This window comes from Dreissena polymorpha, chromosome 1 (assembly GCF_020536995.1).
Source record: "Dreissena polymorpha isolate Duluth1 chromosome 1, UMN_Dpol_1.0, whole genome shotgun sequence".
Lineage (NCBI taxonomy): Eukaryota > Metazoa > Mollusca > Bivalvia > Myida > Dreissenidae > Dreissena > Dreissena polymorpha.
The window spans coordinates 147,740,956-147,885,134 of NC_068355.1; the positions used below are offsets into that span (position 1 = coordinate 147,740,956).

At 36.2% G+C, this 144,179-nt stretch overlaps 3 protein-coding genes across 6 annotated transcripts; all 3 read right to left on the reverse strand.

Moving 5' to 3' along the window:
• Nucleotides 1-2,276: 2,276 nt before the first annotated feature.
• Nucleotides 2,277-4,530, reverse strand: LOC127854989 (AAC-rich mRNA clone AAC4 protein-like). Its single transcript, XM_052390210.1, has 4 exons — nucleotides 4,441-4,530; nucleotides 3,373-4,044; nucleotides 2,901-3,066; nucleotides 2,277-2,541 (listed from the first exon to the last, which is right to left on the reverse strand). The coding sequence occupies exons 2-4, from the start codon at nucleotides 3,877-3,879 to the stop codon at nucleotides 2,348-2,350; spliced, it is 867 nt and encodes a 288-aa protein (XP_052246170.1). The 5' UTR covers nucleotides 3,880-4,044; nucleotides 4,441-4,530; the 3' UTR covers nucleotides 2,277-2,347.
• A 2,457-nt stretch (nucleotides 4,531-6,987) lies between these two features.
• LOC127854850 (serine/threonine-protein kinase 36-like) lies at nucleotides 6,988-91,704 on the reverse strand. Of its 3 annotated transcripts, XM_052389916.1 has the most exons (32): nucleotides 91,103-91,704; nucleotides 87,571-87,711; nucleotides 86,986-87,063; nucleotides 84,606-84,785; nucleotides 82,515-82,582; nucleotides 80,876-81,102; nucleotides 80,130-80,308; nucleotides 76,642-76,827; nucleotides 75,933-75,947; nucleotides 67,650-67,799; nucleotides 60,796-61,016; nucleotides 56,673-56,772; nucleotides 56,265-56,362; nucleotides 54,933-55,038; nucleotides 51,451-51,601; nucleotides 50,766-50,896; nucleotides 48,526-48,549; nucleotides 44,271-44,378; nucleotides 43,578-43,771; nucleotides 40,009-40,072; nucleotides 31,413-31,523; nucleotides 23,763-23,837; nucleotides 19,671-19,898; nucleotides 19,086-19,189; nucleotides 18,471-18,584; nucleotides 17,184-17,343; nucleotides 14,457-14,598; nucleotides 13,627-13,811; nucleotides 13,120-13,249; nucleotides 9,931-10,003; nucleotides 9,518-9,614; nucleotides 6,988-8,660 (listed from the first exon to the last, which is right to left on the reverse strand). In XM_052389916.1, exons 1-32 carry the CDS (start codon nucleotides 91,187-91,189, stop codon nucleotides 8,454-8,456), a joined length of 4,134 nt encoding a protein of 1,377 aa, XP_052245876.1. In that variant the 5' UTR covers nucleotides 91,190-91,704; the 3' UTR covers nucleotides 6,988-8,453. The 3 variants fall into 3 exon arrangements, with proteins under 3 accessions (XP_052245876.1, XP_052245877.1, XP_052245882.1); XM_052389917.1 differs by lacking the exon at nucleotides 75,933-75,947 and having other exon boundaries at nucleotides 91,103-91,701; XM_052389922.1 differs by lacking the exon at nucleotides 48,526-48,549 and having other exon boundaries at nucleotides 91,103-91,700.
• Nucleotides 91,705-101,685: 9,981 nt separating this feature from the next.
• On the reverse strand, nucleotides 101,686-110,436 carry LOC127854965 (histidine N-acetyltransferase-like). Of its 2 annotated transcripts, none has more exons than XM_052390177.1 (6): nucleotides 110,249-110,436; nucleotides 109,960-110,010; nucleotides 109,314-109,453; nucleotides 104,444-104,541; nucleotides 103,813-103,948; nucleotides 101,686-102,417 (listed from the first exon to the last, which is right to left on the reverse strand). In XM_052390177.1, the coding sequence occupies exons 2-6, from the start codon at nucleotides 110,006-110,008 to the stop codon at nucleotides 101,860-101,862; spliced, it is 981 nt and encodes a 326-aa protein (XP_052246137.1). In that variant the 5' UTR covers nucleotides 110,009-110,010; nucleotides 110,249-110,436; the 3' UTR covers nucleotides 101,686-101,859. The 2 variants fall into 2 exon arrangements, with proteins under 2 accessions (XP_052246137.1, XP_052246125.1); XM_052390165.1 differs by having other exon boundaries at nucleotides 109,314-109,477; nucleotides 110,249-110,434.
• Nucleotides 110,437-144,179: the final 33,743 nt, after the last annotated feature.

A 144,179-nucleotide genomic window follows, 5' to 3' on the forward strand; every position in this document is an offset into this window, starting at 1 on the left:
GCTCACCTGAGCACAACGTGATCGCCTTTTGTCCATCGTGCGTTGTGCAGCGTCAACATTTGCCTTGTGAACATTCCAGAGGCCACATTTATTGTCCGATCTTCATGAAACTTGGTCAGAACATTTGTCCCATTGATACCTCGACTGAGTTCGAAACTGGGTCATGCTGGGTCAAAAACAAGGTCACTAGGTCAAAAAAAGAAAAACCTTGTGAACACTGTAGAAGTCACATTTGATGCCCAATCTTCATGTAACTTTGTCAAAATGTTTATCTAAATGATATGTTGGTTGAGTTCAATATGGTTCCGGTCCATTTAAAAAAACATGGCCGCCAGGGGGCGGGGCAGTATTCCTTATATGGCTATATAGAAACCTTGTGAACACTCTAGAAGTCACAATTTTTGTCCAATCATCATGAAAATTGGTCAAAACATTGGTTTCATTGATATCTTGGACGAGTTTGAAAATGGTCCAGATCGGTGAAAAAACATGGCCGCCAGGGGGCGGGGCAGTTTTCTCTTTATGTTTATAGTGAAAACATGTGAACACTCTAGAAGTCACATTTTTTGTCTAATCTTCATGAAATTTGGTCAGAACATGTGTTTTCTGGATATGACGGTTGAGTTCGAAAATGGTCCAGATCGGTAGAAAAACATGGCCGCCAGGGTGTGGGGCAGTTTTCTCTATATGTATATAGTGAAAACATGTAAACAGTCTAGTTGTGATAAGCCATAATGTTAAAGAAAGATAACCTGTACATACTTTCTAATAGTTAACTCCCTTGTATAAACCTGGGACTTCTTTAATAAAATGTGGTGTACATAAAGACAGAAGTTTGCATGCAATTTAATAAACCTATGCCATAAAATAACTGTACATGTACTAATGCACTGTAGAGCCTTATCTTTGATCTTTACTGATAAGCCAAGTTAACATACTGATGTATTTAGCAGACTACTGTGCTATGAAACTGTTTCCATGGCAACCTTGTTATTTGGCTTTTTTTCTAAATTAGAAAGACTCTTTTGATTGAAATAACTTTTATAAATTCTTCTTATTTTTTACATTTGAGTCACTGGAGTTTTCCACTCTCCATAAATTGTGTTCTTTAGATTAAGTTAGACTTATTTTATAAACTAAATTTTTGAAGCAACTTCTAGACTAACAGTAACTAATATTTATATCAGTTTTTTGACAGATTGTGAACTTCTTTTTACATTCATTAGGGTATTTGCTGTATTTGTTCATTTTTAACGATGCATAGATTCTTTAGACTAAATTTAAAATAGTTATTTTCATTAAAGCTGCTTTGGTTTTCACTTATAGAATAATTTTTTGAGTGTATTCAGGCGTATCTGACTGGACGCCTTTAGTTAATTGAATTACAACCAGTAAGTGTGTTAGAAACAAGCGTTCTTTAATTAGACTCGATAAATATTTCCATATTACATAAGTGCTCACAAAGTTACATAACTCGTAACCGTCCCGTGACTGGTTCACTTGCGTAAGCGAACGAGACTGCACTACCACAGTTGTTTATAGTAAAACATTGTGAATACTTATTGTCACATTTTTAGTTCAATCTGAATGACACTTGCTGATCTTCACACATGGTGACAATCTTTATGAGCATAATATTTTTTTCTCATGGTGAACTTTTGTGATCACTTTTGTCAATTGTCTGTCTTCCGTTGTGCGTCATGAATATTTGCCTTGTTAACACTGTAGAGGCCACATTTATTATTGGATCTTCATGAAACTTTGTCAGAAGATTTGTCCCAATAATATCTTGGACGAGTTCAAAAATGGTTCCAGTCTGTTGAAAAACATTTCCGCCATGGGGCCATTTGTTGTTCATTCTTCATGAAACTTGCTTAGAACATTTAATCTATTGATATCTAGGGCTGCAAATAACAGGTCATTTATTTTTATCTCAGGTGAGCGACTTTGGGCCTTTCAGGCCCTCTTGTTTCGAAGAGTTATCAATAAACAGTAGTTGTAATATCTCTGATTAATTCGTATGATTCACGTTAGTACAAAAATTGTGGACAGATTTTAAATAATGTTCAGAGTACTAGCGTAAAGTATATACTGTTTAATCAGATATTTAAAAATAACTATTAAGAAAGTGAGATTACCGGTAATACAGATAACATACACCAGCCTTAATGATAATACATTTTGTAAACTTTTTTCATTTGCATGTATATATTGCACAGCCCCTTTTACGTAGCCAAGTTTTGAGATTGTCAAGGCACCTGCCTGACTTAAGTTTGCAGTCTGCAAACACTTCGCCAGACATCTGTACTTTGTTTTGCTGGAATCTTTTAGTTTTCTTTTCGCATGTTCACCCATTTAGATAAATGAAATCGCAAGAGGTCGTGGTGTTGGTAATCAGAACGACCGTGTTTGACTTCACTTCCGGTTCTAGCGTGTGAAATGCCTGCACGAGCACGTTTGTGACGTCACGGTTTGCGGACCACACATGGAGCACCTGCTTGTTCCAATTCTCCAGAGAGTTCCGACTGGACTGATTGATTCCTGACAAAACAACATGTTTCTGTTAAGGTCGCTTTGAATATCATTATGGCAAAAACGCACCGTAAGAAAACTTTTTAAAAGGGAACATGTGTTCTTGTGCGCGCGGTGATAATTGATATATCTTGGCCGTTGACATTTGTATCGTTACATACGATAACTCACAGCATTTTTAGACTTAGTGAAAATTTATAGAGATCCGACTTGGACTAACGATCAGTGTATTATTTAGTACAATCAGGGTATTATTTGAGTCATTCTGCCTTTCTGTTGTCAATCACACATCCAAATACATATTATAAACAACCTCCAAATATGATAATAAGGACGACTGCCTTGATTGCAAAACTTGTATACCTTACCTCTTAGTTTCTTGTTCAAGAGATGGGCCGCCTGCTCGGAAGTGAAATCCCTGCCCCAGTAGTTACGGGCTCGGGTCACGGACACGCCCAATTTTGTGCCGAACACCACGCACACGTAGTCGGTAATGGAGCCCCCCTCCGGGAAATACTCGACCTCCATTTCCGTCTGTAATGCAGGTGCGTGATTAATGTTACAGTCGTTAATGGAAGTAAAACAGGTTTTAATATTGAAAACATAAGTATCATTCAAAACTATTGAAGACCCAACTTCAACGGATACTCAGTACGAGTTAAAGGCGAGTGAAATGGCTTCACGTCGAATCTAGGAGCATGGCGACTTTAGGTTGATAATTTTTAACTTAACTTCAACAAAGAACAAATAACTCCAAACATGTATAACTTCTTTTTCCCGGAAACATACCGGGTAATTAGCATATACATCCCTACACATATATTTTATATTGATTCATACCTTCAGCAATTTCGCTTTGAAGCATTTCTGCAGAACTTCGAAGGACAGAACCTCCGAGCCGACGGAAGATCCGCCGGCGTTTGGGACGTCTCGTATTTTGACAGCGTCGTCAGAAAGCGTCATAGCTGACAAGCTCTTGTTGGGCGTGAAATCACACATTACGATACCACCATTTCTGATATCCTCAACGCACGTAAGGAATTTAAACCACTGGTTAAGTCGTACACAAAAGTTCTCACCGAAATATATGTTGCATGGTGAATGCTGATAATGATCATGATAATTGATGTTGGTGCTGTGAAAATCTACCTGCTTAGGCCCGCATTTCCGGTAGTTCCCAGTATTCAAGGAGCGCCGTCGGTTTGGCCTTTTCTTGTTTTGGAGGCTGACAGCAGGAGAAACCGCGAGAAGGCCAGCGGCTGAAAACCTGTCGGCATGGCCGGTTAATGGAAGTCTTTTCCGGTGTTTGCACTGAATTCGAACTTTGGTGCTGAATAATATCGTCATGGCTTTCTTGTTGATGATTCTGGTGCTGATGACGATGATGGTGTCGTCGCGTCCGGTGTTGTTGGTGCATGTTGCTGGTTTTGTGATTCCTGTGTAGCGGTTGTGTAATCATTAATGTTCTCAATAGTCGATCCGGGTATCTGATTAGCAGATCATCATGGGGTCCTGCATGAAACATTGAATAGAACATACATGAATTAAAAGAGTACTCTGTCCGAAGAACTTGGCAGAATACCCCGTTACCATATTCATGAAATTACATGCCGTAAAACAATGAGCGTGACTAAAATCATTTAACAAGTTTCTTTACAACAACAAGGCATATATACAACAACTTTATAAATGAAGCTAAGAATTATAATAAAAAGCTGCTAGATTCCTTTATTTTTATGCAATATAAGAAGATCGATAGTATATACTTATATGATATTTGAGAAATAATTTCGGAATTCGATATGTTTACATTTACAAACTATATTAAGGGTATTAAAATAAAATATTTAAATAACAATATAGGGCTTCTGTAAATATCAAACATGTCCAGAAGAACGAAATACATACATTTCAACGCGTCGTTTCCAACCTTTTAATATTGCACAACTTTTCACCAGTATTTATTTGTAGACGAACCTATTTATAGCTCTGCTGTCAGTGTAACCAATAAATTTTATAGATGAGGTATTTTCTAAAATAAACTCAATATAATATTGGGTTATTTTTAGAATGTTAAGTAGTGATATCCATATACTATAAATAGATGGAACGTCATAGCGTTCTCGCAGCGGTTACCTCCCCATTGATTCCGGTCAATTATTAACGAGGACTTGTCTAGTGCCATTATCAGAGGAATATTTTCCACCTCTTTCCAGCATTTACAAACATAAATTAAAATCATAAAAACTTATCTATGCATATTTTAAATCAGCCTTTAAACGTTCCATTTCCACAATTCGTTACTATAATATCATAATACCAGTGGTATTCACTGTAATATTCGAGCGTAAAACGCAGCTTTAAGCGGAGCCAATAAAGCGAAGTTTTAATGAATTTTATCCCCCCTATGATGAACCTTACGGTTCATGGGAGGGATGAAATTCATTAAAACTTTGATTTGGTTTTTCTTCATTCAATGTGGTACAATATGGTCAAACTATATATCATTTTAAAGGTAAAGACGGATAGCATAACATAAACACTTTTTTGACATTCAATATTTTTTTGCTTTATTCATATTTTTGTTTAAAACCAATACATTTTTACTCATTTACAAAATTTCAATCTAAAGTTAGGAAGGATATGCACGACCGTAAGATGAATAAATACAAAGCTATATACATATACAAGGTCAAGTTAGCAACATTTCACAGAAATTTATTGTCGGAAAACAACAAATGAGTTATTATTCAACTGCATTTTTTTGGATGCAGACAAAGTTCTTAAAATAACTAAACTGAACTACTTTTTAAAAATCCAGGTATGGTGGATAATAAGAGTCACCATTCTATTTCAAGGGCTTAACAATTTTGCTATAACCAAATGGAAAATTTTAAACCATCTCAAATTGAAAGATATTGCAGACGACATATAAAATTGTAAATAAATATAAAGAAATAAGTTTGGCTGGGTAGAAATCATTGTGATAAAAGGAGATATTGCTAATCAATAACAAGATTTTATGAGTTTTGTGCAGACGACTCTAGAAAGCATAGTTTTACATAGAAATACACAGCTAGGTATTATGTTTTTTCTTTCTTCCTCAACAACTACTGTCCTTGTACCGTTTTGAATAATGTGTTCCTTTTGGCAAACCGAATCTTTTTATACATTTGTATATCGATTCCTTCTACCCATTTTGAAAGCGTGGCACTCGCTGTGCTCCGTAGAAAAACGTGCATTACAAATCGGTCGGAATCACGCGAAGTAGTAAGAAAACGTGGTATGAGTATACACGTACCTGAGAAAACACATTATTATTTTGACAGTTGGGACGCGACTAGTAAAGCAACTGTTAACATTAATCAGGAAGAGATCGCGCTTAATAACAAAAATGATCACACAGAGATATAATCACTTACCCCATTTCAAATATTTTCTAGCTGAAAATTCCCCACCACACGTCTTTTTTTAGTGTACTTGTGTTGTTTTTCTGGAGCCGAAGTGCATCTCATATAATATCCATCCGACTTCCGTTGTTTTCACTTTCGTTATTAAAAACTCCGTTTAAAAGAATTATTTTTACATTTAGGTTGTTGACGCGAATTATTGTTATATATTATCAATAAAATAGTATACCGTGATGAATTGAACGGAGTTTGGTATCGATCTTTCTGTCAGTCTGTAAGCGTACTATTTTGTGCGCAATAATACAAGTGCATGTGATTCGACAACAATTGTGAACATTGGTGAAATGCCTCTTACAAAGTTATTTTTTGGAGTGTTTATGAGGTCTGATCATGCAGTTTGCACACATCAACGGAAAGTTTACAATTCAATGCATTTGTCATCGTCAATCGTTTGGAATGTCAATTAGGCGATGAGCGAGTTTTTAGCATGTTTCTTTCGATTTTATTAATTTAAAAATGGCTGCCCCCATCGTCATGAAATGACATGTGTTCGAGTTTTGATATTTCTAGATATGTAAACATTTTTTACTATTTAAGCGTAACTTGCCCTCATCAATGTCGATATTATTAAATAGTTATATAATTTTCCGCCGAAATACGTTGAATAAACATCATTCAGATTTTTGAAAATAATGTCTATTTTTGTGTTAAAATTGCTTTGTATTTTGATTGATTTTGTCGATGGTATGATACGTTGCTGCACAAAATTGGTAGCAGTTTGAAGGAAAACCATCCTTTTAAGCAAATATGTATACATTTTCAATGTGGCACTCTTCGTTAAGTTAAATTTGAGGTCAATGCTAGGGGTCCCACATTTTTCAAACTGAAGCCTCTACATGAACCTTAAGTAACACGGGGACAAACTGTCACGACGATAAATAAAAATAATGATCATTAGGGCTGCTTTTTCTCTAATTTAAACCATGGGGCTGGCAAAAGCATTTAATTTCTACACAAAACAAATAAAAACTTGTTTCAACAGGTATTTGTGAGCTTTTCTGTTTAATAGTTTCATTCTTATAATGTTCTGGGAAGGATATAATTTGATTAAGATACCAACACTTTCTGAAATAAAAATGTTTTTGTCAGAAACACTATGTCCCCTTCTGCGCTGCTTTGAATTTTCGTTTTTTTTGTTTGACCTTTGACCTTGAAGAATGACCTTGACCTTTCACCACTCAAAATGTGCGGCTCCATGAGATACACATGCATGCCAAATATCAAGTTGGTATCTTCAATATTACCAAAGTATTCATAAAATGAGTGATTTTGGCCACATATATTTGATCTCTGACCTTGAAGGATGACCTTGACCTTTCACCACTAAAAATGTACGGCTCCATGAGATACACATGCATGCCAAATATCAAGTTGCTATCTTCAATATTGCAAAAGTATTCATAAAATGAGCGATTTTGGCCACATATATTTGACCTCTGACCTTGAAGGATGACCTTGACCTCTCACCACTCAAAATGTGCAGCTCCATGAGATACAAATGCATGCCAAATATCAAGTTGCTATCTTGAATATTGAAAAAGTTATTGCAAATGTTAAAGTTGGAGCAAACAGACCAACGTACAAACCAACAGACAGGGCAAAAACAATATGTCCCCCACTATAGTGGGTGGGGGACATAAAAAAGACGTGAGTCTGTACATCAAAATGTATAACCTCGGCGCTTCGATGTACGCTAATCGATAGCTACCGGTCACGTGACAAAGTATCGACAAGCTATTTGCCGATACGGTCCCGTTTCATATCCGTCTCATAATAGAGTCTGTGTCTGAGTTGAACAAATACATGTTCTTTGTATGCATACATGAGACTTTGGTAAACAGTAATGCATGTACTTTGTAAAGCTTAGGAAGAAGTTCTGTAAGCATTTAAATTGTAGCATGCACTTTGATTGAGTTCATGTTCTACTGGCCAAATATTGTCTGCATGAAACATGAACACTAAACAAACTCCTTGTGACATAGTTTGGAGGATAACCACTACAATATGGTGTTTTAGGACGACGATGAATGCTTGAAATCCTTATTGACAGGCCATGATCTTTATTACCACTATTCCAATGTGACACGAGAAAGCAGCTACACAATCCATTTAGATTGTTTGTTAAATTTTTCTTAGCATTATGATCATGATATTGAGATTTTCATGCGCTACTGTGTCATTATTTTTCCATTCGAATTTTCAGTCAGTTTATAACACAGCATATATCATAACAATTCAAGTTTTTTCTTACTGTCTTACAAAGTCATTATTCAGAGATTCAAGTCTGGTATCTATGTACTCAAGAGCCAATATGTCACGTTTCAAAGTCTAATTCTGATGCTTTACACAGATAGTTCAGTACATCACAATTCAATTATGATTTACCTGTGGTACATGGCCATTATTTCACGCCTGTATTTCACACATACTACACAAGCATTATATCACATATCAAGTCTCATTTCCCTGAAGCATACTGATGAGTTTATTGCAATGACTGAGGACAGCACTAGAGCTTGTATGACCCCTACTACTCTGAAGGCTCGATGACAACACACTGTTTGACCTTGGTGTTGACCTTGGAGTCGCTGACGAAGCTCTAGGGGTCATGGAGGTCAACTCTGAGAGCTTGTCTACTGTCTTTGATAATGACATTTCCTGAATATAAATAATGTATGTTAACTGATAAGGCCATTTTATTACCAAATTATGAATGGCAAATGGTATTGGTAGTGAAGGTACTGAGAACCTAGCACTGGTCAGTAATATTTGACATTTTGTAACTATTAGATGTCAACAATTTAATATCAAAGTATCATTTTATGTTTATAACACATTTGCATAAATGAGTATGTAAAAGAAGATTGAACAAAAAATTATATATAACAGAATGTATCTTTTCTAAACATGCAGTTTTCAGTATTAAATTTTTAATGGTTTGGTTTAAGCCATCAAATATTAGTTGCTATTGACAAGTGTACCATGAATACTCCAAGTTTTTCGTACACTCAAAAAATAAAGATTTTTTTATATATTTTTTTTAGATTCTCAGAAAAATTCCCAAAATACATTGTCCAAAACATTTTGAGACACACTGACAATATACCTAATGTATTTTATATTTTGTTCTAATATACATCAAACAATTATTCCTAAACCGATTTACACAGAAAAGCGTTAATGCATTAATCAGAACTTATTGTTTCCTTTCTATGATGACTTCTTTAATTCTTGGGCGAAGCTATTGTCTATTGTCATACAAATCCATCAACGTAAACAATGCAAAATTAATGGTCCAATGACTTCTCTTCTTGTCGGCCAGGTTTATGACCATGATCATATTGTAATAAACATGTGTGATGTTTCACCGAATGAACGCAAATAGGTTGATTTCTGATAAAATGCAAGTGTCCAAAAATTAAGAGTCAGGAGTCAGAAACAATAATTATTTTGGCTTAGGAAGTGAGTGTCTGAAAACTACATGCCCGCAAATTTAGAGTAATAAGCATACTAACTTTACGGAGATCGTCTTGCTTAGAGAGTGTGCGTAGTGCAAGGAGACAGCTGATCTGAACACTCGGCTGATTGTCATGGCAAGCAGTGTACACTAGGCTGAAACATAACCCAACTGCAACTGATCTCATGCCCTCAAGGTATGCATTTATCTAAATATTTGTATGAGCTAAGGAACCACCATGCCTGTGAATCTTCAGTTTTAATTAACCAATAACATCATATTAAAGGACACGTACGCTTGAAAAGTTTTCTTGTTCACAAAGAATCTGTATGTGTTTATAACAAAGGTAATTACTGATATTACCTGTAAATGATCTACTGTATAAATATATTTATGCTGTTCAGTCGGTAAGAAAAATGGATCATGTCGGTCTACATGTACCATATTCGAAGTGACAACATAGGACATTACCTTTGAACAACTTTGCTCTTTTTGATTTGCGGACACAACAGATTGGAATGAAGACCAAGGTTTCCAAGAGCACCTAAAAGAGAGAGTATGTTTGTTGTGTATTACACCATCAATCTGAAAATGTTATTGACATAGTGATCTTGTATTTCAAATTCCAATACAATAGTGGCTGATGTAATCATAACAAGTCACAGTAGTGCCAAATCCCCACCGAAATGTGTTTGCTTGTATGACATTTGTTTTAGAGAGTAGAATAATACTTGTAAAACATGACACCTGAAAAGCTAAAATATTTACTATGAAATTAAATTAATTATAATTTAAAATTATAAATAAATAAAATATAAATAAATAAAAAAATAAAAAATAAAATAAAGGGAGATTATTAAAAAACTAAGGCCGAAAGAGTTATGGTTCGTAGTCACTGCACTTCTCCTACTTGCCATCTGTTTATATTTCAAGTTTCAAGTAAATCCCTTAAGTAGATTTAGAGTTATGCTCCGGACAATAATTTACTTTGAAATTATATAAAGGCAGATAATTCAAAAACTAAGGTACATAGAGTTATGGTTCTTGGTCACTGCACTTCTCCTAGTTGCCATCTGTTTATATTCTTAGTTTAAAGTAAATCAATTGAATAGATTTGGAGTTATGCTCTGGACAAAGTTTCAGTCGGAAAGACAGACAGGCAGACGGACAGAGACTATTACTATATCCCCTCCAAAAACAAATTTGGCGGGGATAAAAACACATGCTAGAAACTTTTATTACTTTTTTTGTATGTGCACTTGGATTGTTTGCCTTTTTTCAACAGTATTTCAGTCAAATACAGCAGTTAGTTAACTAAGTTCATGAAACATTCCTTCGCAAGTTATGTTGCACCCCTAATAATATGCAAAGCCTGGTTGTGTTGTCCAGAGTCGGCAGTGTTGTCCAAAGACAATTTGCATGAAAATTGTGAACTTACTAATGCTTTTCCAATCTTATCAGTAACCCAGCACTAAGAGCAGAGTAACTTACAAAATTCCTCAGAGGTAGGGATTATTACATCAGAACAAGTAAGAAATACATGATCTAAAGTCTCCCCACTGGCTTATCAGGGATGACATTTTCCACTTTCATGGAATTTTTGTTTCAAGAAAGTCTATTCTAAACGAAAATCCAGTCTACGTGGAAAGTGTGATCCCTGGTTATCATGTACCAACTCAACATCCTTATCGGTGACTCTTCTTTATGTACATGCATGAAGGCCAAATTACCTCAGAATGAGGCTCATATGTTCATCAAGCACTACTTACATGAGGCTCATATGTTCACCAAGCACTACTTACATGAGGCTCATATGTTCACCAAGCACTACTTACATGAGGCTAATATGTTCACCAAGAACTACTTACATGAGGCTAATAGGTTCACCAAGAACTACTTACATGAGGCTCATATGTTCACCAAGCACTACTTACATGAGGCTCATATGTTCACCAAGAACTACTTACATGAGGCTAATATGTTCACCAAGCACTACTTACATGAGGCTCATATGTTCACCAAGCACTACTTACATGAGGCTAAAATGTTCACCAAGAACTACTTACATGAGGCTAATATGTTCACCAAGAACTACTTACATGAGGCTCATATGTTCACCAAGCACTACTTACATGAGACTCATATGTTCACCAAGCACTACTTACATGAGGCTAATATGTTCACCAAGAACTACTTACATGAGGCTCATATGTTCACCAAGCACTACTTACATGAGGCTCATATGTTCACCAAGCACTACTTACATGAGGCTCATATGTTCACCAAGCACTACTTACATGAGGCTAATAAGTTCACCAAGAACTACTTACATGAGGCTCATATGTTCACCAAGCACTACTTACATGAGGCTCATATGTTCACCAAGCACTACTTACATGAGACTCATATGTTCACCAAGCACTACTTACATGAGGCTAATATGTTCACCAAGAACTACTTACATGAGGCTCATATGTTCACCAAGCACTACTTACATGAGGCTAATATGTTCACCAAGAACTACTTACATGAGGCTCATATGTTCACCAAGAACTACTTACATGAGACTCATATGTTCACCAAGCACTACTTACATGAGGCTCATATGTTCACCAAGCACTACTTACATGAGGCTAATAAGTTCACCAAGAACTACTTACATGAGACTCATATGTTCACCAAGCACTACTTACATGAGGCTCATATGTTCACCAAGCACTACTTACATGAGACTCATATGTTCACCAAGAACTACTTACATGAGACTCATATGTTCACCAAGCACTACTTACATGAGGCTCATATGTTCACCAAGCACTACTTACATGAGACTCATATGTTCACCAAGCACTACTTACATGAGGCTCATATGTTCACCAAGAACTACTTACATGAGGCTAATATGTTCACCAAGCACTACTTACATGAGGCTAATATGTTCACCAAGAACTACTTACATGATGCTCATATGTTCACCAAGAACTACTTACATGAGGCTAATATGTTCACCAAGCACTACTTACATGAAGCTAATATGTTCACCAAGCACTACTTACATGAGGCTAATATGTTCACCAAGCACTACTTACATGAGGCTAATATGTTCACCAAGAACTACTTACATGAGGCTCATATGTTCACCAAGCACTATTTACATGAGGCTAATATGTTCACCAAGCACTACTTACATGAGGCTAATATGTTCACCAAGAACTACTTACATGAGACTCATATGTTCACCAAGCACTACTTACATGAGGCTCATATGTTCACCAAGCACTACTTACATGAGGCTCATATGTTCACCAAGCACTACTTACATGAGGCTCATATGTTCACCAAGCACTACTTACATGAGGCTCATATGTTCACCAAGCACTACTTACATGAGACTCCTATGTTCACCAAGCACTACTAACATGCAGCATTGATTCTGGTCTCGGAGACAGGGTCCTTGAGGAGTTCTACCAGCTCACCAAGCACTACTAACATGCAGCATTGATTCTGGTCTCGGAGACAGGGATGTTCACCAAGCACTACTTACAAGCAGCATTGATTCTGGTCTTGGAGACAGGGATGTTCACCAAGCACTACTTACATGCAGCATTGATTCTGGTCTTGGAGACAGGGTCCTTGAGATGTTCACCAAGCACTACTTACATGCAGCATTGATTCTGGTCTTGGAGACAGGGTCCTTGAGGAGTTCTACCAGCTGTGCAATGGCAGGGCGCAGATTCTGGTAGAGCAGGTCATTGTGGAATGCAGCATTACCCACCGCATAGCTGGCACCCTGTGGAACAAGCAGAAGACATGATTCCACACATGAAGGTCTCGCACAAGTTTTACTTGTCCATCAAACTGTATTTCCAGACACTTGGTAACTAATTAAGAATTTAAAAATAAGTTGATAAATATTACTGGTATTTACTGATTTCCTTAATTTTTTAACAATACTTTTTGAGATCAAATTCTTTTTCGTAAGTTTGATGAAAACTTATGAACAAATAACAAAACATGATCATTATTGTTCAGTATTATTTACAATAACATCAAATAGTAATAGTATGAAAACGATGCACAACACAAGAACATTACTTTTAATTTTTATACAACAAAAGACCTATCACATTATCATCATCTGTCCAAGACATTGTGACCTCCACTGACCTTGCGGACATTCTGATCCTCATCCTTGAGGCAGACAATGAGCCCATCAAAGAGCTTGTCTTTCTGCTTGAGGAATGTGTACATCTGAGCATTGTGCTTCATCAGGTTGCCTAGGAGACTGCATGTGCGGGACTTCACGGAGGCTGAGTGGTGACCAATCAGAGCACACAGCTTGTCTGGCTCACCTGCAGCACATGGGTAATAATAGGTCTTAATGGACATGCGGTAAGTGTCATCCCAAATTAGCCTGTGTAGTCAGGCAAATCAAGGACGACATTTTACGCTTTTAAGGGATTTTTTGTTTAAAGAAAATCCAGATAAGGTGCAAAATATCTTCCCCGATAAGCCTGTGCAAACTGCGTAGGCTAATCTTTCACACTTTCTGCATATCCATTTAGCCCTGTTTTTCCAGAGCAAGGCTTATTTCATTTCTATCAACATCATGTTGTGCAATCCCCAATTTTGTGTACGGGGAAATTTTTACATTCATTGATAATTACAAGCTTAGCACATGTTTTAACATGTGTACAGTTCTATAATGACAGTTTTAAAATATGCTTTTCCTTTTCAAAAATTAAAAAAATCAGGAAATTATAATTGAAAACTGGCATACAAAGATTAAGGACTAAAGACACCAAGACTGTAAGCACAACACATTAAATCCTTAAAAATCAAATAAATGTCAGGTGATACAACTATGATTGCATTATTTCAACCAATCCCTGTATAGGTAAAGTTTTCAAATATGTTATAAAATATTTTTTTTTTCTGTGCACAATTCACATAGAACAGCAATGGCAAATAGGATGCTTGATTTAGTGTAACATTACCTTTGTTTGATTGTATAACGGCCTTGACCAATGTGATATGCTGAGCAGAGATGCGTACAAGATGGTTGCACAGTGAGACAGTGTCACACACCATGGAAACAGGGCTGGATGGAGCAACACAGCTGCACAGGAATGGAATGTACTGAAACAGCAGGCAACACTACATCATGTAGGTTATGTACATGTACATGACTGGTTCATGAAACAGCAGGCAACACTATATCATGTAGGGTATGTACATGTACATTACTGGTTCATGAAATAGCAGGCAACATTACACCATGTAGGGTATGTACATGTACATGACTGGTTCATGAAATAGCAGGCAACATTACACCATTTAGGGTATGTACATGACTGGTTCATGAAATAACAGGCAACATTACACCATGTGGGGTATGTACATGTACATGACTGATTCATAAAACAGCAGGCAACACTACACCATGTAGGATGTATACATGTACATGACTGGTTCATGAAACAGCAGGCAACACTACACCATGTAGGGTATGTACATGACTGGTTCATGAAACAGCAGGCAACATTACAGCATGTACGATGTAAACATGTACATTGGTTCATGCTGCACAACAGCTGTTATACTTCTGGCACTAACTTTGTTTTGCAGGACTCAAATATCATATAAATATTCAATTTATCTACACAAGTAGGTGGCATGTTGGTTTAATTTTATGAACATTACAGATATGCCATACATGCCATACGTCCCGATCTCGGCGGGACAGTCCCGCTTTTGGGACCTTTGTCCCGCCGTCCCGATATGAGACGATTTGTCCCGACATTTGTAAAAAACGATGTAAGGTCTATAGGTTCCCAATAAAATTCGCTATTCAAGCTCTGTTTCGCTAACACTTACCCCCGCCAATCCCTTTATTGCCCCCAATTAACAATCCGATTCTACTTATCGTGTGTACCAGTGTTGTTTATGACACCTTATCAGCGATTTATTGGCTAATTATTGATTTCATCAGGCATTCACACCATGGTGGTCTTCAAGATAGTGTTCGCTTATTGCTATCGATAGTTGTATTATAATGAAATAAATGTTGAAAATGTGTTTATTTTTGTATTTGTTTGAAACGGTTTACAAAACAATTGTTTTGGAAAATTAACTCTACGTCATTAATGAGTCTTTTACATTCAATGTTTAGTTCATAAATAGCGGGATAATCTGAATGTGCAATATACCAAAATCGCAACAAACAGTCCAATAAGTGATACCCATCCTGTCTAGTTTAATTGGGTGTAATTGTAATAAAAACAACGAGGTGCTATGCATGACAGTTTGACCCTACTCCAATTAAGATAAAAAACACGAGGTGCTATGCATGACAGTTTGACCCTACTCCAATTAAGCCGCGACAATTGACAAGTAACAAACTGCGCATTGATACATGCTTAAAAAACCATTGCAACAAACAGTAAAAGTGGTACCCATCTTGTCTTGTGTTATTGTAATAAAAACAACGTGTTGTTATTCATGACAGTTTGTCACTACCCCAATACAGCGCCTGACAATTCACAATTCAGTTTAATCTGTGTATATAAGAAGAAAACAAAATATGATTATTAACATTAGAGAAAAATAATTCGAGTAAAGCATCCATAGACTTCTTTTGTCCTTTTGTTTTTGTTGGTGTAAAAACGGTTGAGGCGTTGTTGAGAGTTAAAATGAACACAAAGACGGTTTGCTTCCACCAAAAACCTACCTCGGAAATGTGTACTGCCGCTCATTCCGTGTGTAACTGATGTAACTGTTCGGTAGATAGTTTACTGTAACCCGTACTTTCAGTGTACTGGATAACCTCCCCTGCGTTAATGTTTGCCATTGAAAGTAATATAATGAGTATTGTTGTCGTAATGTTCTATATTTTGCACTCTAAAAAGATGAATATTATCCTCGTTGTTTGCTATTGTATTATTTTATAAAACTGTTAATGTTATGTTTTAGATTCCATGCTTCATATCAGATGACCCAAACACAATCCCAACCCTGATTTTATAAAGATAAACATTCTGACCAAATTTCATAAAGATTGGATGAAAACTGTGACCTCTACTGTCTACACAAGGTTTTTCTATTATTTTACCAAGTTTTTGACCTGGTGACCTAGTTTTTGACCCCAGATGACCCAAATACAAACCCAACCCAGATTTCATCAAGATAAACATTCTGACCAAATTTCATAAAGATTGGATGAAAACTGTGGCCTCTACTGTCTATACAAGGTTTTTCTATTATTTGACCTAGTTTTTGACCTAGTGACCAAGTTTTTGACCCCAGATTTTATCAAAATAAACATTCTGACCAATTTTCATAAAGATTGGATGAAAACTTAGACCTCTATTGTCTACACAGGTTTTTCTATTATTTAACCTATTATGTGACCTAGTTTTTGACCTAGTGACCTAGTTTTTGACCCCAGATGACCCAAATACAATCCCAACCCAGATTTCATCAAGATGAACATTCTGACCAAATTTCATAAAGATTGGATGAAAACTGTGACCTCTACTGTCTACACAAACAAATTGTTGACGGAGGCACGCACACACGCACGCACACACGCCGGACATCACACGGTCACATAAGCTCACCATGTCACTTTGTGACAGGTGAGCTAAAAAAAAATCTATTCAAATTTACTCCAACCAATGTTCAGACGATTCTCTTAAAAGATGGTTCATGTGTAAGGGACTGACTTTGAGATCTTTAACAGCAGTGCAGAACTGATCCACAAATATGTTGTTACTGAGCACAAGGCGCGTAATGAGGCCGACTGGCGTCTCCAGCTGTTCTTCCTTCAGATACTTCTGACACGCAAACATCAGCTTAGGCATCAGCTCATGGGAGTGAAAACACCTGCAGAACAGGGGCATAGGATTTGAATACTGGGGAAAATAGTATTCAGACACTTAACTGGAACTAATATAGTTAGCCCCCTAATACGTTATATATATTTTAATATATAACATTAATCCCCCCACCCCACAACCACAAACACCATCTCCACCAGATGTATGCGCTGTTGATGTATATAATTATAATACTAAACCTACCCTATTTTCTTGACATTTAAGTTATCCTTACAAAACATATCTTCAACTACATGACACAAACATTGGAGTACAGTGCTTCATCAGGTTACTTACATCTGTATTTCTCCTAGCTTTACTTACACATGTATTTCTCCTGGCTTTCCTTACACCTGTATTTCCCCAAGCTTTACTTACACCTGTATTTCTCCTAGCTTTACTAACATCTGTATTTCTCCTAGCTTGACTTACATCTGTATTTCTCCTAGCTTGACTTACTCCTGTATTTCTCCTAGCTTGACTTACTCCTGTATTTCTCCTAGCTTTAATTACACCTGTATTTCTCATAGCTTTACTTAAACCCATAATTCTCCTAGCTTTACTTACTCCTGTATTTCTCCTAGCTTTACTTATACCTGTATCTCTCCTAGCTTCACTTACATCTGTATTTATCCTAGTTTTACTTACTCCTGTATTTCTCCTAGCTTTACTTACTCCTGTATTTCTCGTAACTTTACTTACTCCTTTATTTCTCCTAACTTTACTTACACCTGTATTTCTCCTAGCTTTACTTACTCCTGTACTTGTTCTAACTTTATTTACACCTGTATTTCTCCTAGCTTAACTTACTCCTGTATTTGTTCTAACTTTACTTACACCTGTATTTCTCCTAGCTTTACTTACTCCTGTATTTGTTCTAACTTTACTTACACCTGTATTTCTCCTAGCTTTACTTACTCCTGTATTTGTTCTTACTTTACTTACACCTGTATTTCTCCTAGCTTCACTTACTCCTGTATTTGTTCTACATTTACTAACACCTGTATTTCTCATAGCTTTACTTACTCCTGTATTTGTTCTAACTTTACTTACACCTGTATTTATCCTAGCCTTACTTACTCCTGTATTTATTCTAACTTTACTTACACCTGTATTTCTCCTAACTTTACGTACACCTGTATTTCTCCTAGCAAGTCTTCACTGGCGTCAACAGCGAATGGGAAGCAGCATATCTGGGTGACCTCCAGTATAAGGTCCACGGTCAGCTGAGGACCCTCTACACTGAAACTGCAGCATACAGCAGAGAATGGGTCTGGATGAGTGAGAACAAGCGCAACAATTTTGTAAGAATGCTATGATGAAGGTGTGTCTTTTACAAATTCGCCTATCATATGCAGAGATTTGGACTGGGAGGAATTACTGCAAAATTGTTGACAAGAAGATTCCATTTATTTTATTTTTTAACAATTCATACTTATTGTTACATAGCAATAAACAAGATTGATAAAGCGAGATACTTGTTTTTACCACAACCATTTAACATTGAAAATACAACCAATGGATCAGGCTACAAACAAAGCCAGTAAATCACACAGAACCATTGCCCCTAACATTCTGTATATACACAAGGCCGGCACATTTCAAGCTTAAAATTCTGAATAAGAAAGACTTGGTCAATATGAAAGCATCAACTGTATGAAAGAGTATGTCAAATAAGTAAATATTAAAACTAGAAGAGTTCACAAGTTTATACCGTTATCAACAGGCTGTTAAAAATTTAATACTAACCCTTTACTAAGTGATTGCAGGAATTCTTTTCGGAGCAGATGAATGAGGGTAAGCATAATGATGCTGTCTGGAACGGCAAGGTTGGGTATGCACTGCTGAGTCTCCTGTGGAATACAGACACAAGATATCAGTGTTCACCATATATGTATCAGAAGTCACAAAGAATAGCAAATAGTAAAAACTAATAAACTGATCTGTAAAACATGATAATTATGAATGGGCAAAATAAGGTTGTGCTTGTCTAAATATAACATCCAGCATCTCACCTATCAACTCAAACTGTTGTATTTTTAGTTTTTAGTGAAGATGCAAAGCAATTAAATAACAAAAGCTTAAATTTTCCTAAAAAAGGATATACGTATAATAAAGTACCTGTTCGATTTTGCTTATTTTGCTCCTTTAACCAGTTCAGTTTCCACAAGTATTTAAATCATATCACTTCTGACAGTAAACCTACTCATACTTTTTCTGGGTTAGCTGTATTAAGTGGACACGTTTCTGTCATTAATAGGAAAATAGGAAAATAGGAAATTGCCTGATTTGAATCAGAATACATTTGGAGACTTTGCCTGAAACCTTGCCTACCTTAGTGAAGACAGTGACTGACATTTGCAGTACAGCCATGAGTCCCTGCGGTGATACAAGGGACCAGTCCGGGTCTCTGAACCCCTTTTGCGCCTCTGCGTCACTCTCAATGTCATGGATGGGCATGTCTGTGTCAGGGTTCATGACCTGTAAAGCCTGTGCCACACGGTGCCACAGTGTACCCCAGATACCTGTCTCAATGTACAGCTGGGCCACGGGCGCATCAGCCTGTGTGTGGCAAATAGAGGGTAATAGTGTTGTTGGAAATAATGTTTGTAATGTCATTATTGCTTTTACCCTTTCCCACTCAGAGGCCAAGCGCAAATGGTTATGTGCAAACAGCATAAAACCAGAACAGCCAGCGAGTAACTCTCAGTCTGTTCAGGTTTTATGCTGTTTGCTGCTCATCAGTATCCAAGCATTGGAACTGAAACCTTTAATACTATGATCTAGTAAAAAAGGCCTTTAATTAAATTTAACATTCTAGGGACTACAAATGTGTAACAAGAGGGCCTGAAAGGCCCAAAGTCGCTCCCCTGAGATAACAAGATATTATTCGGACAAATCTTCTGACCAAGTTTCATGAAGATCGGAAAATAAATGTGGCCTCTAGAGTGTTAACAAGGGGCGGGCCCTTGGAGGCCATGTTTTTCAAGCAAACATAATTATTTTGAAACTGATCCAAGATATCATTAAGACCAATCTTCTGACCAATTTTCATGAAGACTGGACAATAAAAATATTGGCCTCTAGAGTGTTAACCAGGTTTTACTATGGCCATATATAGCCATATAAGGAAAAATGCCCCGCCCCCTGGTGGCCATGTTTTTTAAGCAACCAAAACCATTTTTGAACTCATCCAAGATATCATTGGGACAAATCTTCTGACCAAGTTTCATGATGATCGGAAAATAGATGGGACCTCTAGAGTGTTAACAAGGTTTTACAAAAGCCATATAAGGAAAAATGACCCGCCCCCTGGTGGCCATGTTTTTCAACCAACCAGCTTCATTTTCGAACCCATCCAAGATATTATTAGGATGAATCTTCTGACCAAGTTTCATGAAGATCAGACAATATATGTGGCCTCTAGAGTGTTAACAAGATTTTACTATAGCCATATAAGGAAAAATGCCCCATCCCTTGGCAGCCATGTTTTTCAAGCAAACGTAACCATTTTCGAACTCATCCAAGATATCATTAAGACCAATCTTCTGACCAAATTTCATGAAGATTGGACAATAAATATGCCCTCTAGAGAGTTAACAAGGCAAATGTTGACGCCGCACAATTCACAACGCATAACGGACAATAGGCGATCACAAAAGCTCACCATGAGCATGTTGTGCTCAGATGAGCAAAAAATACGCATGTCAAGGGTTAAATGGGCAAACTGACAATTATTTGACGTTCAAAGGAAATGGCATTGAATCATATTGGCATCAAGGACTTAAAATAGTCATATGAAAATTTTGTTTCGTAGCTGAAAAACAATAAAACAGGAAGACATCGGTTTTATATTTGATTTAACCATTCTCCAGACCAGAATGTCATACAGGCATAAAAGACATTAAAAGGCAAACTATATCTAATTTTTAAGTATTTAAACTTTTGTTCCTGATAAATTGTTATCCAGAGGGCCTGAAAGGACCAAAGTTGCTCATCTGAGTTACAAAGGAACTGACCTGTTCTGTGCAGCCCAAGATATCATTTGAACAAAATTTCTGACCAAGTTTTATGAAGAGTAAACTATAAATGTAACTTATAGAGTGCTAACAAGATTTTAATATGGCCATAAAATGATAAATTTCATCTCATCCATATCATTAAAACAAATGTTCTGACCAAGTTTCATGAAGATTGGAAAATGAACGTGAACGTTTTAAGTTGTTCACAAGAGATGTGTTTGTGAGAAACACAATGCCCCCTAATGCGCCGCTTTGAAATAAAATTTCAATATATCATTTGGCAGGTTTAGAAATTATCTCCCTTTTAAAGCTTATTATTCCCTTTGATTGTATTTTTTTACTTTTGACCTTGAAGGATGACCTTGACCTTTAACCACTCAAAATGTGCAGCTCCATGAGATACACATGCATGCAAAATATCAAGTTGATATCTTCAATATTGCAAAAGTTATGGCCAATGTAAAAGTTTTCGGACGGACACACAGACAGACAGTTCAACTGCTATATGCCACCCTACCGGGGACAATGCCAACCTTACGGGGACATAACAAGTTTTTACATAGCAATATAAGGAAAAATGCCCTTACCCTTGGCGGCAATGTTTTTCCACCAAAAGGAACCATTTTCCAACTCGTCCAAGATATCAGTGGGACAAATCTTCTGACCAAGTTTCATGAAGATCAAACATTGTGGCCTCTAAAGTGTTAACAAGGTTTTTCTATAGCCATTTATCGCCATATAAGGAAAAATGCCCCGCCCCCTGGCAGCCATGTTTTTTTTAAGAAACTAGAATCACTTTGGAACTTATTTAAGATATTTGGACAAATCTTATGACTAAGTTTCATGATGATGGGACAATAAATGTGGCCATTGGAGTATTAACAAGGTTTTATTATAACCTTATAGGGAAAAATGCCCCGCCCCCTGGCAGCCATGTTTTTCAACAGACCAGAACCATTGTCAAACTGATGCAAGATATCATTAGAACAAATGTTCTGACCAAGTTGCATAAAGATCGGAAAATAAATGTGACTTAAAGAGTGTTAACAAGTTTTTTAACAAAAAATGCCCTGCTCCTAGGAGGCTATGTATTTTCAATTAACTGGAACCACTTTCTAACTCGTCCAATATATCATTTTAATAAATCTTCTGACCAAAACTCATGAACATCGGACAATAAATGTGGCCTCAAAAGTGTTAACAAAGTTTTACTATAGCCATATAAGGAAAAATGCCCTTCCCCCAGCGGCCTTGTTTTTCAAGCAACCTTAACTATTTTTGAAATCGTCCAAGGTATCATTGATTTAAATCTTCTCACCAATTTTCATGAAGATCGGACAATAAATGTTGCCTCTAGAGGGTCATCAAGGTTTTACTTTAGCCATATAAGGAAAAATGCCCTGCCCCCTGGCAGTAATATTTTTCAAGCAACTCAAACCATTTTCAAACTCTTCCAAGATATAATTTCAACAAATATTCTGATCAAGTTTCATGATGATCAGACAATAAATGTGGCCTCTAGAGTGTTAACAAGGTTTTACTATAGCCATATTAGAAAAAATGCCTGCCCCTTGGCGGCAATGTTTTTCAACCAACCAGAACCATTTCCCAACTCGTCCAAGACATCATTTTGATCAAATCATCTTACCAAATTTCATGAAGACCCAATAACAAAAATGTGGCCTCTAGAGTGTTAACAAGGTTGACACCACACAACGCACGACGGACAAAAGGCGATCACTAAAGCTAACCATGAGCACATTTATCTAAGTTGAGCAAAAAAGGGGCATACATTTTGTATTTTATTAATGTAAGACATAACAAGAGCACCGTATAATGGGTGCCAACGCTGGGCTGCGGGTGCATTTGTGAATAAATGAAAGCTTGGATTTTTATTTTTTTTAAGTTCACAGTGACCTTGACCTTTTGACCTAGTGACCCAAAAATGGGTGTGGCATGTAGAACTCATCAAGGTGCATCTACATTATGAAGTTTCAAAGTTGTAGGTGGTTGCACTTTGATTTTAGAGCAAAATGTCAAAGTTTTAGCACGACGCGGGTGGACGGCGAGCTGGCTATGATAATACCTCAGGTCTTCTCCAAAAACAGCCGAGCTAAAAATCACACATGCAGAACTACATGCACACAAGGAAAATCCAAGCAAGTAGGAATGTTGTTTGCTGAAAAGTAAAGTTGAACTTCTCAGCACAAATATCAGTCGAAGAGCAGACAGGCTGATGAACAGACTGACAGGCAGACAGACATTCATATTGATTACAGTAAACCCCCTTTCATTTTGTATCTCAGGATATAAAAACATATGGCCAAGGGTTGTTACATTCGACTGTAAAAAAAAATCAGAGTATGTTTACTTTGCATTGCTGTCATTCTGAAAAGTTTCTTACCTGTACAAGCATTTCACAGAGCAGCAACATGAGTCCATCCATGATCCCATAGTCAAACGGACACCTCACACAAATCTGAAACCAAATACAGGCAACTTACAGCAACTGCATCAATAGAAAACAGGAAAATTGGACCATTTAAAGAAGACAAATAATTTATGATGTTTGAAAGTGAGTTTTGAAATACATTATAAAGAATAAAATGCGTGTGATAAAACTACAAAAGCAATCTTATAGTAGACATAGCACAGAGCTAGACATAAACCATCGAGGACTTTATAAGCATTCATTTAACAAACCAATTTAAAATACATTTTGTCCACAATATTGTAGGTCAGTTATTGAACATATGTTTATGAAACACTTAGAAAATCTCAAAACAAAACAGATCCTATATTGAGTTTTATATTGCTAATATTTTGCAATCTGAGAAAACTAAAACATTAACAGTATGTTTAAATTACAAATTTTTCTAAAATAAAATTCATTTTAATTATTAAATACTTACCTGCTATCCCTAGCTATACCTTTTCAAGGTGGGTTAGCTACTCCAGAAATCTTCAAGTGCCGGAATTCGGCCACCTCTCCTACTGAAAACAGATCAAGTTAAACATAGTATAATGTAACCTAACCGGAAATCAAGAACCGTAACTCATCTTCCTTTTCAAATTAATTATGAAAATATAAAACAATGAGCCGGGTTGGGAGGTGGGACTTACCAATAGCAGGTAAGTATTTAATAATTAAAATTAATTTTATTTTAGAAAAATTCGTTTTAATATCGTAAATACATACCTGCTATCCCTAACTGATTTTGTAGCTGTGGCGGGAGGTTCTTGTTATATTTTCCAAGAACCTAGACTTTACTCTTTTAAGATAGAATTTTAACGCCCTGACAGGGCAAATAAGTCTATCATCATCTTCATGTCCACAAGTATAAGAAAGACTTGGATGTTTAAAGAGTTTAGAAGCCATAGAGGGGAGTTGATTCTTGGCAAAGGAATCCTGGCTGACATAACAACATCACATATTTATCTGAGGAATCAAAACGAAGAGGACTATCGTCGATAGAAAGAGCATGAATTTCACTTCTCCTTCTCACTTCCTGATGAAGTGTCCACTCTGATAGAAGTAACTGGTGTTTGCGAGAAAAACCAGAAGAGAAATATTGAGCGTCTTGCAGAGAACAAGTAATTCCTTGGTTTCCAGATACAGGGAGTGAGAATGTGTTCCCCCCTGTGCCTGGATGTAAGTCACAACTGACGTGTTGTCTGTTGACACCATCACACACGATTCTCGAAGACGTGACTGGAAATGAGATACTGCTAGAAAAACTGCTTGCATTTCTAGATTGTTGATATGTAGCTGTGACTCCTGATGAGACCACGACCCTGAAATTATCAGACTGAGTGGTTCCAGATGAGCACCCCACCCTTCCTTGCTCGCATCCGTAATTAGGAATAAAGAAGGTTGCGGATGAAGAAGGGGTATTCCTGCCAAGAGATTGTCCTCGTCTAGCCACCACTGAAGATGGGGTACTTATTCTGGACAAATTGGAATCTTTGTAAACAGATTTTCCGGAGACCATTTCCAACACGCTGAGAGGACGAAGGAACAGACGTCCCAACTGCACAAAGTCTGCTACTGAGCTCAGGATACCGTTGAGAGAGGAATTCTTGAGCTGTCATATGAGATTGGGACAAAACCCATTTGACTTTCAGCAAAAGGTCTGATATACGTTGACGTGAAACTCTGACCCGATTGGCATGAGTCAAAAAATTCATTCCAACGAAAGTGAAATCTTGAGAAGGAATGAGATCTGACTTGTCTGCATTTAGAAGGAGTCCCAAGGATAGGAGTTCCTTCCAAGAGAATTCTAGGTGACGCAGAAGCAATTGACGATCGAGCTGGTGTAACAGCTAGTCGTGGTAATATTGGAGTAGAAGGATACCCTGCACCCGGAGGTGTGCTCCGACCACAGCCATTAGCTTGGTAAAGACTAGTGGAGCCGTTGCCAACCCAAACGGCATCCCTCGGAACTGGTTAACCTGGCCTTGAAAGGCTTATCGCAGGTACTTCCGATAGTTGGGATGTATAGGAACATGGAAGTATGCATCTTCCAAGTCCAAGGACACCCCCCAGTGCAGAGGTTTGATGGAGTCCCATATGAAGGACGGAGTCTCCATTTTGAAAGTTGGTTTGAGTAGAAACATGTTGAAGGCTTTTAAGTCTATTACTGGTCTCCAGGAACCATTTTTCTTTTGAACATGAAAAAGACGACTGTAAAATCCTGGAGAATATGGATCTTGTACCCTTTCTACCGCCTGTTTTTCCAGAAGAACACGAATGGACTCTGGAATATGAGGATGCGAGATACCAGTTCTATGGGGACGTGTGAAAGAGGAGGTATGTTCTCGAATTGAAAAGTCAGGCCTTTTATAACAAGAGAATGAACCCAAGCGTCCGAAGTTATTTGAAGCCATCAATTTGAAAAATTTAGAAGTCTGGCCCCTTCTGGTATTTCCCGCATTGGTGGAGATGGTGGTAGAAAGGGTTGTTTCCTAGGGCTGATAAGAAGGAGGCCTGCCCCTGCCGCCAGGAGGTTTGGAATTCCTCTTATCTAGCTGAGGTTTGTTCTTTTTAGCAGGGTTCCTAACAGAGGACCTCTGAGAAAAAGATGGTCTTTTACTTGGAGTAGATCTATAAGAACCTGACCCAGGATTCCAGGAAGGTTTTTTAGAGAAAAGATTAGTCCTCTTATCCTTCTTAACTACTGGACCTGCCGGTGGTCAAGAAGCCAGTCGCTTAAAGGCCCCTTGGCGTTGTCCAGAGTTATTTCTTGCAAGAGAAGCATGAAGTTGATCATCTTTATCAGTTGTGAGTGCTTCTTGTATCTTTCCACCGAAAAGAAATCCTGATGAGAGAGGTGCTGCCCTGACCGAATTCATACCTGGCTCTAATAGAAAATCTTAAGGTAAAGACGAAAGGATTAGATCTCTACGAATCCTTAACATCTCCGACATTGAAGAAGCAGCATTATATAAAAGGTTTAATGTCGTTCGGGATAAATGTAGCAATAAATCCTGAAGTTCATCCAGAACCAAATCTGACCAATCACAAACAAGGCGCAAGATAGTTGCCAGCATTAAGTCTATTTGGTTAGATAGACCTAATGCTCTTCACTCTCTTCCTTCCCATTGTTCTAAGATGGAATAAGGAACCGAAACCGATGTTGAAGAACTAGGTATGGTAAGCAACAGTTTATTCATGTCAGGATCTGAATAGGTAATTTAGAGAAATCTAAACCAGAATTCTGATCAGGTACTGGAGGCTTATAGCTTCGAGTACGTTCCTGAGTTTTTGATTTGGAGAAATCTTTAGGTACTCTCCATATCTCTCCTTGTTTAGGAATCGTTTTATTGATTGATTCCAACGACTGAAACACAGATAAAACTGAAGCACCAAGCGAAGACATGTATCAAGGCGGGAACTCGCCTTAGTAACCCTGTTAGGATCAAATGTACGAACCAACTGCTCAGTGACCGATATGGTCGAATTAGCCGACACCTCCACAGGTTGTGAACAATACTCTTCACCAAGAGTCTGGAACATAAGCTTGTACATCTGATGAATGGGTGCTAAATACTGATTAGTATCATTATCTGCATCCAATTCATGCTCACTATCAACAACGCCAGAGGTGTGCAAAGAATCCATTGAAACCGTGGTAGGAATGATAGGAGGATTATCTTGCAACAAATGATGATTCTCCGGTAACGAAGAATGACTATCCTTAAAGTCAACACACTGATAATTAAAACCGGAAATAGACGGTGAATTATCAGAAGTGATAGGTACATAATTTCCAAAGGAATCTTGAACCCATGTGTCACGCATAGACAGAGTAGCAGCCGGGGGTTTCCGACAAGAAATAGTAGTAGATACCCTTGGTGCAGACAAAACAGCCGTTGTGGTGAGATGAACACCAGAATTGAAGGGCTGTGAAATCGGATCAGTCACTGCAACATGTGTTGACATCACACTGGAAACTGGTGCATAGGGTATGGAGACATCAGAAAAAGGATAGTAATGTGACCGGTCATGAAAGTCGGAACGACAATGCTTCCGTGAAACTTGTCTACTACCTTTATTCCTGTGATGCCGAGATCTAGAACTACGTCGTGGAGAGCTAGAACGGCTACAACGGGAATAACGTCTCCTCGAGTATCGTTTCCGTGATGATCGAGATGATCTATCATGATCATAACGATGACGGGAATGAGGACTGCTCGATGAATAAGAGCGTGTCCTACGTCTACCTCTATAATCGGAACTAGTTGACGACGAATGTGCATTTGACGACGAAGAAGTGGAATAATCCGATGAAGAAGAACGTCTGTTTCTGATTGTTGACCGGTGACTGGCAACTGTTGACCGGTTAATGATCGGTGCATATTGACCGGTGTCTGGTGACCAGTTGGTAGTATTGACCGGTGAACGGTAGTACTGACCGGTGACCGGACCAGTCATCAGTAACAGATGACCGGTGGGTCGGACCGGTCATCAGTAACAGATGACCTGTGGGTCGGACCGGTCATCAATAACAGATGACCAGTGGGTCGGACAGGTGACCGGACCGATCTACGTTGACCACTGGGTCGGACCGGTGAACGGACCAGTCTCCATTGACCGGTGCCTTGGACTGGTCCCCCGATGACCGGTCGTTGCCCGGACCGGTCCCCGGTGACGTACCGGTCATGACATGACCAGCGTTGTCACCGGATAATGACCGTATGGCGGGTGCCAATTGGTCTGGCATTGGTCGAAGTCCTTTACCAATGCCATCATGCAAAGACCGGCTGACGGTTGTCGCCATAAGGTCTGATGTTCATCGACTTTCCGATGGTATAGTACGATCGCCATCTTGCCTGATACCTGGTGACTGATGCTGCAATAGAACATCTGACGTCTGTAAAGTCAGGGGGCAACAACCATCTGTTGAGGGTACATCTGGTCGTTTCCTGCTCAAAAACGTTCTGCGATGTATTGCTTTCCGCCAAATGTCGTCGTCCCATGAACTACAAATAGAACATTTATGGTCAACTGTACACAAAGTGCATGATAAACAAGTGTCGTGGTTATCCCACGACGCTTTTAAATGACCACAAACGCCACGTAATTGAAAACTCATTCTAATTTCTTAATTAGAAAATAGAAAAGAATTTACGCAAGAAACAATATTTAGTGACAATTATGATGAATAAAACCGTAAAACGGTATATAAACTGTACAAAATATAGTAAATACTTTTTGACTAACCCACGAAAAGCTCGTGCACAAGTGCACGAGCCCGTAGAAAAACCCTGCAAAATCTGAAAATAACAATATTTACAACAAAATTTAAAGAGAAAAGATTTCTGAATATAGCAGAAATGACAAATTATGTATTTCATCAAATTGGAAACCCAAAACACCTCGCAGAAATGAAAGAAAACACCAAATTCCACAGGAGCAGAAAAATTGCGGTCTGGCTCGGTGTTCTCCAGAAAAGGAAGATGAGTTACGTTTCTTGATTTCCGGTTAGGTTACATTATACTATGTTTAACCTGATCTGTTTTCAGTAGGAGAGGTGGCCGAATTCCGGCACTTGAAGATTTCTGGAGTAGCTAACCCACCTTGAAAAGGTTTAGCTAGGGAAAGCAGGTATGTATTTATGATATTAAAACTTAATCTGGTTCTGTGCTATTTTATTAAAAAAATTACAACAACAATTATATTTGTTTATGAAATTCTAAGTATGATATAGTTTTTTTACTGATACAATAATTTTGTAAGTAAACTTTTACTACCGGTATTGCGAAAATAAAGTAATGAAGTGAAATTTCCTAACAAGAGCCCCTTTTTGCCCTTAACCCCAGGAAATACTCCTTGAGAGTTCAAAATAAAGTTAATAAGGTAGTAAGCTTCTTAGAACCTAGGTGTTTTTTTAATAAAGATTTTTAACTACAGGTTTCTACATATAACTGTGCTGCAATATAAGAAAAATGTTTCATAAAGATTTGGAGAAAGTATATGTGCCTCTTAAAGAGTAAACTTTTTTTTCAATTTGAGCTAATGACCTTGGTTTTTAACCCACATGACCCATTATTGAACTAGAATGAGATATCATTGTGACCTATGTTCTGACAAAATTTGATGAGATGTGTTCACAAGCATAATTATGTTAATGCATTATCCACAATGGACAATAAACAGTGATCACAAAAGCTCAATATGATTATGTTTTACTCAAGTGACCTAATATGAGGTGAGAAGAACCCATCCACTGAACGTATGTTACAAGAATCGAGAAATTATTACATATGTATGATATAAATATAGTTTATATTGAACTAGGCTTAATATTTACAAAAAATACCATAATTCCTTAAATATGCTTATTAGCTATGCTACCAGTACTTTCCTTAAATTGACTTATGTGTTAAGACACTAGCTAAAATAGATTTCAAAACAACAAGAGATGTGTTTGTCAGAAACACAATGCCACCTATTGCGCCGCTTTGAAGCCATACATTTGACCTTTAACCTTGAAGGATGACCTTGACCTTTCACCACTCAAAATGTGCAACTTCATAAGATACACATGCATGCCAAATATAAAGTTGCTATCTTCAATATTGCAAAAGTTGTGACCAAGGTTAAAGTTTTGACGCCGCTTTGAAGCCATATATTTGACATCTGACCTTGAAGGATGACCTTTCACCACTCAAAATGTGCAGCTCCATGAGATACACATGCATGCGAAATATCAAGTTGCTATCTTCAATATTGCAAAAGTTATTCAATATCGCAAAACTTTAACCGAGATTAAAGTTTTTCACAGAATGACAGACAGACAGGCCAAAAACAATATACCCCCGATCATTCGATCCAGGGGCATAAAAACACTATTCCATTATGATGAAAGAGGAAATGCTTATTATATAGATTAATGAAACCGTTTTTGTTCTTCCCACTAACCCGCTAGCCTGATGCAGATAAGTACAAAATCGGGCAGGCATATATTTTAAATTTATATAGCTCAACAATTAGCACCCCTTCTTACTTGACATGAGATAACAATTCCAGAACGAGCTATTAAAAGTTAGCGTGAAGATTGACAATAGGCTAAGAGCAAAAACTGTTATTCCCAAAAGGCAACAATGAAATAAGAGGATGATACTGAGACCCCAAATTGAAAATGACTCACAAGCTTTCCTGTATGATAATTGACCTGTGTTCCAAGAAATACATGCATGACAGTGGATAATCAGTGTAAAATGTAAAGTATCAATTTTGTACATCATCTTAAATAAAAAAACTCCTATTGTTTTTCTGGTAACTGAACCGTTATATACTGTCACTTGAACCAAAATAATTATAATTTTTATGTTACAATCATAATTATCTTTTTAAATACAAGCCTTTTATAAATAATATTTATTCAGGCATCACAGTTGATATAAAAAAAAAAATATTCAACAATTCACACAAGCCTGATACTTGATATAAATGACTGACATTAAATCTTAAAACACATCTCTGCCCTTGAAAATTCAGAATCCAATTAATGCCCAGAATGGTATTGTTTCACAGGTGACAGACACCTACCTGTTGAAGATCAGTGAAGACAGCAAGACAGGCCTGTAACATTTCCTCAGGCTGGACCTCCACAGAGACACCACAGTACACCATCTGACTGAACAGCAGGGCTGCAGCAGCCTGGAGGGGTCATACATGAGAGATAACAAGAGATTACCAAGCAATATGGTCCCTATCGGTGAAACTCCACCATTTTCAGATTTTTTCATATATATATTTGTTGCCATAGCAACCAGAATTCTTGACTTAGGAACAAAATGAAATAATGTGCATAATCTCCATATTGCCATCCATGTTAAAAGTTTCATGAAAAAATATGAAGAACTTTTAAATTTATCGCAGGATCCAGAAAAGTGTGACAGACTGACTGACTAGCAGACAGAGTTCAAACCATAAGTCCTCTCCGGTTTCACCAGTAGGGGAAAATAAAAACACCATCTGACTGAATAGAAGGGCCCCAGCAGCCTGTGGGGGACATACATGAGAGATAACAAGAGTTTGCCAAGAAATATGGTCCCCTTCCGGTGAAACTCCACCATTGTCAGTAAAAAAAAACAAAAAAACATTTTATATATTTGTTGCCATAACAACCAGAATTTTTGATGTAGGAACAAAATAAAATGACGTGCATAATCTCCATATTGCCATCTATCCATGTTTTAATTTTCATGAAAAACTAGAGCTTTGTCACAGACGTGACGAATACCCCCACATGCCGCATTGACACAATATTTTGCATGTCGTCTTCACAAAAAACAGCGGACACCATGCTCAATTTTTAAAACGCACTAAGTGACCCTTTGACCTAGTTTTTGACCCAGAAAGGCCCATGTTCTAACTTGGCCTTAAGATCATCTCCATAACACTTCTGGTGAAGATCGGATGTAAACTACTTGAATTAGAGAGCGGACACCATGCTGAATGTTAAAAAACGCACGAAGTGACCCCGTGACCTAGTTTTAGGCCCGGAATGGCCCATGTTCAAACTTGTCCTAGAGATCATTGAGATAAAACTTGTGACCAAGTTTGGTGAGGATTGGATGAAAACTACTTGAATTAGAAAGCGGACAACATGGTGAGGTTTAAAACGCACTAAGGTACCCCGTGACCTAGTTTTTGACCCAGCATGACCCATATTCAAACTTGACCTAGACATCATCTAGATACAACTTCTGACCAAGTTTGGTGAAGATTGGATAAGAACTACTTGAATTAGAGAGCGGACAACATTGTGATGTTTAAAACGCACTAAGTGACCCTGTGACCTTGTTTTTGACCCGGCATGACCCATATTAAAACTTGCCCTAGACATTATCAAGATACAACTTCTGACCAATTTTGGTGAAGATTGGATAAAAACTACTTGAATTAGAGAGCAGACAACATGGTAAGGTTTAAAACACACTAAGTGACCCCGTGACCCATTTTTTACCCGGCATGGCCCATGTTCGAACTTGACCTACACATCATCTAGTTACAACTTCTGACCAAGTGTGGTGAAGATCGGATTTAAACGACTTGAATTAGAGAGCGGACACCATGCTCAATGTGTAAAACGTACTAAGTGACCCTGTGACCTAGTTTTTGATCTGGCATAGCCCATGTTCGAACTTGGCCATCAGATCATCAAGATAAAACTTCTGACCAAGTTTGGTGAAGATCGGATGAAAACTACTTGAATAAGAGAGAGGACACCATGCTGAATGTTAAAAAACGCACTAAGTGACCCCGTGACCTAGTTTTTGACACGGCAAGGCCCATGTTCGAACTTGGCCTTAAGATCATCTAGCTACAACTTCTGACCAAGTTTGGTGAAGATCGGATAAAAACTACTTGAATTAGAGAGCGGACAACATGCTGAATGTTTAAAACGCACTAAGTGACCCCGTAACCTAGTTTTTGACCTGGCAAGGCCCATGTTCGAACTTGGCCTTGACATCATGAAGAAACAACTTCTGACCAAGTTTGGTGAAGATCGGATGAAAACTACTTGAATTAGAGAGCGGACAATTAATACGGACCGACAGACAGACCGACCTACCGACAAGTTCACTCCTATATACCCCCCTAAACTTCGTTTGTGGGGTTATAAATATTAAAAACTTTGAAAGTTATCGCAGGATCCAGAAAAGTGTGACGGACCGACTGACAGACAGACAGACTGACAGACGGTTTCACAGGTAGAGGACAATAAATACACCATCAGACTGAACAGTAGGGCTGCAGCAATATGGAGAGGTCATACATGAGAGATAATTAATACACCATCTGACTGAATAGTAGGGCTGCAGTAATATGGAGGGGTCATACATGAGAGATAATAAATACACTATCTGACTGAACAGTAGGGCTGCAGTAATATGGAGGGGTCATACATGAGAGATAATAAATACACCATCTGAATGCACAGTAGGGCTGCAGCAATATGGAGGGGTCTTACATGAGAGATAATAAATACATTATCTGACTGTATAGTAGAGCTGCAGTAATATGGAGGGGTCATACATGAGAGATAATGAATACACCATCTGACTAAACAGTAGGGCTGCAGCAATATGGAGGGTTCATACATGAGAGATAATAAATACACCATCTGACTGAACAGTAGGGCTGCAGCAATATGGAGGGGTCTTACATGAGAAATAATAAATACACCATCTGACTGAACAGTAGGGCTGCAGTAATATTGAGGGGTCATACATGAGAGATTATAAATACACCATCTGAATGAACAGTACGGCTGCAGCAATATGGAGGGTTCATACATGAGAGATAATAAATACACCATCTGACTGAACAGTAGGGCTGCAGCAATATGGAGGGGTCTTACATGAGAGATAATAAATACACCATCTGAATGAACAGTACGGCTGCAGCAATATGGAGGGTTCATACATGAGAGATTATAAATACACCATCTGACTGAACAGTAGGGCTGCAGTAATATGGAAGGGTCATACATGAGAGATAATAAATACACCATCTGAATGAACAGAACGGCTGCAGCCATATGGAGGGTTCATACATGAGAGATAATAAATACACCATCTGACTGAACAGTAGGGCTGCAGCAATATGGAGGGGTCATACATGAGAGATAATAAATACACCATCTGACTGAACAGTAGGGCCGCAGCAATATGGAGAGGTCATACATGAGAGATAATAAATACACCATCTGACTGAACAGTAGGGCTGCAGTAATATGGAGGGTCATACATGAGATAATAAATACACCATCTGACTGAACAGTAGGGCTGCAGTAATATGGAGGGGTCATACATGAGACATAATAAATACACCATCTGACTGTACAGTAGGGCTGCAGTAATATGGAGGGGTCATACATACATGAGAGATAATAAATACACCATCTGAATGAACAGTAGGGCTGCAGTTATATGGAGAGGTCATACATGAGAGATAATAAATACACCATCTGACTGAACAGTAGGGCTGCAGCAATATGGAGGGGTCTTACATGAGACATAATAAATACACCATCTGACTGAACAGTAGGGCTGCAGCAATATGGAGGGGTCATACATGAGAGATAACAAGAGATTGCCAAGCAATATTGTCCCCTACCGGTGAAACTCCACCATGGTCAGTATTTTTTTTATTATAAATTAGTTGCCATAGCAACCAGAATTCTTGACGTAGGAACGAAATGAAATGAGGTGCATATTCTCCATATTGCCATCTATCTATGTTTCAAGTTTCATGAAAAAAAAATATGAAGAACTTTTAAAGTTATCGCAGGATCCAGAAAAGTGTGACGAACTGACAGACTGACTGACACACGGAGCGCAAACCATAAGTCCTCTCCAGTTTCACCGGTAGGGGACAATAAATACACCATCTGACTGATCAGTAGGGCTGCAGTCATATGGAGGGGTCATACATGAGAGATAATAAATACACCATCTGACTGAACAGTAGGGCTGCAGCAATATGGAGGGGTCATTCATGAGACATAATAAATACACCATCTGACTGAACAGTAGGGCTGCAGTAATATGGAGGGGTCATACATGAGAGATAATAAATACACCATCTGACTGAATAGTAGGGCTGCAGCAATATGGAGGGGTCTTACATGAGACATAATTAATACACTATCTGACTGAACAGTAGGGCTGCAGTAATATGGAGGGGTCATACATGAGACATAATTAATACACTATCTGACTGAACAGTAGGGCTGCAGCAATATGGAGAGGTCATAGATGAGAGATAATGAATACACCATCTGACTGAACCGTAGGGCTGCAGTAATATGGAGGTATCATACATGAGAGATAATAAATACACCATCTGACTGAACAGTAGGGCTGCAGCAATATGGAGAGGTCATACATGAGAGATAATAAATACATCATCTGACTGAACAGTAGGGCTGCAGCAATATTGAGGGGTCATTCATGAGACATAATAAATACACCATCTGACTGAACAGTAGGGCTGCAGTAATATGGAGGGGTCATACGTGAGAGATTATAAATACACCATCTGACTGAACAGTAGGGCTGCAGTAATATGGAGGGGTCATACGTACATGAGAGATTATAAATACACCATCTGAATGAACAGTAGGGCTGCAGCAATATGGAGGTGTCATACATGAGACATAATTAATACACCATCTGACTGAACAGTAGGGCTGAAGTAATATGGAGGGGTCATACGTACATGAGAGATAATAAATACACCATGTGAATGAACAGTAGGGCTGCCGTAATTTGGACGGGTCATACATGAGAGATAATAAATACACCATCTGACTGAACAGTAGGGCTGCAGTAATATGGAGGGGTCATACATGAGAGATAATCAATGCACCATCTGACTGAACAGTAGGGCTGCAGTAATACAGAGGGGTCATACATGAGAGATAATAAATACACCATCTGACTGAACAGTAGGGCTGCTGTAATATGGAGGGGCCATACATGAGAGATAATAAATACACCATCTGACCGAACAGTAGGGCTGCAGTAATATGGAGGGGTCATGCGTACATGAGAGATTATAAATACCCATCTGACTGAACAGTAGGGCTGCAGTAATATGGACAGGTCATACATGAGAGATAATAAATACACCATCTGACCGAACAGTAGGGCTGCAGTAATATGAAGGGGTCATACATGAGAGATAATAAATACACTATCTGACTGAACAGTAGGGCTGCAGTAATATAGAGGGGTCATACATGAGAGATAATAAATACACCATCTGACTGAACAGTAGGGCTGCAGTAATATGGAGGGGTCATACATGAGACATAATAAATACACCATCTGACTGAACAGTAGGGCTGCAGTAATATGGAGGGGTCATACATGAGAGAAAATAAATACACCATCTGACTGAACAGAAGGGCTGCAGTAATATGGAGGGGTCATACGTACATGAGAGATAATAAATACACCATCTGAATGAACAGTAGGGCTGCAGTAATATGGAGGGGTCATACAGGAGAGATAATAAATACACCATCTGACTGTACAGTAGGGGGGCTGCAGCAGCCTGTGGGGGGACATACACGTGAGATAGCAAGCGAATTCGTTGATTTATATCCCCCGCCAATATGCTTCAAAAAGACACTCAAAAAAGCATTTTTTCAAGATACAAAGGGCAATAACTCCGTTATTAACAGATGGTGTACAATGCCATTTGGCGTGCATCATCATCTTATCCATATATATACTCATACCAAGTTTCAATGAAATCTGCCAAAGCCAAGATATGGCTCCGGACAGACGGAAAGACGGACCACGCAAAAACAATATCCCTTCGCCTATGGCGGGGGGGGGGGGGGGGGGGGGGGAGGGTGGACATACATGAGAGATTATAAACAACAGATTGCCAAGCAATATTGTCCCCTACCTGTGAAACTCCACTACTGTCAGTAATTTTTTTTTACTTTTTATTTGTTGCCATAGCAACCAAAATTCTTGAAGTAGGTACAAAATGAAATGACGTGCATAATCTCAATATTGCCATCCATCCATGTTTCAATTTCATGACAAGAGGGCCTGAAAGGCCCAAAGTCACTCACCTGAGATAACAAGATATTATTGGGACAAATCTTCTGATTAAGTTTCATGAAGATCGGAAAATAAATGTGGCCTCTAGGGTGTTAACATGGTTTTACTATAGCCATATAAGGAAAAATGCCCCGCCCCCTGGCAGCCATGTTTTTCAACCAACCGGCATCATTTTTGATCTTGTCCAAGATATTATCAGGATGAATCTTCTAACCAAGTTTCATGAAGATCGGACAGTAAATGTGGCCTCTAGAGTGTTAACAAGATTTTACTATAGCCATATTAGGAAAATTGCCCCGCCCCTTGGAAGCCATGTTTTTCAAGCAAACATAATTATTTTCAAACTAATCCAAGATATCATTGAGACCAATCTTATGACCAAATTTCATGAAGACTGGATAATAAATGTGGCCTCTAGAGTGTTAACAAGGTTTTACTATAGCCATATAAGGAAAAATGCCCCGCCCCCTGGTGGCCATATTTTAAATGCAACCAAAACCATTTTCAAACTCATCCAAGATATCATTGGGACAAATCTTCTGACCAAGTTTCATGATGATCAGAAAATAAATGTGACCTCTAGAGTGTTAACAAGGTTTTACTATAGCCAAATAAGGAAAAATGCCCTGCCCCCGTGGTGGCCGTGTTTTTCAACCAACCAGCATCATTTTTGAACTTGTCCAAGATATTATTGGGATGAATCCTCTGACCGAGTTTCATGAAGATTGGACTATAAATGTGGCCTCTAGAGTGTTATGAGATTTTACTTTAGCCATATATAGCCATATAAGGAAAAATGCTTCGCCCCTTGGCAGCCATGCTTTTAAATCTAACGTAACCATTTTCGAACTCATCCAAAATATCAATAAGACAAATCTTCTGACCAAATTTCATAAAGATTGGACAATAAATGTGGCCTCTAGAGTGTAAACAAGGTTTTACTATAGCCATATAAGGAAAAATGCCCCGCACCCTGGCCGCAATGTTTTTCAACCAACCGGCATCATTTTCGAACTTGTCCAAGATATTATTGGGATGAATCTTCTGACCAAGTTTCATGAAGATTGGACAATAAATGTGGCCTTTAGAGTCTTAACAAAATTTGACTATAGCCATATATAGCCATATAAGGCAAAAATGCCCCGCCCCTTGGCAGCCATGTTTTTCAAGCAAAGGTTACCATTTTTGAACACATCCAAGATATCATTGTGACAAATCTTCTGAGAAAGTTTCATGAAGATCGGAAAATAAATATGGCCTCTAGAGTGTTAACAAGGTTTTACTATAGCCATTTAAGGAAAAATGCCCCGCCCCCTGGCAGCCATGTTTTTTCAACCAACCAGCATCATTTTCTAACTCATCCAAGATATTATTGGGATGAATCTTCTGACCAAGTTTCATGAAGATCAGACAATAAATGTGGCCTCTAGAGTGTTAACAAGATTTTACTATAGCCATATAAGGAAAAATGCCCCGCCCCTTGGCAGCCATGTTTTTCAAGCAAACGTTTCCATTTTTGAACTTATCCAAGATATGATTGAGACCAATCTTCTGACTAAATTTCATGAAGATTGGACAATAAATGTGCCCTCAAGAGAGTTAACAAGGCAAATGTTGATGCCGCACAACGCACAACGGACGACGGACAAAAGGCGATCACAAAAGCTCACCATGAGCACGTTGTGCTCAGGTGAGCTAAAAAAATATTAAGAACTTTTAAAGTTATCGCAGGATCCAGAAAAGTGTGACAGACAGACAGACAGACTGACAGACGGAGCGCAAACCATAAGTCCCCTCCGGTTTCACCGGTAGGGGACAATAATCAGTATGACCGAGGCAGACCAGGGGGTCATATATGTGAGATAATGAAAACACCATCTGACTTATGATTTAACAGTGGGGCGCAGCGACCTGGAGGGGTCATAGCGAGAGATTATAAAGAAATAAAGGAAGATGGGCATTTAGGGTCTATTTAGGGAATTCACAGATCACTCTTTATTCTCAATTGTAGGCTTGTTTTTATCAAACATGTTCTTGTTAGTAAGGTTTAACCCTTTCCCACTTAGAAGCCAAGTGAAAATGGATATGTGCAAACAGCATAAAACCAGAACAGCCTGCGAGTTCAGGTTTTATTCTGTTTGCTTTTCATCAGTATCTAAGGTTTGGAGATGAAGTCTTAAAAACTTGGAATCTAGTAAGATAGTTCATAAATTATATTTAACTTTCTAAGGGACTACAAATGCGTGAAACTACGTATCCAAGTGGTAAAAGGTTACGGTAATAAAACTCATGTCAGCAAAAAGTAAAACCTATACGTTAGATATGTCTTAGGACAATCAGAATAAAGTGATGATATGTTTTACACTTCCAAAACTGTAATTTATATGCCAAGCCAAAAGCATAAAACAAACTGCATACATCTTCATTAGTAAAAAAATCATTACATGTATTATACAAGTTTACATGTTAATAACAACATCTAGGTGATGTCTGTAAACATTATCAAGTAGTTGACATGATCTATTATTCAGGCTATCAGATATAGAACATACTGTGTGACTGGCTATAGTGGACTCCAAGAATATTGACACCATCAAGCTGGCAGCATCAGTCAATCTGAAAAAAAGAACAAAAAGCTGTTCAATATTGAGCAACCTCAAACTGACACACGTAATGTAAGCTATTATCAAACTGTACAAAAAGCACTCAGGGAAAACAGGATTTAATTCATGTGTGTAAAGTTTCGTCCCTGCTTAGCCTGTTCCGTCCACACACTCCCTGCTTAGCCTGTGCCGTCCACACACTCCCTGCTTAGCCTGTGCCGTCCACACACTCCCTGCTTAGCCTGTGCCGTCCACACACGCTGATCTGGGACAACACTTGACAACCAGACTGGACTTTTGTTAAGAATAGACTTCCTTTAAAAAAATATTTCATAAAAGCAGAAAAAGTTGTCCCTGGTTCACCTGTGCAAACTGTTTTAAGGGTTTATCTAAGGTGACACTTACTGCATGTACTAAGGGTTTATCTAAGGTGACACTTACTGCATGTACTAAGGGTTTATCTAAGGTGACACTTACTGCATGTTCTAAGGGTTTATCTAAGGTGACACTTACTGCATGTACTAAGGGTTTATCTAAGGTGGCACTTACTGCATGTACTAAGGGTTTATCAAAGGTGACACGTACTGCACATATATTACATGGTGTGTTCCAAAGTTGTCCCTGGTTGGCCTGTGCAAACTGTACTAAGGGTTTATCTAAGGTGACACTTACTGCACATATATTACATGGTGTGTTCCAAAGTTGTCCCTGGTTGGCCTGTGCAAACTGTACTAAGGGTTTATCTAAGGTGACACTTACTGCACATATATTACATGGTGTGTTCCAAAGTTGTCCCTGGTTGGCCTGTGCAAACTGTACTAAGGGTTTATCTAAGGTGACACATACTGCACATATATTACATGGTGTGTTCCAAAGTTGTCCCTGGTTGGCCTGTGCAAACTGTACTAAGGGTTTATTTAAGGTGACACGTACTTCACATATATTACATGGTGTGTCCCTGGTTGGCCTGTGCAAACTGTACTAAGAGTTTATCTAAGGTGACACGTACTGCACATATATTACATGGTATGTTCCAAAGTTGTCCCTGGTTGGCCTGTGCAAACTGTACTAAGGGTTTATCTAAGGTGACACTTACTGCACATATATTACATGGTGTGTTCCAAAGTTGTCCCTGGTTGGCCTGTGCAAACTGTACTAAGGGTTTATCTAAGGTGACACTTACTGCACATATATTACATGGTGTGTTCCAAAGTTGTCCCTGGTTGGCCTGTGCAAACTGTACTAAGGGTTTATCTAAGGTGACACTTACTGCACATATATTACATGGTGTGTTCCAAAGTTGTCCCTGGTTGGCCTGTGCAAACTGTACTAAGGGTTTATCTAAGGTGACACTTACTGCACATATATTACATGGTGTGTTCCAAAGTTGTCCCTGGTTGACCTGTGCAAACTGTACTAAGGGTTTACCTAAGGTGACACTTACTGCACATATATTACATGGTGTGTTCCAAAGTTGTCCCTGGTTGGCCTGTGCAAACTGTACTAAGGGTTTATCTAAGGTGACACTTACTGCACATATATTACATGGTGTGTTCCAAAGTTGTCCCTGGTTGGCCTGTGCAAACTGTACTAAGGGTTTATCTAAGGTGACACTTACTGCACATATATTACATGGTGTGTTCCAAAGTTGTCCCTGGTTGGCCTGTGCAAACTGTACTAAGGGTTTATCTAAGGTGACACTTACTGCACATATATTACATGGTGTGTTCCAAAGTTGTCCCTGGTTGGCCTGTGCAAACTGTACTAAGGGTTTATCTAAGGTGACACTTACTGCACATATATTACATGGTGTGTTCCAAAGTTGTCCCTGGTTGGCCTGTGCAAACTGTACTAAGGGTTTATCTAAGGTGACACTTACTGCACATATATTACATCATGTGTTCCAAGAGGTAGGCTCATATTCTCAGTACACTTTGTGTTGATAAAACTGCCAGACACTCTCAGTACACTTTGTGTTGATAAAACTGCCAGACACTCTCAGTACACTTTGTGTTGATAAAACTGCCAGACACTCTCAGTACACTTTGTGTTGATAAAACTGACAGACACACATGGCTCATATTCTCAGTACACTTTGTGTTGATAAAACTGCCAGACACACATTACAAGGATCTTGAGAAACTAAAGAAATGACTTCAATAACACTAATTCTATGAATGTCGAAAAAAAATCGAGATAACGAGAGTTCGAGATATCCGATAAGCCATTTTCAAAGAAAAAAATGAGACGAAAATTTACCTTGTTTTTAACATCCATATACCTGCTAAGTGGTCTAACTAAAGCCGTCACCGGGTGGCATAATACTCTCTACTACCCTATCTATTACCTGATACACACGCGTTTTTACGAGGCACAGTTAAATTTGATATTTAAATGCTCAAAACGATGTTATAAGCGTTACAGAATTGCATGAACAGATGCGGTTATAATTTTTCTAAACTGTCGAGTGAACATCTGGTAATGTTGCTATTTAAAATTATGATGCAATTAACGTCCAATCAAGACGAGGGTTTTCCATCTGAACATGCGTAAATCACGTTCTGGAATACTCAACTGTACATGTACATTTTGTAGTTCTGCATTTTTGGGACGGTTTATATACGCATAAATATAACTCAATGCATTTTGGAATGTTGTTTGTAAAAACAATTAATCTTTCGGCCTTTCGGCAGGCTTTGAATTAATTGCAGTAAATTGCAGCTAAAGTGACAGTTCAAGTGACATGCCTTACTCAAGTGTTAATGGCTAACGACATTACACAAGTGTTATCATTGATGCAATTAACGAATCAATTATCTACAGCACAGTATCGGGAGCAGCCGGGCGAAGCGGGACGGCGAAGTATCAAAGAAAAAATTTCTCACCTTTGCAGACACTGGGACAGTTATTCGCACTTCGAGATAAACCACAGTAAATACATGTAAAATCAGGACTCGAGACACATTTTTATATCGAGATATGGAATTATTTGACATAACGAAAATCGAGATATGAATTGTTTATTAATATAGATAAAGAAGGAAAAAAGTTGGGACATTGAGCTTCCTTCGACTTATCGAGAAAATCAAGATATCGGATGTCGAGATAACAAGAGTAAACTGTAAACTAAAGATTAAATGTCCATCTTGGCATAAGGAAAGGTAAATGTTTGATGATCAGTCATAATTGTAATGATATCTTTTAGAAGTCACAAAGAACTGCTCATAACTCACACAATGGAGACAAAACTTTCCCATCAAATATCAGTCTTTCAACCAAATAAAGCTTCAACAAACTGAGTTGTGTCATGCAAAAGTAGGTTTATGTCCTATGTGGCCAGCATAGCTCTAGACCAGATCCTGTCAACTATAAACCCTGCAAGTTTTTCTTTGTCTCATTATTGGTCAGTGTAGTTCCTTACTGGACTGCTTGAATTCACAGGCTAATCTAGAACTACAGTGGCTGCATATGGCATATAACCAATTTCCATATGATGGGCTCAATTGAGTCCCACTCACGTAGGTGGCAGTGTCTGTAGCTGTATGACGATGGTGGACAGTATGTGTATGAGCATCTCAATGACCGTGTTCACCTCCATGTCGGCCAGCTCAACCTTGCCCATGAGTACGCCCAGCAGGGACTCCATGTGCTGCTGCTGGTTGGAGATGTATGAACAGAATGTCGTAGACACCTGGCAGCATGCATACACCACCTGCATCGCAAACAGACACCATATTTGGGTTTTGAACCACCAATATGACATTTGTGTCCATCAGCAATTTCATTTAAAATGGTTTCACTCTTTCATTCACAAAAATAAGCCACAGCTGCAAGTTAGAAAATTTGGCTTAAGAAAAATATATTTGGCTACACAAATCCCTCTTGAACACCCATTAAACAGCCAAAAAATTTATAGAAATTCCATGTTCTATGGTATATTTAATTGGCTCAAGAACATTTTAAGCCAGGTGAAGCCCTGCAAACGCACATACATAGGCCAGTAACTAACAATTGCCCTACTTGAATCAGTGGTAGGAAGTTAATGGCAATAGAGATGATTCTACATTCAATCCCTCACAAATTATGTAGTTGGGCCGGTAATCCAGGCTGCAATCCTTGGATTCAAAGCCCAGCAGTCTATCGAATTGAGCAACTGTAACTTACACACTTTTCCTTAAAGAGCTATCTCAATATGAGACCCTGTTGGTTACCTTGAGCATGTTGCTGCACTGGGGAGGGTGCCGTAGAATTATGAGGAAGTCATCTGTCAGCTTCTCATGTCCCTTTGACGCCATCTTGTCACCCAGGTAGTGGGCAATCTGGAATATACAGGTTCAGCATTTTAACTCAATAATACTCCATGGAGTCGCCAAAAAAACAAACACCAAATCAGTAGCTCCAACATTAATTGATGTTATTCCTTTAGTTTATCATAAGTGGATATTGAAAATGAGGTAAACATAATTTTTTATCAACATATAATAATAAAAACAAGAGCTGTCAGAGGACAGCGCGCTCGATTATTCTAGTGCTTGACAGCATAACGTAAGCCATCATGGAGAGGGGGGGGGATAATGTGGGTGTGTGATCATTTAATAAATGATCTTTGAATAATAAGAAAACAAAAATTTTTTTTTTTTTTTTTTGGGGGGGGGGGGGAGGGGTGTCAGGTCAGGGGGTGGGGGGAGAGGGGGGTATAATGTGGGTGTGTGATCGTTTAATAATAAGGGGTGGGGTGGGGGGGCGTGGGGGGGGGCGTGGGGGGGCGTGGGGGATGGTTTGGGTGGAGTGCATTGTGGTATGTCAGGTAAGTGTTGTTTTGTCAAACTTTAACATAGATTTATCAATAATATGCATATTCTAAGTATAAAAGTGGCCATAATTCTGTCAAAATGCTTGATACAGTTGTCTGCTCTTGTTTATAGGTTGGGGTCAAGATGGTAAACAAGTATGCAAAATATGAAAGCAATATGTCAAGGGACAATGAAAAAAATTGGGGTAGTACGCAAACTTTTACATTTGCACGCTCACGGAAATGCCAACGGCAACGCCGACGCCGGGGTGAGTAGGATAGCTCCACTATATATATTTCATATATAATAGTCTAGCTAAAAAATGTTACAAAATTTTAAACTTTAGTGTTACAGTTACTTCCATACATGTGCTAAAATGGTAAAAATAGTGTTTTTAAGGATTGAATCCATAAGCACACATCTACAAACTTAGTTAATCACAATCCTTAAACATTTCAAGTATGTATTGATCATTTGTTTGATGACAAAATGTTAGCAAACAATTCAAAACAGATCCAGATCATTAAAAATTCAACAACCCATAAATAAAGGCCCAAAGTCGCTCACCTGAGATACAAACCAACTGACCTCATCAGTGAAGCCCCAAGATATAATTACAACAAATGTTCTGACCCAGTTTCATGAAGAGTGAACTATAAATGTATCTTTTAGTGCTAACAAGGTTTTGCTATAGCCATATTAGCAGGGGTGTTGAGGCAAAGTCAGAGGGGAGGAAAATTCTGTCGACTGATTTTGACTATGCGAATGGTGCGCATAACGCAATGACAAACCTTAAAACAGACATTAAAATTAACAACTTCTTGGACTTCATAACAATATTTCTTTATAAAAACCTGTTAAAGTTAAACTTCACATTTAACATACAGAGGATGCAAATTAAACAGTATTTATTGTGATCAATAGCAGCAGTTCTTCAATGTATTGAATTACAGTAAATGGACTAAATATATCAAAGAAACATACTTGAGTGTTCTTCTTGTGTTAATGATGTATTAAACTGAGTTAAATTAATATATTTAATTTGTTTACCTTTCAGTATCTTGCATTTCACATCTTCAGTTCAATGCTATTTCAGTTAACTGAACAGCGTGACAAACATAATTAAGCAGAATATGCATATGAATCTGATTATACACAGATCCACTAACATATAAAGCAAATCATGTTTGTCTATTTGCATGTTCGAACGATACTCTTCTAAATTGTTTAACTTCGCGAGTAGACTGAACTCCAATTTGCAAATGCTGGTTTCCGTGACACAAATTCACTGTGCACATTTTTAAACAAAATATGTGTTGCTTGTATCTAAAACGTAGTCTTTTTCGTTGACAAACACATTTCATTATTCCTATCAAACTATATGATGTCAGTCGTTCATTCAATTGCTATTTGTCATTTCAATAATCTTAATGTTCGCTTCACAACGGCGCCATTTGCGAACGAATCGGCTTAGAAATACCAAACACATTATTAGAAACCAATTTTAATTGGAAGATTGGGAAACGACAGCCAATTATATCGCTCGTTTTAAAAATGCTTAGGCAGAACCTACCAGTGTAAAATGGGGAGAGATTTCGTGGCCCGCGGCTATTTCGGGCCGCTTATGAAATTCATCCGCGGAATCGGTAGTACCCACTCTCTGCCACATTTTTTTAAAGGAATTTATGCGATTCTCATAAGTGACCCACTAGACAACCCGATCTGCGGAATTATTGTCCCGATACGCGGAAATAAGGGGATCTGCGGAAAAATCACACCCCTGATTAGGATGAATTCCCCAATTCCTGGTGGCCATGTTGGTGGCCATGTTTGTTAACAGACCGGAACTATTTTCAAACTGAACCAAGATATCATTAAAACAAATGTTCTGACAAAGTGTTATGAAGATTGGACAATAAATGTGACTTTTGAGATTGTTAACAAGTTTTTACTATAGCAATTTAAGGAAAAATGCCCTGCCATGCTTTTCAACCAACCCAAACCATTTTCAATCTTGTCCAAGATATCATTTGACAAAGCTGCAGACCAAGTTTCATTAAGATAAGACAATAAATGTGGTCTCAAGAGTGTAAACAAGGTCTTACTATAGTAATATATAGCCAAATAAGGGGAAAAAGCCCCGCCCCATTGGGTCCATGTTTTACAAGAAACCGGAACCATTTTCAATCTCGTTCCAAGATATAATTAGAACAAATGTTCTGACCAAGTTTCATGAAGATTGAACAAAAAAATGTGACTTTTAGAATGTTATTCAGTTTTAACTATAGCCATATAAGGAAAAAGCCTCGCCCCACTGGCAGCCATGTTCTTCAACTAACAAAAAACATTTTCGAACTTGTCCAAGACATCATTGGGACAAATCTTCTGACCAAGTTTCATGAAGATTGGACAATTAATGTGGCCTCTAAAGTGTAAACAAGGTTTTGAATTGATTCAAGATATCATTAAAACAAATGCTCTGACCAAGTTTATAACAATTGGACAAAAAAAATGTTACTTTTAGAGAGTTAACAAGTTTTTACTATAGCCATAATAGGAAAAATGACCTGCCCCCTGGTGGCCATGTTTTTCAACCAACCTGAATCATTTTCAAACTTGTCCAAGATATAAAATGTTGGGACGAATCTTCTCACTTAGTTTCATAAAGATCTTACAATAAATGTGTTAACAAGGTTTTACTCTAGCAATATAAAGCCATATAAGGACAAATTCCCTGCCCCCTGGAGGACATGTTTTTCAAACAACCCTAATCATTTTGTGAACTCGTCCAAGATATCATTGAGACGAATCTTCTGATCATATTTCATGAAGATCGGACAATAAATGTGGCCTCTAGAGTGTTAACAAGGCAAATGTTGACGCCCCACGATGCACAATGCACGATGGACAAAAGGCTATCACAAAAGCTCACCATGAGCACATTGTGCTCTTTGTGAGCTTAAAATTGTATGAAATATTCTGATATTCTTGCAAAGTGCTTGATAAGCAAACTAAATTCATTATATCCCATAAATATACAGAAACAAGAATATTTCTATCTATAATTTTTAACATTTGTTACAATTAAAGAAAACAACAGCATACTACTGAAGCCTACATTTAAAACAATTATAATTGCTTTCAGACCAGAATGTGGAACATAGATAAAAATCAAGAAACTCAATTTATATATAAACAAGGTTAGCAATTTATGTGAATTGTATAGCAGGTGCATGAATGGTCATTATTGCATCCATAGCATATATCTGTTGGCTGCACTCATTATGGGTACATGAAGTATCATATATGAGCCTTGCTCCAGGGAAACTGAGCATAATGCATGTGAATAGTGTCTGTGGAATCTGCACAGGGTAATCAGGGTAATGTTTTCCACTTTCATGGTATTTTTCATTTTAAGGATGTCAAAGTCAATGTTGGCAGAAAGTGTCATCTTTTATTAGCCTTAGCAAAGGTCCCAGATCAGCCTGAGTGGACTGCACAGGCTAATTTGGGAAGATACTTTACAAACATGCATTAAGCTGTTTTCCCAGCGCGAGGCTCATATGCATGTAATGCCAGTCCATACTTTCAATTATGACACTTATTTTAACTGCAGTGTTTGAATTGCAGTGCAAAAGTGCCTGATACATGCACAGAAAGTGACTCTAAATACCCGCAGGCCGTATTCATGTCTCCGCTGAAATGAAGCAGTTGTCAGTAATATTGGAAACATTAATTTATACCTAAACCATAAGTACATACAGTACAGCCAACGCAGCACAAACATAATCCGCGGCTACGCCACGGCCAGAAATTTATTACGCGGCGGCCGTGTCGAGTGTTCACGCAGCGTATCGCCGAGGCACTCTGCATCGATCCGCGCAACGACGACGAGTCTGTTTTAACCTCGCGTACATCCACAGAGTAAATCCGCCGCATACGTAAGCGGCGGATTGAGTGAAAAGATATACACCTACATGTACATTTGTGTAGCATAGAAACCTAGATTTACGCTACTTTCATATTTATTATTTTCACGTTTTAATAAGCGATATGGCACGTAATGAACTTTAACAAATCATCGTTGAATAAATTACGCACAATGTTAATGTTTCGATTGATTCTGAAATGAGCTTTATTAAATTTGTAATCCGAAAAATGCTTCGGAATTTTGATGCTAATGAGACATTAACAAATTCTAGCTTCAAATAAACAGTGCTAAAATATCCTTTGTCTCCATAAAAAGCGCGTGAAAATTATGCAGACATTGACAACGTAGCATGGAAAATTTGGGTGTATTTTGTGTCGTATAAAAACATGTACATCACGTCAGTCGATTTATGCGTGTTCAGTGGGAAAAAAAACGCCCAAATTGGACGTTATTTCATCACATCTTTAAATAGTAACAAATGCCAAAATGTATTTGATACTTAAGAATAATTGCGAATGTGTGCGTATCTTGAGCACTTTTATCGTAAATATTTACCGGAATTTGCTTTAAAACTGGAATATACGGGATTATCGGGTAATGATAAGCGATATCAACTGTATAATATAAACAAAATGAAACTACTTTATATAGGCATTGTCAAACAATAGTTATAATAAGCTGATAATTAACAAAACAACAATTAAGTGTTGGTTATTGATGTGGCTTCAAACTGCTAATTGTCTCAGCTAAAATATAATAGCAAAAACAACAAGCAATTATAAATCCACCACCTGCTGGAGTCTTGACCACTCGTATGTGCCAAAACATAATTACGTGACATTGTTAATATGCTAATACATGTTGTCGTAAAAATTAGACCCAAAACAAATATGTTTGTTGATCGTTTAATATAAAGACAATTATCATACGGCGCAATAAACGCACACAAAGTAACTTAAAGAACTTTAGCCGATTCTAAAAATGACAATGGCATATGATTATTGGAATTTTATTAATACAAGCCCTTGATAATTGTATTTTGTTTTTATAAAGTCGATTTTTTTTATTTGCATTCTTTTAAAATAATAACTATTTCTATCTGGATGACAGCAATTTCTTTAGAAACGGGAATGCAATCACTAAAAACAAAACAACAGCATGCTTTTTTTATTAACTAGTTTATCTATTTTGAATCTGGGCACATTAAATTAATTATGATTTTAAATATTATTATTATTGTTCTTTTAAATTTCTTTGACTAACTAATCATTTTAAAAAGATTTTGATTTGAAGATGCGCATCGACTCGACGTCATGTCGCAGATCGGGGCTTTCCTCGGTATGTCTCGGCGGACAGATGCGAAGCTTCGCGTCGAAATGCGACTTGCCGCCGCATATTGACGCGGCTTCAATGGCCGACTCGGCATCAACTCGTTGCGCCTTGCCGCCGCGGATCGCGAAATATGTTTGGTCCGCGTTGGCTGTACTGTAGCTCTAGAGAACACTACTTCCTACTTTCTTACATAAAAAACAAATCAGATTAGCACATAAACGTTATACCAACTTTTTCTTGTAAATTGGATCTCAAGTGAAGGACTTGGGAAATGGAGGAATTAGAGAAACATGAGTTTGGTCTAGTCGTGAATATGTTCAATGCCCATCCCACTGTTTTGTCAACAAGGACTAAGGGCAAATAACTCAGTAAGTGTTAATATCTACAAGAATGCGCAGGCTGGTCTGCAGTTGCTCTGACCACATATGGCATAAAATATGTTTTCGCAAGCTGAAGCACATTTAACAAACAAATATCAAAGTTAACAGATACAATTTCCCAACAGCATGGCAAAATAGATTGCTTAATGAAATCAACCTTAAGCTCCAGAGCTGTCAGGATAGTGCTTATTATGGGTTTCAAGTGATCTTAGCTCAGATTACTGGCTGATCACCCAATACACTGAACACAGGCTATCAATGACTGCGTACCTTTCTGCGTCCGTTGGCCCCGTTGTCCATCTCTAGAGGGATATTGAGCATGGTGGCCAGGCAGGAGAGGGACAGGTGGGTCATGTTCTCATGGCGATCTACAGCCAGCTCCTCATTACCTTCAGCTAACTCTGTCAACACAGTCCAATTTACATTTTGGTACATAGCACAAAGCAAGTTAAATCACCACTATAAACAATAGCCATATTTTGAAGACAATTTCTTAAGCTACATAAGCATAAAACGTCAAGTTTAACTAATTTTAGAATTTCATGTTCCTTATTAAAGGCCTTGCTTACTTATTCTTTATTTGTACCCCCCTCATGCTAATTGAGGTTATTATATTCATATTTGCTGTTTATCAGTACTCTGCAGATGGGGATAAGAAGTTTCTTGCTAGACTAATACACTGAAGGGGACAGATTCTCCGATAATTGGGCAGGGGGGGGGGGGGGGGGATGAACCAGACATTCCTCCTTAAAATAGGCCCTAGGCATTTAAATATTATTCACATAAAGTGATTGTGACAAAAATACAACTCATGAAAATGTAATTTATGCTTCATTCACAAAAAAGATTTTTGAATGAATATTTCTTTGAGATTAATATTTAAAACCTTTAAGAAATTTCAATCTAAATATAGGCTACAAAGTGAAGACACGTAAGGAGTATGTAATCCACATACCGGTCAGTTTGTACAGTATGGCAGTGTCCGGCAGGGTGGCAGCCATGAGAGCGTCCAGTGCTGCTGTGTGCTTGCAGGACAGCATGGTGAAGTACTGGTCAGCCAGCTTCAACTTGTCTCTCTCCATGGCTTCACATGTGTACATTGCACACTGTAATAGGTGTCATGATAGGGAGTGACGTCTATTAAATATAATCTCATGGCCTAGCTACATTTTCATGATAGTAACAGATTACTTTCAAATTCAATCTCATTGTGTTCATGTTGGGTATTTAAGCTCTGTGTATCGATGGGCAACACTGATGTGGCCACAGTAAGGTGATCATAAACAGCTGCATGCAATCTAATTTTGCAAACATAAATAGTAACAACTTATGGAGAGATATAAACAAGAGGCCCATGAGGGCCTGAATCGCTCTACTGGCTGGAATCAATAAGGCTCAAGCTTTTGATAGTATGAACAATCTGAGTAAGTTTTAAATATACAGACCCAAAATGGGAAATTTATCGCATAAACAAGAAGAAACGTAGAATTTAAACTTCAAATGGCTCCTTTTCAACAATAAGTTTGACAAATTTTCTTCACTCTCAATGGGGTTCTGGCCCTTGATGATATAAAACATCCGTTGAAGTTTCAAAAGGATTGAACTTTATATGGAAACAAACAAGAAATGTGTTTGTCGGAAACACTATGTCCCCTTCAGCGCCGCTTTGATTTTTTGTTTGACCTTTGACCTTGAAGAATGACCTTGACCTTTCACTACTCAAAATGTGCAGCTCCATGAGATACACATACATGCCAAATATGAAGTTGCTATCTTCAATATTGCAAAAGTTATGGCAAAATGTTAAAGATTTTCTTCTTTTTTTCAAATTCAAGAGGTGATAATTCTGGACTTATAACTCCGATATTGCTCATTTTCAATAGGGTTTGACTCATCATTCAGATAAGACACTGTGCAGGTTGGGAAATGATTGGATGAAAACTGTGGACTTTATTGCGTAAACAAGCCTTATTTCACAATTTTCTCAAATTCAAGGGGATAAACAGGGACTACCCTACGGGCGACTATGAGCGATAATTTCGCTCTTACGCCCGTGATTTCGCCCTATGAGCCCAGAAAAGCTAAGATAAAGTCGCCCGCTATGTTTATTGTTTGTTGTTTATCTAACGGTGACACAATTTACCCCCCCCCTCATGGATCGTTAATTGACCGTGATAAAGCAGTCCCCTTAATATTGGTTGCTATAACAACACACTCGTGCCTCTTCGCGCGTGCCGCAAGTTGTCTACTGATTACGTGATAATTGATTGACCATCCGATAATTGCAGGTTTTTTGGTTAAAGAAAGTCGGCAAAAATAATTCAAGAAAAACAAACTTGATCAAAGGTTTATAAATACGTAGATCCACTATAAAGTCCAGCGAGTTTTGTCAGTTTGTTAATCCACCGAAAATTATGAGTAACACCCATCTAATAAAACTGGAATCACAGTTCATTTTTTATACTATAAGTCATAACACTACACATAAATATTGAGAAAACACATTTCCTCGATTAGATATAAATTATCCGAGTAGAATTAAATTGCTATGTCATGACCATCAACATTGCAAATGGCGGACGAATTGTAACATTACACCCGCGTTCAATTCAAAGCTGGCGATTCACATTACAAGTAATGGTGATTCAATAATGGAGAAAGCATTATCTGGGTTTAACAAACATTTGATAAGGTTTGTTAAACCAGATAGCAACAAGGAAAATTTTGATTATTAAATTAAACAGGTAAGGCATTCTTAAGTGAACATATTTCGGACATGTAAAGTATTCGGATAAACAGTAATAGATATACATGTAATAGATGTTCCATGCATTGTGTTTTGTTACAAAAGCAGTCATAGGGATGATGATAATATAATGATGATAAATATGTGATGAAAAGGTGCTACCGGAACAAATTATTAAATACTTAAATGTGTAAAATGACTTAAATGTGTTATGATGAAGAAGATTTTAGTGAAAATTTATTGTTTTTACAAATAAACATAGTATAATGATAGAAATAATAAAAGTTGTAAAATAAACACGCTTTGTTTTTGATATTGTTTGCACAAACGTCTCCCTGATTTTCCAAACTTCTCCCTGTTTCAGAACAAAGGAGAAGTCACTTCTCCCTATTTTTAAGGCCTAGGGTAGTCCCTGATATAATTCTGGACTTCTTCACTCTCAATGAGGTTCTGGTCCTTGATGATATAAAACATCTGTTGAAGTTTCAAAAGGATAGAACTTTATATGTAAACAAACAAGAAATGTGTTTGTCGGAAACACTATGTCCCCTTCTGCGCCGCTTTGATTTTTTTTTTACCTTTGACCTTGAAGGATGACCTTGACCTTTCACCACTCAAAATGTGCAGCTCCATGAGATACACATGCATGCCAAATATGAAGTTGCTATCTTCAATATTGCAAAAGTTATGGCAAAATGTTAAAGATTTTCATTATTTTCTCAAATTCAAGGGGAGATAATTCTGGACTTATAACTCCGATATTGCTCACTTTCAATAGGGTTCGAGTCCTCATTAATATAAAGACACTGAACACGTTTGAAAAGAATCGGATGAAAACTGTGGACTTTATCGCGTAAACAAGAAAAAGTCTAACGCACGCACGGACGGACGACGGAAACCACACCATGACATAAGCTCTTCAGGCCTTCTGCCAGTAGAGCTTAAAACAAGAGGGCCATGATAGCCCTGAGTCGCTCACCTTTTCATTAAGATCAGATGAAAACTATGACCTCTATTGTCTACACAAGATTTTTCTACAATTTTACCTAGTGACCTAGTTTCTGACCCCAGATGACCCAAATACAATCCCAATCCAGATTTCATCAAGATTAAGATTCTGGCCAAATTTTATTAAGATTGGATGAAAACTGTGACCTCTACTGTCTACACAAGTTTTTTTTTTATAACTTTGACCTAGTGACCTAGTTTTTGACCCTAGATGACCCAAATTTGATCCCAACCCAGATTTTAACAAGACAAACATTATGACCATATTTCATTAAGATCTGATGAAAACTGTGACCTCTATTGTCTACCCAAGGTTTTTCTATGATTTGACCTAGTGACCTAGTTTCTGACCCCAGATGACCCAAATACACTCCCAATCCAGATTTTATCAAGATAAACATTCTGACCAAATTTCATAAAGATTGGATGAAAACAGTGACCTCTACTGCCTACACAAACAAATTGTTGAGGGACACATTCACAACGGACGACGGACATCACACCATCACAAAAGCTCACCGTGTCACTTCGTGACAGGTGAGATTACAAAATGTTCAGGTGAGAATTCTGGGAAATGCATATGCCATTAAAGAAATGTTTCAATAAAAGAAAATACGAAGTTGGTTTGCCCTTGTTTTTAACTTATACATAAGTGATTGCTACAAATGAAACCAAAGCGTTACCAGGATGGACTGCTCCCTCAGCCGTAGATCTTCATCTACCTGTTGGTTCATCAGCTTAGGGAGAAGGGACATGAAGTTACCCATTGCATCCAGGAATTCCACAGCTCTGGGGAATAAAACATGGTACAATCACTTTGTCCATCATTACCAACTTAATTCTTAATTATAAAGTCGCGAATGTCAAAAATTGCAAAAATGGCATATTTGGTATCATCTTGTCGGGCTTGACAAACTCTACACAATGCAACAAACGGCATATGTGTACCTTTCTCTACTAAGGCACTATTGACCCCTCAACATTGGCAAAACGTGACAATTTTTCTATTCATTTTAATTCTAAAATCTTGAATGTCTTTGCGTAGGATTATATAAATAATGAAACGAAGTGATTTCCATAATCACGAAACTCAAAACTTTTCTTTCAAATTTTCGTTCAAAAGTCGCGAATGTAATTATTTATTAATATAACTTTTTTTTATTTTAAAAGCAATTGTCTTTAAATTTTGCAAATTGATTGATTGCATACATCTCAGCCACCTGTCAAAATTTCATAAAGATATCTTGTTTAATAATACATGATTTGTTATTTCAAAACTTTAGAAGCGATTTTCTCAAAATCACTTTTGGACTTTTGTGCATTTAGAATTAGTGCGACGATATAAGGTTTTGAGCAATGATTGCTGTAGGATTGTCATTTGCTGGTAACCTTTGTCTGTATTTAAGGACTTATTGTTAGATTGAAGAATAAAAAACATACTTTGATGCAAGCAAAAATACTTCAGAGTTTAAATATGAACAGGCTCAACATGATGCTTATGAGATAAATAACTTGTTCTTAATGAAGAATTTTGTAGTTAGAGCTGTTACATTCCAAGTCATATTAAACTGCATTATATTATTAGAACATTACAGTTTATAGGATATTCGTTATTTTTTGTTTACTTAAGTTGGAGACCTTTGGCATATCATAACATGAAAGTTACTGTAAGTACCCAATGCTTATAAAATTAAAATGTAATTTGCTTCTAGCAAGTGAAAGTACTTATATGTGTCTTGTTCTGAGAAAACTGGGCTTAATGCATGTGCATAAAGTGTCATCCCAGATTAGCCTGTGCAGTCCGCACAGGCTAATCAGGGATGACACTTTCCACTTTTATGGTATTTTTCTTTGAAAGGAAGTCCCTTCTTACCGAAAATCTTGTTTAGGCCGAAAGTGTTGTCCCTGATTAGCCTGTGCAGACTGCACAGGCTAATCTGGGACGACACTTTATGCACATGCATTAAGCCCAGTTTTCTCAGAACGCAGCTCATATCGTAAGTGTTTGTGCTTACATCTGTTTGTCGACATGATCTGTCCAGCTGATCTCACTGGCAAAGTAGGCGTTGAGGGCTATCACGAGATCTACCAGGATCTGCTGACACCACGGTTGCTAGTATGAGAACAAACTAAGGACATCAATTCGGTGGAAAAAACAGCTCAATATATATTTCACTTCAAATTATAAATGTGTTCATGTTAGAAGGTCCAACACCTATATAATACACCAGACAAATGGAAAGGTATTTTACTAATGCTCAATGTTATTATAAAACAAACATTTATTTTATTTTTTTTGGGGGGATCGTTATTGTTGCATTGATTTCTCACAAGTTATTTTGATGTTTTCAAATTACTATACACCAAATGCAGATACTGTACATACAAAATACCATGCCAAACATTCCCCAGGCTGTACTGACCTGTTTCACCTTGGACTTGTCCAGGATATCAGAGAGAAGTTTCAAAGGCATCTTAGGAAGGTTCACTGCCCTGATTGCACTCACTATCAGCTCGACATCACTATACACAACACAAACAATAGTATTGACAATGTACGAAATGTAGCAACAATAAACTTAATTGTATTCTTTCTGGTGGTTTATAGGGAAATATCAGTGACTTCAATTTGGTATTTCAATGTTAAAAAAAGTAAAAAAACACGGAACATATTCTTGAAAAAATGCGGAATGACTTAATTATTTTGACGTCATAACTTTATGCTTTCACGAAATTCTCCTGTAACCAAACAGACAAAAAGCTTTAAATAATAAATAAAAAAATTGCTTGCAAAAATATAAATTTCTTTGATAACTTGAGAATTAAAATCAATAATCTACTGAAGAAACAACAAAATCTCTATATATTCTGGTATGGAGTTGTGAATCAGTTTCGAAACAATCAAGTGGATTTTTTAAAATATTAAATTTTGTAAGTTCTGAAAGAAAACATCAACACTTTGTACTTTGACATGCATTTTGTGTGTCATTTTATTCAGATATAGCTTAAAATTTACCATAAAAACAATTACATACTTGGCAACACAACACTGAATGAAAATGTATCAACAACACAATATAATAAGAAGAGTAAGCCTACATTTTCACACCTTCAAGACATGCCACATATATGTAAATGTATTTTTAACACAAATGTAAATTCAAAGTCATGGGCCTATCCAATTTACATTTGAGAATATAAATTGCAAACAGATTTGTTGTTTGAATTAAAAAGTTATTTTCTTTGTAAAAACACTCATGTCATCAAATCACCACATAGCAAAGCACAGCACTCAAAAATAACATTAAATTCATCTATATCCAATTTACACATATAACTAAAAAAAAACATAAAATATAAAAAACATATAAAATTATACAGAATATAACTACAGACCAACTATTTCCAAAATGATGATATATGTATTGTTGCAAATGGAATATAGTCATTAAACATATTGGTTACAAACACAATACATGTAATTACATAGAGGGCCTTAGTCCCATATGCATTCACCTGAGACCCCAAGGAACTTATCTGTTCTGAGCATTTACCGTAGTATTCACAAGGTTTCATAATAGAATCATACTGCCCCAGCTACAGGCAGCCATATTTTTAAACAAACCAAATTCATTTTTGAATTTAGCTTATGAAGCACCTTTTGCCTCTAGAGAATCCCCCTTTTTTTAATTTCACCCCATGAGACCCAGTTTCAAACTTTGACAAAATATCATAGGGAATAATGCTTTGACCAAGTTTCTTGACAATTGGGCAATAAATATGGCATCTATAATGTTCAAAATCGTTTTCTTCAATTTTACCTTAAGACTTGAACCCAACCCGGTTTCATATCCAGCCGAGACATAATTGTGACAAATGTTGTGACAAAAAAAACATGAAGATTTAGCAATGAATGTAGCTTTTAGTGTACCAACGCTCTTCCTATTATTTGATCTACTGACCTTGGTTTTTTAACCCATGTGACCCATGCAAAAATATTAAATAAAAATCTATAGTGTTCACAAGCTCTTCGATAATTTGACCCAGAGGCGTACTGTAGTATTACATCCGAATTGACCCAGTATAACACTCACCTGAGATATTATTGGACAAATGTTTTGACAACGTTTCATAAAGATAATGCAATAAATGTGGCTTCTAGAGTGTAAACAAGTTTTTCCTTTAATATTAAAGACCTAGTTTTTAACACCATGTTTTTCATTCTTTATTAAATTAAGCTTTAAAATTATTTATAACAAATAATAAAAAACTTAAACAATTGCTGCACCCAAGTTAAAATAGCATATTATCCACAGTAGCCTTTTAACAATGCTTATTACCTTCCTTTAACTTCCCTGAAATGATATTAAATTATTAAAAACCTGAATCACTAATTTGAATATTTCAACCATTCTAGGCAGCCAGAACAAAACGTATACAATTCAAGATTAACAAGAAGACTACAGTCCAACCCCTACTTCCGGTCACCCCTCATCGCCGGTCACCCCGTGTAGGCAGCCGGTCTGTGCCGCGACCGCCGATAAACACTTTATAATGCACCCCTCTTAAGCGGTAACCCCGTTTCTCCGGCCAGCGGCCAGCAATTTTGCATCCCAAATGTTAAATTTCCCCCATATGAGTGGTCACGCGCAAGTAAGTCAGTCATGTACATTGGCAAAATTACACAGACGCAACGGCGAAAAAATCGATACGTACTTCCAGTCTGCGGATTAGGCTCTGTAGTACTGAAGCGTGATGTGTGATTAACATTTTGACAGCCAGTTTGCAAATTGCAATTAATTAGCGGCGGATTATCGGGTTAAAAGCAATATGCGACCGTTTGATCTTTTTGTTTCCGCACGTGCGAATATCACCTATTATTACTGGAAAGGAGATTCTTAATTTATAATTAATTATTTGTAGCTCATATTTATGACAATTATCGGCTAATTAAATGTTAAAAAGAACAACGAAACATTTAACCGAAATCAACTGATCTACATGTTCTCTGTGCTACAAAGATTTTATCCAAAAATCAATACACGCATGCTTTCGAACCATGGGTATGGCGTGACATTGTACATTGGTGCATAATTTTCGCGCTCTTTTGTCGGGACAAAGGAAATACATGATGCTAGAATTTGTAAACGTCTCGTTAACATTAAACAATCGGGAGTGTGTTTCGGATTAGAAATTATTATTCTCATTTGGGAATAAAACAAAACATTTATATTTGTTTTATATTTACAATGATTTCAATATTAATTTTGATAAAACCCTTTACGCGGCGAAAAAATGTTTTTATAATAGTATGCATGAAAAGCACGATTACCAGGAGGATTACACCTGGTTGCTATTATCAGTCTCTTAAGTAACTGGCCACGATTTTATCGTGAAGGAGATCACTGTCGGGACCAATTCGTGCGGTAGGTATTCAAAGCCATAAAACTGCAATAAACCGACTAAATTATCGATTTATAGTGACACGGGAGTTATTCACGCATAACTGATTCACAACTGTTCCCATCTTGAGTGCATTGGGGTCATACAACGCGCATTGTGTAAACAATGAATCATGAGAATGATTCTTTTTCATTGACTTGATTCTGATGATGCTGATATTGATGATGATTAGAGAGATGAATAGAATATTTTTTTGAATGAAAATGTTGTTTTATAGCTGATTTTAGAAAGAAAGAAATAAAATTATTTTAAGTATATACATTGTTTAGTACATGTACACATATTTACCATTTTGTTTATAAAAAAATTGAACAGTTGGCCATGCACTCATCAACTCCAGACTCCCTATGACCCAACCCCCTCTTTAGAGGCCACCCCGCTTAAGCAGCCAATTTGGCTGTTTCCCTTGACTGGCTGCTTAAGAGGGGTTGGACTGTACATCTAAAAGTCTATTATAAAGGAACTAAGTTTGTACTGTTAAACTTCCTCTTCTATCATCAACTAAATGTTTTCCATAAACTTTGATACATTATACCCATCAGCTATATTGACAAATAGTTTCTATTTAAAGTGGTTTTATTAAAATGTAACTAGGTTACTGTAACAGCTAACTATTCATGTGCATACATGTTAAATTTGCGCTTTCTGAGATCAGGGGCTTTGAAAGGGGATTGGTAATAGATTTTTTAACATAAAATAGTTTTTAAAATTAATTTTAGCCACAAAGATACAAATACAAAAGCAACATAATGACCGTAAGCAATTTCATCATTTGCGTTTGTGTGAAAAGTTCTGTTACTTTTTTGTATCTGGACCATTAAGTATGAACATTTTCAATTCATTAATCAGTCAACTATTACTTTAAAGAAGCAATCGATTTCAAAGAAGAACCATTTGTACATTTTTTTAAAACGTTTTGTTTTTCTAGCTAATAATAATAATAGGTTATATTAAAAAAATAACTATTAATTGAATTAAATGTCTACCAAACCTTCTCTCTAAAGGTTTTTGTTATCACACAAGAAGACTCAAAAGGTGCATATTTCTGGTCCAACAGGCTTAGACACACTATTGTAGACTCACCATTTTAGCGTGACCAAGTTTGTGATGACCCTGAGGACTGTACGTAGCCTAGCTGCTCCCTCTAGCATCCCGTCCAGGACCTGGGCAGAACTCGACTCCACACGAGCGGTCAATTTGGAGAGGAATTTCTTGTCTGTGAGAAGCTTTAAAGCTGACTCTGGTTCACCATCGGCATCAGTGACGTCAATCAGACCTTGCCATTCATCATCACTGTCTACTTCCTGTTCATGTTATATGAAGTAGTGTACCACGAGAAATAAAACAAAATGTGCCGATATGCACTGGTAGCTCAGATAAGTCTCAGTAACTGTTTTACCAGCCATTACTCTGACAAAGTAATTGAGTGACAATCACTGTGTAAACATACATATACAATGTATCTATTGTAAAAGCCAAGACGCCTACAAATACAATACTTGTACAGTTGAACCCCATTAATTCCTAGACATTGGTCATCATCAATGTTTCAATGTGTCAAGCTGTTAAACAACTGATACACGCAGAGCACAACGTATAGTGTTATCTTGCACAATAAACCAAGGCCACAGTAATGCAACAAGCAAATTAAGATTGTAAATAATAACTTAGATTTAAACAAGAATAAAATGTATTGGTAGCCTTTGATTTAAACCCAGACAAGTATAATGTCTGAAAATAAACAAGAGCACTGCATTATAGGTGTCAACGCTCGGCTGCGGGTGCAGTTTTGAATAAATGAAAGATTGTCAGATTATTTTTTTTTTTTTTAGAGGTCACAGTGACCTTGACCTTTGACCTAGTGACCCAAAAATGGGTGTGGCGTGTAGAACTCATCAAGGTGCATCTACATATGAAGTTTCAAAGTAGTATTTGGAAGCACTTTGATTTTAGAGACAAATGTCAAGGTTTTAGCACGACGCGGACGGCAGACTCCCGACGCCGAGATGGCTATGACAATACCTCGGGTTTTCTCTGAAAACAGCCGAGCTAATAAAATTACTAACTGCAGAGTGAGTATAGTTCAAATTACTTGTAATTTTAACCATATGAAGCAAATAGATGATGATAATTTTTCAAAATCTTTCTATGATAAAGAAATGTTTTTATTGTACAAGTGTAAATTAGTGTGCACACATAAAAATGCATGCTATTAGTCACATCCAATCGTTATATTTTGCAGTAGAAATTCCACTGGAAGGCTTACATAAAATAAAGAATATATAACAGTATATTAAAAAGGTAAATATTGAAAAATGAAATAAGTGGGCACCGGATGGAGCAGTAAAATACACTTAATTACATGATAAGTATATTGAATGAGACTGAAAATAGAAATATGTCACTGATACCTCCACAACGCATGTTTAAATACAGACGAGTGCACTACATATTATGTAATTTGCAAACGCACACACGGCTATAATTCAGCCAAATCTTGTTGCATTCACTAATCCTTTCTTTAAAGACCCCAATACATTCAAGTCATTAAATTGTAAAAGTTTGAGCAAGGCTCAACAAGTAGCTAAAGAGGAGTTAAAAACATAAAATTTTCTGACTTTTTAATTATAAAGTGAAAAAAAAGGAATTATTTTAACTAAAATCAACCCAGGAAAAATTCCTTTCTTTTCGATCATCTACACATTAAGGTTATTCGAAGGAGAAAGTTTGAGCCAGGTCAACCAAGTAGTTAAAGAGGAGTTCATAACACAAACACTAGCTTTGGGAAATACAAACAAGTGTCATGATTAATTCCTCCACTCTGGTGGCGCCATAACACAATAGGCAAAGAGATATTCATGGTTTCCAAATTAAGAATTAGCACATCAGCATTACTCATAATTCAATAAAGTTTTAGCCAAAGATTATTTACAGATTTTCATGCATGATGTATTGATGTTAAAGTTTTAAACATAATATATACACTTAAAGCCTGCTTAGAAAAATCAACAGCAGTCCCCTAAGAGATGAATGTTATCCGAGTAAGAACCGGTTCAGAATAAATTTAATTTACATAGCTTAAGTACTTTTTAGCTATTGCACAAGGCATTTTGTTTTCAATAATTTCTGCAACCATACAACCCCAATTTGGTCTCACAAAATAAAATGAAACAAGTGTTCCACGGTCGGAGACATATGCCCCCCCCCCCAACAGAGCTTTGAACTAGTAACCCCAATTTCAATAGGGGTCATCTACTGTCCAAGGCCAATAAACATGTGATGTATCAAGCCAATCTTTCAATTTGTAGAGTTATTGATAGAAAACAATTTTCACACTTATAAGGACAGTGACCTTGACATTTGACCTAGTGACCCCAATTTTGATAGGGATCATCTACTGTCCAAGGTCAATGCGCACGGGAAGTATCAAGCCAATCAGTTGATTGGTTGACAAGTTATTGATATGCGCATGGGCAGTATCAAGCCAATCGGTCAATTGGTTGACACGTTATTCATCGGAAACAATTTTCACGTTTAGTATGATAGGGACCTTGACCTTTGACCTAGTGACCCCAATTTCAATAGGGGTCATCTTCTGTTTAAGGCAAATGCACATGTAAGTATCAAGACAATCGGTCAATTTGTTGACGAGTTATTGATCGGAAACGATTTTCACACTTAATGTGATAGTAACCTTGATCTTTCACCTAGTGACCCCAATTTTAATAGGGGTCATCTACTGTCTAAGGCCAATACATATGTGAAGTATCAGGCCAACTGGTTGACAAGTTATTGATTAGAAACGATTTTCACACTAAGTGTGATAGTGACCTTGACCTTTGACCTAGTGACCCCAATGTCAATAGGGGTCAGCTACTGTCCAAGGCCAATGCAAGTGTAAAGTATCAAGCCAATCAGTCAATTCGTTGACAAGTTATGGATCGGAAACGATTTTCACACTTAGTGTGATAGTGACCTTGACCTTTGACCTAGTGACCTCAATTTCAATAGGGGTCATCTACTGTCCAAGGCTAATGCACATGTGAAGTATCAAGCCAATCGGTCGATTCCTTGAAAAGTTTTTGATCGGAAACCACTTAGTGTGATAGCAACCTTGACCTAATGACCTCAATTTCAATGGGGTCATCTAATGTCCAAGGCCAATGCACATGTAAAATATCAAGCCAATCGGTCAATACGTTGACAAGTTATTGATCGGAATAATATTTTCACTCTTAGTGTGATAGTGACCTTGACCTTTAACCTAGTGTTCCCAATTTCAATAGAGGTCATCTACTGTCCAATGCCAATGCACATGTGAAGTATCAAGCCAATCGGTCGATTCGTTGACAAGTTATTGATCGGAAACGATTTTCACTCTTAGTACGATAGTGACCTTGACCTTTGACCAAGTGACCCCAATTTCAATACGGTCATCTACTGACCAAGGCCAATGCACATGTGAAGTATCAAGCCAATCGGTCAATTCGTTGACAAGTTATGGATCGGAAACGAACTGGTCTACCAACATTCAGACTGGTCTACCGGCAGTTCATTTTCACACTTAGTGATAGTGGCCTTGACCTTTGACCTAGTGACCCCAATTTCAAAAGGGGTCAGCTACTGTCCAAGGCCAATGCAGGTGTAAAGTATCAAGCCAATCAGTCAATTTGTTGACGAGTTATGGATCAGAAACAAACTGGTCTACCGACAGACATCCAGCAAAACAATATTCCCTTTCTTCTTTGAAGAGGGGCATAATAACGTTCATAATTACCAAACTGCCCTCTATTAAAAACAAGAAATCGTCGGAGACGGGTGATGCTCCCCAAATTTTTTTTGTCACAATATTGCACTATATATATTCAGATAAAAGGAAACGTCTTGAGGGGCATAACTTTGGACAAAATAATACGATGGATGGTTTAGCAACTTTAAAATTTCAAAGAGCCATAACTCTCTTAATAAATCATCTAACCAGAACCCACAAATAACATGCGCATCTCCTCAAGGTAGTTAAGCTTCCCATAAAGCTTCATTTAATTCCAGTCAGTAGTTGGGGAGAAATAGCCCAGGCAAGAATTGCACTATATGTACAGTTTATAGAAAATTTCAAAGGGCCATCACTCTGTGAAAAATCATCCGACCATAACTGGCTGATAATATGCACATCTCCTATTGGTAGTGAAGCTTCCCATAAAGTTTCATTGAATTCCCGTTATAAGTTGCTGAGAAATAGCTCGGACAAGAATTGCACTATATGTTCAATGAACAATTTCAAAGGGCCATAACTCTGTGAAAAATCATTCGACAAGAACCGGCTGATAATATGCACATCTCCTCTTTAAAGTGAAGCTTCCCTTAAAGTTTCATTGAATTCCAGTTATTAGTTGCTGAGAAATAGCCCGGACAAGAATTGCACTATATGTACAGTTAATGGAAAATTTCAAAGGGCCATAACTGTGTAAAAAATCATCTGACCAGAACCCGCTTATAATATGCACATCTCCTCTTGGTAGTAAAGCTTCCCATAAAGTTTCATTGAATTCCGGTCATTAGTTGCTGAGAAATAGCCCGGACAAAAATTGTGCACGGACAGACGGACACACGGAAACACGCACGGACAGACGACAAAGCTCAAGTACGTTTCGATTCCCAGCAGGATCCTTATTTAGGTTATAACCTATTTATGAAACTATAGTGTCCACAATTTTCATCTGATTAAACTAACAAAGATACAGAGAATATTCCCCATGTGGCCCTCTATCATACATCGAGTTTTGTCACCTTAGTTTTAGCACTTTTTGAGTTATCACAGAATCCAGATTTTTTGGACGTACAAGCATGCAGACTGACATACAAACACAATGAAAAAATGTGTATATTCCTAATATGGCCCAGATTGCAGTTTTTCCCATACTTCTGTAACCATAGAAAAAAACTTATCTGAAGAAAAACTCAAATACTGTTAATATATCCCATATGGACCTCTATCCACCTACTGAGTTTTATGAATCTAGCTAATATACGTTTTGAGTTATTGCAGGATACAGATTTTAGATTAAAATTATTTCTGAGACTTTAGCATCTGTATCATAGCAACAACAATTTCAGTCTGATGGAAATAATGAAATAGCTTGCATATTCCCCATATAGCCCTCTATCCACACACCAATTTTCACCTGCCTTGAGTACTTTTTAAAATAAACGCAAGATCAAGACTTAAGTTTCAATTATTGATGTAACAATAGCAGCCACTATTTTGTTAAACACAACAAGTATAATAACATACATATTTCGACCTATCGACCCCTATCCACACACTAAGTTTCATCAACGTAGTTTAAATGCTTTCAGAGATATGGCAAGATCCTTATTTGGACGGACTGGGGACTAAACCTAAAGTTTCCTTTGGTTACACAAGTAGGGGATAAAAACTACAATATACCATGGAGTTAGATTAGAAACCACAATACAATGACTACCATTATTTCTATGATCGGAAAAGGGTACATTTCATTCCAGAATTAGAAAAAGAATTACCTTATCATTACCCTGAACAAACAATAAGCATAGTATCATAGATGTTGTTGAACAGAACATGAAAGCAATGATGTTGGACAGTGCTTCAAAAAATAGGGAGATTTAATAAACAAGCAAATTTATGCAACAAGCCATAGACAGCTTAGATAAATGGGATTTGTTTTTTTAATGGTACATATAATTTTTATAATTTATAATAACACAATATGCTTTTGTACTTTGTATATAAATATTCAGTCTTTCTATCTATGAATTAGTAATGAGGGGCACTAAACTTTCTTTTATATCATAAGATTCTATTTACAAACCAATGAAATGATACAACAGAAAAATCATGCAAACTTTGTTGTTGTTTTCCAGCTCTAGGAAAAAGGGACTTGATGCATGTGCGTTAATTGTCATCCTAGATGAGCCTAATAACAAACAACACTTTTTTGCTTTGCTGTTATCTTTTCATTAACAGGTCTTCTTTAGCAACAAGAGCACCGCATAACGGGTGCCACGCTCGGCTGCGAAAGCTTGTCAGATTTTTTTTTTTTTAGAGGTCACAGTGACCTTGACCTTTGACCTAGTGACCCAAAACTGGATGTGGCGTGTAGAACTTATCAAGGTGCATCTACATGTGAAGTTTCAAAGTTGTAGGTGGAAGCACTTTGATTTTAGAGCCAATGTAAAGGTTTTAGCACGACGCCTACGGCGGACGACACGACGAGCTGGCTATGACAATACCTCGGGTTTTCTCCGAAAACAGCTGAGCTAAAAATCTAGTTTAGATTAGTGTTGTGCACAGGAAAATCTTGGAGCTTGCATTAAGACAAGATTTGGAGTAATTGACTCCAAAATTTGGCCTTAAAATTGGAGTCATGGAATTATCAAAAGGATCCAAAACCATCCTTAGAACTTGTAATAGACAACATTTGAACGTGAGAACCTCCAATTTTTTTTACCAAACAGTTCAGAGCTTATAGTTTAAAAAAACAAACACACAACATGGGTAAAAAACAAGACTTACATTAAATGAAAATCTGTTAAAATTTTAGTGTTTTTGTTTATAATCCATTTCATAAGGGGTGATTAATACTGTCAAAACAATTTAATACGAGGCAAGGAGGTTTCATCTAATTTTAATGTTAATGAGAGCCCTGGCATGAACTTTAACTCTTTCAGTGCAGGAACTGAATTTTGAAGGCCTTTGCAAACAGTTTGGATCCATATGAGACACCACAGAACGTGGCGTCTCATCAGGATCCAAACTGTTTGCTATTCTGATAGTATTCTTTAAAAAAAAAATCGAAAAAAATGCTATTTTTAGAAATTCAGCAGACGACATTTTAGCAGACGACAAATTTCCTAGAATGCAAAGGGTTAAACCGACTTCAATGCTATCCAGTTACCTCTCCATCCAGCTTCACGTTTTCAATGTTCTTGGTAGGCTGCTTGTCCGAAGACTTGCGTATGGTGCGTCTGCCCTCGATCTCAATACTCGGGTACTCTTTCTCATAGTCCTTGCTGATGCGATCAGTACGAGGGGTGGGGTCAGCATTCTGTGAATGGAAGGGACTCCACAATGGGAGAGATATAAGAAAAACACACTACCCTTATCCTGTGGACACAAGCCTTTGAAATTCATTTCATAGATGAATTAAACTGAGTTTCTCCATGCTGCCATGTTTTTCAATGGACTGGAACCAGTTTTGAACTCTATAGAGATATGACTGGGACAAATATTCTTAACAAGTTTTATGAAAATTGGATAATAAATATGACCTTAAGAGCATTAAAAAAGTTAAACTATAGATATATATGTAAAACTGCTCATTGTGGCCATGTTTTTCACTGGACCAGAACCATTTTCAAACTCGGTCCAGATAACTTAGGAACATCTGCTCTTGGGGACAAAATGTGACTGATCACAAGCTTTTTTAATTACCCCATTATGATCTTGTTTGTGACCCCCACCTAGTTTGTGACCAAGTAAAAAACTTGGACGAGATATAACTGGGACAAATGGTGATTTGGCAATGAATGTGGTCCCTGATGTTTTCAAAAAGTAAATGTTATCAGGCACAATGAATGGCAGATAAAAGGTGATCACCAAGCTTATAACATGGGCACTTTGTGCTCTGGTGAGATAATAAAACTCAAAATGTGGTATTTCTTTGCTCAGATAAATGATGCAGAAACTAAATACTATACTATTTAAATGAAACAATACATGTATTCACTTTCCTTAAACAAGTTGTATCAATTATCAGTTTCCTTTCTAGAACAAGGAATTGCACGTTTCTCCCTGTTTTTCCAAAGATTGCGCACATTTCCAGCATATGTGCGAGAAAAAATCACATGCTTGATTATCAATGAGTATTTTTTAAAGATCAACGTGAAATCGACTTGACCAAAACGGTTTAGAGGTGATTTACAATCTTTTGTCATTTGCATGATTGTATCTCTTTATGAAACATAAAAGCCTGGCGTCTTTGTGTGGAAAGTCAACATGAGCGTCAGCATGCGTAGGCAGTCATTCCTGCACTAAAATCCTGAAGGCAATGCATGACTTAATTGCCATAAGTGCATGGTTTTGTAGAAGTTTTTTGGTTTTCTTATACCAACCACGCTAATTGGACCCTACGGTTTACAACTCTGCAATGAAATCGTTGCCAGTTTTTTAGAAAACTGATGATGGCAAGCGGGCGTAATGCTCATGGAAATCGTGCATTTCATGCATAGCGTTGTCAAAACATTTCTTCAACACTTAAAGCGTTTTAAGCCATTATTGTTGAATTAATTACAAACAACTGTAAACGTTTTATTGAATTCTCGAAGGAGCATTATTAAATTTGTAATCAGACACACACATCCGAATTTAAAGGTTTACATGGCCTTACAAAATTCTTGCTTGAAATAAACAGTGCTTGTGTAGTTTGTGATCTTTATCTCGATAAAAAGCGCGTGAAAATCATGCTGCATGCACAACGTCACAACAACTGCATGGAAAGCGTGAATGTATCGAATTATATTTCACAATTTTGTAGCCCTGGATATCATGAAAGGCTTATTTAACGGCAGTTATTATAGTATTTCACTGACCTGGCAGTATGTAATTATGTTTAAGGTAAAACAGTTAATCATCAAAAGTAAAATGTATACTAATGGTATTTGATAATCGCCCCCTGTTTCTTTAAAATCCCCCTTATTTTTCAAAGTGAAGGTGCAATTTCCCACCTTCTTTTGGCTTTTCTAGAATAGACAGAGAATAATAGAACATATAAGTCATTAGTTAGTCCATCACCATAGTATGCTTGTTCAATAAATAATAATTCCCAAATTAAACAAGAACTTCGCGGTTGGAGAAAGATGCCCCCTCCAATCAAGGCCTTGATACAGGATTTTTTGCACAAAACTGGCCATAAGAGCTAATCTTATAATATTAGTGTGACTTTGTAAATAAACCTGGCCTCTAAGTGTGACCTTGACCAGACAGATTTAGCTATGGTATTCCTGTTGCACGCAACACGCCCTAGAGTCATATTATAACCAAAACATTTGGCACCATGGTGGTCATTGAGTTACCCATGCGAATTGTGTGAGGCCAATGTATCTGCAACAAGAGCTGTCACCATAGGATGACTTATGCTTGATAGAAGTTATGAACTTTTTTTGAAACCTAAATGCAGATTTTGAAACCTAAACCTGAACCCTTAGTTCAAGGTCAAGGTCACAGGGGTCAAAATTTGTGTGCGTATGGAAAGGCCTTGTCCATATACACATGCATGCCAAATATGAAATTGCTATCAGAAGTGACATAAAAGTTATGAGCATTTTTCGAAACCTAAACGCAAAGTGTGACGGACACATGGACGGACGGACTGACAGTCCGATCACTATATGCCCTTCTTCGGGGGCATAAAGTCCAGTGCTCCAGCTAGCAACAAATAGAGGGGCGCTGCGCCCCTCTAAAATTTGCCCACTTAAAAAGCGCCCCTCTATTTTTCTGTCAAATGCCCTTTTGATCTCTTAATTCCTGCTTTCAGGCCGTATAAATCGCCAGAAACATCGACAGGAATACACACATAACATGACTGCCTGGGGTGTATTAAGTCAACACATTGTGAACAAACAAGCCCCAATGGCATGGTTTGTCATCAGATCACTAATTAGCCTTTTGTTGCAGACGATAGTAACATGCTGTGAAAGATTATCTCTGAGGTCACGCTTGGTTAGGCACAATCACACTCGAATGAAATCAAACTCAGCAATATTGATTATTTTAAACTTCTGAATTCTTTGGCTATAATTTTTTGTTTGCAAAAATAGTGATTTTAATTCAAAATACCTATTAACATTTGAAAATTAATCATCTTTTTTTAATGCGAATATGCAGTTAATTTTTAGTCCGAAATTACGGCATGGAAAACATATTTGTGTTTGGATTTTATTTCTGAACTTTAAAACACTGTCTGTCCTCAATCATGATGAATTTTAACATGAATAGGGGCAGACAGTTGTTATTTCAACAAATAAAGAACTTTTTTAAAAGGAGGATTTAGCACTCTGCAAGTAAAATGTAATGTTGATATTGTCATATATTTTCGCGACCCAACAAAACTATCAACGTTGTTGACATAAGTTGAAATAACGTGTTGTGAAATGAATATATCCTTTTATTAACAATAACAATGTTTCATTTTAATCTCCAGACTGGATGCTACTTCATGGTGACATTGATCATTGTTTAGACTTTAAATTTGTCAATATAGATTTTTGTTTTAATTAATATTATTATTGTGGACAAACATTGGCTCAAAGTTATTTAAAGCAACGAATTTAAGTATTGACAGTCACAACGTTTTTTGGACCAGTGAAACCCCTGAATTTATTTCATGTTTTCTTCATTTCATTTTCTTCTAAAAGGCCACTGATGCTGAAACTGGAACCTGAAAGATTAACATGCAGTTTAATGATGATAGGTGATAAAAAAAAATCAGAATCCCCCCCTCCCCCACACACACACCGGAAAGAAATATGATATCTACATATCTCTAATGCGTGTAGTCAGATGCTAGCCCAAGTCGTTTAGGAAATTGGCTACTAAGTTGTTTTCCTTAGCGCCAATGTAGATAGTAATATATTTATTGTAATTTCATTACACAAAATGAGGAACAGCATACAATTGGTGAAGTCATCCAATGCACTAGTGTTTACAATTAATAAGTATATAGTATAACCAAAGTATATACGTAAGTATAGTTTTGTAACCAAATGCCCTATTTTCCAAAATTATGCGTAAAATGTGCCCTTTTTGGGGAAGCTCCCCTCTATTTTGAAAAGCTGGCTGGAGCACTGAAGTCAATCCGCTAACGAGTTATCATTTGGACATGACTTTCTCATTCAATGTCACAGTGACTTTGATCATGGACCTAAATTTCAATAGGGATTATCTACTGTTCAAGGTCAAAGCATCTGCAAAGTATGAGGCCCATCACTCAATCCTTTGATGACATATCAAACAGAAACCTATATAACACTTAATTTCACAGTAACCTTAAACTTTGAATAGTGAGACCAATTTCAATAGGGTCATCTACTGTCTAAGGCCAATGCATATGTGAAGAATCAAGCCAATCTGTCAATTCCTCATTGATCAGAAACAAACTGGTCTACCGACAGACCGACATCAAGCAAAAAAATATACCGCTCATCTATAATAGTAAAAATAGTATTCATATACTAGTGCTTGATGTGCAAACAAACCAATAGAATTATGTGTTCCTTTGGTGGCAAAATAAATAAATAAAATAAACAAGACTATTGCCAAGCAATATAAGTCCCCTACCGGTGAAACTCCACCATTTTCAGAAATATTTCTAGTCTATTTGTTGCCATAGCAACCAGAACTTTTGACATAGGAACAAAATGAAATGATGTGCATAATCTCCATATTGCCATCTATTCATGTTTTAAGTTTCATGAAAAAAATATAAAGATCTTTCAAAGTTATCACAGGATCCACCATTTTCAGCAATATTTCTAGCCTATTAGTTGCCATAGCAACCATAATTCTTGACAGAGGAACAAAATGAAATGACATGCATACTCTCCATATTGCCATCTGTCCATGTTTCAAGTTTCATGAAAAAATATGAAGAACTTTTTAAGATATCGCAGGTTCCAGAAGTGTCACAGACTCACAGAGCGCAAACCATAAGTTTCACCGGTAGGGGACAAAAATGCAGACACCAAAGACAGAAATTTCATATACAATATCAAAAAAACATGCATGATTTCTAAAATACATGATTTCTAAAGAAAACGTATGATTTCTATTAAAATAACACCACCAACAAATAAATTATGTGTTTCAGGCATCAATCTCAAAAAGGTTAGATAATGATTTTGTTTGTTAAAACCTTTGTTAACATACATTTTGGTAAAAATATTTAAATTTATCTAAGATCTGACAAAAACAAAATTCACCCAAAAATTGTCACTAGACATGTTCTGGTTCTGGATACCTAGAGTAGGTTTGCCTGACACAAATAATTTATTCTTTAGAGCCAAATAAACTACTCAGCCAAAACAGCCCCTAACAACTAGCAGAAAAGAAGGAAGAAGGCACCATGTTATTGACATTAAATTGTTAGGTAAAGAAATTGTTAAACCAGGATCTACATGCATAGAAACCATAGCAAAAGAATATTCTGGTTGTGATGACTGCCTAGTACAACTTTTTAAACTTCCTAATAAAATTGTGCAGTTTTACCTGAAGCCGCTGAAATTTGAAGAAATACAATATTGTAAGAACATATAACAAAAATCTGGACACAGGTTAAATTTGAAAAACAACAAGAGATGTGTTTGGCAGAAACACAATGCTCCCTAATGAGCCGCTTTGAAGCCATATATATGATCTTTGACCTTGAAGAATGACCTTGACCTTTCACGACTCAAAATGTACAGCTCCATGAGATACACATTCATGCCAAATATCAAGTTGCTATCTTCAATATTGCAAAAGTTATGACCAATGTTAAAGTTTTGGTAAAAGTCTTTGGACACACACAGTGACACACACATACAATGACAGACATGCCAAAAACAATATACTCCCGATCATTCGATCCGTGGGCATAAAAAGACATTATTGTTATTCAAACAATAAAGTATGATGGCATAATTTGTATGTATTGTCATCTTCTAGACAGAGAGTGTACAGACTTATTTGACAATAGTTACAATGTTTTCGGCCAATATCAGGATTAGTCATTTAATGGGTTATTTGTAAAAATGTTAAATCAGGCTAAAAATACTTAACTGTCAGTTTATGTTTCTTTAAGTGTTAGCAGTGTATGGTTATTATGCATTGTAATAGGAGAGCTTTCATGCAAATAAGCTGCTTATTTATAAAAAGGGCCACACAAATGCAAAAATGGGTCTGATGCTGTATGTTGCCAGTGAAGCTACAGAACATTCATGCAATCTGGTCAGGAGTTACTCAGTCTGCTTATGAGCCTATGTGACTTTAAAGGGACTGTCAACCACGAGGACGAAGAAAAGAAAAGATGTAAACTAGAGCTTTGTCACAGACGTGACGAATAACCCCACATGGCGCATTGACACATAATATTTTGCATGTCGTCTTAACAAAAAACAGCGGACACCATGCTCAATTTTTAAAACACACTAAGTGACCCCTTGACCTAGTTTTTGACCCAGAAAGGCCCATGTTCAAACTTGGCCTTAAGATCATCTCCATAAAACTTCTGACCAAGTTTGGTGAAGATCGGATGTAAACTACTTGAATTAGAGAGCGGACACCATGCTCAATGTTAAAAAACGCACTAAGTTACCCCGTGACCTAGTTTGAGGCCCGGCATGGCCCATGTTCAAACTTGTCCTAGAGATCATTTAGATAAAACTTGTGACCAAGTTTGGTGAGGATTGGATGAAAACTTCTTGAATTAGAGAGCAGACAACATGGTGAGGTTTAAAATGCACTAAGATACCCCGTGACCTAGTTTTTGACCTGGCATGACCCATATTCAAACTTGACCTAGACATCATCTAGATACAACTTCTGACCAAGTTTGGTGAAGATTGGATGAAAACTACTTGAATAAGAGAGCGAACAACATTGTGATGTTTAAAACACACTAAGTGACACCGTGACCTTGTTTTGACCCGGCATGATCCATATTCAAACTTGCCCTAGACATTATCAAGATATAACTTCTGACCAATTTTGGTGAAGATTGGATAAAAACTACTTGAATTAGAGAGCGGACAACATGGTGAGGTTTTAAACACACTAAGTGACCCCGTGACCTAGTTTTTGACCCGGCATGGCCCATGTTCGAACTTGACCTACACATCATCTAGTTTCAACTTCTGACCAAGTGTGGTGAAGATCGGATTTAAACTACTTGAAATAGAGAGCGGACACCATGCTCAATGTGTAAAACGTACCAAGTGACCCTGTGACCTAGTTTTTGAACTGGCATGGCCAATGTTCGAACTTGGCCTCAGATCATTTAGATAGAACTTCTGACCAAGTTTGGTGAAGATTGGATGAAAACTACTTGAATAAGAGAGAGAACGCCATGCTGAATGTAAAAAAAACGCACTAAGTGACCCTATGACCTAGTTTTTGACCTGGCAAGGCCCATGTTCGAACTTGGCCTTAAGATCATCTAGATACAACCTTCTGACCAAGTTTGGTGAATATCGGATGAAAACTACTTGAATAAGAGAGCGAACAACATGCTGAATGTTAAAAACGCACTAAGTGACCCCGTGACCAAGTTTTTGACCAGGCAAGGCCCATGTTTGAACTTGGCCTAGACATCATGTAGATACAACTTCTGACCAAGTTTGGTGAAGATCGGCTAAAAACTACTTGAATTAGAGAGCAGACACTTAATATGGACCGACAGACAGACCGACCGACCGACAGACAAGTTCACTCCTATATACCCCCCTAAACTTCGTTTGTGGGGGTATAAATACTGTATTTTTGTACAATTATTAGTTTATATCTTTTAAAATATCATGACTGGTGTATTACATTACTTGAAAAAAGTTGTAGTGTTCATATTTTCCGTATATTCAGTCATAAATTTTTCTGGGTATGTCTACCAGGTAACTACCAGTTTACTATAAATAACGCCTGTAGATTGATCATCATCGTCACGTGGTAAACCCAGGAATGCAAATTGTGCATGCGTAGTGAATTGTATATATTTTATATATAAAATGATCAATTTACTTGTGTTATTTATAGTGTGTATATCGTTATGTCACCTATTTTCACGATGTACTTTCGATTTCACATCGCGAAATTTTATTACAGAATATACTGAAAAAATGAACTTTTTTCAAGTAATGTAATATACCAGGCGTGATTTTTTAAACAATATAAACTAATAATTGTAAACAATTACTGTATTTTACAACTTTTCTTTTCTTCGCCGTCGTGGTTGACAGTCCCTTTAAAGCCGATGGGTTAGTTCCCAATCAGACTTTGCTAGAGTGCAACTGGTCTGGAAGTACGCTGGTGGCATACGGCAAGAGACCCATTTAAAAGAAAAGATTTTAGTTAAACACAAGAATCTGTAGGTCAGGCATTTATATGCATATCTATAGTCATGAATGTCATGCACTCTCTACCATGCGTAAATTACCTCTCTGGATGAAATCTTTAAACGTGAAAATCAATTTGCATGATTTATTGGTCACTCTTGCAAGCAATAGTGTAATTTAATACACTGTATATAATCAAATTATTTACACATATAAACATTTCTTGAAATGTCCCATCGCATCAAAACAATGAACAGATATACTTTGTCATTAAATTACTTTTTTGTAAGAAATAAGATATAAAATTCATGTTTTGCATATAAGCAAAATAACCTTTTAGTTAAAACATTTAAAAGGTTGCAAGTTGTTGAATATATGAAGAGAAACACACATGTTAAATGACAACCATTGATTAAAAAGTAAGTATTAGTTCACAGCAATGGAAAGCACACCTAAAAATTAAACTTATTTGTTTAACTATCAAGACATAACTGTACTTCAAATTTCAGATCAATAATAATATACCCAAACTAATCATTAATGAACTTATAATTTATTTGCAATAATATACATTCTCAAATGCTCAATGAACCATGGATTTTACAACAATTAACCCAAAAGAAAATAAACTAATAAACTACAAGTGTTGTTTTCTTATCAACAACAAAGTAAAATTGAAATTAAGCTATATTCACACACAAAGTCTTCTATCGAAAACGAGTTAGATAATTTGATTTAACCCCCCCCCCCCTCCAATCTATGAAGGTAGTCTGCTTCAAATGACTGCAGTATGCCGGTCAGGAGCCTCACCTTACTGAGCCCTGTGTTCTCCCAGTCCTTTGTGTGCTCCCTGTCAGGGTGCTGAGGTACGGGCAGATGGCTGTCCGGGACTGCCCCGCACTCATCTGACTTCAACTTGGGACCCCAGGCTTCTCTGGACTCAGTCCCTGCTGGCTTCTTTCCAGAGGTGGTGTTGGGGACCTCCACTGTACCATTCTGATGAAGGTGGGAAATAAATGTTATGGAGGAGATGAATATTAATATGCAGTTAAATGACGGGAGAAGTTGTTAATAAACAGTAAATGATGAGTAAACATCACATTTCACTTAAAGCAATTATCAATTATATGTGATATTAGTTAAGTATATTAATGATATGCTACATTTATTGTAAAAGTGTTATTTCTGTTGTCTTTCAGTAAAGATTTTAAAGATATTTTTATTAAATTATGTCAGAAATATTATTTAAATGTAAAAAGCTGATATTACTGTAAAGTCAGATTAAAACTATGTGTTAGATATTGGCATGTGTAAAGGGGAAGGTTCATTATTATTAGGATATACCATAATAACTCTAAGTTTTCGGACACTTAAAAATAATTAAATTTTTTCGTGTCCGAAAATTTAGATATGAAAAATATTAAAAAACTAGAGCTTTGTTACAGACGCAACGAATACCCCACATGCCGCATGGACACAGAATATTTTGCATGTTGTCTTCACAAAAAACAGCGGACACCATGCTCAATGTTTAAAACGCACTAAGTGACCTCGTGACCAAGTTTTTGACCCGGCATGACCCATATTCAAACTTGACCTAGACATCATCTAGATACAACTTCTGACAAAGTTTGGTGAAGATTGGATGAAAACTACTTGAATTAGAGAGCGGACACCATGCTCAATGTTTAAAATGCACTAAGTGACCCTGTGACCTTGTTTTTGACCTGCCATGACCCATGTTTGAACTTGGCTTAGACATCATCTAGATACCACTTCTGACCAAGTTTGGTGAAGCTTGGATGAAAACTACTCGAATTCAAGAGCGGACACCATGCTCAATGTTTAAAACGCACTAAGTGACCCCATGACCCAGTTTTTGACACAGCATGACCCAAATTCGAACTTGACCTAGACATCATCTAGATACAACACTGAACAAGTTTGGTGAAGATCGGATGAAAACAACTTGAATAAGAGAGCGGACACTTAATACGGACCGACAGACAGACCGACAGACCAACCGACCAACAGACAAGCTCACTGCTATATACCCACCTAAACTTCGTTTGTGGGTGTTTAATTACGAGTGTCCGAAAATTTAGAGACAAACATGGTATGGTTGTTTGTCAATTATTATAATGAAATTAAACCAAGTAATAAATGTGCAATAATTGTATTGTGGTGCACTCTCCTTTCCCTGCTTTAAACTAGAGCTTTGTCACAGACGTGACGAATACCCCCACATGGCGCATTGACACATAATATTTTGCATGTCGTCTTCACAAAAAACAGCGGACACCATGCTCAATTTTTAAAACGCACTAAGTGACCCCTTGACCTAGTTTTTGACCCAGAAAGGCCCATGTTCTAACTTGGCCTTAAGATCATCTCCATAAAACTTCTGACCAAGTTTGGTGAAGATCGGATGTAAACTACTTGAATTAGAGAGCGGACACCATGCTCAATGTTAAAAAACGCACTAAGTGACCCCGTGACCTAGTTTTAGGCCCGGCATGGCCCATGTTCAAACTTGTCCTAGAGATCATTTACATAAAATTTGTGACCAAGTTTGGTTAGGATTGGATGAAAACTACTTGAATTAGAGAGCAGACAACATGGTGAGGTTTAAAACGCACTAAGATACCCCAAGTCCCAATTTTTTGACCCGGCATGACCCATATTCAAACTTGACCTAGACATCATCAAGATACAACTTCTGACCAAGTTTGGTAAAGATTGGATGAAAACTACTTGAATTCAAGAGCGGACAACATTGTGATGTTTAAAACGCATTAAGTGACCTTGTGACCTTGTTTTGACCCGGCATGACCCTTATTCAAACTTGCCCTAGACATTATCAAGATACAACTTCTGACCAATTTTGGTGAAGATTGGATAAAAACTACTTGAATTAGTGAACGGACAACATGGTGAGGTTTAAAACACACTAAGTGACCCCGTGACCTAGTTTTTGACCCCGCATGGCCCATGTTCGAACTTGACCTACACATCATCTAGTTACAACTTCTGACCAAGTGTGGTGAAGATCGGATTTAAACTACTTGAAATAGAGAGCGGACACCATGCTCAATGTGTAAAACGTTCTAAGTGACCCTGTGACCTAGTTTTTGATCTGGCATGGCCCATGTTCGAACTTGGCCTTCAGATCATCTAGATAAAACTTCTGACCAAGTTTGGTGAAGATCGGATGAAAACTACTTGAATAAGAGAGAAGACACCATGCTGAATGTTAAAAAACGCACTAAGTGACCCCGTGACCTAGTTTTTGACCCGGCAAGACCCATGTTGGAACTTGGCCTTAAGATCATCTAGATACAACTTCTGACCAAGTTTGGTGAAGATCGGATGAAAACTACTTGAATTAGAGAGCAGACAACATGCTGAATGTTTAAAACGCACCAAGTGACCCAGTGACCTAGTTTTTGACCCGGCAAGGCCCATGTTCAAACATGGCCTAGAAATCATCTAGATACAACTTCTGACCAAGTTTGGTGAAGATCAGATGAAATCTACTTGAATTAGAGAGCGGACAACATGCTGAATGTTTAAAACGCACTAAGTGACCCCGTGACCTAGTTTTTGAGCCAGCAAGGCCCATGTTCGAACTTGGCCTAGACATCATCTAGATACAACTTCTGACCAAGTTTGGTGAAGATTGGATGAAAACTACTTGAATTAGAGAGCGGACACTTAATATGACCGACGGACAGACCGACCGACCAACAGACAGACAAGCTCACTCCTATATACCCCCCTAAACTTCGTGTGTGGGGGTATAATAAAGTACAAATTCACTTATTTGCAATCTCTTACCCGAAATGGTATATTAAAACTTCAGAAAAAACAACCATACCGCTTCCTGATTACGATATCATTTCAAATGCAGTTGGGTGAAACCATTGTTTATTTTACAGGTATACATCGTAATCTACCCAATAATGCAATTGTAATGGTCCATTGCACTCAGGGCATTCTATGCCAGGTTTTATTACGTAAATCCGCTTGTAAAACTTCATGATCGAGGGTCCCAGATAAGCGAAAACATGGCAGAAATTTAGTAAACTAGCACTGTAAAATGTACTGTCCGAACAATTGGAGTCATTAATTATGGACACAAATCCTTATGTCCGAAAATATAGTCAAGATTTTTTTTTTTTGGCTAAAAACGAGGGTGTCCAAAAACTTAAAGTGTCGGAAAACTTATAGTTATTACGGTACCTACAAGATCATGACCTTCAGTAATTAGCAATCCAATTAGTCTTAACCACATGTACCTCTATGCGTGTGCCCTTCTTCTCCTCCTCCTCCATTGCCTTCTTGCGAGCCTTGGCAAGGATCTTGGAGGTGCCCTTGGGGTGCGCCTTCTCCTTGGCCTGCTCGTCCTTCATTCGTATCATGGACGCAGTCAGCGGCTGTGTGAACGGGCTGGGCAGGCTAGTGTCCTCCTCACGAACTGAAACATGAAACCCTTTACCACTCAGAAAGGCACTAACACGCAATAGAAAATCACATACAATTTAAGACCTTTCTTGCTAGATTCTAGTTTTAAAGGCTTCATTTCCTACCCAGGAAACTGATGAGCAGCAAACAGCATAAAATCTTCACAGACTGCATGTTACTTGCAGGCTGTTCTAGTTTTATGCTGAAGAGTAAAGTTACATTGTGTCTCCTAGTGAAGACAGATATGATTCATTTTTGTGATACATGTGTTATGAAGAACAAATATTTAATTACAATTCAGTTCCTGGTCTTCTGTCTAAAACAGCAAGAGTTGGTAGGTATGGATAATTGATTTATTACAATGTTATGTAGAGGATGGTGTGTTTTCAATACAGTCATATGTCTTACCAGTGGCTTAAACTATGGACCACCTCTTATTCGAACCACAGCAACTTTGCTATGCAACTGTGGCATTAATTGTGAAAGATGTTTATCCGCATTGATTATGTCCACTGTTTGCCACAAGTGTGTGTAAATTGATCCTGCATACTTACGGTAACTTAAGTGTTGGTGCACCAACCTTTGACTAGCTCAGCCACGAAGGGGTGATGCAGCAGCTCTGGCCAGGCCAGCCGCTGTCGAGGGTTCTTGGTGAGAACCCCTTGAAGAAAGTCCTTGAACATTGGACTCATGTTCTTTGGCCACTTCACTGGGTCCTTGATAATGAGACTGACTAGTTGGAAGATGGAGTTAGTGTAGAATGGAGGAGTCCCGGTGAATAACTCATACAGGATACACCCAAGCGCCCTGTGAAACATGATAAAACACAATGTGGAATAATAGCAATTTATAGAAACATAAAATTAATTTTTAACCTGTGAAAGACAATTTCTTTTTTTTCATCTTTGTGTTTAATACACTACAATGATATCGTCAATATGAATTTATTTTTTTAGGATAACTTATGATAGTCTGTGAGATTTAGCAACAACTTCACTCATATATACTACATATTTTTACTATAATAGTTACAAAATGACGTAGCGAGAGGGCTGTTATTAGTAACTAGCGGGCAAATATGAATTATATTGCTCACTTAGGCTGATTTTTCATTTCTGAATAGAATCTGAGCGCGACTTAAACTGAACAAAACAGCCATCAAATTAAGTCTTGCCAAAATTGATGAATAAAATTAAGGCATAAATTAACAAATAAATGAAAAAACTTATGAGAATTTGACATAGCACAAAATTATGATACTAAGAATATGGATTGCAACTGGAACTGATCACACTATTTGAGTTTAAGTAGAAGTCAATTTTTTTTTAGTTAAAGACACGCTTACCTCAATAACAACTTACATCAAATGCTTATAACAATTAAATTACAATTATATTCACTTCCATTTTCTATTCTTATGTCTTTTAATATTAATTAAATTTAAACCACACTAACTTTCGGAAACTGTGTCGAATGCATTCCATCATCTCACAAGATATGTCATTAAGTGGGTAATAAAGTACGGAAAGCTGGCTTGGTAAATCTTTCAGTGAAGCAACAAAATAGGATGCTATGTAATATAAACGATTACACACAAAAGAGCTGGGCCGGATATGATTAATCATCCCTAGCCGCAAAATGGCCCTGGGTCCAAAGGCCCTCAGGCCATTATGTTGGCAGCGGACAAATTATAGATGTCCGGCCCAGATCTGCTGTGTGTTATTGTCTAAGTAAATACCGTTAAAGTATGAGTGTTTTTACATGACAGGTTGGTCAAAATATCCATTCTAAGAGTAACATGCACTGTAAATCAAAACTTGTTCAAACATTTATTGATTCAAAATCACAATAAAATCATTTCTAGAACATTTAAGACCTCCTTTGTCATATTTGGTAGGCCTCATTTAATAATCATATACACCGTTGGAAAGTCGTGTTCTGAGAAAACTGGGCATAATGCATGTGCGTAAAGTGTTGTCCCAGATTAGCCTGTGCAGTCTGCAAAGGCTAATCAGGGACGACACTTTCCTCCTAAACTTGATTTTTGGTAAGGAGGGACTTCATTGAAACTAAAAATACCATAACAGCAGAAAGTGTTGTCCCTGATTAGCCTGTGCGGACTGCACAGGTCAATTTTGAACGACACGTTACGCACATGCATTAAGCCCAGTTTTCTCAGAACACGACTCATATAAATACATGCACCTATCTCAACATACCAGAGATCCGCTGTATGATCATATGGCTTCTCTTCCACGAGTTCTGGGGACATGTACAGTGGTGTACCCTGCGAAATTCAAACACACCCAGGTTTGTTTTGTCATACAAAAATAATGGAAACAGTCATCATGACCATACATTTCTCCATTCTACTAATTTTTATCAGAATAATCATTTCTATCATTATTATCCTGCTCACAAAACTGATCTCCTTTATTTATGCTGGAGGTAAAAATCAGTTTTCACCTTGCAAAATAAAATATTACCAAATACAATCATTTCAGTTGACCAATACCTCAAATTGACATGTTTCAAGCTGGTCCATTACTTTTATATTATCAAAATTAGTCTCTAAAATTTGGCATTTGCTAATTCTACTCAAAGTGCAAATGCAAACAACTTAGCAGCAAATAGTACGACCAACAAACTAGTATGTTACATCTGGCACTTCCACAAACAAGAAACCGTCGGAGATGGGTGATGCTCCCCAAAGTTTTTTTTGTCACAATACTGCACTATATATTCAGATAAAAGGAAACGTATTGGGCACAGTAGTTGGGGGGACAAGAATTTTTTTATAGAAAATTTCAAAGGGCCATAACTCTGTGAAAAATCATCCGACCAGAACCCGCTTATAATATGCACATCTCCTCTTGGTAGTGAAGCTTCACATAAAGTTTCATTGAATTCCGGTCATTAGTTGCTGAGAAATAGCCCGGACAAGAATTGCACTATATGTACAGTTAATGGAAAATTTCAAAGGGCCATAACTCTGTGAAAAATCATCCGACCAGAACCCGCTGATATTATGCACATCTCCTCTTTGAAGTGAAGCTTCCCATAAAGTTTCACTGAATTCCGGTCATTAGTTGCTGAGAAATAGCCCAGACAAAAATTGTGCACGGACGGACACACAGATGGACGGACAGACGAAGCGGTGACTATATGCGTCCCCCAAAATAAATTTTTGGGGAGCATAAAAAATGTATGAACAACACTCTATTAAAATTTTTGTTGGACAAGCAAATTGTTCGCAACTATCCAAAATTTGATTAAATTCAAGTACACTCTGCAAAAAAATATCACGACATAAAATGAAATAAAACTTGCACTTCTACATAGTATAAACAACACATCCATAACGTTTAATGCTGATACCCGGAAAACTGAGAGGAAAGTTAGTAGCAAAAAATTCACATGTGCTGCATGACAGCCCAATCAACCAAACTACCAATAGGGTGATCATAATATTATACAAGGGACAAAATTGTCACAAAACCAGGTTTTCATTGTGAAAAAAAAAACTGATAAAGGGAGAAAACTCAAACTGAACTTTTGTAATGAACAAACAAAATTAACCCCCTTTGTAAGTTTGTTTTAAAAAAAAATCTATTTTTAGTCGTGGCGACCTTGACATTGGAGATATTGACGTGATTCTTTCGTGCGACACACCGTCCCATGATGGTGAACAAATGTGCCAAATGATTTTAAAATCTCACAATGAATGACATAGTTATGGCCAGGACAAGCTCATTTATGGCCATTTTTGACCTTTGAACTCAAAGTGTGACCTTGACCTTGGAGATATCGACGTAATTATTTCGCGCGACACACCGTCCAATGATGGTGAACAAATGTGCCAAATGATTTTAAAATCTGACAATGAACAACATAGTTATGGCCCGGACAAGCTTGTTCCGCCCGCCCGCCAGCCAGCCAGCCAGCCCGCCCGCATTCGCCAATCTAATAACCAGTTTTTTCCTTCGGAAAACCTGGTTAAAAATTACACACCTAAAAGAGGAATTTCCTAGTAAAAATAGTGCCTTTAAGACGCTTCCAAACTGCTAAAAGGCCTGTAAAACACATTGCCTATTAGGCAAGATTCTTATGTGACAATTGTTCAACCTGTCTGGCTAGCATGCCTGTAACCTTCTTGTCTGGAAATGCTGAAAGTTATCTGATGATTTAGTCGTACATTGTAATTTCCTATCAGATTTGCTAGCTTAAATGTCTTTTTTGTTATATTTTTTGCATTTAAACATTTTACAAAATTAGTAAGAAATTATTTGCAATAGGAGCCTTTTACACACCTTGATTGAAGTCAACACCAATGTATTAAAGCTCATGGCTCGAGCAAACCCAAAATCACAGAGCTTCACAATGCCTCCTTTGCCGAGCAGTATGTTCTGTGGCTTCATGTCTCTGTGCAGGATACGATGGGAATGGAGATAGTATAGAGCAGACACCAGCTGAGCAGCAATGTGCTGAACCTGCAGAGGACATGCTACATTAAGCCCTAAGCATAAGGAATTTAAAAGAAAAGCCATATGACTTTGTTGGTTTGGAAGGTTTAGCACTCAGGGCTTTTTGTTCATCTATAGTTATTGCCTTTATTATGCCACAAATACTCAGTATAATGCTTGAAAATAATGTAGATAACCACTTAAAGTAATCTGTCATTAACATCTTTAAAACAAGAGGGCCAAGTTCGCTCACCTGAGAGTCGGTTCATTCAATCTTAACCAAACATCAAACCTGACCTAGATAATGTCCAGACAAACATCCTGGTCAAGTTTCATCATTATTGAACCAAAACTCTGGCATATGGAGTGATTTTGTTTTTGTAAGATTTGACCTGGTGACCTATATTTTGAGTAGACCCCCTTACCAAACATCAAACTTTGCTTACAAAAATAAATATTATGACCAAGTTTCATAAAATCTGAAACAAAATTGTGACCTCTAGAGTGTTTACAAGGATTTTGTAAAATATAATGAAAATTTGGACAATATAAGGGCAATAATTATGGCATTAATTATGTGACATATATAAAACCAATCTTTTCACCAAGTTTCATGATGATTGGGCAAAAATTGTGACTTCAAGAGTGTTCAAAGCTTTTTTTACTATATAAATATAAAAAAACTGCTCCCTCCCCCCTGGCAGCCATGTAATTAAACTGACCGGAACCATTTTCAAACTCAACTCTCATATCAAGGAAACAAATGTTCTGACCAAATTTCATGAAAATTGGGCCAAAAATGTGACTTCTAGAATGTTCACATGTTTTCACTATATACATATAGAGAAAAATGCCCCGCCCCCTGGCGGCCATGTTTTTTCACCGATCTGAACCATTTTCTAACTTGTCTGAGATATCAATAAAACCAATGATTTGACCAACTTTTATGATGATTGGGCAAAAATTGTGACTTCTAGAGTGTTTACAAGGTTTCTCTTTGGCCAAATAAGGAAAACTGCCCCCCCGGCAGCCATGTTATTCAACTGACCGGAACCATTTTCGAACTCAACTCTCATATCAAGGAAACAAATGTTCGGACCAAATTTCATGAAATTTGGGCCAAAAAATGTGACTTCTAGAGTGTGCACATGTTTTCACTATATACATATAGAGAAAAATGCCCCGCCCACTGGAGGCCATGTTTTTTCAACGATCTGGACCATTTTCGAACTCGTCCAAGATATCAATAAAACCAATGTTTTTACCAACTTTCATGATGATTGGGCAAAAATTGTGACTTCTAGAGTGTTTACAAGGTTTTTCTATAGCCAAATAAGGAAAACTGCCCCCCCCCCTGGCAGCCATGTTATTCAACTGACCGGAACCATTTTCGAACTCAACTCTCATATCAAGGAAACAAATGTTCTGACCAAATTTCATGAAAATTGGGCCAAAAATGTGACTTCTAGAGTGTTCACATGTTTTCGCTATATACATATACAGAAAAATGCCCCGCCCACTGGCGGCCATGTTTTTCTACCGATCCGGACCATTTTCACACTCGTCCGAGATATCAGTAAAACCAATGTTTTGACCAACTTTCATGATGATTAGACAAAAAGCGTGACTTCTAGAGTGTTTACAAGGTTTCTCTATAGCCAAATAAGGAAAACTGCCCCAACCCACTGCCGGCCATGTTTTTTCAACGGACCGGAACCACTTTTGAACTCAACCAACATATCATTAAGACAAACATTTTGACAAAGTTACATTAAGATTAGGCATGAAATGTGACTTCTACAGTGTTAACAGGTTTTTTCTTTTTTTTTACCTAGTGACCTAGTTTTTGACCCAGCACGACCCAATTTCGAACTCGACCAAGATTTCATGGGGACAAAGCTTCTGACTAAGTTTCATGAAGATCAGACAAGAAATGTGGCCTCTAGAGTGTTTACAAACCAAATGTGGACGACGGACGGACGGACAGGCGATGGACAAAGTCCGGTCACAAAAGCTCATCTGAGCAATCAGGTGAGCTAAAAAAAATGACTTTATAATTTTCAAAACAATTATGGCACTGGGTCGCCTCAACAAAATGTAAAGAAATGCCTGGCACTTTTAAAAGAGGTTATGGTAAAAAACACACAATTGATTTTCTATTGCCATGTTTTATATCGATTAAAATCATCCATGTTTTTTGCATCTTTTCCTCCAAGAAAAAACAAACCTGTTCTTCTGGTAGGTTACCATCATCTTCAAGTATCTGGAATAATTCACCTTCTGCATAATCTGTTACAACAGCCACCTACAAAAATCAACAAAAAACTTATATTAGAGTCAGAAGCATACCATTCAATTTTCTAAAAGTACACATTACCATAAGTACATACTAAAGAATTAACAGTATGAAAAGTGACAGCTGAATAACAAACAACTATGAAATGTTATATCTGTGCCAACAGTTTCTTTCATATTGATGACATTTTTTATTTAAAGTCTTAATTATAGTGAGAAAAAAATATTAAAAGAAGTAAAATCATTTTAAAATAAATGATTAACAGACCCTATGGACCTCACCTAACCTGGAAACAGACAAATATGCTATACATTTCAAGCAAAAAAGGGCCAAAACAGGTAGCAGTACAAATTCCTTCCATTAGGTTCATCTTTACATTCAGCAGTTAAGAGTTTGAGCAAAATCCACCAAGCAGTTCATCCCCCCCTCACAACCCTGGGTTGTCTAAACAAAATCCTGTGGAAGGCACTGATTGCAATATACATGTTTGCTGAACTCACTTCACATTAATTATACCTCTTTATCAGTTTCGAAGCTGTCTGACATTTCAATAATATTTTCATGGTGGAGATTTCTCATAATATCAATTTCCCGTCGCAGATTTCGCAACTCTTTTTCTGGTTTGCCAACTTTAGGAATGAATTTGATGGCAACAATCTGAAAAAAACATAAGCAACATTAAAATAATAATAATGTCTACACATTCATATAATTATATATATATATATATATATTTATATATAACAAAGTCTCTATTAGCCTTGTTGTATTTAAACAAATACGCTGTATTATTTTTTGCCGAAGCTTTCGACCTCACGGTCTTCATCAGCGGCCATTATTTATTTTCAGATAATAAAATAACAAAACATCTGAAAATAAATAATGGCCGCTGATGAAGACCGTGAGGTCGAAAGCTTCGGCAAAAAATAATTCAGCGTTTTTGTTTATAAATAAAAATATATATATGTTTGGAATAAGTTAAACTTCCATAAATCACTTCCAGAAGAAAGTATTATTCAGAAATTTCAATAGGTCTTCATGCCAGCTCTAAGTTTGTTTTAATTTACCAGAATAACAATTCACTTGTCTGTCACACAAGATATGAAACATCTTCATACAGATCTCATCTGACACAGTGATATAGCAATTTGACACAGGTCAACTTGTTTTAAAGACTTGTGACACTGCTTTGATTACTTAAACATAAAGTTTATGTGTGATGTGTGATCAAAGGGCCCCATAGGGAAATGGTTGGGTTTACAAGGCATCATGGATATTAATAACACAAAGCAAGAATTATTATGTGGAAAATTACTACAATACAGAATTCTAATCTTATAAATGTCAACTTTGGAAACATTGAAGATGCATGATCGCTTCAGCAAGAAGACAATTATTTTCATTTTCAGAATTCATGGGATAGCTTACAGGATACTCATGGAATGTGGATTGAACAATACAATAAATGTACTGATTAAAGGTAATATGACAAATATAAGAGTGTAACAAGAAATAAAGGGCAAGCTGTCAATAAAAAAAAAGTTGTTGAGGAATAACAAAAAGCACACTTCATATCTGCTTATACAGTATCTGAATAATGAGGTATTTACTGTTTATAAAAATGCCATTCATTTACATGTTTGAAAATGCTTTTGCTGTTACAAGTGTGTTATGTTGATTTATATTTCATGTTCAAGTTGACAACCCACAGGTGTTGGGTGCGGCCAATTCACTGAAACACCATCAATATGTCATAAAACAACATTTTTCATCACTTTGACAAAAAAAAAAATTCTGATATAATTAATATATACACTTGGGGACTTTTCTAACGCATCACTTTTTAAACTTGAATATCTCAGTTATGAGTTAAGATATTGATTTAAAATTCTATGCAAGCTCGGCTGGTCAATAACCAAACACAAATAATTTTACAAGAAATGATCTTTTGGTAAAAAATTAAGCAAATGTGAAATATGTTGTTGCAAATAACTCTCGATTGGTCATTGTCTGCTCGGGTACTACTTACTTGTAGTCAGGATGTACCCAGGGTACTCTTAAGAATACTGACATGTACCCCGGGTACAGTAAATATACTTAAATGTATATTAGACTGTATACCAGAGTTGAATTCCTGCCCCAAATCCGATGCCTTAAAACGCGCTACCAATTACCATAAAATAATATTGTTTATCTTATTAAAACAAACTTCTCTTTAAAAAAAAATGCATCAACATGCATTTTTAGTAAGAGTTTCGATAATATAGAGGCCATTTAACGGAAAATTGGCAAAATGTGAACAATACATCAGAGCTCCAGATAAGGATTTGTGAAATTATTAACAGTACTGCCACTGACAGAAAGAAAAGGAGTAACGCTGAAAATCAATTAGTACCTGTACTACCATATCCAAAATAGAGGTAGTACTGTACTACCCATGTTCTTGGATATTGAAGGGTGTATGACGGACTTTACAGAAACATTTGCAGCAATTATAATAAATATATTAAGCTTCTTAAACAATTACTTTCTAAGGTTTTCCATTCTGAATTATGATCATTAAAACTCATGACTCAATACTATTTCTTTTATTTTCTTGACAAAAAATACCAGCCAACTAGTAAGCTAAGTAAATGAATACTAATGTCACTGTCTCATCTCAAAAGAATAATTGCTTTAGCAGTTAACTGTCAAATAATATTTGGTTTTCCAATCTTCCACAGTTTTTGTTTTGATCCTGTTGTGTTTTCTTACGTTTTTAGCCACAGATGCAATCAAATCGTTTAATATCGGTGCGACAATGGGTTGTTCTGGGTTTACAGATTGTTTGTCATAATGGTTAAGAAAATGTATGTAGCCAATATATGACAAAAAAGTGTGTGTTTTTTAACCGCTTTTGGGTTTAGCCGGCCTTCCCATGCGCGCAGAAATATTTTTTTTGAGGGGTTTACGAGTAATTGGAAATCACACGACAGAATAGACAATAATACCAGAACCCAGTCTACAACTTTTCGGTAATTTAAATTAACGAAAAGCGCCGTTAGGTAAGAGACCGACAAATCACGCTGCGCTGACGTATCGGTACGGCCAGATTGTTTTTGCAAATGCGTAAAAGGAAAAATAAAGTCGTAATTGTACGTCCAGTTTATAAAAATAAATGCGTAAACCTTCAAGAAAAAGCCGTATTTACGGCTGTATGGCCCTTATCTGGAGCTCTGATACATAATTAATTTATAAATAGCTCACAAAAACTGATTTAGAGTTAACATTCCCGGGTGAGTTTGAGTATATTTATCGTGTAAGTACCTGTTTTCGAACAGCACCTATTATCGGACGTTTTGTTTTGGTTCTGTATGCACATGCGCAAAAGTGGGCATGACGTCACATTGATAAACAAATGGTCGCACATGAAGTCCATGACCTACTTGCCTACTTAGCTTGAAACAAATGCGCCAAAAACAGGTTAAAGGAATGCATTTATTTTTATTAACACCGTTTTACTTTTGAATGCATCTATCAAAACGTGCACACCAAAAAGCATATTTCCGTTTGCAATTTTGATTGCAGCAGACGCAGATTTTTTCGCCGAGTCCGGGTCACGTGATAGTCATGTGACTTTGTATATACTGTAGTAGTATTTATGAAGTGTCGGGTAATAGGTCATGTTTACATTGGCTGCCATTTTGTTTTGTCTGCTAGAGGTGACAATAACCAGGAAATCATTGTTATAAATTCTTGAAGGTAGTTTGCTGGAAAACTTTACAGATGAATCATTCAATGATTGAACTGTTAGTCATTTGTTAAAACAAAATGATTTTGTCATTTTAAGTGTTTCAATTTTAAGGAAATTTAACGTAATTTCTTAGGTGTTCGATAACTGGTTTGTCCACCATAGTACCAATCAAGCAAAATAACATCTTATTTATTATTTAAATGAAAATATTTATTCACAAAAGCCAGTAAGCAATAACCAGAATTTGCCAGAATAGATGACCTGCTATATAACCAGGTTGGGGTATACTGGAAAATACTATAGACTTGACATTACCTGGCCAGTGTACTTCTTTCTTCCTTTGTAAACCTTCCCAAATGAACCCTCACCAATGAGCTCCAACACATGGTAATTGTCTGCCATTTCAATAACCAATGTAACTAAAAGACGATATCAATATGAAACGATACACCAACTTCAACAAAAAGCATGTTCATGCATACAGTCAGCTTTCTTCTATCCAGCCAGGCTGCCAGGGACCTGTTCTATCACAAAACAATTGGAAGACTATCATTCATTTTCGCGATTGATATTCATTTATCATGTTTTTCTTGAACAAGGAATAACAGTCAGTGACAACATTCTTTAAGTAATTTCTTCTTGATTTTATTCAATTTCAGGGCGTTTCATTGACGCATTAGTGCAATATATTGTTTAAAAAAAAAAAGAGAAAGATATCGTTGTTCCAAAATTGTTTACAACAGCTACCACGCATGCGCACAGAATGCAGACTGGTTTCAAGTATAATAAGGTTACACTCAAACAAGTAACGACCATTTTTCATTCAACTGTGCCCACATTCATTGTATACTGGAAAATCTCTAGTACTTTTTGCGACAATATTTGCATCACGCTTTCCATAATCATTTTCAAAATCAATATGTATATTTGTTGAAATTAAAAATGTTCATTCACTTCATCTTGGGCATCATTTAAATCAGTTTTAAAATATGCAGGGTCCCTGCGTATCAACAAGATTGGTGAATATCAGTTTAGGAGTAAATACCTTCAAAATACAAGAGGTTAATAACACTGTGAATTACATAATTATATTAATGAAATATTTTATATTCAGTATGAAATGCAGAAAACAACTACCTACAATGAACTGCTTCATAAATTATTTAAAACTGAAAATTCAAATTGAAAAAGAAATAGCCCTAAACAATGATACACTTTATATATTTGAACAAAAATGGAAACATATATAACTTTATAAACAAATCCAGTATGCTTTCTACCCACTTTATGCAACTCATCCTTATTGATAACTTTTCTGCTTGATTTAAAAATGTTCTCTTTTTTTCTAAAAAAAACACCTATAAAAAACAACAAAAAAATACATATTAACCTAACCTAACCCATAGAAACCACAAGGTCAAAAAATATATATTAGCATATCTTGTATAACATGTCTGAACATTATTGTTGCTACATGGTTTCATTTTGTTTTTATAATCGTATACATGTATACATTGTATGTCTTCTATTGAATAAAAAAAAGATTGATGAATAAACAAACGTTTTATCTAAATGTTTATGAGTAAAGACATATTGGGACGTTAGAGAAGAACTACGCGACGACGCAAATGCACGCATTTTTTGCACATACATGAAAAAGAAACACGGTTTCAAGTGATTCGAAATATATGCATTGTTAAGGTTATCACTTTAAAACATAGCTTTACAAATGCAAGAAACTATGTAGTTAAGAAATAACGTAATAATCCACTAAACAATCTTAGTGTATGCAGACGTAGAAGTGTGTTTATGTATGCGCATTCAAAGGATTGGGGAAAAAAACGCGGGAAAAACGTAATCGGTAAAATTGACGAATTCGTTATGTGTATGCGAACACAGTTTATAGTTTGTTGACTATGGGTTATTACTAGTATATGTTAAGTATCGATTTGTTTTATACATAGAGTCTACAGCCATGAAGCTACCTAAGCAAATTTTAAGTGTGCGTGAGCATAGCAGTTTATCTCTGACTTCTACATGATCTATTCAACGTGCTTTCAAATGCTCAACGCAGCTATAAAAGCTAGTTCTTTACTCGCTGAAAAAAGAACTCGACCAACATTCTTGTTGTCTACATGAATTGTTCAAACTAGACTACGCAAATAACTGATGTTTAAACCAAAAAGCATGATTTGCAAAGATTTTATGTCACTTAAGAACCCGAACAATGATAGAAGTTGCATGATTTTATTGATGTGAATTTCGTAAGCAATAAATAGTTAATTATCTCAACCGAATGTTATAAATTTAATTAAAAAATTACAAGATGCACGCATGTGAAGATGTATTCTTTTTATTTGTATGATCAATGTAAATTAAATTCAGCTGCACTTGCTTTTCAAAGTGTTAAAGGTCACTATGGAAAATCTATAGCACAGTGAATATAACAAGACCACGGCTACGTCAATATAGCTCGTTCGAAACATATTCAAACTGGCGAATACGTGGCAAAACGTGCACGAGGGCTAGAACAACGATGGTCTTTTCTCGATGTAGTGAAATTAATAAAACGGGCTACACAACACATACAAATTTCTCCTGTGGTCCCCTCAACTTAAAAAAAGCGTCCCGACATTTACTGATCTTAACTATCAAAATCGGCTATGGACGACAAGCGAAAGTACTTAACTCTACATTCTTTTAAAAATGAAACATGTACGCAGGCATAAACAGGACGGAGGAACCGTGCTCTTAAAATACTTACGTTAGTACGTATAAGTACATAAAATATAGAAAATGCTTAACTGAATGAAAATTTCCTGAAATCAAGACAAAACACGTTTCTTTGAAAGAAAGCACACTATACACAAACAAATGAAATTTAATGCATAATTAATAAACAACAATTCTAGATAATCTTACAAAATAAGCATGAACAACGCTTTTATGTAACTTTTTAAATGTAACATTTAAATAAATGAATGGCAAATAATTGCAAGTTCACGGGACAACCATGACGGAGGTCTCCCGGATCGGATTGTTCGACGTGGAACAAACGCTTGTGATTCGAAAGGGAAAGTTTTATGTGAAGAACATTTGGGCTTGCCCACAGGAAGCCACGAAAACGGCAACGAAAGATTTATGTGGAGTAAGACCTTTACCATCTTCGTGCTTCACATAAAATGGGGTATTCTTATCAGGAGTTGGACGGTCTTTCAAAAATAAAATAATAAAAATAAATATTTTTGTTGCTTTAACCATGTTTCAAAAAAAATATATGGGGGGAGGGGGGAGGGGGGGAGTATAGTGTGAGGGTGTGGTCATTTATAAGATGATCTTTCAAAAATAAAATAAATGAAAAATAAAAATTACTTTTTTTTGGGGGGGGGGGAGGGATTCTGGGGGGGGGGGGCAAGGGGATGGTTTGGGTGGAGTCTATTGAAGTATGTCAGGTAAGAGTTGTTTTGTCAATGCGTCAATCAAATCTGATCATAAATAACGAAGTCATGGCAATTTTAGCAAAATTTACTATTTTGACCTTGAGAGTCAAGGTCATTCAAAGGTCAAGATAAAATTCAACTTGCCAGGTACAGTACCCTCATGATAGTATGAAAGTATTTTAAGTTTGAAAGAAAAAGCCTTGATACCTTAGAAGTAATGTGGATGTAAACACAAAATTTAACCATATATTCAAAGTTACTAAGTCAAAAAGGGCCATAATTCCGTCAAAATGACAACCAGAGTTATGCAACTTGTCCTGTACAGTCCCCTTATGATTGTTTGCGAGTGTTCTAAGTCTGGAAGCCATATCTATGATACTTTAGGAGTAAAACTGTATGAATTTTTCAGTTTTCTAAGTATAAAAGGGCCATACTTATGTCAAAATGCCAGTCAGAGTTACATAACTTTGCATGCACAGTCCCCTTATGATAGTTAAAGTGTCGCAAGTATGAAAGCAATAGCTTTGATACACTAGGAATAAACACAAAACTTAACAAAATTTTCAATTTTCTAAGAATAAAAAGGGCACATAATTCTGTCAAAATACACGCCAGAGTTATCAACTTTGCCTACTCAGTCCCCTCATGAAAGTAAGTAAGTGTACCAAGTTTGAATGCAATAGCGTTGATACTTTATGAGAAAAGTGGACCTATACACAAAACTTAACCGGACGCCCAAGCCGACGCCGACGCAGACGCCGAAGCCAAGGTGATGACAATAGCTCTTTTTTTTTCAAAAAATAGATGAGCTAAAAATGCATCAACTGCTAAGCGTGGGTGACGACCGAACATGAGAAAGTGAGGTGATCATGCCAGGGCTTTCATGACGGGTCGAATCATATGCATGTGCGACTGCTGGGACATGGGCCCGCCAATTGGATTTTTTAACATCTTTTAGGGTACCAAGCATGTTTAAAATGCTTTGATTAAACCGCGCTGGCATACCATTTCCTTCGGGGTAATATGGAGTTGTCATACTTTTCTTTATATTTGCGAATTTGCACAACTCTTGTTTAAAATGACCATCAAACATATTTCCTTGGTCGTTTTGTAATCGGCTAGGAAAACCGTAGTGACAAACAAAATGCTCAAATAAGAATTTAGCAGTCGTTCTTGTTGTCTGATTTTTCGTTGGGATAGCCGAAACAAATCTGGTAAAATGGTTCGTTATCACTAATATATTTTCATAACCCCCTTTGGGTATTTCAAAAGTAAGGAAATCCATACATACCAATTCAAGAGGGTAATACGATTGAATAGGTATCAGTTCCGCAGCTAAATAGGCGGTTACTTATCTTCGCACACACCGAGGAAGTTTCTCACACAATCATCAACAAACCCATCATCACCATGCCAAAAGATTCTGATTTTATTTTATTTATTATTTATGATTTTATTAAGGATGTTATTCTGGCAGTCCCTTGGTGCCCAGCATGGTCGTGTCAATTACTGAAAACAATGTCATGAAAAGTGACAGGTAACACGAACTGGTCAAGCTGATGCCCCGAAACGGACCAGTGCATGTTCAATACATTATTTCGTACAAATAAATGTCGTCATTTTCTTTAAAAAAAAACGAACCGACTCTGGCTCTAGGCTGTACAACCTCCTCGATGGCTTACGACCAGAAATAATAAACGGCTTAACACGAGACACTACTGGATCTTTGTCTTGCTCTACACACCAATTCACATGATATAACTGGTCATCACCATGTGGCTGAGCTTTAACATCGACCAATTGCTGCGACATACTCACACGCTCCATAGCAAGACATTCCTGTTTTTAAACCATAGACGCCTGCAAAACAGCCTTAACTGCGTCTGTTAAGACAGCAGCTTGATTGAACGGCGATTGACTCAGAAAGTCTGCATCAACATTAGTTTTACCGGATCGGAACTGGATACTAAAAGAATAGGTTGATAGAGCAGTTAACCATCGATGTGAAGTTGCATCAAATTTGGCCGTCGTCAGAACACAAGTAAGAGGATTATTATCCGTCATTACCTGAAAAGATTACCATATAGGTTAATTGCCATCATCCTGTAACCGATAGAGCACAGCACCAAAACCGATGCCACTTGCACCGACGTTAATAATGAAAGGTCGAGAAAATTCAGCACATGCAAGGACAGGCGGTGACGTAAATTTTGAAACTACATTTTCGAATGCATTTTGTTTCGTTGATTCCCAACACCAAACCGCAGCTTCTTTCTTTCGCTTTTCTGTTTCGTTTGTTGGATGGCCTACTAGCAAGTCTTTAACAAATTGTCTATAATATCCAGCAAATCTTAGAAAACTGCATCCAACTTTGAAGGATCTGTTTCAAAACCATTGGCAATTACAACATGATCAAGGAAAGAGATCTTAGGGAGAAAGAATTAACACTTGGGCCCCTTTTAGCTTTAATCGGGCTTCAAACAACGGAGAAAACAGCTTCCAATCATTGACACTGTTCGGCCAAGGTCTTCGAATACAATATCACATCGCCTAGATATATAAGACATTGCTTCAAATGAAGCTCACCCATAAATCGCTCCATTAAACAATGGAAAGTTGCAGGGGCATTGCTCAAAAGTGAGTCCAAAAGCCATCAGAGTGCACTCATATAAGTCAAGTGGACCAATAGAGCATGCAGTTTAGGGTTTATCTTCCTCATTCATGGCGACCTTCCAACACCCGGAGCGGAGATCAAGCTTGATGAAAATTTGAGATCCAGATAAACAATCAATACTCTCTTCAATTCGGGGAAGAGAAAATGCATCTGGAACCACACGACGATTCAATTTTATGAGAATTGTCCTTTTTCCGTACTAACACGATGTTACTAGAGAAAGGGCTTTTGGAATATCTGATTGCCCCAGCATCCAACAAATCATGAAGATGTTCGCGCTCTTCTTCGAACATGCCAGGAGGAATGCGTCGATAATGCTCTTTAAATGGAGTATGATCAGTGAATTGGATTTCATGCTCAACAAAAATAGTGCAGCCTAAATCTGGTAATCCGGAATAATTTTTTTTTCCAACGCTCTAGAAAATGAACCGCTTCTTCTCTATGCCCCTTGAGAATAGGATTAACAGGGACATGACCACTTAATTCCTCGAGAGTCTTAACTTTTACAAGTCTATCAGCATCACCGGAACCTTCTAAAGGATGAACATTACGAACAGCATTTACCTCATGGTGCTGACAAAACTGACACTTAGGTTTAACAAGCAATGTTTAAGCAGACATATTGTATATCCGCACCGCTATCTTAGAAAAGGTACGGTTTGGGTTAATTTCTACGAGCCTTGGACAAACCGTCATCTGCTGAGAAACACCAGCGCATTCTCTTCTACCATTTGTCATTGCATGATGGGATCTTACTACCAGTGAGGGTACGAAACTCGAAAAGCTGAAGATGAATTGGATGATCAATCAGTGCTTTTACTGAAACGGAATTCGTTTTTCTAATGGCTACAAGCTTAATCCCAAACAGAACCGACAGTACTTGATCTTGCAAAATGATCTTTAAAATGCGCAATTACATGTGTGCCAACGATAAGGGGCACTTCTTTGCAAAGTTTGTGTCTTTTGTAATAAGGTAATAAGAATTGACTCTTGAACTTTAGAAACTGATAAACTGACGTTAGACAATTCCAACACTACATAATTTATGTACGATTCAATATTGTCGTTGGTCCTCTTATAACGAATTCTGAAAAAAAATTCAGCTTCATGGATTGATTTATTGAACGCAAGTATGATTCAGCAAGAGAAAACCTATATCAATGAGACAGTTAACCTCCTCGCCATTTAACATTTGTTTTGATAAGATTGACCAACGATGTAAATCTTGAACGGACCGTTATTTTAAAGGCTTACCTGTTATTGACCCTTTGGGAGAGGAGCCTGCGAGTTTAAAGGTTTGGACTGAGCTGTAGAATTAACACGTGTATTTGTTTGCTTTCCCTTATAATCACTTCGAGTGGTGTTATTACGTCGTCCCCAGCGCTGCTCATCAAAAGTTTCTGAGCGAATTTGCTTGACAGATTTGATGTCGCTATCCATGTCACTGCTGAAACTCCTTAAACAAAGGGTTATCTGTAACTGAAAATTGTTGTGATGGGTTACTTAACATCTCTTGTGTAGGAGAGGTTAAATAATTACAACATACAGCTCATGCTCAATTTGACGCAGTTCCCGCCTGAACAAACTGAAATCCTTAATGGTCTCAAAATTGTATCTGGAATTGTTTCGTAAGCTAGTATTACGAAGTCCACATCACAGTCTCCCGCAACGAACTTTATTACGTGATTCCTTACTAGGCGTTATAATTAGGTTCGTAATAACATCTGTTCAAGTCGTATGCTGAAGTCAGCAACTGATTCAGTTTCCAGCTGGTGTGCACAATTAAATTGTTCTTTAGCCTTTTCAGTAGTAGCAACATTACCAAAATAGCCTCCAATTCCCTCAATTCATCATGGACTTTTGCAACTGCTCTCATATTGACTAAGGCAATCATTGCACGAATAGTAAGTGATCAACGATTGGCTTCAAGAATGGTATATGGCCGATATACACACTATTTTATCAAACAAAAAACCTTAAATTTCAACACCTCAAAGTCAACATCATCAGCACGACCTTCTAATGGAAACTGCGGGAGTCTTGGAACTTCGGACGAATAAGAACAATATTCTTTTTTTTGCAATACATGATCATCTGAGAATGAATACTCATGCGAACGATGAGGAAAAGGTGGAGTTTCCAATAACCATGCAAATGCAAAAGACAAAGAGCCTCGATTATACATAAATGGTCTCATTTTTGATTCACTTACCGACACTCTTTTGGAAACGGACACTCTGGGAGCTGAAACAAATGTTCAAGCAGCATCGGTTCTTGATGTCGAGTAAGCACCATGCTCCATTCAAACTTAACGTAACTATAACGCTTAAGCACACCTGGCCTCTCTGTTAAATAGGATGGCTTTCACGAAAAACTCTAACTGGCGTCGGTGTTTCAAATCCCCTGTATGGTAATGTCATGTACCCTTTTAGTACATTCGATGTTTGGGGACTTTGTGGGACATGTACTGCATAACGCCCGGTTCTTTCTAATTTCTCCTTGAAATAATTTAGGTCTTCTTTGTTATAATCAATACAATGGTGTGTCAGACGAACACTTAGCAGCGATAATTGTGAAAAGTTAACTGTGAAATGATCAATACAAATAAAATAAAATCAGTGTTGAAAAAAATCTAGTAAATTAATGAATAAATGCATAAGAAAATTACTCTATATACAACTTAAAGTAAGATATTGGTTTCAGAAAACAACAACAACCACTTTTATAGTACCAACTTCAATAATCAGCAGTTATGCCACATGTACCATTTACGTGACATACCTTGAACAACATTTTCAGAAATACAGCTCCTTCGTAACATATAGTCGCATTGGCGAATACGTGGCGAAACGTGCACTAGGAAACCGAGTAAGTACAGTGATGGGCCTTTGTCGATGCTGTGAAATAAATAAAACGGACTAAACAACACATACAAATTGGTCCTGTGACAAAAGTAATTTTTCTTTTGTTTATGGCAGCCTTCGTAGTAAATCGACAAGTGATTTAATGAATAATTATTTCCATGTCATTTGAAGAATAGTCAATTGGTATTCAGTAGTACTTGTATTATAGGATTCGTGTCGGTCACAATGTGCGAAGGTTCGTGTGTATAATCGATATATGGTCATAAATAAACAAACACTTCATTTTAAAAATTATAACATTTTTGCTATCAGAATTTGGTTTCCTTTCGCATGTTAATTGATTTCCGTTTTTCTCTACTTTGCTTGACGATATCTCTGTTACAAGTCTTACAAATAATGGTAAAGAAACATATGTTTGTTCTCACATACATATTTTTATCACATGCCATACCCTGATTCCCATGTTATATAACCATTACATATTTTTTATATTACACATGTGTAATACAACATTTTTAAGCGTTTTCATTGGCTTAGTGTTCGTTTATTGACCATTCGCATTTTGTTTTTTGCTGAAATGACGTTGCAACGTCAAATGACGTCACGAAATGTTAACAACATTCGGTATTTATCATTATGTTTGCGTAAATATTTATTTAATTTGCTCATTTAAAAGCACGTGATAAAAAGATCTGACACTCGTTGTCATATCATTCCATATTTTATTAAACTCGTCCAGGAAATTCGTTAGTAAGCTCGCCAAAGGCTCGCTTACTAACAAAATTCCTGAACTCGTTTAACAAAATATGATATGGTATGATATGACAACTCGTGCCAGATCCTATATATATTTTCTGGATATGTTGGTTTTTATTCGTTGAATGATACTCTGTTACGGATATTGTTTGCATGAACTCGAATACCGATAATTCACGTAACACGCCGATATATAAGATACGTTCATCACATTTGTGAATTTACTTATGTTAGACTGTCACATGTTAATCCATTCTATGGTTAATGGTATGATTAGAATATTAAATACAATTGAAAGTTGCCTTTGATACATTATGTAATACACGCACCAATAATACAGTTTCAACTGTCACCATTGTTTACTGTTTAATCATTAAATTTGTTATTATGATTTCCGAATATTTTTCATCAGACAGTTTGTCCGTTCAATCTGTTTTCTAACAGTAAAACGGTCATTGCAGTAACAAAACTACCATCTTAACAAACTTTCGCTTTTTGATTGTGGTAACCGGTACTCATTTGTTTTTGTGTTACATTTTGAGCCGCTTTTAACGCTTAAGGTTTCTAATATACTAAATCTTTTTGGAGTGCAATGCTATACTCTCTAAAAACATGAACATCATTTATAAGAAGACACAATGCTCTGTATGGGCACTTTCCATGACTTTATTTTAGAATGTTTCTTTTTGCATGTGGTAGGGAAAACATTGATGTTTAACAGAAATTCACTCTTTTGCTTGAAGGTTGGAGACTACATGAGACTTTGACAGATGGCGGGAAACTCTCATCCACTGGTACGAGGCCGGTAAATAGATGGCCGTAAAACAGTGACCGCCGACTCGTGTCGAGTTCTTTCTTGCAAAAATAATGACCTATCTTTTTTATTGTTGAAAACAATTCGGCTTGGAGTGCTCTTTAAGAAAAGGTAAGGGTATGAGGGTGTCTATGCGCAAAAATTTGACTTTATTTTGTGTTAAAGTTATTGCTTTAACATTGAATTTGTGTAGGAAATCTTTTGGTATATAGTGACCTAAATAAATAGATTTGCGCTAAGCCCCGCTTTTCATTGGAAAGTTCACCGGATCTTAGCGGTTTACCAAATTGTCAGAAGTAAATGGAGAAACGTAAATCAATTTCTGACGCATAACACAGCAAAATGAAATCCCCACACTTGAAATTTAATTGCAATGGCATCAAGACATGTTATCACACTTTGGTTTTAAACTTCAAATATATTTTGTTACTTCAGTATTACGATGTTTAAGTTGTCATGATGACAAGGAGAGTTTTCATTCTTATCATAATACGATTTTTAATGAGACATTGAAAACACAACGTTTACAGTCTTTCTTCAACAATTGATTTCACCGCAACTCCGCCTTCCACGTACCAGTTGCATTTTGGGATGTCCAGTTTGACGAGAATGTTACACAGTTCTTGTGCCATGTAACCCTTTTCTACAAATATTTGCAAACAAAACTCTCCGTGCGTGGTTTGAAGAGCTCTGTGCAAATGAAACAGAATATGATTTTCAAGTTGCGTAGAATCAGTCCCAAACACGTCAATTGTATAGGATTCTGGCGGATGACTACATAGGAAATTACTTCCGGCGGTGAGTAGACCATGCGGACTACTTTCTTCGCAGCAAACGTTTGAGAAAATTTGTACGTTTCGATTGAAGAGCAGAGGAATATTTTCTGGAATGCTCTGATATGGAATGTAGTCGAGCAGCATGGAATTATTTGGGAACAAATATTCTCGACGATGCTCTGCCTCCATTAAATGCTGGATTTCCGCGGGGGAGGCTGTTCGAATATCGGCGGAAACATCGCACGATGACACAATGTGTTGTAGACTGTCTCGCACTGTATGGGTGATGACACCAGCATAATGTAACTAAAACATATAATGTGTTGGTTATATTAACAGACTTACTTTTTTCATACGTTATCAATGGAAATTATCTGACCGAGATAGCTTGGCATTTGTAAATAAAATGGTTCCTAATGTTCATAACTACCAATTATAGTGTGCTTTTTCCAGATTAAGATCCGGATTTCACATAACGTGTTAAAAGATCGCCTATTTTCAAACAAGTTACCAGGAAATCTGAACCTCGAATTTGGTCAGGACAACTATTTTCACGAGTTCGTCAATCAAAACAACGCAGGGAAATAAAATCATTAGCATAATCGTAAATGTAATATGAATACATGGAATTGTTCATAGATTGACCTTAATTATCGATGAAAAGCGTTACAAACGCACTTTTTCCACTTCGATTCAATGATAATCAATAAAAGAACATTTATTTTTACATGTTCCCATTGTCAGGAGTATGCTTTAGCTTTTTGTAATGTCAGAGCTCCAGATAAGGGTCGTATTTTCGTAATTACGAATTATTTTCAAGTTCGTTACGTATTTATTTTAAAATCTTGTCGTACCATTAAGAATTACAATATCAAGATACGAATATTATTTTTACATCGGTTCGTATCGATTTTTATTGAGTTCTTTTCGCGTATTAAAGATCTTTGCGGTGCTTATATAGAATGGTTATCGGGTTTGTTTAACAAAGCGCATTTTTTCCGATAAAAGCGGCGTATACAGTCTATCTGTCAAAAAACAATGGCGGCGCCCAGAGAGCGTCCTAAAAAACTGCAAAGCGTCCAAAAACACGCTTTTAACATATTGTACGCAAAGTGAGCCGACGTTAAATGTTTAGAAAGACATTATAGAAAAGATAGTATACGATGTTGTATGTTCAGTTGCCGACACAGTCGGAAAAGCTAAACAAAAACGCGACACGACGGGTCAAAACTTTAACACAAAAAACATTGAACGAGTGGAAGGGACAAGTCCTGTGGCTAATCGTTGAAAAGATTGAAGGGGAGACCCGTTTTAAATGTGAAATATGTAAAAATTCATCTAAGGCATGCAATCTAAACACAGTTTGGGCATATGAAGGTATTGGAAAAATTAAAATGTATAATACTAAAAAGACACTGTTGAACTCGTATAAATAAAGTTGCTAGTATGTTTATTTTGATTTGTTTTGCATGAAAATAACCATTATTATTTATTTTGAGGTCATTTAGAAAAAATAAGAATTATTTTCCAAAACTTAGAAGTAACGTTAAAAATAAAATTTCAGAGTTAAGAATTCTTTTTGAAAATCTGGTAGTAATTTAAGAATTTCACAAAACCTTATCTGGAGCTCTGAATGTATGCCATTTTTCAAGATTTTCATTTCGTAAAATTGTGAACTTTAAAACATGTTTGCTGCACAACCTTTGATGTAATTTCGGTGTGCGTTTGCTTGAATTTTTCCGAGCGTGTATACATGTTGAGGGTCGTTTCAACCATCGCCACTCGTGCTCTACAGCCGAGAGACCGAGCATAGGCGTTCAAAAACTGATTCATCGCGCTGAAAATATTGATTATATAATTCATTTAATAACTTTGAATACTTGAGGTCATTTCAATTATGCGATACATTATTTTAAATCTAAATTTCTTATAAGTTTATAGTATCCTGTTAGTACAAATGTGTTATATTATACATATACGACGATTAAAATATTAACAAACAGAAAAGACAAAAAGGAACGAAGTAAGTTACAGTTTAGTTTTAAAGTAATTAAATACAATCAAATAATTAGTCAATCTTTTTCATCATGAAGAACAACGCATGCATATTTTTTTCATTACGATCTTAATGTTTTAGTCTTTAAAACAAAACACTTAATTATCGATTTAAATAATAATTAATCGATTTATTAACGAACAAGTTGAATATTATCATTTAAAATGCTTAAGAGGAATGCTATGACCGAAAATGTTTAGTATTTAGGTAATAAGATGAATAAAATAAAAAAATGGAATGTTTATTTTATTAAATAAATGACTAGGTGAATCATACCTAAACAGTCCTTGTCTTTCAAAGCGTTCATGGACTCGCCCAGCTTGCCCAATCATGCTCCGACCCCCGTCTATTGCGTACATAACGCCAAATACGACCTAAAGCATTTAAAGAAAATTTATCGTAGTCTATCATTTTCTTAGAGTTCTAATGCATAGGAATCAACGGGACTTCAACTCGTTTAGTTTGCTGGATATGTAAGTTTTACACGACATGTCTATTCTTTATAGATACCCACTATATGTAAATGTTTCATTATTGGCTTAAACGGACTCGAGAGCGTTTATATAAGCCTTAGGCTTTCGATGCAATCGAGCTAAAATAAATAGGTTTAAACTAAACTAAGCTTGTATATACAGATCATATAATTGTATAATAGGATTACGAACAATCACTTACGGTTCTAGAGAAACCCGTAAATGGGTATATATTAATAAGCTGATGTTGGAAAATCATTGTTTTGCAGATGTGTTTTATAAAGTTCACAATATTAACCCTATAGAAGTTGTACACATTTTTAAACAACGAATTATTGACACCTTTAAATAAGCATGATAAAGTACCCTGGAAAAGAGCTCTGTTTTAGAGGTACATAGGCACTTGAAACAAACGCTTGAGTATGAATTATCTCGTGACGTTCTTCCCAAAAGTCTGAGATTCTAATTTTGTAGGATGCGCATGTCGGCACATCCATTACGTATCCAGTCAGTGATATATGCAAGAAATAACACACCGAGACAGGAACGAAATTGTTTAATTTATAACACAAACTATATAGTAGATGCATATTATTTTGCGTGTGTTGGTGCCCAAAATACCAAACAATTAAAAAACAAAATAAAACGTAAATACTATGTAAAGCCATCAGTTAAAAATATTTAGAAGTAATACAATCAGATTTTATAAAAGAAGCACTCTCTATCGGGTCTGAAAATTTAAATGCTCGGGATATATTTAAGGGGTGTTGCTGCAGTTTTGCTGATTTTTTTCCATCTAATAACTTTTGCTCAAAATTTATATTTGAGTAATACATACTAATATTATATGAAAAATGAAATAAAAACATAGGGTCACCGGCCTTGTTTTGATTTCATTCACCATTATATAACACGTACTTTTTCATTAAAACTGAAAAATCTTTAATTGCATAAAATGATTAATAACTTATGAAATTGGCAACATGTAGACATTATATAAGCTAAGATATATCATATACCATTTTATTAAACCACAAACTACCCAAAAAAATGGAGAACACAAGTTAAATTTTAAGAAATTTAATTTTTATAATAATTATGTCACCCCAAAACACGTCAATTTTTACTATTTTAACCACAAAAATGGAATTAAAAAAAGTTCTATCTAATAACTTTTTGCGAAACTGCTCAAATATGTTCATCTACGTATTGTTATCATTAAACAAAAATAAAAAAGGGGGGTCACCGCACTTTTAACAGAGATGTTTTTGTTTAACTATCCCTACCGTCTATGTCAAATTCCATAAAATACAGCAATAAGGCGAAACACAAGTACCGGTACATAGACTGTTAGAGATATGCATAAACATTATTGTTTACAATCTTAATTGGGATCACAACAGTTTACAAAAAAACAACAACACTAATTCAATATTTAATCACAAACATAAGACCATACAGTATCAAACCCAACCTTAATCATCAATAACAGGGACTTGTTGTCAAATTTCGGCATGTTTTGAAGTTTGTGATTAAATGCTTTTAATTGATTAATGTAAACAACAGGGCTAAAGAGCTCCAGGAAAAAAACAAGAATGAAATAAAAGAAAGAAAAAAAAGTTAACTGCACCTGGGATCGAACCACTGAGTACCTATTATGAACCTACTCGGTCATTAATTGACATGACGCCTTATCTATGATCGCTCCGCCCACTAGAATTGATCCACCAATCAGGTATCGATTAATCGGGCGCACTCGTTAGCAACGACCTGTCCGCCATTTTCTAGACAAGCTACATGTTTAGGTTCACTTTTATTCCAACGAGTTTCTTTTGTTTTCCTCTTTAAAAAAACGATTTAAAATGGTTAAACGGTGTCAATGGGGATTATGTAACTCGGACAATCGATATCCTGAAAGATTAGTTGGTGACATTTAATTTATATCGTTTCCAAAGCCAAAAAGAGATCTTGAGAAGAGTAAGAGATGTATAAATACACGCGGTCGTCACCACGAACAAGTGAACGTCAACACTGACAAAGACAATTATAATATATTTTTATCGGATATACTAGCAGATTTAAATAGTTTGTGTTATCGATCTGATTATCACATAATATTTCACTTTTTAAAAATAGTTTTATCAGTTACTAGGTCAGAAGCGAGGTTCATCTGCATTACTTAAAGAGAAATAAAACCCAGCATGAGGCCTAATTCATGCTGTGTTTTATTACTCTGATAGTAATGCACTTAATTGACATCATGCATGTTATTTGAAGGTGACATGTGATATATTATCTTATTAACGGTATCTACACATTTGCACTCATGTGGTGTCACCAATAAACGCTTTTAATCCACACTAGGAGCTCGAATGCCTAGATCTCATTTTTTAAACGAGTTTCGTTTATTTTGTTCGGATTAAAAAAAGGAAAAGAAATATGGCAAAAACGGTGTAAAAAGGGTTAATGCAACTCTGACATTTGGTATCCAGAAAGAGTTAGATGAATTAAATTTATACCATTTCCAACGCGACATTGCGGTCTTGACAAGAGCGAGTGGAAGCTTCAAGAATTACCGAGATCCCCTTTATAGAACATTAATTTATTTCACAAACTTAAAATGTCATATAAGCAATAACTAAGCATTATTAAGTATGTATTATGTCACGTGTGCATGTAAAATAATTGAGAATTTTGGTACCCAATTCGTGTAACTTTACGAAAACCCCGTTAAAAATCGCGTTTCTGTGTGTGTCAGAAACAAGTGAAAACCATTTTGTTATTATTTTCATAAAGACGTATCGATAAATGCTATTGTAAGAGTTATTATTACTGATATGAGTTAACAAATAAATGCGGTAACTTCGGGGAAGTCGGAACCTGCGCGAGAGTCTGATATTGGTAGCGTTATTAATTTATAATAGCCTGACCGTATTCCATTTCGTACAACGCTAATTTTATATCAGACAATGTCCAAACTTACTGTGTTGTTTTTGCGCTTTAAATTATAGTGATTGATAAATGTCCCATAAGCAATGTTTAATATGATTAATATCACTTTTATACGCAATAACATGTGGGATTGAGGTACACACCCGGCGTCAGAAAGCGCGTAAAACTTCACCGAATTCCCAGTTATAAAGCGCTATTTCGTGTCAAATACACGGGTAGGGGGGAATGTTTCGGTAATAATTTTGTTAATAACACAGGTAAATACCGGTGAAGTGTTAATTTATTGCAAATACCACCATTACACGTAATAACGGGTTCGATTTCGGTAAGCGCGCAAGCGTTTGAGAGCGTGTTTAATGTACCGATTTACCCGTTATAAATAGCTGATGTTCTCTTTAATCGTAAATTTTTTGCATTTGCAGAATAACTAAATGGCATCAACCCCTTTACAAGTGTAATATGGTGTTAAACAAGTCCATAAAATCATCCGGAATATCGCGTAAATCTATATGCAGTCTATAGGCAAAGAAGCCATTTTGGTGTTAGCTTGTCTAGGTTTTCTTCCCGCTTAGCCACGTGATTAAGTGGGCGGAGCGATCACTGATAAGGCGTCATGTCAATTTGTGATGATTCTGATAACAAAACTATTGGGTTGTGAGAATAGCATCGGTGTTGATATAAATATATCCTCGTTTAAATAAACTGCCGCAACACCCCTTAATACGGATTATTGTTTGATGATATATTTATGTATGAATACAAATGGAGGAATTATAACATTAATCAAATACATCATATGTTATTGTATTAATCCGAAATTGTGTTAAAATACGCTAAGAGCGAAAAGCAAATAGTCACTGTATTTATTTAAAATCAGTTAACCACGTTTGTAACTTTACATATATTTTTTTATTAATAAGTATTGTTAATTCAACTGTATATTCAATATTTGCTCATCCCAATTACAGAAATGGTATCATCTTTTATTTTAATTTGACACATTTGATTAAAAATAAATATATACGGAAATGAGCATGGCGTATCATGTTGACATATTCTTTGTAAATGGATGTGTTAAGACGATGAACTATGTACTAGCATGAAAAAGTATGTCCGCCTGTCTGTCTGCCTTCCTGCCTGCCTGTCTGTCTGTCTGTCTGTCTGTCTGTCTATCTGTCTGTCTGTCTGTCTGTCTGTCTGTCTGTCTGTCTGTCTGTCTGTCTGTCTGTCTGTCTGTCTGTCTGTCTGTCTGTCTGTCTGTCTGTCTGTCTGTCTGTCTGTCTGTCTGTCTGTCTGTTCTGTCTGTCCGTCTGTCCGTCCGTCAGTCCGTCCGTCAGTCCGTCCATGCACGTGTTTACTACGTGCAAGAAAAACATAATTGCACAATGTTGGTATCCAGAAAAAGACCTTTGGCGACATTAACATTTTTTTTCAATTACGCATAGACTGAAACTTTGAAATTATGCCCACACACTTCCACTGTTGAAATGCTTTTGTTCGAAGCCAAATAAATAACATTAAAAACTTCACACATATCTACAATAAATATCATGCACAGATCGGATAGCTTTGAGAAGTTACTTACATATTCTTATATTTACAGCCCATTCCTTTCTATTATAATTTGCCTTGCAATATATTGTCAATTTCTTGTAACGTCAGTTTTAAAGTAATTTTCCGTACTGTATTTTTAGCCACTTAAAGATAACAAAGTGATATACCGGTTTGTTTTTCATTTCTCCAATAATGCATTTCCGGTTCCGGTCAGCGATGAAGTAGTCGTAGTAATCCGGTAGGTAGTCGAGTCCTCTATAAACGTTCTGGCGCAGTGATAGCACCGCCTGTTTATCCCCTGGCCCCGCTTCCCGGAAAAGCAAGTCCGCGGCTGTTTTGAATGCGTATTTTAAAAGAACAAAACTAAGGCGTATGTGAATCAGTGTTTGCATTAAATTGATACAATACATGAATATTCGTCAAAGTCACGCCCTTATTTAAAGCCTATCTTTATTTCATGCAAGTAAGAATGGTTTACAAGACAACGATAGTACAACACATAAAATACGATGATACAAACATATCATTTAAAACTATTTTATACCAAGAGCTGAATTTCGATTTAAACAAGCAGTACATTTTTTATATAAATACTTTTTTTTTTAAATCTATGCTTTTACTTCCAAAATGAATGCGACCTTTTAATTAGGCCATTTACATAGTACTATTAACCAAACAGGATTGTACTATTTAAGTGTAAATTGAGTTGTGATTTGTATTTTGTGATATAATCGAAATAAATAACTGGCAATATGAACACATTCAAAGAGGAAAAGCGTGTTAATACATAAAAAAAAACAACACGCCGCTTACCATATTTACTGCGGTGCTTCAAAAACATCAACGGCAAAGATACTTTCATTCCTGAAAACACCGACAACAAAAGTTCTTGAATATGCTAGTTGCAGCTTATATAAGTCACTTACAGTTTAAGATCGTGCACAAAGTAGTTTATATCAGCAGCATGAATATTAGTTCAAATCATCAATCAACAATTCATGAACATGCAACGACCAGATTATATCAAAATCCAAATTATTATATTCCTCATACAAACACGCATTGCACTTTTTGTACACGTGGAAAATATTGTAAAAACTACCTTTTTAATATAACTTATGCATCCTTGTAATAGAATTATGTGTGATATCCTAGATTGTAAATGACACCCAAGAAGATAAACAACTAATATCTCTTCGACAAAGTGGTGTTTGACACAGTTTCGATGGCAGTAAAGGAACACTATACAACGAATGATATGTCTATGTAGGCTTGATAACGAGATAACTAGAGGCACATACACTAGGAGGAACAAAGGAACGAAGAAATAAACCATTTAGTCCCACACGTTTGGTGACCTATATGGAGGAAACGTTATCGCACGCAGCACAGCTTTTTATCAGTTGAGGGCGAGGTGTACAAATCGTGGTAGGTTCTCGAGACGAAACGACCCACGTCACAAACCATGATCGTAATAAAACATGGTTCCAACTGTGTCACTTAATGAAACAATTTATGTCGAGTTTTGTCGAATATTTGAACACGACATATGTTGTGCAGAAATGAAAGGGCTTAATTGTGTATCCACCAATGTTTTTTAGTCAGTAACATTTGCCTAAATTCTTTCTATGGAAGTGAGTCATGCTATCATGTTACCTGTTGTATGATTACCACTGTGAACATGGTATGTATTTAAGAAATATAATATAATATAATATATTATCAAGATTGTCATATATTAATACTTTCTTAAATGAATATATATTTAAAAACAAACAAACGATGGAAACATACACTTTAAAGCCTTTTTGTTTGTGTGTTTGTTGTGAGTTTTTTTGCCGATTTCAACAGTCAAATCAATGTGGTCAGTATACCAACTCACACTTTCCCGGGATAACTGCGTTACAAATAATAAGTGCGCATATTTATGCCAGTAAAGACAACTGTACTTCTTGGATCAGAGTTAGAGGAGAGTGGCCGTAGAATGGATCTCATTACCAAAATCTACTCAAGGTATGTGTCCGAACCGGGTATCGAACCCGCGATCCTCAAAGGTATAGTCACACGCTCCAACGACTGAGCATTTTTATACACAGTATAAGTAAGCAGTCTTTATTCGATCCCAAATAATGATTGACCACAAAAACATGTAATAGAGTGACAAGATTAAAAATAAACAAAATATTTTTTTCAAAATCATGGTAAAATTCGTACAATTTTTGAACAGACAAAACAAATAGCCATTGCCAAACTCGTCCGGAAATAGTAACTAAAACTAAGCATAAAACGTGTTATCTAGTCGCAGAGTTGGCATTGTCTTATAACTGCGTGTGACAAAAATTGATAACCTTGTTTAAGAAATGCAGCACCTCAATATTGTCAGTTTAATATTAATTACGATTGTCATTATTGTAAGACATTTGATCTTAACATAATAATAGGTATGCATATTTCTAAGTCAAAGTTTTTTCAAAGCGTATTTGAAACACAGATAAGAAGACAAGGCTTGATTTTACAATACAAGCGTACTGTTTATTTAGCGTTATCACGTTATCAAGTGTTTGTCGTGGGATTGTGTAACCGGCTTTTGACTGTCATCTATATCGCCCGTCCGAAAAGTATTTCAATGACACGGCATCCTTAACAACTAGCCCAGGTCTGATGAAAGTCCACATGAATGATCCTAGTCGTGTCCTCCCTTTGTATCTAATCGTTTTCCGTCTATTAAGAGTCTTTGTGAGTCTTTGCATGTCTTTGGGTGTCTTGGCATGTCTTTGTGTGTTTTTGCATGTTTTTGTCTGTCTTTGCACGTCTTTTTCTGTCTTTTGCAGTGTTTAGTAGGACCGTGTCCTCCAGAATAATATATGTGACGGGAATGTCTGTATGAAACATGTTAAGCCCGTTGCCAGGAATGCAATTCATAGCTTGATTAGTTCCAGGAATGCGTACGACCTTTACTTTTGAAGTCGGTACATCATCACTCACAGCACACACTATTTTTTCAACGGGTCGAATAATCTTATTTTAAAAGTGTCGTTCAATGGATGAAGTAACCGTTTTTAAGATGCAGCATGACTAAACTTCCAAATGATCTTAACGTTTGAGAAAGGGACAAGGGTCGCAGTAGGTCTCTTAATTGTTTAATAATTATTGAAGACCATTCTGTTTTGCATTGACACACAATAATATGACTAGTATTCCATGTGTATCGCACGCAGTATTATACACTTGGAGACTTTTCTAACGCATCACTTAATTATATCAATATAGCTCCCTTATTTTTGAACGAATTGTGTTGATATTTTGGACCAAAAATAACCCAACACATATCTGATAATTCCTGAAAATTTTATTGAAAATGAAAAACAACAAAATATGAAACTTTACAAATTAAGAACGTCACTTCAAAAGTCAAATTCGCAAACTCGTACAACGTAGAATAATAACAATGTGAAAAGTAAAACGCATAAACTTACACGTCTTAATAAATGACCGGCTTGCAACATGCCGATTGAGCCGTTGCGATCCTGAATATTCAAACGAGCCATATTGTTTTTCTTTAATTAATGATATGTTTTTCTTGTGTAAAAACTCACATAGAATGATGAAATTGAAATGAAATTGGAATACTGTGAAATCATTTATTTTCGCCAGCATGAAATTTCGTCATTTTTATAAAACATGTTTATCGCTTTTTTCTACACTTGGTGACTTTTCTAACGCAACATTTTTAAAACTTACACATCTCAGTAATAAGTAAATAGTTAATTTAAAATTGCACATGTGATCATTTGACTACATTATGTGCAAGCTAACGATAAAATCATTTATCCGTTACGATCGGATGCTTTATCAAGTGGGGAAGGTAGCTTGCAAAGTGCAAAGTGCGCGATTGCGCTGCTGAATATTCATACGAGCTATATTTTTTTGTAAATTCATTTTGTGTTTTCCTTGCGTAAGAACCCACCTAAAATAACTAAATTGAAAAACTAGAATTATATCGCGTTTCACCATTTTCACGTGCCAAAAATATGGAACCAAACCTACCCACGTGCAAAAGCGTCCAATCGTTACGGATGAATAATTTTATTGTGAGCTTGCATAGAATGTAGTCAAATGATCGTATGTAAAATTTTAAATCAATATCTTTTCACATAACTGAGATATTCAAGTTTGAAAAGTGATGCGTTAGAAAAGTCCCCAAGTGTATATATTATAAAATTAGAATTTGAAACATATTTAGTTATTGACAATCCAAAATGTGCGTCAACGGTGAAACGTCTAATGACAATTGAAAAAAATATTATTTTTTTTTTTAATCAAGTTTTAAGATTTTTATTGGAACATCAGCAAAAAGCATTTGACCATTTACCAACAAGTGAACAAAATATAGTCAAAGTGCTCTGGTAAAATGCAAATACAATCCTGTTTATAAACACAAACTAAAATGAAACATATTCAAACATCATGTACAAACGTGTATGTATTAAAAATTACTAATAGTAAACAAAAAGTAGATATACAAGATATTAAGGGTTTCTTACAATATTTATTTAAGATGCAGCAACTTCTTTTAATTTTCCTCACAACTTTGTATGATATCAGTAAGGAATCTGGCAACCTTGTTCATGACTTGAGTATATATAAGTTAAGTTTCATACGAGAATTCAATCTTAAACTTTCTATATTACTATAATTTCGGTTGTTTATAGATTTATCGTGCCACTTTCGGATAAATCAATAATCTTATACTCTCTGGTTAATTTCATGAGATTATTTCAAATTGTTACTTAAATGATTGAAACAAATTCCAGGTCTTAGTTGTTCTAATTTTTGTTTAACAAATGCACATCACGTAATTGTTTTTAAATGTTTACTATTATTATTATTATCCCTAATTAAATCATTGTAAAGATTGGATTGTTTGTTATATACAGTGTGCATCAGGGATTCGAGATTTTTTTCTTAATTTTAATCAAATAACTAAGGGCACTCTGTTTGCATATATTAGAGCGGGAGAGAGAGGAAATCGGCCTAGTTCACATACAACAGCGGCATTAGAAGTCTGTGAGCGGACACCAAGTATAGATTTTAAATGAAGATATTTAATTTAAAATGAAGTTTATCGACTTCATCAATGTTACAAGTTCACCATATTTCAGATGCATATAAAATAATTGGAGCAAGAGGGGAGTCAAATAGCGAATATTTTGCAGAATTTAGCTGCACTTTACTTAAAATAGACAGCAAATGATTGTAAGCTTTAAAGCATTGTTCATTATTTTCCACTATTGCTCTTGATATGTTACCAGTGTAGTTATGTTTTAGGCCCAGATAGCAAAGTTCATCAACAATCTCGAGAGCTTAAACGCTTTATCTAATACATACTGAACATAATGTATATAGTTACAGGTTCCTTTGTCGCTCTCGTCTGTTTCATGATTTTAATACGTGAATGTTATTTACTTAATGGTGGAAGGACATATGAATTACGCTAAATGAAATTTCCAAGTTAAGGAACAATTAATGAAATACATCACCTAGTTCCGATTTACCAGATTCGTCCATTTGTAGCCATGCATCACAACAACCTTTCGCAACATGTTCACATGAGGAGGGGTTTTTGACGTTCAAAGCCTTACACGGTGTTACCGAAGGGTGCAAGCACACCGATGATATAACTGCGACATTAATTTCAAGCGTTGTTGAGGTACATTAGGTACGGATAGTGTTTAAATAATTTAATAGTACTGTTATATATTTTCAATTTGATTTTCTATTTATTCGTTAATCATGTTAAATTTTCATGTATGTTCTATCACACATTAATAAGCGCTCAATTTTATCAATTTGTGTTTGAAGTACACCAGTAGACGATTCAATTATTTATCACCCGGTGTAGTTTTGTACAACGTGTCTTTGTATAGTCATGTTTGCTTTAACTAAGCTTAAATATATAATAATAATAATAATAATAATAAAATCTTTATTTAAAGAAGATAGACTTGTTAAGAAATACATCAGATGAAATTACATAATATGCAATTTATATAATACATTTCTTATTTTCAACAAGGTCTTCTAACAAGAAACAATTTACAACAAATACATCATATTTCATCTTGAGCAATAAGAACAAAACATAAAGAATCATATATGCATACACATATAATGATATATATTATAATTAAAAACAAAATGACAGACATAAAACTACAATAACCATTTATGCAAGAACAGTATTTAAACATTAAACTAATGTTATTTACTAAAACAACATGAAGCATGTTCAGTTTATTTCATAAAGTGTGGAAGAAAGATAAGCTTTTAATTTTTTCTTAAATGTAATTAAATTGTTTGTTTGACGTATAGATTGGGGTAACGAATTCCAAATTGTTTTGCTAGAAAATTCAAACGATTGTTTGAAATAGTTTGTTTTTGGTATTCGCACTAGCTTTAAATCCCCCTTTTCGCAAGATCGCAAGTTATAGTGAATATTTTGTGATGGTGTCAAAAGGTCACGTATGTATGTTGGGGTTTGATTGTGAAATGCTTTAAATACAATAACTGACGTGAAATAGTGATTACGCTGTTCGAAAGTCAACCATTTTAGATCTTTAAATAGTGTTTTTGAATTTGTGCTGTACTTTTTATTTAAAATATGTGCACCACAACGCTTTTGTATTTTGACTATTCTATTAATTTCCGTTTTGGCCGCTGAACTCCAGGTAACGCATGCGTAGTCGGATATAGGTGAGATATAACCATTATAGAAGAGCTTACGCATTTCAAGGGTTAAATATGGTTTTATTTTTTGCAAAAGAAACATTCGTGATGACATTTTTGAACAAACGCTGTTAATGTGTAGTTTCCAAGATAGAGTATTGTCAATATAAAGGCCAAGAAGTTTTTGACAATTTACTGTTTTGATCACTGTATCTGAAATTTTAAGTTTTAGATCTGTCATGTTTTGAGCTTTCCGTTTTGACCCTAATACCATACAAGTAGTTTTTAGTGGATTAATAATCATGTTATTAGTTTGGCACCAATCATTTACAATTGAAAGATTTGTTTGTAGCTTATTTTGAAGTGTTTGAATATTTGTTCCCACAGTGTGCAATGTTGTATCATCAGCATACATTGCAGAATCACATGTAAGATCTAGCGAAAGATCATTAACGTAAATAAGAAATAGAAGAGGTCCTAAAATAGATCCTTGGGGAACACCAGCAATGATGCTTTTACAAGTAGAGGTAGTGTTTTCTGCTTTGATAAACTGAAATCGATTGCGGAGATATGAAGAAAATAGGTCGCATGAACTATCATTAAAATGATAAAGTTTTAATTTGTGTAAAAGAACCCTATGGTCCACAAGATCAAATGCTTTTTTAAAATCCAAGAAAATTGTACCTACCAGATTTCCATTATCAATTTGTTTAAGCCATGAATCAACTATATTAATCAATGCTGTTTGACAAGAATGATATTTGCGAAAACCCGACTGGGTTTTGTTTAATAGACCTGTAGATTCTAGATATATATGCAATTGTTTAGCTATATGCTTTTCAAATATTTTAGATATAGTAGGTAAAAGTGATATTGGTCTATAATTATTGGGATCTTCTACCGATCCACCCTTGTATAAAGGTATTACGTTTGCAATTTTAAGCATGTCGGGAAAGGTTCCATGTGATATACAGTTATTTATAAGAGCAGTGATTGGTTGTATAATGAAATCTTTGCAAAGTTTAATAATGCTGGGTCCTATACCATCAGCCCCAGCAGATTTGTTTGAATGAAGTTGATTAATTAAAGTACTAACTTCTGATGTGGTAATAAACTGAACAGAGAAATGCTTAGACTCTAGCTTAGCATCCAGATATGTTTTTAGTGAGTGGAAATCGTGTTCAGCAAATTTAGTCTTTTTAATAAGTTTCGAGATGTCAACAAAGTGATCATTAAGTGCATTAGCTACATTTGTTTTACCAGATATTATCCGATCATCCTTCCTTATTACATTTGGCAAAATAGAGGATTCTGTGTGTTCATTTGATGCTAATTTAATAGTTTTCCAGAGCGATTTCGCACTTGTTTTGTTTTGTACCGCATTCGAAAAATATTCTTTTTTAGCCATTTTGATTGCACTGTTACATTTATTACGCCACAACTTATATTGTGGCCAATTAGATTCACGTTTATATTTATCCCTTAAAGACCTTGCTTGTTTTACGTTTTCGTTGTACCAACCAGGTTGTTGTAATCTCTTCACTTTTTTATATTTGATAGGGGCATTCTTATTAAGGACTGAGTTTAATATGTTATAAAATACTTCAAATGCCTCATTAGCATCCTCTATTGTTTCAACCATATCAAAATTAGCATTTGCTAAGTCATTTTGAAAATTGATTTCATTAAATTTGTTAAAACATCTGTACTTAATAATTTTATGATCATCTGTTTTAACAATTTTACCTTTGACGCTTAATGTAAAAACTACTGGGTAATGGTCACTTATGCCTATTTTTGGTATGATTATCTCGGAAATGTTGTCATATTTTGAATACAAATGGTCTAATATTGATGATGAACGTTCCGTAACCCTTGTTGGAAAAGACACGTGTTGTTTTAAATTAAAATCAGTGATAAGTTTTTCCCATTTCTTATTGTTAAATATGTTTTGGCTTAAACAATGAAAATTAAAATCCCCGGTTGAATACATATTACAATCTTCCATGTCTGCCTTATTTATCTGTAATTCAAATGAGTCAATCCAAGATTGAGGGCTATTTGGTGGGCGATAAACAAAGTTAATTAGATATGGTTTGTACTTTACAATGTTGATTTGTAGCCAAATAGATTCAATATCGTCACTTTCTAAATCATGTCTACGTACAAAAGAGATGCTATCTTTTATATAAACTATTATACCGCCTCCAGCAGAAATAGCCCTATCACGTCTTACAATGCTGTAACCGGAAATGGATATTGTATTAATCTCCGTTTTATCATTTAAAAATGTTTCACAAAAGCCTACTATATCTAAAGAACTATTTTCGTGTAAGTAAACACGAATTTCATCCAATTTAGGCAATAAATGTTGGATATTCAAATGCATAATATGCAAACCTTTATATGTAAATGGAATATAATAATCATTATTTATGTTACATTTTAAAGTAGATTGTATGTGAGATTCCATAAGAACGTTACTATCCAGGGATGATATATCAGTGTCTAAATTATTTATTGTGCTACATTTAATATTATTCAATCTTAAGCAATGTGGTTTATGTTGATTTGTATCATCATTAGCAATAATTAAACTACACTTACATTTGTGCGAGTCACATTGGTTACATACCGACGAAAGAATGTCAAATTTATTTGTGCTATATAACGATGTAGTACGTCTGTCATCAGTAACCTATTGTCTTTTGGGTAGTCTGCAGTCACGTGTAACATGATTTTGACGTCCACAGTTCGTGCAGTGTCGACTGTTTTCATGATTGACGTGTCGACGAACGTACCGGAAGTCACGATTTTCATTATGACAATCCTGATATTCACTCCGGGTGTCCAGGTGTGCGTTCCTTAGATCATGCTGCCTGAAGAAGTTATGGTGCCCATTACGGAAGTCATGATGCCCTTTCCGGAAGTCATGATAACCGTTCCGCATATATATTTTCGGCATAATAATGATTTTCATAATATAAGGTTATGGTAGTTTTTTTTAATAATTATTTTGTGGCTGTAAAACGTATAAACCTGATCTTCCATGAAATTTTACTCAATATAGACAAATACAAGTTTCGGAAATGGGTCCGTTTGGTGCAAAAATGGTGTATCCAGTCAGTTGTTACTGTTAACGTTTTATCTGATGCTATTGTTTGTTATTATTGACGTATATCTTATTTTATACGTTGTTTTACAAGCAAATCTTTGATAATTATTGCAGATTTTATCTTTAAAAAATATGTAATGAGCAAACATGTCTTTTTAAAGATATATATTTTTGAAAGCATAACTGTCATTCATAAAGCATAAGACGTTTACAAGCATACTTGCATTCCTCGTTTTGATATTTATACTTCAATGTTTACACTGATATCTTTTCGGAAATGTTTATATTAACAAACGTTACTGATGTATTGATAAGTTGTTTACAAGCATATCTATGGGATTTGCATACATCGATTTAATATCTTTTCTTCAATGTTTACACTGCCAACTATTAAGGATATTTCTATTTACAAACTTAACTGTGATATTTATAAGATGTTTTCAAGCATATCTGTGATATTTACATACATCCGTTTGAATTTATTCTTTTATGCTTACATTGATATTTATCAGCTTAACTGTGATAGTAATATACGATGATTACCCGCATAAGTGTGATAGCAATAAGATGTTCATTAAATCAGCTTAAATTGTGTATAAAATGTTATGTATTCAAGCATATTTTATAAAATTTAAAGTTGTTAAAACTTATGTTACGTTTAATTATTTGTTATATGTTTTATTAAAGTTCTTAATGTTTAAGGGTATGTATTAATTACAGATATATACACTCTACTATGTGATACTGTTTGAATTTGAATAATACTTTAGTTGTCTATATGATGTTTTTTATTGTGCGTTTACAAATTGTATCAATTATGTTTGCATTGACACACCATAATTTCGATTATTTAATATTTAGATTTACAATGTTTGCTTGATGTCGTAACTGCTTACATATTAAAAATATATATAGCAATCAACTCTGTTTTACTTAATACGCTCATCAATACTATATGTAATATTTTATTTGTATATATTAATACGTACATAGTGTATACATGTTTATTTTGCCTATTTTGTGATACCGGTATTAGTGTTTACTGTTTAGTGTTTAGTGTTATTAATTTGTTGGTACGATTATTGATTAAATGTTTCATTATTTGTGTTGGTGCAAACTGACAAATCCGTCCATTTATTAAGATTTTATTCTCTGTGTGAATATTCTTACGTTAGGTAAAAGTGTTGCGTTTGATGGCTTGCTATTATATCATTTATTTGGTGTCATTGACACAGTCATTTTGTTGAAGAGTTGCATAGTCTATAAATATGGTTATAAGATGTTGCAATATACGTTGTAGAATTCGAAATAAATTAATTAAATATATATATTTATCTCCTTTTTCATATAAATTTTCTAAATTGAATATTTGTATTGCATTAATTCCGAAATCATATAAAATTAAATTTCATTTTAATATCCCATGCGTAGTCAACCGCCATCGCCCGATGAGCCTCTTCTACGTGCCTCTTGTATTCCGTCAGGTGGTAGGTGAGATCGATTGTATCTGTTCAACGGTAAGTGGTCAAACATCAGGGGCAGAGCACTTCGTCAATATGCACACAATTCTTAAAGATATGTTCGATCAACCGTACTCCTCTGTCTGTCTCTGAAACACCAGTACTGTCAATTCGCTCACTGCGTCGATGGTGTTTTGGGGGATCTTTCTCTTCAGAGAATTGATTAACTAAATTAAAAACACATTGTAAATTTTAGAACTTAACTTTTATTGTCTTCCTTCAATGTGTGAACCTATAAATCTTTATACTCGGAATACTGATATTCAATTTACTCTCTTCGTTTTCTCATGTTGTATCAAGATTATTTAACATTGCACAATGTACAGTATAATAGCGTGGTCTACAAAAGAGCGATGTATTTCGTGAACTATTTCGTTCTTGGCATAACTCACCCATTGGACTCGGCGATCGGCTCAAACACAACATGTCGGTTGCATAAACGTAAATATGCACAAAAAATGGAATACACTTTTCTTATAATGAGAGTAATAATAGTAATAATAATTGAAGAAATGATTCAAATAAAAAAAATAATGGCAGAACATGAGCAAATGCGATGGGACTTTTTTTTCTTAACAATCTTAAAGGCATTAAAATCACACAGATTGTTCATCATTTGATAAAAAGAGTGTTTCTAAAAGATACGTAAATAAATCTGGAATATATGGGGTTTTTACTGTACAAAGCGAGTATTAAGTCATTTAATCACGTTTAAGTGCTTAAATACGCAAAATACATGCTTTTATTTAGTATTCTCATTCCGTTAATATAACTGAAAACAAACTGCAATAAAGTATACGTTTAGGGAATAACAGCTTATAACATTAGATAAACATAAACAACAACAACCGCACAGATAAACCGGCGTTTTAGTATTAAGTATCAAGCACACCATACATTGAAATTTGTGTCTACTATTCAGTAGAATTTATAAATAATCATTTGAGGAAATAAGCGCAGTCTAAGAGCTTTAGCTTCGTCCATATCATTAAATCTGCTAATACCCATACTGTTCAGAAATAGATTGCTTGTCGATACATCCGAGGGCTGTTCCAGAATCACGTAGCAAATAAATGGCTTGTCGATACATCCGAGGGCTGTTCCAGAATCACGTAGCAAATTGATACACAATAACAACTGTAAATATTTACACAATACAATTTGGTCTAGTTTATTATTTGGCAATATGAACATTGTCTGCACAATTTCAGCAAAATATTTCCGATAATACGAGTACAAAGTGGATTTGAATGAGATCATGACAGTTATAGTTCAGATAATCAGGTACAGATTTACTGAATCAAAGCCATGCCCAAGAAGTATACTGCTAACCCGTCACACATGTGTCTCGAAGCAATCCCGCGAGAAAGTCTGAGTGCGAACCGTCATTGAGACATGACCAGTATTAAATGACTTCAACACAAGCTCGCTTTTTTATACTTCCCGCATATGACCAACCAAGCTTTTACTTGTAATGATTTTTAAGAATAAAACACTTAAAATGAAATCTCTCAGGATAACATGTTTTAACGCAAAATCAAACTGCTAAAAATATGCATATAAGACAGGGCTTATCCGTCACAATATTACTACATATGTATGATTTAACAGTAAACGAACTTTTATAAACCTTATTCAGTTATTAATCGTATCAAAGCATTAAATAACGGAATAATTGTTATTTAATTTATTTTTATTATTAGTGTATTATTTTCGTGGAGCATTTTTATTGACATATTTAATATGGCATATAACTCTTTTTATTTTGAAATGGTGGTTTTAACACTCTGTGAACCATCCCTTTAAAGACAACTTCCTAATGGTAATTTCCAAATGACCTTCTCAACGATGTATTAAACAGTACTGCTGGGAATAATTCAAATGCCTTTAGCATAAGCAAGTTTAGGGAAAAGGTTTTCAACAGTTTATAAGGAATAAATTATAAACATTTTTTATGAAGTCATAAATACGCGTCAATGTGTTCGCGTTGAAATACGGGAGTTTTTTCTCTCAGCTGCTAAAGTTAACTTACTACATGCAATAGAATGATTTCTTCATTTTTTTTATTACACTATGTTAGAGTTGTAATGTTTTCAGGGCAAGCATTAATGTAACGCTGGACTTATTCCGGATGTGTAAACAATTTATTTAATTTTCGGACATTTTGAATCAGTATATCCATGTGGCATTTGTTCATAATTATCAAATTTAGACCATATGATCTTATGGTATAGAATAAACAATTTGTTTCATACTTTGCAATTCAACAAGTGAAACTGAGAAAATGACACGTTGTTAAACATATGACTTAAATTAAAAAGAATTATGCACTTAATACATTCACATACAACCTATATACCAAACACATATGTTTATTTAGTAATCCTGACATCAGTTGTCTGCAAGGATATCTTTAGAAAAAAAGTATACATGAACGTCTATTAAAAACATATCAAGAACATCCAGTGGCGATTATAACTATTATTTAAAGAGTAATCAGTATTTATACCTAACAAACCAAAACACACATAGCGGCAAGTACCGATGCATGAGAGACACCAAGTCAGCTCTATTCGGGAAGCATTAATTGTGTTTTTGAATATTTATACTATTATATTCACAGTTAATACAGTATTCTATTTAAGGAAAGAAGATTTTTTCAGCAACCCGTTTTAACTGTTTACTAACACAGATGAATCACGTTCAAAAACGCTCATTTAGTTTGTCCAGGTACTTTGCTAGAAATGTTGGTAGCAGTTAGAAACATAAGCAGCCTATCGTTAGTTAAGTTAAAGGTAACGCTTACATAGTCGTGTATTTGCTGAGAAGTATAAGGACTTTATCTTTGGTAATTATTTTATTTGAGTAAGAACATTTACTAAGATTTACTAAGATTGCATCATTGAATCCATTTATATATCAAACTCACCAGGCGGGAGATCAATGCGGTACATGTTTAGCTGCATTAATCGGTATCTCACATTCAGCGAATATTATCGAATAACCTGTCTTGATCATTATTGCATCAGTATATGTTTATTTTCCCGTCATGTCTTTTACTAGCTATTGACTCACTGGTGGTCTTGCATAACTGCCTATCTTTCATTATGCAACCGTTATGCAACCGTCTTGTATAATAATAAAAAATCAATAACCTTTTAGGTAAATTTTCCTACATGACAAACATGTTTTGTCATGTGTTAATTGGAAAAATATCAAAACAAAAAAATAAATTCACTATTAAGTAACCTTTTGCAAGGCTCACATGAACATACCAAAATTATGAACATACTACTTTAACTAATAAATATCAATTGTATAAATAATAGTTGAAAATTTCCAAATGTTGATTTATGATGCCATGTTTTCACATAGTAGTAATTAAAAAAAAGTGATGTTTTTTTTTCCAATTTGATCATTATGATGACCAATCGCTAGCAATAAGAAAATCATACAAATATCGGTGAAGGATATTGATTGACAATCATATGGAAGTTGCAAGAACCAAAAAAGAATGCAAGGCCAATGCATATCATAAATAGTTAAGGCCCAGTCTCACTATGATGCCGGTGGAGCCTCGGTGCGTGATCCGGGATCTACCGGGATGAACCGAGCTCTACCGGGATGAACAGGGGCTCCACCGGGAACGACCGGGTTTAACCGGCGACGACCGGGAACAACCGGGGTTTCACCGGGGACAACCGGGGCTTCACTGGGTAAGTATTAAAATGCTTAATACATTCGGGATGAACCGGGAGTCGAAGGGAAGGGCCGGCAACGACCGTCGCGGCACCGGGAACAACCGGGACGGCACCGTATCTCCACCGGGGCCCATACAGACCCCGGCAGAGCTACGGCAACGCCCTGGTTGTTGCCGATGGTGCCCAGGTGGAGCCCCGGTGAATGCCGGCAGACTCCCGGTATAGCTATGGTACATCGGTAAACCGGCGCTCTGCCAGGACGCTACCGGCATTCAGCGGGGCATTACCAGCGACGACCGCGATTAAACCGGGGCGTTGCCGTAGCTCTGCCGGCGTCTTTTGCCGGTAAAGCCCGGCGGAGTTACGGTAGACCGGGGCTCTGCCGGGGCGTTGCCGGGACGCTGCCGGCTTTCACCGGGGCTCCATCTGGGCATTACCGGCGACAACCGCGGCTCTGCCGTGGCTTCACCGGGATAAACCGTAGCTTGTCCGGGGTTGACCGGGATTCTGCCGGGTGGTTGACCGGCTTCAACCGGGGCGGCACCGGGAAATAGTGTGACCGCTTTAAAATTTTACGACGAATCATCCCGGTTCTCGCCGGTTGACCGGCGTTAGCGAACCGGGATGGACCGGAACCCTACCGGCAATAGTGAGACTAAGGCTTTAGCATTCAAGTAATCAAACAGACATTCCTTGCCAATATACTACATCTTAGTACACTGTATGGTATTTCATTTGCACATGAATATTGCGCATATAACTATACGTCACACAGTTCCTGAGTTGCTTTGTAATAAAATGCATGTCAACATTAACTAAAGGTAGACTTAACTAATGATTAAAATGAATAAAATGATACCACAAGTGAATTTAGTGGTGTATGTTAGTGTCAACTTTAGGGAATGTTTAGTTGACTTCATTCAGGAAACTAATATATTAATTATAACAATATTAACGCATAAGGGCAGTGTCAGATGAACGTTTCGAAGTTTATGAGGTCTATTTGTGTCTGAGGCCGCACACCTAAGTTATAAAATAACTATACTCACCAAAGTTGGATGCAAATTTTTCAACTATAGTTGCAAAGAAAGTCCACCTTTTTTATTTACTGAAATATATTCAATTGTGGTGTGGTCAATTTGTATTAGCTATGTGTGGTTCAGATGAACCAGCCAGTGTAATAACCCAAAATCAGTCTGTACATATTATGTACAATTTTCAAAACTTATTTGACAGAACACGGGTTTATTAAGTTTATTTTATATTTAATGAGGCAGCTATTCTTTACATTATGAAGTGCATAATTAGATGGAAAACAAATTGAAAACTATGTGAAAATGTAAATCAGTTAATTGTGACGCAATCTTACTTGCATAGCAACGTCCGAAATATGCGATGTCCGGCTACGGTATCAACTTTAAAAATTCGAGAAATAAGGACAACTGAATAGTTTTATTTTAATCTAAATACAAAACATAGGTTGGTATGTAAAATGAAACAGAGCAAAGTAAATACTTATCCTTTACACTGCTAAGCACTAATTATCAAAACATTAAATATTGCGTCGCACATTTTTATTAATTTTTTTTTTGGACCCCTTTGACATAAATGCAGATATTGATATAACGAATTCATTAAACGCTATCAAACATACGTTAGTTCAATTGAATGTGATGAATTGACAACATATCACTAATATGGATGTTAAATCAAACCTGCGTCAGGACAGGTATTGAATGTGATCTTTTCGTCGGTTGTTTGAGATCATCTTTCAACAGCTATCTAGTGAATAGCCTCGTAATGGATCGCCTGTCTAGTCGATACCAACTCAAAATGTCCGTGTCTCGCAAATCGCTGAAGTCTTTTCTATTTCCGAAAATACTCCTTTCTCTTGGCCTAACGACGTCGAGAGCTGCTTTGGCCGCCATGTTAACGAACGCCAAGAGTGGTCATACCTAATTGTAGCGTTAAGCTCAAATCTTACGACATCTTGTAGTTTTGTATTTTTGTTATTTGTTGTGTAAAAGTGGGTCTAGTCTATGACATTTGTTGTGTGCCTCTAAAGTTGGCAATGGGTCCATTGACACAAGTAAAGGGTCGCATTGTATAATAAGGTTTCCCTCCTGCTGGAGCAGTTGAAGTTTCAGCCTGTGAATATTTGAATGACAACGAACATGTGAGTGATGCTGAATAAATACATACGAGTTAACAATCTGCCTATGCATAGGTTGAACATTTCAGTCTAACGGAATACGAAGAGATAGATGGTGAATAATTGGTCTAATATAAATTAGACATTGCTGAACCCAGGTAATGTCGATTGTGGTTTAATCCATGGAAATAATCAGTTAACAAAAACGAAAAGGGCAATATTTAACGGAAGACTGTAAATTAAATATACGTTCATATTTTTTTAAAATTGTTTACACACTTTCCATGACAACATCGTGAAGCTGGCCTAACAAAGAAACGAGTGTGCAAAAATGCAGGAATAGTATGTATACTTATTTAGCATAAATTGTCTAACTTATATTGAAATCGTTTTTGTCTGTAGGGATAAAATAAAATGTTGTTACACAATTCTACTTGATTAAAGTTTTGCTGACTATTTTGTACATTGCATTGTCAGTCTTTTCATAGAGCTTATGATGGTGCCCTGGTATTTAGCATCGTCAAGAAGCTTTACATAATATTCTGATCGATAAAATGGTAATTGTCATTGAAGCTTTTTCAGACACATTTTGTATATATTATATTTAACATTTATGTAAAAAAGTGTACGACTCTCTCGCAATATATACGTTGACTTTTACTAACACAAACGTTTTGTTTTAAATTAAGCCATTTGCTGGTGCTCTTATGCTGCTCATGATAGTGAAACGACTTATGTGTCATTTTCTATTGGAAGTGAAACGACTTATGTGTCATTTTCTATTTGAAGTGAAAAGACTTATGTGTCATTTTCTATTGGAAGTGAAACGACTTATGTGTCATTTTCTATTGGAAGTGACACGACTTATGTGTCATTTTCTATTGGAAGTAAAACGACTTATGTGTCATTTTCTATTGGAAGTAAAACGACTTATGTGTCATTTTCTATTGGAAGTGAAACGACTTATGTGTCATTTTCTATTTTCCACAAAAGCGTATTGATAAGTATACGGTTTTAGAATGCTGTATGCTCTAAACAATTTCCGGATCGTTATTTACGCTACTGTAAATACAAGTTGCAACTTTAAAATAGGATAAAATTAAATGTTTTCCTAATTGTAAATTAAGTTTTACCTGTAAAACATAACTCTATAAAGGATGAAATATTATTAAATATTATGTGATTCAATCTTATATGTATTGCTTCTAGCCACTGATCATTACATGTGTGTCCATTTTTTTAAATATAGCAACTCGTTTTAATACTTGGTATCATAGCATGATGTTTTCTTGTTGCTGCGACGGCTTTGTTTTGTTGACTTTTATATTGTAAACACACATTTTGCTTGCAATGCATTGACAATTGCAATTGCTATTTTACGTGCATGAAAATAGACCTAGTTGATAATGCTCTTTTTGAAAGAATAATATAGAAACATCGTTATAATTTGAAATCGTCTTTTTTGAGAAACATGATTATAATTTAAATAAAGCAACAAGAAAACAATTATTTTACAACTAGTTGAAGTGAATATTTTTCCTGTATTTGATTACAGAGCTGTTGGGAAAAAATGCACACGCGCTATCACTTGGCCACCGAGGCTTTAACACTGACCAGCATTTTAATGCTAGGTTAGAAAAACGCGTTTTCAAAATTACCGTACAACTCGGTATAATTTTATCGAGTTCGATTGATGACTATACATAAGCGAAACGATTTGTTTACATTTACTTTATCGGGTGTGTTATCGCGCTTGTTTGAATATATAGTGTGCAATTTATTATAAATCGTTGACTTTTGTTTTGAAAATTGTCTTTGTGATATCAAATGACAGTCTTCTTCTATTACTTGTTTGCTTTTCTAGCGAAATTGATCAACACGAAATGTATTCACTTCAACAATTGTAAAATGTATGCATAGAGGAAAATACTAACATTTATATTTGATAACCAACTAGACGGATACAATTTATGTTTTTGTTTATAATTTAAAATAGTAAAATCAAAAAGAAATAAACACTTGTTTACATAAAGGAAAATAAAAAATAATGAACAAAACATAATATGTATGTATTTGTTATTTGTGATATAAAAGCTTCCACCGTTATATAAACTGTTTATGTGTCTGCAACGCTAACAATGTTTGCCATGTAAGCAAGCAGAAAATGTATTACATAAACTGTGTTCTACAGAGTCAGCCATACCCATATTATTGCAAATGTTACTTAGAAGAAGAACTTTCTTGGCAGTTTAAACATCGTCAATTTACATACATCCTGAACGTGATAATAGATACAATGTATAAATACTGGATTGATGCGCGCGGTCAGTGTAGAATGGAAAGCTTAATAGCAAGATTCGCATTTACTTCAAAATAAAGAAAACAATTTGTGAGAAAGATACCTGGTTTTACCGCAGGACTATTAGTGAGCAATACACATATATTTGTATTGAAATGTCCGCCGGTTTATTAGACACCGCTCGTGACGCACTGATAGAGTGTTGTAGATATACAGGGGAAGGGATATTAGAATGTGTAGATTTGTTCACAATGTCCAGCCGTTCAGTTTACGAAATGGTCTCAGCTCAATTCAGTGGACTTGGTTCAGACCATATACACGAAGAAACATCACATGTCCAGCGGTCTACCGCCGGCAGAATCGAGCCCAGAAGTCGTGGTGAAATGCCGAAGGTTCGCTTTATCGCCGAGAGAGACCCGTCCAGACGGCGTACTGAAATACCAATGGGTTCGGGACAAGGAAGCAGCGTGCAAGTTCAAATCATAAAGTTGCGTGTGGCGGATTATTCAGTGACTACAAAATCAGACAAGGAGTTCACGCAGGCACAACCAAAACAAAATACGAGACTGCAAGCCAACGCTTTCCCACATAGAAATCATGAACAACTGAACGATACGTATTTTCGCAAACAAGCTAAAAGCAAATTAGACATGTTCACAAAGAAAAATGTCAACGATCATATATGTGTGACAGAACAGTCAGACGCGTTTCCAAACTCTAAAGCATGGTCATTCAAAACAATCGAGTCACACGAAGAGATTTTTGCACACGACATGCGCGATCGTCGGTCCGCCGTGCCCTCTCAGCACTCAAAAACAAATACATATGAACAATCACTGAAATGCAATGTTTCAGCATCATTCGAATATGGTTTAAGTACGTCAAAACATGGTAATAAAACGAACACAGCAAAATATGTGTTTAGCAAAATGGCAAAACAAAAGTCAAATAACAAGACAATTAAACAGGAGTCCACGACAGACACTTTGAACAAAGAAATGTATTCAGGGCGCAGTGCACAGGACGTCCGAAATGAGAAGCAATTGTCAGATAACACGAGTTATTATGCAATCTCTCGAATGTCTGGCGATGTAAGGTCGACTTTAGTAGATCCAAAGAATATACTCGACCTATGCAAAGAGGCTGGTTACGACCCTTCAACACTTGTCCCTTCTATGTCCTTCTACTCGAACGCTAAAGCTGAGCAAAACAAAGCGCACTTCCAAAATTTGAAGTCAATATTGAGACAAATACAAACACAAGAAAGCATAGAGCAGATCGCCTACAACAAAGTAAAGGCGATGTGTCACAATCGCACAAAATTATCATTTGTTCGGCAATTGAAACCTAATAGAAAAAAACAATTCAATTCGCTAAAATTGTAAAGTCAATTTCCCGATTTAAAAAAAGATGATTTGTTTGTTCATAAAGCACATCTGTGGATTTGTTGTGTAAAGTATGCCTATTTGATGATTGGTATTGCATTGTGTATGTTGTATGTAATATTCGTTTCTGGCTAGAATGTGAAATATAAAGTGTGTTTTTCCAGTCAATAGCCATCATATTTGTAAATACATTAACACGTTTATATCTTTATTTGTAAATATAATCATTATTAGACACAGAGTATAATGATGTATGTTGCACATGTTCTAATAAATGTATTTAAACATATGTATGACAGTTAATAAAGTGTTTGTAAAGTGGTGTAAAATAAAGAGTTGAAATAAATACATATTGATACTTATACACATCCGTAGTCTTTGTATTATTCAACAATTCGTATTTATCATTTGTTGAGGTGAGTACATCTTGTATATTGTAAAATGTGAATGAATGCTCGAGCAGTAAATCTCTCCATTGTGTTTCTGCTCACTTCCGAGGTTTACTGATGTATGTTTGTATCACAAACATGTATTCTCAATATTTCGATCAGTAAGTAAACACAATCTAAAATCAAAGTACTGAAAGTACTGGTTGGGCGATTTTGCTCAAATTTTGTGGTCGTAAAAACACTATACACCGTGGTGCCAACTAATCACCTTTGTTGAATAAAACCATTTGAACTGGTGACATAGGTTTTTACTCTGACTTAGTGTTATAATTATTATTATGTTTCTTAGATTTCGTGAAGACAAACGTTGTCATAAGGTTTCTATTCATCATGTAGATTCAATTATTATTCATATACATATTCAAATAATTTATTTGCTGGATTTTAAGTCACACCGACACAGTGTAGGTCATATAGCGACTTTATGGGAACACAAAATAAATGTTGATTATGTTCTACTGTTAGGACGGACATATAAGAGATTGGTTTGATTACTTGATAAACACTAACGCAAATTAATTAGCTGCTTAGAAAGTGACAACCACAACATGTATTTCGTGTGTAAGGAAAAAGTTCAAAACTGACATGAAAAGTCGTTAAAATCTTTGTAGCGCACAGAACATTGAGATTTTACTTTGACCGTAAAAATGTAACGCGTGGTAATTTAATTTTGTCGCCCATATTGCGAACGCAGTTGATTTCTTAAAACAAAGTGCGCTGTATCGTTTAAGTGTAGATAGTTCAGCATTAAACCGATATTTCGTCGCTGTATACACCTTCCACGAGAACTGCGTTTTACTCGGGTGCTTATGCCACACTAAAAAGACGTTGCCATGGATGGAACGCGCTCATCGGGGCTATTTTTTTTTGCGAATGCAGAATCTGGATGCAAAGTAGTTAAATGCAGTAACGGACTACATTTATCGGTATATGTATATTATGTTACCTATGGGGCGAATTGCAGAAGGCAATCGCCCCAAAAACGTCAACTGCAAATCGCGATTGTTGGATTGCCGACTACGTGCAGTGTGGGCATTTGTGTTTATTATGTGCATCTAGAGACCACATTGTACTAAGTATGTCTACATATTTTGGTTTCCGTCTGTTCTAAAAACTCATTGATTAGCACATATCTTTAAAGCGCTTAAAGAATGTACATAATCAATTATTAATTGATTTTTATTTGTAACATTCCGTTTTGTTAGATTCTATCGCGATCTAACAAAATGTTTGAAAAGCTCAACACCAGAATTAATAATGTACTTCTGAATTAAAAAAGTCGATGCATATAAATCCGATAAAAATATAATATTATCTGGTTATTGCTTAATACCAGAAAAAACAATATGAACTATAACTGTATGAGCATAAGAGAAAAACTCGACTTATTTGGTTCTTTGAAAGTTTATAATTCTGATTTTAATATTCATTCATTTAAATCATTTATAAATATGTCAAGTTTTTGTAAATTTGCATTCCCTAAGACATGATAATTTGCGTAACTATATTGGCAGCCAGTGTTCCTTCTGAATGTCATTATCGCAAGAAATCTAAGTAAAACCAATCTAAGACAGCTACGCTGAAAAACATCAGGAGACCAATATTGGAATATTAATTTTAATTTCTAAGAAATAATGTATTAATGTCAGAGCAAACACATTTTTTTTTAATTCCTGCCGAAATAACTAAATTGCTCACAGTTGTAATGTTTATTATTTTTCATTTTAACATGTTTCGTTTCTTGTCTTTAAACAATGCAAATTACATGAATTTATTATCTGCCTTGACTTGGGCTGTTTTTATCCCGCGCCATAGGCGGAGGGGTATTGTTTTGGCGTTGTCCGTCCGTCCGGCACTTTTGTGTCCGGAGCCATATTTTGGAAGTGCTTCGGCGGATTTTATTGAAACTTGTTATGAGTACTAGTATATATATATATATGGATAAGAGGATGATGCACGCCAAATGGCATTGTTCACCATCTGTTCATAACGGAGTTATGGCCCTTTGTATCTTGAAAAAATGCTTTTTAATATAAGCTTAGAGCTTTATCTCCATTAACACATGAGCCAGAGCCATGAAACTTGCCAAAGTTGTTCTCAATCATTACGGGGTGCTTTACATTCAACACCTATAATCCTAGGGGCTAAGGTCAATGTCACACATTGAGGTCAAAGGTCACAAATTTGATAAATTATTCATTATTTAGTCATTCCTTTACTATGCATCAAAGGATTCTGTAATAACTGTCCACAAGTGTTCTCCTTATCTAGCTGAGTGGCAAATATAAGATCCAGGTTGATAAGGGCATGGTCAAAGTCGCACACAAAGGTCGAAATCACACATTTTTATTCAATACTCATTATTTGGTAAGGATTCTTCCATACTAAAATGGATTCTCAAAATGTAGTGATGTAATTGTTCTCATTTATCAGGCAGTGCGAGTCCTATGTGTTTTTGACCAAAGTCAAGGTCACACATCAAAGGTCACACATTTGAAAAAATATCTATCATTTAGTCACTATTTTACAATGCATCAGTGGATTCTGTAATAACCTTGCATAATTTTTCTCCATCTTCTTTCTTGATATGTGTCATATGTAAGATTCATGTGTAGGGTTAAGGTCAAGGTTCATGTCTGGGGTTAAGGTCAACGTCAAACAATATACCTCATGTAAGGTCATACGAATCACATCAAGGGTCAAGGTTTCACAAACGCTTCATGTAAGGTCGTACTCAATGATGGATGATTAACCTTAAAAACTTTTTTATGTTATTTCCACGTATGTCATAGCGGATGTTGTGTTCACTCTCTAACACTGTGAAAATTTAGTGTATACTTAAGATTGAATGCTACCGTGGAAAGGGCAAGACTTTTTAATTCACCTAAATAAATATTGAACGCTCAAGAACCCTCCTCTGCCTTAGTTTTGAATTATTGTAATTTGTTATTTTTGTATGCTGTTACTTTTCGGGGCAATAACTCGGTATGTAAGATTTCTATGTAAGAAAATGCTCATAACAATCAATTTCTCCTTATGTCATGATACTATCCATGTTGATTGATTCATGGAAAATAAACTATCTGCATTTTATTGTCTGCAAACCCATCACAGGTACAAATGAGTTTTTAAAAATAATTGACAAAAGGCACAACTCTTCATTTATACCTTTTCTTTTAGTTCTACGCCCATCCATAAACAACATTTATTTGGCGGGTGATATCAATTCAACGAATTTGCTTGTTGTTTTGTTTATTGATGAATGCCATAAATAAAAAGAACCTTAATTGGATGGCACTAATCCCATCTTGATCAAACGTATCAAACAACGTTGTTTTGAATAAACGTAGCTCCGATTTCGCCTTTCGATATGTACGTGTATGAAACGGGAATTGCGTTGTTGATAACAAACATTCCTTCCTAACATTAACAAGGGTAGATCGAACGCAAGTAACTGGTGTAGCGTAAGTAAAAATATAAACTGGTGTTCAAAATCGCGACCAACGGCTGATTGTTCGATGTTTTCGTCCGAACTTTTTAAAGGTTTTCACAATACCAATACTTACTTGACATTATCCTTACACGCTTGATGATCTACTGATATCCATTTAACCTTGGTGTAAATCCTGCACATGCATTATCAGTATTAAAGAAGTTATTGAAGACTTTATACGCAAGTGCCTAATTGTTAACGATTGGCACGGTTCATTTTATGCGCATTTAAATGTCATATGTAATGTTTTCTTAGCAGTTTTCATGGAAAGGTGGACTCAAGATTACCATAGTTTACCTTGCAAGAGCATTAGGATGCTTCCAGCAGGCAACTGCAATAAACCGCGAAATCATTTATTTTCGTCAACACGAAATTTCGTCATTTAAAAAATACCTATTTTTCAGCACTTAAATTCGCCGAATTCTGATTTTTTTGTAAAGTTAAAAAAAAAAAACAACAACATGCGTTGGCTATTTTCCATTTTGTTTGTAAATGGCCGTAGTGTATGCCATTAACTAGTTCATTGTTATGACAAGCGGATTAGTTGGACTAAATAACCGTTAACGAGACGAGTGTCTGAAGCGACTAAGCAAACTGGGCATTAGTCTTAGTCAATTACAATCATGGCCAAACTGTTAGCAATCTTATCTTTATCGGCGCCTATAAGAAAAGGTGCGAACATTATGGGTTATTATTTGTGTTGACAAACTATTTTGGTCAGTTACCAATATAGTTTTAGAACAGAACAGAACATAACTTTTAATTTTCGCCAAAGTATATAACATAAACAATAATGGCAATAAAACATAGTACAATATTAAGTACAATATTGTGAGTGCCGATAGTTTTTTTACAACAACAACACATATTATATAGCGAGAGTTGGGATATGTACGGTAGAATGAATAAATATGTATGAAAAAATTGAATAGGAATTTGTAGGATGAAGCACCATCAATGCTCATACATAGTGATCATCGCCTGCGAATGATGTAACGGTAGGTAATTATGTAGCCCGAAATGTCGATGATTCTAATATTATTAGTGATCTTTAACCTTAATTGTGCGGTGTTGTCTTGTGCACACGTCGATTGCTTTAGCAAGCGCTGAATCGGGAAGAAGTTGCAATAATCCAACTCCCAGCTTTTGACCCTCCGATCGCTTAGAGTTGCAACTGATTACATGTTTATTTATGTAAAGATGCCGCCCGGAATCTTGGCGGGACTTTAATCGGAAATATTAACCACATAAACTATTGTCTGGCATAAAGAAACACAAGCGTCGTAAATATATCCCTTATGTGTAAATTAAAATAACTTACATGATATGGTATGCTCGCATAGTATTGATGCTAATCCAAAGTTTCAAACACGTCAACGGTTCATTTAAATGTGTATGTTTTTGCAACGGACAAAACTGAGTATTCCGAATTCGAAAATACGCTATCGACTTACTCCGGAATCCTCGGCGAGATAGATCTCGTGTCAAATCAATCAGCCTTTTCACGTTTTGCTTAATTAACAAAATTAAAAAAAGTTCTTTCAGATTCGCAAATTTTCGTTTTAGGGATGAAATTTGTGAGGAAATAGTAATAGGGAACATTTACCATGCTCTAAAATATCGATTATATGCATCTTTTGACGATTTGAAAACCTGAAAATTATAAAGCATTCCAACGCGAAACGATTGAATAATTTGGAAAGTTTTGTTGTTGTGATATTTTGTGAAGCTACGAGGATTGGCTATATTAAGTAAAAAAATACATCCCTCATAGTATGAGTACGGATGGCTGAGTGGTATAAGCGGTAGACTTTTAACTCCAGGACTCCAGGGGTCGGTGGTTCGAGCCAAGTTGAGGGCTACTTTTTTCTGTTTTTAATTGTATTATTTTTTATACTGAAGATTTATATGTCCGATGTTAATTTTTTTCAATATAAAGCGTTTAATGACAAACTTCAATACATGCCAAAATCTGTGAAAAGGCCCCTTTAATATACCGACTATCTCAAAAACATCCGCAATATAGATTTTGTTTTTAGTATTTCTCCACAAAACACTCGCAAATTGATGTCGGTGATAACAAGTATTGTGTTTGTTACGATGCATTAAGTTGATTGAACTTGATTTCATAGACATACGTGAAACATGCTGTTTTGACATTAAACAATCGGTAAACAAGAAGAACTCTGAGCTGTACGTATGTACTTATAAAAGCTCAGAGCATTCAAGAAGAACTAATTCGGGAAGCATTTGCATAAAAGTAAAATTTCTTATGTTAAAGGTGCACGTAAACATAGTGAGATTGTGGCAATATTGCTACTTGCTGGGTAGATTAAATTTTCATTATTGGAAAGGTTTTAGTCATTTTTTGACGTGATTTATTCGCTCGACTGCACCCGCAAACGAGGTTGATTTACAATTGGATTTGCAAATGGCATAATTTTAATGGTCGAATGGATAATGTTGAGATGTCAGCTGTGCCTATCGAGGGAGCGTTAGGTAAAACCGTTAGGATTAAGCTAATTGACTCATTTATTCTGGTACAACATGTAGGGAGAATGAGCTAAACCAAGGGGTTATTAAGAGGTGATTTTTAACAAACTTAATAATAATGTTGGCATTAGTCAGCTAGTAAAAATATGAATTTTTAGCCGTTTTTCTGAGATCCGTAAAAGTAGAGATTTAAGAATCCAGTGAAATGAATAGCAAATAAATGTATGTACAGATTTGTAGCGTATAAAAAGATGCAGGCTTGTGTTTTTTTTTTTAATCTAATAACTTTTGTAGAAGAAATATGCATGAGTAATAGGCATGAGAAAATAGTCGGGTATAGTCATGATAAAGGATATAGTCACATTATTAGAAAAACCAAACCAAATCAATACAATCATAAGTTAGCGGATGAGATAAGAATATAACACATTTATGTACGTTTCGCAAACTGATAAACAATCACACGTAGGTAAAGGGAGAACAGATGATACTTTTTGTATCTATGGTGACAGAACAATGTAATGGTGAGCATAAAATGTTACTCTTAAATCAAATATTACTATTTTCCCAAATTCGACACATGCTGTGTCGGACCACCTGTACCAAACATGAACAATAGGTGATCTTTGTGAAAAGCTTAACGAAGTTCACGTATAACAATTAATGTTTTTACTTTGAGGCCTATAAGATTGAGAATGTGACATATAAATGCAATGTATATACATTTTCAAGTCGGTAACAACAGATTGTACAGCAGTACAAAGGTGAAAAGAAAAATAATTTCTAAGAAATAGCAGTTATATCAATATTATGATTAAAGGGAAACTACACTTTTACATGTTAGAGCGTGTGATTCGTATGACCTTACATGAAGTATATTGTTTGACGTTGACCTTAACCCCAGACATGAACCTTGACCTTAACCCTACACATGAATCTTATATATGACACATATCAAGAAAGAAGATGGAGAAAAATTATGCAAGGTTATTACAGAATCCACTGATGCATTGTAAAATAGTGACTAAATGATAGATATTTTTTCAAATGTGTGACCTTTGATGTGTGACCTTGACTTTGGTCAAAAACACATAGGACTTGCACTGCCTGATAAATGAGAACAATTACATCACTACATTTTGAGAATCCATTTTAGTATGGAAGAATCCTTACCAAATAATGAGTATTTAATAAAAATGTGTGATTTCGACCTTTGTGTGCGACTTTGACCATGCCCTTATCAACCTGGATCTTATATTTGCCACTCAGCTAGATAAGGAGAACACTTGTGGACAGTTATTACAGAATCCTTTGATGCATAGTAAAGGAATGACTAAATAATGAATAATTAATCAAATTTGTGACCTTTGACCTAAATGTGTGACATTGACCTTAGCCCCTAGGATTATGGGTGTTGAATGTAAAGCACCCCGTGATGATTGAGAACAACTTTGGCAAGTTTCATGGCTCTGGCTCATGTGTTAATGGAGATAGAGCTCTAAGCTTATATTAAAAAGCATTTTTTCAAGATACAAAGGGCCATAACTCCGTTATGAACAGATGGTGAACAATGCCATTTGGCGTGCATCATCCTCTTATCCATATATATATATATACTAGTACTCATAACAAGTTTCAATAAAATCCGCCAAAGCACTTCCAAAATATGGCTCCGGACACAAAAGTGCCGGACGGACGGACAACGCCAAAACAATATCCCTCCGCCTATGGCGCGGGATAAAAACAGCCCAAGTCAAGGCAGATAATAAATTCATGTAATTTGCATTGTTTAAAGACAAGAAACGAAACATGTTAAAATGAAAAATAATAAACATTACAACTGTGAGGAATTTAGTTATTTCGGCAGGAATTTAAAAAAATGTGTTTGCTCTGACATAAATGTTGTAAATCATTGGATGGTAATTAATACAGTAATGAATTTAGACTTGTTTTAAATATGAATTCAGCTTTATGTTCTATTTACATTATGTTGATCCATTTCACCAGTTTGTTGTTATTGGCGTCGCACTGAAGTGCGGCGACTAGTTTGTAATGCGTTTTTTTCGCTTATGGGAGGGGAAGTTAATTTACGGATCAATGTATATATTTTTGTTTTAAGAATATCTTGCATAGTGGTGATTTTTGTGTAAATAAATGTAAATAAGTACTGCATTTGTGCCTATTATATTTATTACAACATTCATTGCCAATAATGCAAAGCTAATTGTTTTAATTAATAACTGATCACAGGGGAAAGATCACAGGGACTAGGCAAATACTCGGAACTTTCTGGTTTTGTATAAAAACAAAACATAATCAATATCTATTTATTTTGTGGTTTTTTTTCTAACAATAGCGCAGCTTTTGCTGTTCGAGTTTTGGTCAACGCGTATTTTCTTCAATTTTACAGAACGACAGCGATTACACGGTTTATTGCTTGATTGATAACCGTTACACTAAAGTCACTTATTAAGGCAGTAGGTGCCTAGTGAGATCGGGAATAGTCGGTCGATATCGCCGCATTCGGAAAGCGTTTCGGATATAAGCGATGTCTATGGCACAGTCCGGAAATTATACTAAATACACGAAATAAATTTGTATTTTTTTATTTAAGAGTTAAATTTGCTTATCGCTTTAAGATTTAATAACTATACAATACAAATATAAGTTAAATTCGTTTCATGAAATATTTGTGTTCATGACGTCACGGTTGTTGACATTTTCTTAGCAAAATGAAAATGCGAAATAAAAGCGAGCGATTTGCAACTCGAAAAAGAAGCAAACACCGATCGACAACGTTGGGTTCGATAACAATTATTCATTTACCGAGCTCTGCGATGGCGATTTGTGTGAGATGACTCACGTAAAAGCTATTCGCATTTGCTAAATGGCGTGAAAAGAGTAAGCAGAAGTGGGTGGGGGATGGAAGAAGATTGATTGATTCGTTGAGCTGGATGTTTTGTTAAACAAATTACAGTATGGTCAGTTTTATAATCTGTGTCCCATTCCTTTGACAATATATAACATTGTTGGCGAACTATAAAATGGCCTCAGTGTTTTTTTTGTACGTTGTTTGTAAAAATCCTGACTGTAGAGAAGTCAACCGTGTTGCTTATGGAAAGCAGCACCATGTCAAGATCAGGGGAATGCCATGCTTTGACGTAAATACCAAGCTTGGAACAGGTATGCATGTCTTCATTTTTCAACCTGCCATTTCTATCAATGTTTAATCATTGTACAATTGCCATTGATCTTTGGACTTCTTACACATTTTCATACCCCTTAAAATTCCAAGTGTCATTCCCAGTGAATATTTGTTTATCGTGTAATATATAAGGAAACATTCCGGTGTCCATCATATTCAGTTTTCAAATTTAGTTTTGCATTTGTGTTGTTAAATCCAATTGGTTGCTCATTCATGTTATATAATAATGTAATGATGATACGAATGGATTCTATGAAAATACACTGTGACGTCATTATTAAGTAACTACGGCCTTATTTCGTTTTCTTGTTCTTATCATTTTCAATTCTCTTTTCAGCAATGAAAGTCAGTTTGGGTAGGCCGGTGAAGGTAAATAACTTCCTAACCATTCTAAACACAACGCTTATTGCAAAAAGAAATCGTAAGAAGATGGAGGCTCGTGCTTGGGAGGCCATCAAGAAAATCTCAACTGCGTCGTCTTAAAAGGCTGCCATTGATGCTTATGAGAAAGAAATAGAGTAAGTGTAAAAACTAACTTTTAATACAATGTTATTGACTATTCTGGTGCCAATTTTTTGTAATTTTTTTTCTCATCAACTGTCTTCTTATTTCATATTCCAGATGAACATGAAACATATTAATAATAATTGTTTTATTAAAGGCACTGTGTTCATAGTTTGGTAAAATTACATTAAAAAAAAAATTTGGTTAGAACCCCGGGGCAGGCACATTATTAGCTCACCTGAGCGATAGCTCGGGGTGAGCTATTGTGATCACTCAGCGTCCGGCGTCCGTCCGTCCGTCCGTCTGTAAACAATTTGTAAACATCTTCTTCTACTAAACCATTGAGCCAATTTCAACTAAATTTCATGTGGAGCATCTCTTGGTCATGGGACAAAAGAATTGTTAAAAAAAATTGATCGCATAACCAAGATGGCCGCCATGACCATATATGGTAAAAACCTTAAAAAATCTTCTTGTCAGAAACCGCTCATCAGATTTTCAAAAAATTTCACAGGGATGACCTTTGAAGGCTCCCCTAAAAAAGTTGTTCAAAGAAATTTGATTCGTCCAAAAACATTGCCGCAGGAGCTCGTTGAACTTTGAATGTTTATTCGTTGTTGCCTATTTTGTGAAAACTTTCAAAAATCTTCCACATTTTTTGTCCGATCCTTTCCAAATTTGCACAGTGTCTTTATATCAATGAGGACACGAACCCTACAAAAAATGAGCATTATTGGTCCATGAAGTACAGAATTACCTCCCCTTGAATTGAGAAAATGGTGTTTATGCAATAAAGTCCAAAATTTTCATCCAATTCTTTCCAAACTTGAAAGGATTTAGCATGGTTCAAACAAGGGAAACAACTACGGTTTATGCATGTTCTTTTTATTACAGATTTGCCTCCCTTTAATTCATTCAAAATCTCATTTTACAGCAGAGATTCCAAATCTGACCTGTAAATGAGCCCCATATTTACTGCCAGTGCTAGGTTACCTTTTCCCATTTGATCATTCTTAAGTATTGGTCTTGTAATGCTGCTACTGCTTCTGCTACTGCTACTGCTTCTACTACTACTACTACTACGACTACTACTACTACTACTACTACTACTACTACTACTACTTCTTCTACTACTACTACTACTACTACTTCTACTACTACTACCACTACTACTACTACTACTACTACTACTACTACTACTACTACTACTACTACTACTACTACTACTACTACTACTACTACTACTACTACTTCTACTACTACTACTAGTACTACTACTTCTAGTATTACTACTACTATCCCCACCACCACCACCACCACCACCGCCACCGCCACCGCCACCACCACCACCGACACCACCACCACAACCACCACCTCCACCACCACCACCACCACCACCACCACCACGTCTACTATTACTACTTCTACTACTACTGCCACTACTACTACTACTTCTACTACTACTACTAGTACTACTACTACTAGTACTACAACTACTACCACCGCCACCGCCGCCGCCGCCGCCGCCGCCGCCACCTCCACCGCCACCGCCACCACCACCACCACCACACCACCACCACGTCTACTAGTACTACTGGCGACGACGACGGCCAAGCACGACGACGAACGGGGACACGACGAACGGCGACGACGACGACGACGAGACCGAGGCAGCCCGACGACGACGCTGACGACGACGACGACGACTACTACTACTACTACTTACTACTACGACTACGGCTAATTCTACTACTACTACTACCCTGACTTACTACACTCCAACCACCACCACCACCACCACCACCACCACCACCACCCACCACCACCACCACCACCACCACCACCACCACCACAACACCACCATTCACAGTGACAAAAACGTATTCACACAATGGCTGCTACTACAACTTATAGCCCATATAGGGGGGCATGCATGTTTTACAAACAGCCCTTGTTTCTATGGGATTTTAACCAGAAACTGTTTCATGTTTATATCCGACACATTTTTTAGGTCACCTGTCATGAAGTGACACGGTGAGCTTATGTGATCGTGTGATGTCCGGCGTCCGTTGTGCGTGCCTGCGTGTGTCCGTGCGTCCGTCCGTCAACAATTTGTTTGTGAAGACAGTAGAGGTCACAGTTTGCATCCAATCTTGATGAAATTTGGTCAAAATGTTTATCTTGATGAAATCCGGTTTGGGATTGTATTTGGGTCATCTGGGGTCAAAAACAAGGTCACTAGGTCAAATAATAGAACAACCTTCTGTAGACAATAGAGGTCACAGTTTTCATCCAATCTTTATGAAATTTGGTCAGAATGTGTATCTTGATGAAATCTGGGTTGGGATTTTATTTGGGTCATCTGGGGTCAAAAACTAGGTCACTAGGTCAAATAATAGAAAAACCTTGTGTAGACATTAGAGATCACAGTTTTCATCCAACCTTTATGAAATTTGGTCAGAATTCTTGATGAAATCTGGGTGGGATTTTATTTGGGTCATCTGGGGTAAAAATCTAGGTCAAATAAATAGAAAAACCTTGTGTTGACAATAGAGGTCACAGTTTTCATCCAATATTTATGAACTGTGGTCAGAATGTTTATCTTGATGAAATCTGGATTGGGATTGTATTTGGGTCATCTAGAGTCAGGAACTAGGTCACTAGGTCAAATCATAGAAAAACATTGTGTAGACAATAGAGGTCATAGTTTTCATCTGATCTTAATGAGTCAGGTGAGCGATTCAGGGCCATCATGGCCCTCTTGTTAAAAATATTTGTGATTGTTATTATAAATATTAAAAGCTATTCCAAATATGACAATTTTTTATAAATTCATTACTTTTAGTAATAAATCTTATGAAGGACCTTAGGTATATTAAAATTCTGAGCTATTCATATAAATGGTGAATTCTTTTCACAAGCGATAATTTGAGTTCAACGACTTGTCAATATGTAATGTGCCTGTTGTGCTGAAAATTGATTTTTCTCATAACCAACGATCATATAAGGCTTCAGAATGAAACTTAAAGGGGAATTATAAAATTCATGAAATAAGCATTGTGTGAATTTAATTTTGTATTTTAGTTCGAGGTACAGTAATGCCTGATATTACTAAGATTGCTGCTGTGCATTTGAAGACGGGTTTTAAATTCTCGACATATGTGAAGACAACAGCGCCAATTTCTTCCGAAGCTCAGAAAGTGATTGGCATCTCTGTTGATGATCATGGCATAATGCGTGTAAATGGTGGAAGTGTTGATAGTGTATGAATTAAAACTTCTCTACATGATTGTATGATGTGGCTTGCAAAGTTTTCCAGAGCCATTTTTGTTGCTCATAATGGGCGCAGGTTTGATTTTCCGGTTTTGGTTAGTGCATTGCTGAACACACACTGTTGAAACGTTTTGTAATTGTGTAAGCAGTTTTGTTGACTCTTTGCCGGTTTTCAAAAATCGTATCCTGAACAGTCACACAAACAGGAAGATCTAGTGAACGTGTTCTCCAGGCAACCTGCAACGCCCACAGTGCTCCCGATGATGTTGAAGCACTGGGATCTTTGCTTAAAACATGTAAAATTACTGACAATATGACCCACACTGTTACTGCAATCAATAATTCAGTTTGTTTAAGTCATGAAAAGTCTTAAAGGCAAAGAACATTATATTGTTAGACGTGCTGTTGCATAGAGGAACTTTAAAGCGACCAACAGCTGAAAACATTGCGGAATATGGACTGGCCTTGTGTCATTTGAAAGCCATATTTTCTAGTTCCGGAGAGGATAACTTTAGGGATACTTTCATTGCTAAAAGCAATGAGGGATTACCAAAAGTCACAAACGCAAAAAAATATTTTATCTGAAGTGGTCCCTAAAATCGGTCAGTTTTTCAGTGACGAAAAGTGACGGAACGAGATAATATGGCTTTCAAATGAAACGCGGCCAGTCAAAATCACGCAATGACTTAATACTGATACTAAATTATGTACATCTAGT

Bases quoted from the DNA above. Each gene is read 5' to 3' on its own strand.
- LOC127854989 (XM_052390210.1), bottom strand. From the start codon at position 3,879: ATGACGATATTATTCAGCACCAAAGTTCGAATTCAGTGCAAACACCGG. The intron at 3,067-3,372 runs GTATGAATCAAT...CCTGCATTACAG, and splicing joins TCAAAGCGAAATTGCTGAAG to ACGGAAATGGAGGTCGAGTA. The intron at 2,542-2,900 runs GTAAGGTATACA...TTGTTTTGTCAG, and splicing joins CTTGAACAAGAAACTAAGAG to GAATCAATCAGTCCAGTCGG.
- LOC127854965 (XM_052390165.1), bottom strand. From the start codon at position 110,008: ATGAAAGTATCTTTGCCGTTGATGTTTTTGAAGCACCGCAGTAAATAT. The intron at 109,478-109,959 runs GTAAGCGGCGTG...CATTCAAAACAG, and splicing joins GAAGCACCGCAGTAAATATG to CCGCGGACTTGCTTTTCCGG. The intron at 103,949-104,443 runs GTATGATTCACC...CAATATTTTCAG, and splicing joins GAAAGACAAGGACTGTTTAG to CGCGATGAATCAGTTTTTGA.
- LOC127854850 (XM_052389916.1), bottom strand. From the start codon at position 91,189: ATGGCAGACAATTACCATGTGTTGGAGCTCATTGGTGAGGGTTCATTT. The intron at 19,190-19,670 runs GTAGGCAAGGTT...TGTATTCCACAG, and splicing joins CAGTCACTGTCTTCACTAAG to GAGACTCAGCAGTGCATACC. The intron at 13,250-13,626 runs GTCAGTGGAGGT...CTTGTTCCACAG, and splicing joins AGGATCAGAATGTCCGCAAG to GGTGCCAGCTATGCGGTGGG.